Raw genomic sequence first — 120254 nt, 5'->3', positions numbered from 1 at the left:
AGTAAGATTATGCTTATTTTGCTTATGCATAGTGTGACAAAAGAAACCCCTAAATTAACAGTTAAATTGACAATCCAAGAGAACAAGAGTCCTTGAAAGTGGAAAGTAAGATGTGACTGCAAAAAAAATAAAAGACACAGAGAGAAGCAACATTATTGGCTTTGAAGACAGAAGAAGGGGACTCTAAGAAGCCAGAAAAGACAAGGAAACAGATTCTCTCCTAGAGCCTCCGGAACAGAACGGAGTCCTGCTGACACCTTGGTTTTCGCCCAGCGAGACCTGTGTTGGACTTCTGACCTACAGAAAAATGAGTGAGTTAATGAATTACTAAATAAATGAATAAATTTGTTCATTTTAAGCCATTGTTTGTGGTAATTCGTTATAGCAGTAAATAGGAAATTCATACAATTATATAATTAAATAATGATACTTTGGATATATTAGCTTAAATAGACTATACTTGAAGTTAATTTCACCTTTTTTTAAAATCTTTTATAATGCGACTACTAGAATATTACATATGTGGCTCACTATTCCTATTGGATAATGCTGATTTAAAATCTTTTGGCTTGATCATTCTGTGTGTTGGAGCAGATGCAAAATTACTTTTTTTAGAAGACTCCTGGACTGTCCCTTATCTCTAGGCGGGGCTGGGACTTTCTAGTTAGTCATTTGACCTCTTGAACTCCTCAGCTTTCATAAGGCAATCAGTCTCACCTCTACTCTGCTGAGTTAAAGCATATGATTCAACATTAACAGGCAATAGAGAACAGTTACATTCTACATATTGTAACTCACAGTTGATCAGTACTTACCAATTTGAAAAAAGTCACGATTTAATGTTCATTTAAAGAAGTCACGATTATTGCTGAAATTCCAGAGGCAAAGATAAATGTTACAAATCTTTCTGTAGGCCTAGTTTAGGGCTAACAATAGATATTTGCACAAACTATACTATAGAGGTTTTTGTGGTGGAAACTAGGTAGACCAACACCAAATATTTCTTCTTCCTGGGCACACATTTCTTAGTCTTCCTTGCAGTTAGCTTGTAGCTGTGTGATTGGGTTCTGTCCAGTGGTCGTGGGCAGAGGGGATGTACTTCTTGGCCTGGCCATTAAAGCCCATGCATTATCATCCATACGTTCTCTTTCCCTGCTATGATAACCTCGGAGGACACATGTTTAGGATGGCAAAATCACAAAATGGAAGGATTCTGGATTCCTGAGTCACTACCTGGAAGAAAGCCACCAAGGAAAGTCTCATGACTGACTTTGAGAGTGAGAAAGAAGCCATTGCTCTTCTAAGTCACAGAGATTTTGTGGTTTATTTGTTACCATGGCATATCTTAGCTTACCCTGACTAATATAGTTCTATTTAATAATGACTTTCTGGGAGTTGTTTAATTCTGGAAACCACATGGGTAAGTTTATTTCCAGTTACACATAATTTGTAAAGTACATATGCCATCATGCAGCAGGTAAACACCTCTCGAAACGTATCTAATGCAAAAATATGGAAATACTCCATGTTCCTTGCAGGCTGATGTGACGATTCATAAATTCGTATCAGAGGGGCATGATCAATTTTATTATACTTCTGTGAAGTCATAGTTTAGTGATCTACTGAAAGCTGCATACTTAAAAATTCCAAACAAACAAAAATAGGACAGGAGGCACTTCTCTTGTTTCTATTCATCATTTCAGGATCTTAGTATTTCCCCAAATAGAAAGTACTTCTTCAACTAAATTTTTATTATCTCAAACTGTGCGCCCAGATTCTTCTGGGTAGCCACATTGTTAAGTTAAAGTAGATTTCTAGATATTTTGAAAGCTTGAAGAATAAAGGCAAAGCTTCTCTGCACTTTTCGTTTATTTAATGTTGTCATAGTTTCACATTTATTTTGTAACCCACAGAAATTTTAATTATAGATCAAAGCTAACTTTATTACTTTAAAGTCTATATAGTGTTTGTACTTATAACAAGTTGATGAGGTTATTCTTTTAAAAATCCTTTATAAACACAGAAATAAAAACTCTTTTCTATATTTTTATCACCCAACTATAGTGGGAAATGACATTTGGCCCAGAATCCTAGATTCACGTCAAGGCTACCAGCACTTCACAAAGCCAAAGTTGTACTTTTTTGAAGGGGGAAGTGGGTTGAGGGAAAGAGGAGGAATAAAGGCCATGAAGAATGATAATCAAATAGAAGACATCGGTAGAGTGATTCATTACTCTTCCAAGAGGGATATCTCTGTACTTCGTCTTGTCTAGCTGAGTCACAGAATCATACACTTCATGGCTATACTAGTGACAATGTCATGGTCTCCTGTAGTGTTGTTTCTAAAAATGCACATGCTTAAAAAGTTCAAGAGAACTAATCATAAGAGCCTTTAATGCTGAAAGGTGCAAAATTTCTGCACTGAGGACTTTGGGGATGAGACATTTAAGATGGCACAGGTGTGAGATCTTAAAGGCATATTAGAAGTTATAATAGAGGAAGCTTAGTCATAGTGCTTAATGGTTGTAATGTGAATTTTTACCCTTGTGGTTATTTGCAGGAGACTTAAAATCCCAACCAAGTTTTTCTTGCCGCCAAGATTCCCTTGCAGATGGTTCTTTTTGCCATCAATTCACATTTGTGCAGAGAAATATAAAATCATTTTTATGTAAGTTTAAGAATAATGTTACTAGAAAAGTAACAGCAATTATTCTCAGGATCTCATAATATGTTCCAAATCCAAATATCAATTACTCAATTATTCTCATAATTAATGAAGCTAACTGAGAGTTGATATTAGATGTTTCTTCAATTAGAAAAGACTGCTTAGTTCAGAGAGGTGACTTGTGTAGAATGAAAAAATTACTGAGTCAAGTTGATACTTTGGAATCTCCTTCAGAGGTATCAAGATCTGCAATGTTGAAGTGAACAAGGACATAATTAACACGCTTAAAAACAATTTATGACTAGGGGCCGGCCTGGTGGTGTAGTGGTTAAGTTCGTGCACTCCGCTTCGGTGGCCCAGGGTTCCCCGGTTCGGATCCCGGGAGCAGACTGATGCACCGCTTGTCAAGCCATGCTGTGGCGGCGTCCCATATAAAGTAGAGGAAGATGGGCATGGATGTTAGCCCAGGGCCAATCTTCCTCAGCAAAAAGAGGAGGATTGGTGACAGATGTCAGCTCAGGGCTAATCTTTCTCACACACACACACACAAATTTATAACTAGAGCCAGCCCTGATGGCCTAGTGGTTGAAGTTCAGTGCCCTCACTGCTTTGGCAGCCCGGGGCTTGCGTCCCGGTTGCAGAACCACACCACCCCTCTGTCAGTTGCCGTGCTGTGGTGGCTCACATAGAAGAACTAGAAGGACCTACGACTAGGATTTATAACCATGCCCTGGGGCTTTGGGGAGAGAAAAAAAAAAAAGAAGAGGAAGATTGGCAACAGATGTTAGCTCAGGGTGAATCTTTCCCTGAAAAAAAATTTATAACTAGAAAGGGAACTTGTCATTCCTAAACCAACCATAATAATCACAACATTCAGATAATTCCAGAAACTTCCAAAATAGTATGGTTTGTGAAGATGAATTCCCAGTGTCTCTTTCATCATATTGGAGGAGATAAAGAAATAAAATATAATCCCACATGACCCAGGAAAAAAATCACAAGTTGTCAGCTTCTCAGAGTGACAAGCCAGGATGATATCATGCCACATGTTTCTGGAATCTCAACTAGCAACCTTGCCCCACAAAGCTTATACGTTAGTAAAAATTGCCCTGGGTCTTATCAATTTGACGTAAAGAAAAATATTACTTGGTGGAGAAAACATATATTTAAGAAGGTTGTTATGTGAAATCTTGTTGTAATGAAAAACATAGATTCATATACATCATAAATGGTAAATAGTGTTTGAAAATCTTTTGTCTTGAGGAAATGTAAAATAAACTCGATAGAAATACAAAAGGCTTGAGGCATTTGTTGTGTGACTGCCTTCTATGATGCTGTGGTGAGCTCAAGTCACGGTTATTCTTGAGGCTAAAAGGATGGGTGTATTTAGTAATATAATTACAGCAGATTTAGTGGATTAATTCTGGTTGGTAGGCAAACTCTTGGAAAGCACCTTCTCAAAGGACTTCTTGTTGTCTTCATCATCAGCAGTACATTGTTGATAGAGTTTGCTGAATTAAAATGATACCACACGCTTATTCTTGAGGTTAGTCAGACTGTACATTTTTGTCGTTGTTGTTGTTTAGACCGAACAGTAGGCTTGTATGTGGTGAGTCATTGAGTGTTACCCTGTAGATAACATGCTTCGGAGAAGAATAAACGTGTGCTTGAATTAGGGCATCACCTGCTGGATCCCTTCCATCTCTAGTCTCTTCTGCTCCATGAGGCTGCCCAGGGAGGGGAGGCCAGTACTCACGGTCCAGAACTGGGCTGCACACACCTCACCTGGTTCAGCCCTCAGCTGAGGCTGCAGAGAATGAGGATGCTGGTTTTTCTCCCTTCCTAACCTTCCTGTTGCTTCTCCCTTCCCTCTTCACTGCCATCTTCTGCCACCACTTGATTAGGAGCCAAGCCTAGTTGGAGGACAGTTATGTAAAACCACGTGAAATTGCCTGGCAGTGTATTGGGACCTGAATGAGTCATGGAAATTATTTCTGTGAGAAACATTTTTAAAATCAGTTATTGTGTTTCCAAATGTATTTTAATTAAATTTGATGAGTCTGCTAATTGATTTTTATTTTGCATTTATTTTTGTATACTCAATGTCAGATTTGTGTGATTGATCTAATCTTTGACTAATGAAAAAAAATGTCACAAAAGATACATGTATTTGTTTAAGCATCCACAATTTTGAACTGGCAGACAAGCTCAAAGGTAAGCTTTATTGGAGTTTTATCTTGCAAAGATCAAAAGATATATTTATTTTGCTTTCAATGATCTTATATATTAAGTATCTTTCTATTCTGCTAAAGGATTATAAGCTTCATGAAGAGAATTGGCAAAGTGAAGAATTTTCCATGTAATTCAGAAAAAATAAGTTTTTGGCTTAAATGTTAACTTTAAATTGACTTAGAACTGTTCTATACGGTGGTACAGTGGTAATGGATACCCAACTACGCATTTGTCAAAATCCATAGAACTGTATGCCACAAAGAGTTAATTTTACTGTGTGCAAATTTAAAAAAATCAACTTGGATGGCAGAGGAACCCAAGATGGAGTGTAGGTTATGACAAATAAATCTAACTGTATTACAAATGTATGACATAACCACACTGAAGGGAATGGGGAAGAAAGGAGCTGACCTAAATAACTTTGTAAAAAAGTGTTTTGGTTAGATACTGTAAGGCTATAGACAAAAAGAGTTGTACACAAACATCTAACTGATTAATAAATTCATTTATCACAGGGTATGGGTTATCAATTTTGAAACTACTTTACATTTATACTCAGGTTGAACGAATATGTAAATATATTGTAGTTAATATGCCAAGTTTCTTATTGTTGGAGAACTCACTGCTGAGTTCTTTGATACTCGTCCTTCTAGCAGGTGGAACTAAGTTCTCCTCTCTTGAAAGTGGGCTGGACTTAGTGACTCCCTCCAAAGGAAAAGAGTATGAAGACAAAAATAGTTATTTTACATTGAAGACACCTGACAGACAACATCTTAACCATGTAATCACGATGAACAATACCAGTAATCAGACCTATTGATATCATGTGTACCCACTGACAGGCTGTGATGAGACGGGCACAACACTCTGTGGTATTCCCCGAAAATCTACAACCTCAGTCTTACCACAAGAAAGCATCAGACAAACCCAAACTGAGGGACATTCAAAAGTGTCAAGATCATGAAAGCAAGGAAAGAATAAGAGACTGTCACAGAAGATTGTCATAGAAGACTGAGGAGACATGACAACTAAACACAATATAGTATCCTGGATTTGATCTTTGAACAGAAAAAGGACAATAGTTGGAAAACTAGGGAAATCACAGTCAAGTCTGTAGTTTAGTTCATGTATTATACTAATGTTAATTTTGTATTTTTGATCATTGTACTATGGTTATATAAGATGTTAACATTAGGGGAAGCTAGGTGAAGGGTATACAGGAACTCTATATGTGCAACTTTTCTGAAGACATACAATTATTTCAAAATAAAAAGTAAGCCTTCTGAAAACAGGCTTATGAATAATTTCCGAAAACCATTGAATTTTGGGAAATAATATTTTTTTTCTGCAAATAATTTGCATCACTTTACTTTCACTCAGCACGTCCTAAACCAAACTGGTGATCTTCCTCTGCTCTCTTCCAAACCTGCGCCTCTCCTGTGCTCCTGCCTCAGTAAATGGCACTCCCACGGTCTCTCTCAATTGTCCACCTAGGAAATTGAAAGTCATTCTTGACTTTTCCTTCTCCCTTGCTTCACAACGAATTAATCACGAATCCCTACTCACCAATCCTAAATGTCTCCCTCATATTCTTTAATTTATTTGTCTTGTTTGTCTTCCACCATAGGTTACAATCTCCATGGGGGCAAGGGCACTGTCTACTTGACTCCCCATGTGCTCCACATGCCTGGCACGGTGCCTGGTACACAGCAGGCACTCAAAAGCTATGTGTTGAATAAGAGAATGAATGTATATTTTATTGTATGTTACCCTTTATTGGTATTTTCACATCCCAACTCCCTTGTATCTAACATAGTGGGATGCATCCATATACCTCCTTTATTTATTTTTAATCTGTGGTAATTGAGTTTTAGAAATCAACTGTGGCCTCCTCATTAACAGAAGTTTCACTAAGTCCAATTTGATGTTCTGATTACAGAAGTCAGTGAGATTTTGGAGAATCATGGAATATCTGAGCTGGAAGACTTGTAAAGGTCATTTAGTGCAAGTTTCTCATTCTATGAACAAAGACCTTGAGCCTCCAAGAGGCTAAGTAGTTTGCCAAGTCCTAGCAGGCGTCCATTGATGGAAGAGGCATTTATTTCAATGTCCTGGGGAATCTGGAAGAAAGGAGAGAGAAAAAAAGAAGGAAAAGAATGGCATCAGATCCATTATTCTACACATCTTTGAAAGAAGTGGATAAAATAAATAATAAATAATAATTATAAAAATTTATCTACTCATTTCCATGCAGAAATTTTATTCTATAAACTCTTAAAAATTTAATTATTGGGGGGAGGCATAAGCATTGAGTTGCTGATTTTTTGGTGAGTTAATTTTTTTTCTTTTTGCAGGGAAGGGTTCATCCTGAGCTAACATCTGTTGCCAATCTCCCCACTACACACTCTTTTTATTTCTCCCCAAAGCCCCAGTTCATGGCTGTATATCCTAGTTGTAAATCCTTCTAGTTCTTCCATGTGAGCTGCTGCCACACCATGGCAACTGACAGAGGAGTGGTGTGATTCCACAATAGGGAAGGAACCCAGGCTGCCGAAGCGGTGAGAGCACTGAACTTTAACAACTAGACCATCAGGGCTGGCTCTAATTTTTTTTCTTAAAGAGGCTTGGGGGCATGAGGTACTTAGGGATGTGGATACCAAAAGAGGCAAGAAGGAAAAGGTACATAAATGGGGAGAGGATGGCAGCAGGGAGTGAAGGAGGATGATTTTGCAGGGGATGGTGTAAGAGTATATACAGTTGACCCATATGGGTTCTTAAAGACATTCAGGCTATTGATGATTGGAAATAGTTGGAATACTAAATATTTCTATACTGTTGCTCATTAACCTACAAGTATATAGCAACTTGTCAAGCATCCCTTACAGCAATTTGGGAATCCAAAGGCTTTTTATAGCTTTGCTTGCTGGGTATTTAGACTCTTACTGATGCTACTAACATCAATCCAAAGACAGAGATAAATAGGGGATCCAATTCTTTTTGTCAAAATTTTTTACAGAAGAGAAAATTCAACATCAAAAGGATTACTTGACTTTCTTTTTGAAATGAGAGAGCAGTTGAGCTACACAGCTGAAGATAGAATTTCATTTAGTCATAAGGTATGAAGAATTTCGCTCTAGAAAAGAAATCAAGTCGTTTATTCATTCACGAATATATTTTCCTTCATTCAAAAAAAGCTATTGAGTAATATATTTATTAAGTGATTTAACCTAAGAGACTTGAAGAATAAGTAGGGGTTAGCTAATCAAAAAAGTGAAGTTGTATGATAAAGACACAAATAATGTCATTCCCTTCCTTAAAGCTTCCTCTGGCTTCCCACTGCACTTAGAATGAAACTCACACTCTTTTCCACAAAAAATGCATGATTGGACCTCTGTCTGTCTCCTACTCCATCTCCTACCACTCTCCATCTGCCTTTATGTTTCTTGATTATATATGCCTGTTAGTTTCACCTTTAAGCCTTGTTTCTGACATACTGGAATGCATCCAATATGCCTCCTTCATTTTTTCTTTAAATCTTTGGCGATCAAACTTCAGACAATGAAGTACGACTTCCTCGTTAATTCTTCCCCCTGCACAGAATGTCTGCCTTCCTATTCCCTCCTCTTAAGTCAAATGTCGCTCTCCGGAGATGCCTTCCCTGACAACTTTATCTAAGTAGACACTTTTCTGCATAATAACTTATCAGTACCTGCAATTATCTCGTTCATTTATTTGTTTGCTTGTTCTTGTCTGTCTCCCTTCATTTGCATGCAAGGTCCATGAGAGCAAGGACTTTGTCCTGTTCACTCCTGTACCTCTAGTCCCTAGAAGAGTGACACATCATAGGCATTCAGTAAATAAAGCCCATCCTGGAAGATGAGATGTGTATGTGAAATACATACACTGATACAAAGTTGGTGCTCAACAAACATTAAATTTCTTTCTTACCCATTGATGAGAGTAATCAATTCAGTCCCCTGATCTGCACATATCACACAGATATCATCTTGGATGTAGAGGATGTTGCATGCTATTATTCAAAAATACATAGTAAAGGAATGATGACAGTGTGTGGGGTATTCTCTTTTTGCTCCTCCCAATCCACTCTCCACTCTTTGCCACTCTGCTCTGTGTCCCTGGAACACAGACCTTAGGACTGCCTCAAAGGGTTCCCTTATTCTCTGGCATCTGGCTGGGTTTGGTCAATGGGTGCTACCATCAGATCAGAAATTAGAAGAGTGAGGTTCTCTTGTCTGAGTTCCTTTACCGAAGGCTTCAAGTTCCTGCCAGGCAGCTCTCTCCTATAGTTCTCTCCAGGCAGTGGACACCGTTCCTTCAGGCCTGGGGGTGTTACATCCCTTGTTGGTTTCCCTTAACCCTGCCCACACCTTTGTAAATAGTCCTTCATTAAAATCTCCTCAATCGTTGAGGAGTGCCATCCCTCAAAATGGAATACCCTTCTGTTACCTGCTAGAACTCTGACTGATACAGACAGAATGAGAAAAAGTGGGCAGAATTGAAACACGGCCTTCAGCAACACAAAAGCAGCAAAGGTAAAAAGAGCCACGGAGTGACTAGCACAAATGATGGGCCAAAATGTGCGTGTTCTACCGTCTCCTCTTTTTGCACCTGTGGATCACTAGCTTCTGAGGTTGGGTCCTCTCGCAGTAAAGGCTGAAACAGAGTTGGAATTCAAGGGATCAACCCCTATGAAAGGAAGAGGGAGACAGCAGGACTGGGCAGAGGGGGAAGTCAAACTGCACTACAGGCTCTACAAAGCTTCAGTCAACCCAGCAGGAGCTCTGGAGGGAGAGGTGCCCACATCAGGCTGCCATTGCAGCCCTGCCTTTGTACTCTCTCGTCATTTATTCACCAAATTCACTAGATCACCGGGAAGGGGCGATCTTGGGTGAGGGGGCTCTCTGCAGCTGGGGCAGACCTTGAAGTAGCTGCCAGAGGGAGGCTGTCTGCTAACTGCACTCCCTGCAGCTGCGCAGAAAGCCTCTTCTTGAAGAGGGAGCGTGGGGGGCCACCTTCATGTCTTCCACACCAGTTTGAATCTCAGTCTCTCCTGGGCTTGATCTCACACTGCACAGCTGTCTGCCACGGGAACTGTTTCCAAAGGCTCTGTCCTAGTGCCCCCTCCCTAGAAAAAAACACCCTGGCTTCCTCAGCTCAGCTTTCCCCAAGCAACTTCTAATCAAATTTCTCTATCTTATAAATTGCCAGACTAACAGACAGCTGGTGGAAGGAAATATGTTCCCACTTCAGGAAATCTGAGGTATTGAGAGAGAAGACAGTACTATACAGAGTCAGAAATAACCTTACCAAGCAGTAGAAGTGCAGCATTGGTGATGATATCTTTACATTCTCGTGGAAAGGGTTGCTCTGTGATACTATTGCTGAGATACTGAACATATGTGGCTTTGATGATTCATTCTTTAGCTTTATGCAGTAGGTTCTCTTACCTCCTGTATGGTTTCTGAAGAATGCTACAGGCTTTCCAAATCAGTATTCCTGACTGTTACCATAAAATCTTCCTCAGCAGCAGTATTATATTTTAATATTGACACAACACTTGATCTGAAAAATGCATCAGCAATTAGATAATACCTGGCTAAATTAACATGACTGTTGTTATAGTGAAAGTTCGATACTTTGGTTTCTTTAAACTAAATGCTCTTATCCCTTCCTCCATCACCTCTTCATCCGAGTCTGTTGGATACAGTTACCATTGTGCTACCACATTTTCAGATATCTTGTTAGGATATATTTAAATAACAATCTAAACATGGAATGAGATCATCTGAGTGCATCAAGTAGCAAGAAAGTGGGAGCATTTCTATAAAAGCAAATCTCTCCAGGCTGCTATCTTAGGCAACAATTTTTCTCGTTTTTCTTGACTCAAATCTCCTTCAGGCCAATCAATAGACAAATTTAAATTTATCTGGGTTCTTCTCTGTCTTAACTTACAATATAACTAAATTAATTGGTGCAGAATTGAGCTGTAATGTCTTTAATATTGAATACAATAAAGGATAAAGTATATTAATTATGAAATATTCTCTATTTGATGTTATAAATTATGCTAATAACCCTGTGCCAAATTTTGAAGCTGAAGAGCTAATCTTTCTTTAAATGTCTTTGACGACATAGCCTATAGATTTGCAAAAGTATTCAAGAAACTAAGCTACATCTTTTTGAGTGTGGATGTGCACAGCTATGCCGTGCTCTGAGTGCAAGCCAATGATCCTCAAATTCATGCTCTATCAGATCCTAAGGACGTAAAAATCTTTGATCCGAGAAAGCAGGCTTCCTACTAATTATTGTTTTTGGAAAACAAACAAACAGAAAACACACGTCCTTTTTTAGGACTTTGAAAGCAAAAGTCCTTTACTTTAGTTTGCTCAGGTACTGGATATTTGTCTTGTTTATGTCAGGCACTAGAGGGAGGTGTGGTGTCATACAAGGGCTGCATTCTGTAAACCGATTACACGCTGATAGGCCTGAGATACAGTGAGAGGGTACAGCAAAAAAAGGCTTAGAAAAATATTTTCTCAAGAGTGAAGTACGACAACTGTGGTTTCTGAAAATCTACTGAGATCTAGTGTTTTACACAAAAATTCCCAATATAGGGCTTTGATCCCTTTTGTAAACCATAATAACATTCAAATAACGTGATTTTCATAGGTTTACTGTTATTTTAAAATGATACATCCTCACTGATTTTAAAAAAGTCAAACAATATAGAAAAGTACAAAGAAGAAAGTGAATACAACTTGAAAGCACACTGTGTACTCCTACCGTATGGAGGAAGATTCTTTCAGACATCTCTCTCATTCTCTCCACCTACAGAAAAATGTATGCAATTTTAAATATGGAATAAGCCTGTACTTGCTGTTCCTGGAATAGCATTGTTGCAGAGAGCGTGGACATCTTTCTGTGGCAGATGACTTGATTCTTGGTGGTAAGACACAGCGGTTATGAGTAAGGGGAGTCGCAGGGCTGAGGTTTAAATTCTTCTCCACTCCCTGTGTGACACTGGGCAAGTGATTTAGCCCATCTCTATGTACCTCAGTTTCCTCATATGCAAAAATGGGGATGATAATATTACCCGCTTTAGAGAGTTGGTGTGAGGGTTAAATCTGATCACATGATTAAGTGATTAAGACAGTAGCTGGGACATAATAAGTACTTACTACATTTTAATTATTATTCTTTTTTTTTCCCCCTGAGGAAGATTCGCCTTGAGCTAACATCTGTGCCAATCGCCCTCTATTTTGTCTGTGGGTCCCCGCCACAGCATGGCCACTGGTGAGTGGTGTCAGTCCGTGCCAGGAATCTGAACCTGTGACCCTGGGGCAGAGCTTGCCAGACTTAACCACTAGACCACGGGGCCGGCCCCGTAACTATTATTCTTAACTAAATACAAGTTTCAACTTCGTAATAACACCAAAGATTTTTAAAATATGAAAGTGGGATATTTTTTCAAATAACTTTCATCATGATATTTCAAAACCATGCTTTTAACATAAATGATTACTGCTTCTACATGTAACTATATACTTTCTCCACTGATGCTGGTGTCTGCATGCAGCAAACACTCAGTTTGTACGTTTTGACCGAGCTCCCTGAAGAGAGAAATGAACTGCCTTTTTGTGGAGGCCTGCTTAGGAATTGTCCTGCGGAATGCCAGGTGCCTTTAAGGGAGACAGTGTTACATGGGCCACCTTTGTAAGACGTGAGTCCAACTAAAAATCTCTGTTAATTATTAAACCCTTAGGTATTATCTGGATACCTGACACTGCAGATTGAGAACGGAGAGTGTTTTTCTCTCAAGGTAAGCCTAAACACTGATAGAAAAATGTAGTTACGAAGGGATTAAAAAGAACCAAACCCCTTTCTCTTGTATTTAGTGAAGAGAGTGGGATGTCTCCTGTTTGGGCTGGCGGACCTACAGCCTAAACAGTCGGTTTAAACCTTGTTTGGGGTTCCTGCTTGTTTTAGCATGGCGGAGCTGGGAGTTCACAGAATCCTCCTTTTGATTATTTCTCTGACAAAGTGTCTGGAAGGCACAAAACTGCTGGCCGACTTTAAAAAATGTGGTGACTTGGAATGTGAAAGTAAGTTGCTTTGCTTTTTTTTCCCTCTTAAACTGAGGCTCTGAAATGACATAAAATGTTATTGTGGACATGTATGATAAAAATGAGCATTAATTCGTTACAAAATATTTGCAATTATAAAGTATGGTTCACTATAAAAAGGAAATGCTGGAGGCAAAGCATTTTGTGATAGTTTTTAATGCAAATATACAAAGGGGCAAAGATCAGCCTGGTACATAAATATATCAGAAATTATAAAAATATTAATCCAGACCTCAAAAACACACAAATCAGATCTTTTACTGTTTTATAAGATAAATGTAATTGATTTGCATTAAAAAAGATATCAAGCCATTTAATAGTTCTTTATTTATGAAGCCCTTATATTTTTTAGTTTTCTAAAAATGTTTTTATTTCAAACCATTGTGATTTATTGTCTAAATTTTATCAAACATTAATCATTTCTGTGTCTACTTATTAAGTAAAAATACTGAAATTAGTGTTAGGAGTACATAATTTTATTTATATCCTTGAATATTAAACTTCTATATTTTACCAAGAGAAATTAATTTTCATTTTATTGCTTAAAAACTTAATTTTCTGTTATTAGCATTATGGTGCAGAATGAATAGCATCCCAATATATTAAAATTGCTTTAAATATGTTCTATCTCTTCGGTATGTGAGAATTATTTCTAATTTGCAACATGTAAATTAAAAGTGCAAAATATTATTAGTATAAACATAAATAATTTATAAGTAAATTTTTTGAGTAAACATTTTCCTTAATCATTTGGATATGTAATGTAATATATAGAGAAAGTTTACTAGATTTTTTAAATAATAATAATAATCTTTCTTTCCCTCTTTACAATCTCATTTTAGTTTCCTTAGGGCCAGACACAGAACATGGAAAGGGAACATTCAAATTTATAGTAATATATAATGTTATTTTAACTTTAATTGCATGACTTAATTAAAATGTTTTACATATGTTAGTATAATTATAATAGTTAATATGGTATGTATATTACTTTATGTGTTAAAGGCCTAAATCTAGCATATGTGGTTATGATCATTCATGGTTATTGAGGGCCTGTCATGTGCTGGGTCTGAGGGGCTGGGGGGTTTTGATCTAAGAAGAAGAAAATAAAATATAAGTTTCTTGCCCTCCAAGAATTTTCATTCTAGTGAATGGTGACAGGACAGGTCAATATGAAACAATAAATAGTGATACAACATAAGAATGAAGTTCAGGGGCTGGCCCGGTGGCGCAAGTGGTTAGATGCTCGCACTCCGCTGTGGCGGACTGGGGTTCACCGCTTCGGATCCCAGGGGAGCACCAACACACCGCTTGGCAAGCCATGCTGTGGCGGCGTCCCATATAAAGTAGAGGAAGATGGGCACGGATGTTAGCCCAGGGCCAGTCTTCCTCAGCAAAAAAAAGAGGAGGATTGGCAGATGTTAGCACAGGGCTGATCTTCCTCACAAAAAAAAAAAAAGAATGAAGTTCAGAGAAGGGGCAGAGTAGGCTGGACTGATTAGGGATGTCTCATAGAGGAAGTAGGATATGAGTTGACCCTGAAGAGAGACTGAAGGGGCAGAAAGAAAAGCACAGAATATGGAACGTGGATGGTGAGTGAAGAGAGCCTCAGTGCAAATCTGGCTCCTCTAAGACGTAGTTAAAGGCTCATGTGTTAGCCTAAGATGAGATTATTTACCTCATAGGTCTGTTTTGAGGATTTAATAAAATAAAGATAGGAAAGAGCTTATCATAATGCCTAGAATATAGTAGGTGCTGGGGAGAAAACTAATGATCTTTTCCTTCCCTTCCCTACTGACGAGAATGACAGCGACACATTCCAGGGACAATGGATAGATGAGCTTGACTGTAAAGAAATAAGAGGAAGTCATTTTAAGTGGGGAAGAAGGAGCAGGTTATGGACAGCCTTGAATACCAAGCCAAAGAGCTTAGAATTGATTCTGTGAGCAGCGGGAAGTCTATGTAGGTTTTTGAGTTCATAAATGTTATGAAGAAATTAGCATTTGGAAATACATAGGATGGATTGGAGGAGGGCAAGATGGGAGGCAGAGAAATGACATTTTAATTTAAATTTTGTGTTTTTCTTACATAGCTTTAATAAGCAGAGTCTTAGCCTTGAGAGATTACAGAGGACCTGACTGCCGATACCTGAACTTCACTAAGGGAGAAGAGATATCTGTTTATATTAAACTTGCAGGAGAAAGGGAAGATTTGTGGGCAGGAAGTGTAAGTATCTAGTCTTAAAAATTGAATGCAGAATAAATGACCAACTTGCACAAGGATGCTCGCTTTTCATCCCTAAAGAAACTTTCCTGGGCAGCCCGGTGGCGCAAGTGGTTAAGTGCGCGCGCTCTGCTGTGGTGGCCTGGGGTTCACTGGTTCAGATCCCAGGCGTGTACTGCTTGTTAAGCCACGCTGTGGCAGGCATCCCATATAAAGTAGAGGAAGATGGGCACGGATGTTAGCTCAGGGCCAGTCTTCCTCAGCAAAAAAGAGGAGGATTGGCATCAGATGTTAGCTCAGGGCTGGTCTTCCTCACACACAAAAAAAGAAACTTTAAGAATTTCAAAGTGATATATAGGTATATATATAGGTATATAACATTTAACATATTTAAACAAGCAAAAAATGGTCATATTCAGTGTTGGTTCCAGAATTTCCATAAAAGCAGAATTTTGGGAAAGCAGTCTGGTTGGGATGGAGGACTAAGAATGCCTTGAAATTATTTTACATAGCATGTGTGGTTTTTGAACTTAGATTTTATATTTACTTGGAGAGTAAATTTACCTACTTCAGAGTTACTGATGGAGATTATGAGATAGCTAGGCAACCCCAGGGATTCCTTGGTGCTGCCAATGGCCAAATTTAAGGGAGATTGGGAAGTTTTAGTTAATCAAATTAAAAGACATGTGTTTCTGAGCAAATGAAGGACTGAGTTGCTATTGAAGAGATCCTCAGAAAGATTAGTAGCCTAGGGAAGTGAGGTATATGAATTTTTCATGGGAAAAAAGAACAACTGGGAGAGACTTTTATTTGGCCTAAATTCCTATTACACTGAAATTCCTAGAAGTTTGAATCATGTCTGTGAATGTAAACACAGGAAAATTAATGATTAATGTTTTCAGTTGAAAATAGGTTTGCCTCTTTGATTGTATCGTTATGCTTTATAATGAAAAGATGCCATGATAAACAATTTTACTTCCAAGTTAGACAAGCATGACCAACCTGATGCATACATCATTTCCATACTGAATACACCTCACATCTCTCCCTTGTGTAGCCTCTGTGATCGCTATTTGAAGGAGCAGAGTCTATTTGGATCTATCCTGCTTTTTACCGTCAGTGGCTGTAAGACCGAGCGTCTGACTGTCGCTGGCCAGAATTGTTTGTCTGGTCTCTGCAGCTCCCAAGATTCCTTACTGCCAATGGTCCCTTAAACATGCCAGTGTATGTCTTGAATGTGTTGGAGGCATCCAATGCAGCTACAAGAAAAATGACACAGTAGGTATCATAAGAGGAAAAGAAAGCGTGATAGTTCCGCACAAAAGCAGCGTGTAATGTGTGGAGCCAGGGTGAAGTTTCAAGCACCCTCAGTTTTGTGCATTAGGTGTTTAGTCCAGGCAGACAGCTATTTAAGCAAACGGGCTGCAGAGTTCCAAATAGTAGCAGCAACTGCAGAGCTAGAAGAATCACAATTGACGTGTAATGGTGCCGGGTCAAAGGACCAAAAGAAATTTGTTCTTTAGACTTTGACAGGGTTAGGAAACGGGCTGAGCATGGTTGTGTGAAGGCTTCACTTTCAGGGGACAGCTCGCATATGCTTAAACTGGATTAAGAGGATCTCTGTTCCCAAGGTAGTCCCAGAAAAGTTGAATGGAACCAAATCCTCTCTGGAGGACTCATAGATCTTTACTATCTTGATTTAAACCTCTGACCTGAGATTGACATCTTGAAAAGGCTGACCATGTCACAGCTCCGTCTAGCTTGGCTCCTGCCACCATTCCCTTGCCTTTGATATCCCGGGCTTACTTGTGTAAATCTGTGGTCCACCTGGGCAAGACAGGTCTTTAAAGAACACAAAAAGGAAGAAAATGAGTATGTGGGATGGTTTTCCCTCTGAAGTTTGAAAGTTTGAAAAAGCTTTACAGCTTGGCTCTTTGTTCCCTCAAATGAATGCTGTTCTTTTGGATAAGGACAGGGATCTGATTTCCCTCACTTTCTTTTAGACAGCAAAGGAAAGCCAATTAATGTTTGTGATTTGAAATAGATGAGAGCCAAGGACATGGGGCAAAATTAGGCTCAATAGTTATTATTGCTTTGGTCACTCTTCCTGGCTAATCTTTGTTCTTCATTTCGATAGAAAGGAAGGGACTTTGGCTATTTTCCCAGAGATGCAGTCCAGATTGAAGAGGTGTTCATATCTGAGGAAATTCAAATATCAACTAAAGTGAGTAAACTCATTTTGGTTATTAATTGAATTTAAAATTTCTCAGCTAAAACAGTTTTCTGTAGTATAAGTGCCCATGTGTTATGTATCTTGTATAGTGAATACATAAAATAGTTGGTCTGAGAACTCACTCTAGGAATAGTTTGAGTGTGTGAATAAAATTAGGTAAGACAAAGTTGATGACAGGCAAAGATTTTGCCTTCTGAAAAATTAACAGACAAGCAGTAGAGTGCAGTGGTTAGAGACGGATTCTGGAGGTGGACCAAGTTCAAAACCTGACTCAGCCACTTAGTAGCTATGTGGCCTTGTGTGACAATTTTCTCATCTGGAAAATGAGAATGATTATAATATAATGCTATCTCATAAATTTATTGAGGAAAAAATGAGCATATGTAAAGTACATAGAACAGTGCTTAGTAAGTGCTATGTAAGTGTTAGATATTATTACTAATGTTATTGTCCTACTAGGAAAAAATTTATTTCCCTTCATACTCTCTAGGTCTCGTATCTGTACAACCTCTGTTGCCACTGGAGTTTTAAATGAGCTTGATAATATTGGGTTTGATAATGTTGGGCTTGATAACGGGAAGGGGAATCAGAAGGTGACTTTTCAATATGTGAATTTGATTAGCCCCTTTAATTCAGATTCCAGATTAAGCCAATTTACCTTAAATGAGGTCAGTGTGAAGTGAGTCTGCCTAGTTAAGCAAACTGTCTATTATCAGTTCTTTCTCAGCACAAATTCTGGGACTAACTGTCCATTTACTGTATAATTACTGGTCCTGTCAGTTTTATCTCCAAAAAATATCTGGAGTATATTGTCTTCTCGTCATTGTCATTCTCCCCGTACGCCTAATCTAAAGCATCATCATCTCTTGAGTACAATACTAGAGCAGCCTTCTAACTGGTCTCCCTGCCTCTACTTGTGCCCTCTTCCAATCCACTCTCCAAACAGTAATGAATCTTATAAAAACAAAAACAAAAACAAAAAAATCAGACCATGTCATTCCTTTGGTTCAAAGTCCCTTAATGGCTTTTCATTGAACCTGGAATTAAGCCCTGAATCCGTACCGTGGCTCTGCATGACACGCTCCGGCCTCCCCTGCTGACCCTGTCTAATGCCACTCTCCCCTCATGCACTATGCTCTTGGCCACACTGGCCTGTTGACTGTTCTTAGAACATGCCAAGCTCTTCCCAGCCCAGAGATTCAAACAGGCTATTCCCTCTGGTTGGCATGCTTTCCCCAAGTTCTTCACTTGGCTAGTTCCTTCTTATCCTTTAGGTCACAGCTTAAACATTAGTACCTCAGAGAGGCCTTCCATGACGATTCTAACAGAATTACTGCTCTTAATCACAGATTCCTGTTTGTTTCCTCCATAGCACTTGTCACAATTTATAATTACTTTTTTTCATTATTTACTGTAGAATTCCAGCACCTAGCATAGTGCAGAGCACATAGCAAGCATATGAAGCCCCAAATTCTTAGGTCAAGTTCTCTGGGAAATAGATTCTGAGCTGGACCTTTGCATCTAAGAAGTTTACTAGGGAGTACTCTTGGGAATAGCACCTGTGAGGGAACAAAAGAAAAAGTGGGATTGGGCAGAGAGAGAAAGCAAACTGTGATGCAGTTGCAACAAAGGTCTCAGTTGATTCCATAAGGAACTCTGAAGCTGGGATGGCCTTTCAGAGTTGTCCTCAAAAGAGGCAAGGGGTTGAGCCTTTTTACCCTTGCATTACTGGCTCATCTGGGGCAGTGTAACCTTGGGCTAGATTAGGCTAGTGTTTTCTAGAGACAGTTACTGTTCTAAGAACTTGATTCATTTAATCCTCACAACACCCCATAAGGTAGGTACTGTCATTATTCTCATTTTACAGATAAGACTGAGGTATAGAAAGCTCACGTAGGGGCCGGCCCTGTGGTGTAGAGGTTAAGTGCGCGCGCTGCGCTGCTGGTGGCCTGGGTTTGGATCCCGAGAGTGCACCAGTGCACCACTTGTCAAGCCATGCTGTGGCGGCATCCCATATAAAGTGGAGAAAGATGGGCACGGATGTTAGCCAGTCTTCCTCAGCAAAAAGAGGAGGATGGGCATGGATGTTAGCTCAGGGCTGATCTTCCTCACACACACACACAAAAAGCTAGCTCATATGATTCACCCAAGGTTACAGAGCTAGTAAATGGCAGGGTCAGGATTTGAATCCAGAGAATTTGGCTCCAGAGTCTGTTTTTAATCACCTCCTATATTGCAGTGCCAAAAATATATAGTAAAATTGTAATTCTGAAGCTTATTTTCAAAAATTCTGAACTTTATTCTCATTTCATAGGGGTAATATTCAAAGAGCAGTGCATACATATCACTGTTTCATACCTTCAGATTTAAAAAAGAATAGCTTTACCATTTTTCTTCTTGATGATTTGGTTGTTCTGTGAGATGAGTGAGAAAATCCCCACCTCCATTGGCTATATGCAATATCTCAATAAAAGCAGTCTAAATGTTTTAGTGCTGCTTTTAACCAGGGCTTCAAGCTTTACAGTTTCTGGTCCGTCTGAGCTGTGACCATGTGCTGTGAAACTCCTCTCCCTCAAATCACTACACAGCCTCCTGTGTCCATTCAGTGCTCTCTTAGGAGGAGTAAGAGTTTGTGGACATGTATGCCATTTCATCAGTTTATTTGCAGAATATACCCAAAGCCTTGATTGTTTCTGCTTCTCAAATTCTTCAACTATTTAATAACAAATAGATCCTAATGTAAAGGATTTTTATTTAAGTTTATATCATTAACCCTGAAAAGTCAGCTGTGATACAAGTGGTTGAGATTAGGAGATTTGATTTTAGTTTTTGCTCTGCTGTTGAGCTAGTTGTGTGGTCTTGGGAAAATCATAGTCATCCATTTTAAATGATTTAGGGAGAAACATGGAGTTTTGTATGTCAATCATAATTTTTTTCCTTTTAGGAATCTGATTTTCTTTGTCTTCTTGGAGTAAGCTACCCATTTGAAAATGAAGATAGTGAGTTAAACAGTGATAATGGTGAAAATATATATCCATATGAAGAAGATAAACAAAAATTTAGTGTATATGAAAGTGCTTTTCAGATAGAACCTGGATTTTATTCAACTTCTGAAAGTACTCTGTTTGCAGACCGATTTCCAGCATCAGAGGCTCCTGAAGGCATCAGAAGTACTAGTGAATCAAAAGACTGGGAAGGAGCAGAAGCGGGTCGTGTGGAACAGGATCCTATTCCAGAAGTGGATCATGTCCCACCATCTTCAACTGTGCCAAACATAAAAGGATGGTTTGGGTTCGGAAGGGAACAAGGTGAAGGGAAGGCTTTTGACTCAGTTATTGAGCCTCCACAAGAAAGCTCATTTCGAAGTAGAAAAATAGCAGTAGAAGATGAGAATGACCTAGAGGAATTAAATAATGGTGAGCCCCAAACAGAACATAAGCAAGAACCTGAGTCAGAATTCGATTCAGTGCCAAAGAAACAGTCTGAACTAACGGCCGAGTCAGAGCACATTCTCCATCCTCAAGCCACTGGTTGGTTTGGTAGTAGATTTATAAGTTATTTAGGCTTTGGGGGTGAGGATACAGGGCTTGAATTATTGTCCAAAGAGAGCAATCCACCACTACAAGATGTTCCTAATTCCATATCATCTGAGGAAGAACCCACAGTTCCGTGTACAGAAATATTAACCAAAAAAGAAGACACAGTCACTAATTATAGCTCAATTCTCAAGCCAAGTTGGTTTGATTTTGGTTTTAGTATGCTAGGCTTTGCATATGCCAATGAAGATAAAGTTATGTCAGATGATGGAAAAAATGAAGAAGGAGGTGGAGAAGATAAACATGAACATTCTCCAATAAGTGAATTTGACCCTGATAAAGAACAAGAAATAAAAACAATAAAAATTATGGAAACTGAAGATCAAATAGGCAAGGAAAGAGTCTTAGAGAAAAGAGATGATTCTGATACCTTACCATATTTTAAAAAGTTCTTGTATAAGTTTGACAACCCTTGGAACTTCCAGAACATTCCAAAGGAAAGAGAATTACCATTTTCCAAGCAGACACTAGACGAAAATAATGTAGCTGAAAATGATGAAACAGAGGAATTTTCAGTTGAAAATTATCCAACAGATAATATGAAAGTTATAAAGTTGAAAAGCAGATACAGTCAGTCAGGTTGGTATAAAAATGTCTATAATATAATACACTTTTTAAACATAATTTATTTTTATAAGTACAAATCAGATGAAAAAGTCCAGGAATCCATGTTTTTCAAAATACCCAATAATCAACAACAACCTTATCAACCATCCTTTACCAGTTTCTGGTTTACTTTGGGACTTTGATCTTAATTTTAGAAAATAAAATCCCAAGGGAACAGAATGATTGGAGATATATGGATGTTCCAAGAAGTTCTTAAGGAATTTTACAGTAAATTTTATATTTATCAAAGTATTATATGTAAACAGGTTTAAAAATATAAATGGTGCTAAGGCTTTTTTTTTCTCTCTTAACAAAAGCAATTTCTGTTCCCTCTGTCTATCTCTACTCCCACTTCTGTCCCAGGGACAATAATTTTTTTTTTTTAAAGCAAATTTCTTTTAGTACTTATCTCTATTTTCTAAATAAAAATCTTCATATTGTTTTGCTTTGATTAATCTATTTTAAACTATTTCCATGGACTTCCTATTCTGGTAGATGATGATTTTTGCTTATTTACACTCACTTTTAGCTCATTTACGTCTTCCCAATGTAACTGTATTTGAATGGTTTTCTTAGAAACCTAAGCTAAGGGAAACTTCAGTAATTCAAAATAGTCTTGATTCCTAAATAATATTTTATTCTAGGTCTGTAGTTCCCTCCCCTACCCCAGGAAGACCTATGTTACCAAGGGTTTTCTTTAAGTGTACAAAATAATAAGGAAACTCAAGCAAAAATAAGGTAAAAAGTTTTTAACTTTCTCCCTCCAGTCTCAATTCTGAGAGCTCAACAGAGGGCAGCAGAAGACGGCAGAGTATCAGAGGATACTTCTAGATCTACATGTCCAGGTTTCTAGTAACTGCTATGATTAAAAACATGTGGACTGTATTTTACGTGAAGCAATATATAGTATGACTTTCCCACATCTTCATTCTGATGTCTCTATGATGGACAGATTAGAAGCTCAGCAAATATTAGCCAATAACACAGAAACAATTGAACCCTAAAATGACAGAAAACCTTTCCTGAGACAAGATCAACAATGTTGCAAACTCAGAAGGAAACACTTTTCCATTAGACCTAGTTGATTTTCTTGAATTTCCAGAACTATATGTCATTTCTTAATATTCTCCAAAATCTGAGCTCTTTACTTGATCAACATCCTCAACCAGAATATAGACTTTAGATTCTAACCCTTTTCGAAATGAGAAAGGTGTAGGTGTGATGCTTTTCACGACTAAAAACATTGGAGAGCTAGATGGTCAAAGACTAAAGAGGAAATTATTTTGTTCTAAACTTATTAGATCCTAAAAGAATATTTGTGAAAAAGCAGATAAGAGTAATTGGGAAGAAGAGAGACTAAGACAACACAACAATATCAAGCCCAGAAATACAGAAGATTCAAAATATAGATATATAAAAATATTTTACAGCATATTGACAGAAACTCCAAAGCATCTGAATATCATTTTAGTAGAATTTATTTATCATTTCATTTACTGATGCTGGGAGAATTTCTAAATGTGAAAAACTTGGTGAATAATCAAATGAGAATCGGGCATTTATGCAATTAGAACTAGTTTTGAGGGACTTTTATAAAAATATTCAGAAATTCCTTTAAGTTTCAGAAAAAGGATATGTCATACTATATAAACAAGGTGGATTATTCCAAAATATTACAATATTAATTAAACTAAAAACAACCTAGGGTCATGCAAAATCTGTTTTAGAAAAAGAATACTAAAAGAAGGATTCAGATAAAACCACAAGCCATATTTTCTGGATATTGGAGAAATAGCTAAAACAGCCAATATTTTCAGATAATTTCAATAACTTTTAGGGAATAACAAATGAAAATGTGCTTTATTTAGAAAGAATGCATAAGAAAAATGAATCACTGATCTTGAATCAATGTTTGTGAAAGGCTGAGACTTGAGATAACCATGTTTACAGAAAAACTAATATGCTGATATAAGAATTTGCAAAACAGATAAATTAGAGAGCAGTTATTTATATTATAATATTAATAATTATTTTACAAAAGGACTCCAGTTGAGCTTATTTAAATAATGAGTTCCCCAAGTACAGTTAAATATGAAAAATTATTCATTATTTTATCTGAGAAAATTCTGTTTATAAACAATTGTAAGAAAAGCATATCTGTATCTAACGTAAATCTTTTTTTTTTTTTTTTGTGAGGAAGATCAGCCCTGAGCTAACATCCATGCCAATCCTCCTCTTTTTGCTGAAAACTGTCCCTGGGCTAACATCTGTGCCCATCTTCCTCTGCGTTATATGGGATGCTGCCGCAGCATGGCCTGACAAGTGGTGCCTCGGTGCTCACCCAGGATCAGAACCTGGGCCGCCAGCAGCGGAGCACAAGCACTTAACCACTACGCCACGGGGCTGGTCCTGCTGACGTAAATCTTAAAGCTTAGATTTAAGTCATGTGAAAATAATACCTTGAAATTGTAATTAAATATGAAAATACTATAGGAAATATTCATTCTTCTTAACATATATATTTATTTCTAATGCAGTTTAAAACAATATTTTAAAAGACTCAATTTAGCCACAGATAAATTTGACCGTAATTAATTATTGAATAAGCCCCTTTTCCCTTAATGCATTAAACATCATTGTAGATCACTATGAATCCTGTATTTACAACAGTCCCCTTGTATTCAGACTCCTGACTTGATTGCTCATTTTTAACTTTAATGTCCACAGATGGCATTATTAAATTACTGATATGTGTTTGCTCACTTGGGACCTTCATCTTTTAAACAATGCTAAATAAGTGACAGCATCAACATGCTGTGTTAAATTCATAGCGAAATTAAACATTGAATAATTGACCTACTACTCTTTAATTTTACAGACTGCACTGACACTTTGCTATCCTTGTCTTAAAAAGTAACTGAGGGACCAGCCCGGTGGCTTAGTGGTTAAGTGCGCGCGCTCTGCTGCTGGCGGCCCGGGTTCAGATCCCGGGTGCGCACCGACCCACCGCTTCTCCGGGACCCACCGCTTCTCCGGCCATGTTGAGGCCACGTCCCACGTACAGCAACTAGAAGGATGTGCAGCTATGACATACAACTATCTACTGGGGCTTTGAGGAAAAAAAGGAGGAGGATTGGCAATAGATGTTAGCTCAGAGCCGGTCTTCCTCAGCAAAAAGAGGAGGATTAGCACGGATGTTAGCTCAGGGCTGATCTCCCTCACAAAAAAAAAAAAAAAAAAGTAACTGAGAAGTAAATCCCAAAGTTTACTTGAATACTATACTTCAGGCTAAGACTAGTCAGAACTTTTTTTTTTAAACTTTTGTTTTTCTTCTCCCCAAAGCCCCAAACATGGTTGTATATACTAGTTGTAAGTCCTTCTAGTTCTTCTATGTGAGCTGCCACCACAGCATGGCAACCCACAGCCAGGTAGTGTGGTTCCGTGACCAGGAAGCGAACCTGGGCTGCCAAAGTGGAGGGCATGCAACGTTAACCACTAGACCATCAGGGCTGGCTCAGGACTTTTTTTTTTAACCCTGTTTGATTAGTTAATTCAATCAAGTGATCCGTTTAAACTATGTTTGAAAATTGAATTAAGTGTCTTAAAATAAATTGATAGCTATTTGACATGGCATACACACAAACATATGATGCAACGTTACAAATGTGGCAAATTTTGACATATATGTTTCAAATTAAAATTTTTTAAATTAATTTTGGGGAAGGGTAATCCTTTTTAAATGAAGGTTCTCAAGAGAAGTGCATACACCTTTTCAATCTAAATTTGTATTCAGGTATATTATCATTTAAAGGTATAAATCATTTAAATATTTAATATGTAGCAAAAAAACAGAAAAATCAGGAATATTTTATTTAAACTTCTATCAGCTTTGTTTCATTGAAATGCAATATAAAACATTTTCCTAAAGTAATGATCACATTATCAGTTGGATAATATGCATTTTTATTTGACAGTATAGATTTATTTGACTTCTGTAAAAAAGCAGTGATAAGATTTAGAGTTTCTTGAGTTCGCTTTCAGAAATTTATGACACTTTCATCTTACTGAAGCAATATGTGAATTTCACGAGATCACCAAATTAAGGAAACATCAGTCTCAGGTGAAGCTTTGCCTTTTACAGACACATTCATAGCATAGAAATGAAATTTAAAATACAATTTACTATTGATTTTTTAACTTGATTTCTCAGCACAGCCTTATGCTGTTACTGGGTCTGGAAGAGGAAAAAAGCATATACCTGTGTATACTCATGGCAGCGTGTATTTTACTAGCAGGTGAACGAGAATATCTTGTAGTTATTATTTTTATATTCTATTTATAATATCAGTATTTTTCCTTTACTGAGCCAACACAAACATACAAAATGTTATTTTAATGCTGTCAATCTTTTCTTGATAATTTCTAAAATAAGTGGATAATTCCTAAAATAAATAACAATATGTCAAGAATATATTTTGATCTTAACATTATCTGTGTTTGTTTTACTCAACACAGTCTAGTAAATTAGTAAATAATATAATGTGCTTTAAAATAGAAAATATCCTATAAGTACTAACCAGTAAGGATTGCTCTCAATCACATTTTCCTCCAAAATTTTCACTTGACATAAAGAATGTATTTGATTTGGGGATTTAAAAAGCTTCTATTCATTCATTGTTTTTTTTTAAATATACTCACTGGATGATATGATATGATATATAATAATCTACTGGACATAGGATGAAGGGGAAAACAAAGGTTGAACGTTGAAATTAACGTAGCTCCAAGAGAGAAGAAAAAGTACAATACCTGACACTTGATTGGTACCTTATCATTTTCAAATTTGTTTCAAATATCATAAGATTATGGGTGCCTTTCTATGCAAATGGCTAATATAGTTTCTTTAGTGGTAGGTGGTTCTTCCACCTTTGGAGCAAACTCATTAAAAGTTTGAGTGATAATGGCCGTTATATTAATAGTACATATTAGCAAATATGTATCGTAGATATGCATGATCCAGCGGACTAGATTTCAGAACTTGGAAATTAATTGCTGTAAGTTCTAATGTTGCCTTTCTTTCTAGCTCAGTTTGTTCTATTTATTAAATAGAATTTACTATCAATATCGAGTAGGCTGTAGATAGTGTAAATAATTTTGGTTATTTTGACTCTTTCTGGTTCTATAACAGGTTAAGAAAAATCTATTTCACCAATTTTCTTGAAGGGCAGGGATATATATATTTGCAATGTCATTTAAATATTATACCTTCTTGGATAATAAATGTATTTAAGAGGAATGAAATCCTATAGGGATTTATTTACTATCTCATTCTTAGTCATAAGCTTCTATAGTAGAACACAGTTGTTGTTGACAGTCATGCTAGCTTTTTTTAAACAGTTTTTAGAACAAAAAGGCAATATAGAGAACTGAATTGTATACAGTTTTTAAATTCTTCCTTGGCTGAATAATGGTCCCTCAAAGATGTCCATGTCTTAATCCCCAGACCCTGTGAATATGTTACTTTACATGGCAAAAAGGACCTTGCAGATGTGATTAAATTAAGCATCCTGAGATGCAGAGATTATTCTAGTGGGCCCAATATAATTGCAAAGTTTCTTATGGGAAGGCAGGAAGGTCAGAGCAAGAGAGAGAGATTGGAAAATGCTGCACTGCTGGATTTGAGGATGAAAGATGGGGCCATGAGCCAAGGGATGCAGGTGGTCTCCAGAAGGTAGAAAAGGCAAGGAAATGGATTCTCCTCTAGAGCCTCCAGAAGGAACATGGCCCTGCCACCACCTTGGTTTTAGGACTTCTGATCCCCAGAACTCTAAGAGAATATATTTGTATTGTTTAAGTCACTAAGTGTGTGGTAATTTATTACATCAGCAATAGGAACTAATACAGGCGACAATTATGTTTTGGTGAACTCTTTCCATAATGAAGTGTCACAATGACCACAAAGGTTCAAAGAATGACCTGCCTAGAAAACAAAAGGGAAGCCCACAACAAAGTAAATATTAATAAAACCCACCAGGGGTCAGCCTGGGTTAAGTTCGGCGTGCTCCACTTTGGCAGCCTAGGTTTGCAGGCTCGGATCCCGGGTGTGGACCTACATCACTCATCAGCCATGCTGTGGCAGCGTCCCATGTATAAAGTAGAGGAAGATGGGGACAGTTGTTAGCTGAGGGCCACTCTTCCTCAAGCAAAAAGAGGAAGACTGGCAACAGATGTTAGCTCAGGGCCAATCTTCCTGACCAAAAAAACCAAAAACAAAATACCCACCAAAACATTTCTCTTTATTTATTCGCAGATATGGCCTCTAATGTAGAGTTACCTATGAGAATTCACGAAGAAGTACATTTTGAAACTCCATCTTCTGAAAATAATGATGAAAAATCAAAAACATCACTAGACACTGAAGAGCCTACTCAGGTAGAAATAGACAGATCTGAGGAAAATACTCTGCCAAACAGTCAGATGGTTTCAACTGATTACTCTTTGTCTTCTCAAAATTACATTGCTCAAAAAGGTAAGAAATAAGTTATGTGTTCTCTATTGCAGCAATTAAGAAATAAATTAGTTTCAAAAGTTACATCACATCAATTGTTAACATATTTTTATTTATAAATCAACAGAAGATGCTTCCGAGTGTCAGATTCTGAAATATTTATTTCAAATTGATATATATGATTTCATGAAGTCTGCATTTTCACCAATTGTAATTCTTACAGAAAAGGTAAGTTGATGTTTTAAATCTTTTGCAATAATTTTACCTAGTTTGCTAAACATAGGAGCAGCTGAAAATTATGTTTGAGTGAATCCTCCCTATGTAAATGTTACATAATGTTTCTCTTTCTGTAAAATCTTACATGTAAGATTTCTCCTTAGGTGAACGTTTTGTTGCATGGATGTTGTTAGAATTTTTTTTAAGCTTTCCTTAGGCTTCGTTGATCTTGCGCATTGGTTTTTTTCCTTCACTTTTTTTTTCAAATCAGGGAAAATTATACTAAATGAGTTAACTCAGAAATAATATGAACTAAAAGTGAGTCATAAGCAAATCATTAGTGTCTGCATGACAGCTGTGACCTCAAAATGGTGTAATGTGAAAATCTCATAAAAGCAACTAATATCTCAAAATTTAACTAAGCCATAACTAAAATTCCACCATCTGCCCACTTTTTCATTTATTGTAAATCCTATTAAATCTTTTTTTTTAATAATTTTATTTATTTATTTATTTATTTTTCCCCCCAAAGCCCCAGTAGATAGTTGTATGTCATAGCTGCACGTCCTTCTAGTTGCTGTATGTGGGACGCGCGGCCTCAGCATGGCCGGAGAAGCGGTGCGTCGGTGCACTCCCGGGATCCGAACCCTGGCCGCCAGCAGAGGAGCGCGCGCACTTAACCGCTAAGCCACGGGGCCGGCCCAATCCTATTAAATCTTATCTCATTTATTGTAAATGAGATATTGCAGAAGGACCTAGCTGTAGTACTTGGCACATAGGAGGCCTTTTACAAATGTTAGTTCCTTTTTTCACCTACTGCTGCCATAGAAATAATTGAGGAAGCACTTTTATTTGCTCATTTCCATTTTAAGATGAAATTTAACAGTGGTTGCCTTCAAGGAGCTCACTCTAGTTGGAGGACACAGGTAAGAAAAGCAATAATTATAATACGGTGCTGTAATGGCCACAGGATGCTACTGATATGCAGGAGGAGCTGCCTAGTAGATTGACTGGACGTGGTAGGTAGAGAGGGAGGGGAGGAGAAGCCTGGAAAAGTGTCCCAGAGGAGATCATACTTGAGCTGATCTTGCAGGAAGAGTAGGAGTTAGGCAGACAAGGAAAGGATGAGCATTTTAGGTTGAAGAGAGAACATTTTAAAAGTACAGAAGTGGGAGAGATCATGGCATTTTTGGACAACTATAAGCAATTCAGTCTACTGAATACAGGGTGAGACTGAAGATGTATACAGGGATTAAATCAAGAATAGCTTTGCAGGTTATAATAGGAAGATAAACTCTATCTTGAAGATGATGGGGCACTCTCAAAGAATTTAAAGCAGGGAGTAAAATGAAAAAGTTTCATTTGTAAAGTCTATCTGTCAACATTATCCAATAAGGATTGAACAGGTAAAGACCAGAGGCAGGGAGCCCAGTCAAGAAGTTATTGCATTAGTTCAGGAAACAAACAGTGGAGGTCTAAATCAGGGTTTACAAACTCCAAGAAAATGTGTGAAGCAAAGGTGAAGGTGAGAACTGCAACCAGCTGGAGAGTGTAAGCCTTCTTGCAAGGACGTAGCTGTTACTTACCTTCAGCCTGGTTTTGAGGGATCTTCTCTAATATTTCAAGAAAAGTTGGAAATCTGGATTTTTTGTGTGACAGACACATTCAAATTTTTAATGCTGGCAAATATCCAGATTAAAAAAAAATACTATTCAGGTCACATAAAACATTCTGTGGGTTGGGTTTGGTCCACGAGCCACAGTTTTTAACTTTTGGCCTAATACCTGATGGTAGTTGTTAAAATGATTAGAATGACAAACTAGATATATTTTTTTGTAGATACTATTCATTAGACTTAATGATCGATTGAATGTAGCGAGGAGAATAAAATGGAGAAGTGAGGATAACTTACCAGGTTTCTAGCTAGGGTGACCAGGTGGATGATGGTGCCACTGACTGTGCTAAGAGTCTTTGTGAAAACTGGGCTTAATGACACAATATCATTTTGCTTTCAGTGGCTTCCTCCTCACTTTATTTCTTTGCTAGTTCCCAGAAAGTTGACATTACTTGGTAAATAAGCCCAGAGAAGTAATTAATTTTGGTCTTGAAGATGTTGATTAAAAACTTTTCTTAGAAATCTGCTCTAGCATAGGAGAAAACAAAAACTAATAATAAGAATGATTATAAAAATAGTCATAATAAAGCTTTCAACCCCCCATGGAATTAATTCTACTTATTGGCATGTCCTACTGACCTACCCCTCACCTGTCATCCCACTCCCCCCAAACCATACCAGTGAAGTTACTAAATTAAAAAAATAATTTATTAATCAGTATGTCATATTCACTTCTCATATAAAGTGCTTATTTAATAAAGGCTATGCTAAGTATGCTAGTTTTTGTGGACTCAGTCAACATAGTCAAATACATTACTTGAACCATTTTGGTTGAAATTCTTTAGACATGAAAATATTCAATTTAATGTTAATTATCTTGTGACTTTGGAAAGTCACTTATTCTCTGGGGGAGTCGCAGATTTAAAACTCTAAAAGCAGAAGCTGAACCTAGATGACAGGCTGCTGGTCAAAACTGGCTGGTGCATTGCTTAAAAAATTATGAACCAGTTGCCAACATTTAAAAGGTGAGTTCATATAGAAAATCTGGATTTCTGGGTTCTCTTGAAAAAGTAGAAGACTGTAATAGACAGCCTCCCATTCTCATATGGCCACGGGCAGCTCAAGCTGAACAGTGCTTGCATTGAATAGACAGGCATTCTTCCTTTCCCTACACTTATTTCAACTATTTGGCCTCTACAGGGCTTTATGTTCACAATGTTTGGACTAAATGTTCTGAAGATTTCCTGCCAGATCTAGAATTCTAACAGGCTTAATGCATCTATTAAGCATCGATGATATTGTTTTGAATAGCTGCAGTAAATGAAAAATTTGAGCAATTTTCCAGTTAAATTTAGATGAAAGGGTTTCCTTTTCTTTTTGCCTAATTGTTTCAGGCAATTGTTTCTGTTTGCTGGTAATTCCAGTTAGATTTTCCACACAACATACTTTCTTTGAATTGTTCAAGTAATAGGAATCAATATCGCTTTTTATCTACTTTATTTTATAATTGAGGAGGCTCTGTAAGTTCTAACATTTATATATTCTTAACTAGAATAAACAATAGAATAAACAATAGAAGTTACCCGGCTCTTGTTCAATAGGCAGCACCTGATTCAGTGTGTTCTGAGAACAGCTCCTACATCACTAGCCCAGAGAATGAAAACGCGGCTCAGCACGTTTGATTTTCTGCCAAAGGACTAGCTCTTGTAGCCTGTGCCACTGCCTGTTTAATTAAACGAGAGTAACTAGTACTTACAGTTTTGCAATGGGGCCCTTCATAAGGGAAATCAATTTCAAGGTTGTGGACAAGATTTACTGGTTAGCATGTTTCCAACGCTCTTGGATGCTTTCCAGTAGCTGTCACAAACACTAACAGCATTTTTTCTCCATTTCCTTTAAAGCAGGCCCATATAAGACAGCAAAATCCCACGTCTACTTAAGGAGAACAATCTTTGACTCTCTCTTACATGGTAAAAATCATGTAGTCTATATGAGTAGACCATTGAATGAAACATTCAATTTAATTTTTATCTGTTACCAAATTCAGGATTTCTCTTTTCAATTGTAGCGTTTAAGAGGGTAGTAATATATATGATCGTTAAGAAAAAATATATATATTTAATCAGGAGTGATGTCCATGAAATTGGATTATGGATTGGTAGTCACAACTCCACCTATAGCACCCCATTACCACACAAGTGTCAACACAGGATCACAGTCAGTGTGAAAACAGGAGTGCGGGGTGTACTGGAATCTTTCTCCAGGATATGAGGTGCTTAGTAGAACTTTATTTACCTGTTAGGACATTTTAACATGAACTTTTTAAAAAAATGGAATTGAAAGATCTAGAGGAACAGGTAAGTTCTATATGACTATTACGTGTACAGAAAAGAAATTAGGTTTGAATCTGGCACTGAGTTTAAGTTTTACTGTGTTTTTGCTATGGGGGAAACTTTTAGATTTTTCTTTTTTAAAAAAATTTCATTTATTCTTTTGTCCCTAATCTATGTTTTCAATATTTGGAATGGTAATTATTGAAAAATTGAAAAGGGGCACAGACAGCCTTAGGGAGGGCAAAGGGATTTTTTTTTTTTAATGTTTTAGCGTATAAATAAGTCCTGAGAGCTGAAAATGATTCTGGAGTTCCCTAAAAATGTTCAGACTTATTGAGCAATTTTAATGAGTAATACAATGTTCTGATTGAGGCATACATTGTTCTAAGATTCTTGGATATTCTAAAGATAATATTTTGGTTATGCTTCTGTTTTGACTTAACTATTCACATAATTTAATTTCAATACACATCGTCCAACACGTACGAAGGTTGTGTAATACCTTAAAAATGGAGATGAAGCAATTTCTGCTACTCGCTGACACTGACAGTTCCTGAAACTCCTTAGGCTGATGTGGCAACGCAGAGAGAGCACTTCGAGTTGCGAAGAACTAGGCCGCATTTTGGTCCTGAAAATCACTTGCTGTGAACTCGGGCCATTTTTTGATTCTGTTTCGCACAATAGTTCTGTTGCTGCCAGAGCTTACATTAGGGACATTTCCTCAGGATTTTGTTCAACTATTGAGTTCTCTTGGGTGACTCGTTTAGGAAGAAGGATCTGTTCCTTGTTGGGTTGCTTCACTGAGGACTTGAGGTAGAAGGCCGGATTTGGGGAGAATGGTTATTAAGCTGGCAAGGAAGACTCAGAGGTGGGTTACCCCTGACATCTATGTCAGCTAAAGCCGCCTCCCACGAGCAAATCCAGCCCTCGCTACTTTACTCAACGGACCTAAAAATAGGGTCCTAAATTTAGAGAGCAAGGTGCTACTTTTAGCTGCCCTCCCAGGGGAGAAGAGCGGCGCCCGGCCAAGGTCCCCCGGGTTTGATGAGCATTTGGCTAACTGGAGCTCGGGACCTGAGGCCAGTCCAGCCGAGCCTGGGCCCAGGTAACTCAGGCGGAAGAGGGGACCCCAGGCCCGGTGGACGCTCTCCTGCGTGGGAAGGTTCAACTCTGCCCCGACCGCGGCGCACCCGACACGCCTTCCCGTCCAAAGTCCAGAGTCCGGACACGGTTGGCAGGACGCGCGGGCGCTGGCCCTGCAGGCCGTTTTCTGGCAGGAACGCAGGCGGCGGCGGGGTCCCCCGGGGTACGACACCGGCGGGGCTTCCGCGGGGCGCAGACTGCAGGCTCCGGCGGGGCTGCGGGAGGAGGCGCTGGGGCTGGGGCTGGGCCTGGCGTCGGCCCGGGGCCACGCTGAGGGGCCTCCCGGAGAAGCCTCGCCGCCGCGGCCACCCCGTGTGGGGGGTCCTGGCCACTGCCCTGCTCTTCAGAGATGTGCGGTCTACACCACAGCGCAGAGCCTGAGGCCGAATCCCGCTCTCCCAGCCCCGAGCCCCTCGACTTCCACTGCAGGGTGGCTTCGCCAAGTGGAGCGTCGGCCCCTTTAAGAGCGAACGACCAGGACACGTCTACGAACCTCGCGCGAATCAGGAGGGGGGATTTGCCGCGGCCCCGCCCCCCGCCGAGGCCTGGCCTAAACCAAACCGGGGGGTCGGGCGGCCGCGGGAGGGCAAGTCGCAGGCTCCTGCGGGACGGGCTGGGACTTTCGGGTCCTCGGGACGGAAAGCGTAACGTGGGGTCCGAGGCTGCCGGGTGGGCGGCGTGGGCACGCGAGGCCTGTCGGCGCCGTTCCCTCGGCCGCCCCCCGCAGCCGGCTCCGCGGTGGTCTGCTCCGGTTGCCGGGTGCGGGTTTGGGTTCCGGACGGAACGCTGCGCGTTCTCTGCCGCTTGTCGTGGCTCGGCCAGGCCTGGCTGCGGCGGCTCGAGTCCGGGCAACCTTGGCGCCATGGAGGGGCCCGGGACTGCCCCTCCGCCGTACTTGGGGCTGGTCGTGGAGAAGCTGCGCAGGGTGAGTCCGGCCGCGGTCAGGGTCACTTGGCCCGGGGGTCGCGGGAGCCGCCCGGGGAAGGAAGCCGCAGACTTGGGATTTGGGGTCTGAGCGGCAGTGCTCGGGGGTCCCGAAGCCGGTTCTCACCTGCCGCAGGGCTCCCGCCTGGGTCCGAGGCAGCGGCCAGGTTCGCAGGACGCTGGGGCGGTCTTTCTGTGTGGTGGAAGGGAACCTGGAGATCAGGCAGGTGAAGGGAGCAGTTGCTTAGCGGGACTTTGCAAAGACGTGTTAAATGTTTCCCGATTCCTAAAACGAATTAGCCTTTCCGTCCTGTTATTTATTTAGAACAGGGGTCAGTGACGCGTGGTTCCTCCGACTGTGAGAAACTTGAGCACTGATCCTCTGAAATGAGTTCCTTTAGTGAAACTTCTCCTTGTCTTGAAAGGACACCTAAGGAGTTGGGATTCTGGTTCTGCGTTGTTTTTTAATAAAGAATGCTCTTTTGAGATGCTTTACCATAAGTTAGCTTGTTCTTCACTTCTTGCTGTGTCTTGTTAATGTAAAAGGTCATGTTAATGTAAAATCTGGAGATATTAAACTCCCAGTGTTCAAACTTTCTTTAATTTTTTTAGATTCAGTTTATAATCGGGTTGTAGGGATTTTTCTAAGTGTTTATAGGTATCTTTGTGGACATGTTTAGGAGCATTTATGTCGCCGTGTTGTTAAAACCTGTTTGCATTAAAATTTTAAAAAACCTTTTTAAATATTGGGGCAGTTAAGATTATTGGTTTCTTGTTAGTATATTAAAAAGTACTGTTGCCATGGTAGCCATTCATTCCATCACAGTGAGTCTAGAACGACAGTTCTATGGAGATTCTAAATGGACTAAGACACGGTTTGGATCCCTGGTGTACTTGGGATGGGAGAGAAGACAAAAAAACAATACGAAGTAGGAACTGATGAAGTGCTTGCTGAAGCGTGCACACAAAGTGCTGGGGAAGTTGAGGGGTAGGAGAGATGACATTTTCTTGAGTGTTTAGGACAGCCTTTCCAGGCTGAGCGAACAGTTTAAGCAGAGGAGGCATGAAGCAGCATGGTGTGTGCAGTGAACTAGGGGCTGTGTTACTAGAGTGTAAAGTGGGCTCAGGGAGTGGTGAGCAATGAAGCTTACTGGAGTCATGAGTAGGTTGCAGGTGATGTAGGTGCTGGAGGGCTGTTGAAGAATTTCAGTGGTTAGACCTTTGGTTTAAATAGATCTTCCTGGGCTGGCCCGGTGGCGCAAGCGGTTCAGTGCGCGCTCCGCTGCTGCGGCCCGGGTGCGCCGGTTCGGATCCCGGGCGCAATGACTAACCACTTGTCAGGCCATGCTGTGGCGGCGTCCCATATAAAGTGGAGGAAGATGGCCGTGGATGTTAGCCCAGGGCCAGTCTTCCTCAGCAAAAAGAGGAGGATTGGCAGATGTTAGCACAGGGCCGATCTTCCTCACACACCCACACACACACACACAAGATCTTCCTGATAGTAGCGGGTAGGTTAGATGTAAGAAAAACAAAACTAGAAATAGGGTGTAAGGAAGAGATGAGGGCGTAAGGAAGAGATGACAGAGTGGTCAAGTGGGGAAGGGGAAGAGGGTGCTGAATGAGAAGTATTTAGTAGCTAATCGCTAAAATGGGTCGGACTGTATTGACAATGTGAAGGATGGGAGAAGGAATCTAGGATGACTCCCACCTGGCTATGGTAACTTATTTATTCACAGAGGTAGGGGTTTGTAGGAAGAACATATTGTGGGATGAGAGAGAATTTCAGATTGCACGTATTTCCCTTTCTTCGCTAAAAACAACAATAATCTAAACTTAGTTTGTATAGAACTGTCAATGGAGAGAGACATGGAGGGGGTAGCCAGATTTTGCAGAATTTTTTCTAGTCCTGTGAACACCTGGGTGATTTTTTTGCTAAATGCCACTATGCCCACCACACTGGCCCCGGGGGCTAGGATGGCACAACACTGCTCTGCTTTTTAAATTTTTTTTTAATTTAAAAAATAATTTATTTTTTATTGAGATATAATCACATAACATAAAATTCCCTTTTATAGTGGTCAATTCAATGATTTTTTTGTGTGTGTGTCAGGAAGATCGGCCCTGAGCTAACATCTGCCAATCCTCCTTCTTTTTGCTGAGGAAGACTGGCCCTCGGCTAACATCCATGGCCATCTTCCTTTACTTTATATGGGACACCACCACAGCATGGATTGCCAAGCGGTGCGTTGGTGCGCACCCAGGATCCGAACCAGCCAACCCTGGGCCCGCGCAGCGGAGTGCGCACACTTAACTGCTTGTGCCACTGGGCCGGCTCCTGAATTTAGTGATTTTTTTATTCACTATGTTGTGCAAGCATCATCACAATTCCAGAATGTTTTCATCACCTGGAAAAGAAACCCTGTACTTATTAGCAGTCAGTCCCAATTCTCCCCTCCCCTGTCCCTTGACAACCAATCTACTTTCTATGAATTTGTCTATTCTGGACATTTCTTGTGAATGGAATCATACAATGTGTGGCCTTTTGTGTATGGCTTCTTTTACTTAGCATCCTTTCAAGAGTCATCCATGTTGTAGTAGGTAACAGTACTTCATTCCTTTTTATGGCTGAAAAATATTCCGTTGTATAAAGACACACCACATTTTGAATATCCATTTATAGTTAATGGCCATTTGAGTTGTTTCCACTTTTTGGCTATTATGAATAGTGCTGCTATGGACATTCATGTACAGGTTTTTTTAAATGAATGTTTTCAGTTCTCTTGGGTATATACCTAAGAGTAGAATTACTGGTCATATTTACTGTGTGTTTAACTTTTTGATGAACTGCCAAATTGTTTTCCACAGAGGCTACACCATTTCCTATCCCCACCAGCAGTTTGTGAGGGTTTTAATTTCCCACATCCTCTCCAACACTTTTTTTTTTTCAGTAGCCACCTTAGTAATGAGTGTAAAAGTGGTATTTCATTGTGGTTTTTGCTTTGCATTCCCCTAATGACTAATGATGTTGAGCATCTTTACACATGCTTGTTGGCCACTTGGGTATCTTCTTTGGAGAAACGTCTGTTCAGTACTTTTGCCCATTTTTAAAATTGGATTATTTGTCCTTTTATTGTTGAAGTCGTAAGAGTTCTTTATACTTTCAGAATATTAGACCCTTATCAAATATGATTTGCACGTATTTTCTCGTGGGTTATCTTTTTACTTACTTGATGGTGTGCTTTGAAGTACCAAGGCTTTTAATTTTGATGAAATCCAATTTGTCTGTTTTTTTCTTTGGTTGCTTATGCTTTTGGTGTCATATTTAAGAAACCATTGCTTAAAATAAGGTCACAAAGGTTTACATCTATGCTTCCTTCTAAGAGTTTTAGCTCTTACATTAAGGTCTGTGATCCATTTTTGGTTAATTTTTATATATGGTATAAAGTGTGGGTCCAGATTCATTCTTTTGCATATGGATATCCACTTGTCCCAGTACCATTTGTTGAAAAGACTGTTCTTTCCCTGATGATTTGTTTTGGTACTGCCATTGAAAATCAACTGACCATAAATTTAAGAGCTTATTTCTGGATACTCATTTCTATTCCATTGGTCTATATATCTATCCTTAGGCCATTGCTAAACTGTCTTGATTATTGTAGGCTTGTAGTAAGTTTTGAAATAGGGAAGTATGAGTGCTCCGGCATTGTTCTTCTTTTTCAATATTGTTTTGATTAATATATGGATAGATAGATAGATAGGACGGTCTACAGGCCTATCTATAGGACTATCTATGTATCTATCTATGGCTATGTATCTATATATAAGGAAACATTGTCCCTTGCATTTCCATATGAATTTTAGGATCAGCTTGTCCATTTTTGCAAAGGAGGCAGTTGGAATTTTGATAGGGATTGTATTGACTCTGTAGATCAATTTGGGGAGTATTGCCGTCTTGACAATATTAAGTCTTCCAATCTATGAACATGGGATGTCTTTCCATTTATTTAGATCTTCTTTAATTTCTTTCAGTAGTGTTTTGTAGTTTTCAGGGTATAAGGTTTACAGTTATTTTGTTAAATTTTCCTAAGTATTTTATTCTTTTTAATGCTATTGTAAATGGAAATGTTTTCTTAATTTCATTTTCAGATTGCTCATTGCTATTGTATAGAAATATGATTAATTTTTCTGTATTGATTTTGTATCCTGCAACTTTCCTGAACTTATTTATTTGTTCTAATAGTTTTTTTTGGTGAATTATCTAGGATTTTCTTTTTTCTTTTCTTTTTTTTTTCTTGGTGAGGAAGATTGGCTCTGAGCTAACATCTGTTGCCCATCTTCCTCCTTTTGCTTAAGGAAGATTGTCCCTGAGCTAACATCTGTGCCAATCTTCCTCTATTTTGTATGTGGGACGCTGCCACAGCATGGCTTGATGAACGATGTCTAGGTCTACGCCTGGGATCCGAACCCGCAAATCGCGGGCTGCCAAAGCAGAGCCGGAACTTAACTACTATGCCACCGGGTGGGGCCGTAGGATTTTCTTTTTCTTTTTTTTTTTTGTGGCAACATTGGTTTATAACATTATATAAATTTCAGGTGTACATCATTATACTTCTATTTCTGCATAGATTACATCATGTTCACCACCCAAAGACTAATCACAATCCTTCGCCACACACATGTGCCTAATCATCCTTTTCGCCCTCCTCCCTCCCCCCTTCTCCTCTGGAAACCACCAATCCAATCTCTGTGTCTGTGTGTTCGTTTTTCTATTGTTTTTTTTTTTTTTTTTTTTTTTTTTTTTTTTTTTTTTTTGTGAGGAGATCAGCCCTGTGCTAACATCCACCAATCCTCCCCTTTCTTTGCCGAGGAAGACGGCCCTGGGCTAACATCCGTGCCCATCTTCCTCCACTTTATATGGGACGCCGCCACAGCATGGCCTGCCAAGCAGTGCGTTGGTGCGCGCCCGGGATCCGAACCAGCGAACCCCGGGCCGCTGCAGCGGAGCGCGCGCACCCAACCGCTTGCGCCACCGGGCCGGCCCCCGTTTTTCTATTGTTTTTATCTTCTGCTTACAAGTGAGATCATATGGTATTTGACCTTCTCCCTCTGACTTATTTGGCTTAGCATAATACCCTCAATGTCCATCCATGTTGTTACAAATGGCTGGATTTCATTGTTTCTTATGGCTGTGTAGTATTCCATTGTGTATATATACCACATCTTCTTTATCCATTCCTCTCTCGATGGGTACTTAGGTTGCTTCCAGGTCTTGGCTATTGTGAATAATGCTGCAGTGAACACAGGGGTGCATGTATCCTTATGCATGTGTGTTTTCATGTTCTTTGGATAAACACCCAGCAGTGGAATAGCTGGATCGTATTGTAGTTCTATTCTTAATTTTTTGAGGAATCTCCATGGACCCCTAGGATTTTCTATTTATAAGATTCTGTCATCTTCAAATGGAGATAGTTTTACTTTTTCCTTTCCAATTTAGGTGCCTTTTATTTCTTTTTCTTGCCTAATTGCCCTGGCTAGAACCTCCAGTACAATGCTGAGTAAATATGGAGAGAGTGGACATCCTTGTCTTGTTCCTGATCTTAAGGTGAAAGCTTTCAGTCTTTTACCATTAAGTATGATATTAGCTGTGGGTTTTTCATAGATACCCCTTGTCAAGTTGAGGAAGTTCCCTTCAGTCCCAGTTTGTTGAGTGTTTTGATCATGAAAGGGTGTTGGGTTTTGTTAAGTCTCTTTTCTGTGTCTGTTGAGATGACCATGTTTTTTTTTCTTCTTTGTTCTTTTAAAATGGTGTATAACATTGATTTATTTTTGTATATTGAACCAACCTTGTATTTCTGGGATTAATTCCACTTAGTCATGGTGTATAATCCTTTTTATATGTTGCTAGATTTGGTTTGCTAGTATTTTGTTGAGGATTTTTGCATCTCTATATATAACATATATTGATGTGTGGTTTTCTTTTCTTGTGATGTATTTGTCTGGCTGTTAATACTAACCTCATAGAATGAGTTAGGAAGAGTTTCCTCCTCTTGTTTTTTGAAAGAGTTTGAGAATGATTGGTGTTAATTCTTCTGTAAACTTTTGGTAGAATTCACTGGTGAATCCTTCTGGTCCTGGGCTTTCCTTAGTTGAAGTATTTTTTAATACTAACTAAAATCTACTTACTTGTTATAGGTCTAATTAGATTTTCTATTTCTTCTTGAGTTAGTTTTGGTAGTTTATATGTTTTTAGGAATATATCCATTTCATCTAGGTTATGTAATTTGTTTAGCTGCATCCCATACAGTTTGGTATGTTGTATTTTTGTTTTCTTTCATCTCAAAGTGTTTTCTAATTTCCCTTGTGATTTCTTCTTTCACCTGTTGGTTATTTAGGAGTGTATTATTTAATTTCCACATATTTGTGAATTTTCCATATTTCTTCTTTTATTAATTTCTAATTTTATTCCGTTATGGTCAGAGAACATACTTTGTATGATTTCAGTGTTTTTAAGTTTCTTGAGACTTGTCTTATGGCCTGACATATAGTCTAGCATGGGGGATGTTCCATATGCACTTGAGCAGAATCTGTTTTTGGTGGGTGAAGGGTTCTGTAGATATATATTAAATCTAATTGGTATATAGTGTTGTTCACATTTTCTATTTCCTTGCTGATGTTCTGTCTAGTTGTTCTATTCGTTATTGAAAGTAGAGTTTTGAGGTCTCCACTTACTGTTGAATTGTCCAATTTTCCCTTCAATTCTGTTAGTTTTTACTTCATGTATTTTGGGGCTCTGTTTTAAGGTAAATATATATTTATAATTGTGACATCTTGATGGATTGACCCTTTTGTCATTATTTAATGTCCTTCTTTGTTGCTAATAATTTTTGTCTTAAAGTCTATTTTGTCTGATAATATAGCTACTCCAGTTTTCCTTTGGTTATTGTTTGCATAGAATATCTTTTTCATATTTTTACTTTCCACCTATTTATGTCTTTTGGTCTAAAGTGTATATCTAGGAGATGGCATATAGTTGGATTATGTTTTTTAAATCCATTCTGCCAATCTCTGCCATTTAATTGGAAAGTTTGATCTATTTTAATTTAATATAATTGCTGGTACTTCTGCTATTTTGCTACTTATTTTCTATATGTCTTAGATCTTTTTTCTCAGTTCCTCCATTTCTTTGTGTTAAGTGGATATTTTCTGCTGTATCATTTTAATTCCCATGTTGTTACTTTTTTTTTTACTATATATTTTTGATTTATAATGATCCACTTTGGATTAATACAACCTAATTTCAAAAACTTCGTTTCTATATAGTTCCATCCTCATTCCCTATGCTGTTTTTGTCACAACTTACATCTTTATGCATTTTGCACTCATCAAAATAAATTTATAACTATTCCTTTATGCAATTATCTTTTAAATCAGATAGAAAAAAAGATCTATAAACAAAATACATTTATAACCCTTGTCTGCTTTTATTTAGCACTTTGGGCTAAGCCCAATTCCTCATGATACAGCTGAAGCAAGACTGAAACATTTAAGTAAACCTTTACTAAATGTTTGTATACTGAAAAAGAAGAAACCACAGTGACTAAGACACAAGACAATTTAGCCTACATAATATACCTTCCTCTCCAGGTTCCTATGCTCTGTCCCATTTTAGGACCTGGAATATTTTCACGTGCAAGGCATCTAGCACTCTTCTTCAAAGTCTGGGTATCAAGAGAGAATGACTGAAGTAGAAATGGGGGTTTTACCAGCTTAAGATCAAATACTGGTTTTCTTGTAGAGGTCCTCTCCTTTTATCTGGATGATTGGCTTTGGGAATGACCACCTCCCTCTCCATATCAAGGGTGGTACCATAACCATTTGCAGGAAGTTTCCCCATTTAGGTAGAACACAGACTGTAGCAGATGGTCCTTCTGTACAGTGACCGCCCCCGGGACATCCAAGTAGATTTGTCCAATAAATAGGTATTATAAAACTCAGAGTTGGAGTCACAAATTTGTGAGTTATCATCATAGTGGTAATTAAACTGTGAAAATGGATAAGATTAAAAGCAGAGTATGTTTTAAAAAAGTTTCTGGACTATAATTCATTAATAAATGTGGAATTAGTGAATGGGTTGGTGGATGGATGACTGAATGAATATTAACAGCTTCTCATGAGGTAATTAATTTTTCAGATCCCGTTTCACCTTATTTGGGCTGAACTCTAATTCTACCTTAGCTCTGTTTAGACCGTTTGACTCTAAAACTCTTTTGACGCCCCCTCCCCCCGTTTTTTTCCCCCCTGCTGAGGAAGATTCACCCTGAACTAACATCTGTTGCCAATTTTCCTCCTTTTTGCTTGAGGAAAATTAGCCCTGAGCTAAGGTCTGTGTCAGTCTTCCTCTATTTTGTATGTGGGTTGCCTCCACAGCACGGCTGCCGATGAGTGGTGTAGGTCCGTGCCTGGGAACTGAACCCTGGGCCGCCAAAGCAGAACGCGCTGAACTTAATCAGTAGGCTATGGGGCTAGCCCCTCTTTTGATCCTCCTTTTTTTTTTTGGTGGGGAAGATTGGCCCTGAGCTAACATCTGTTGCCAATCTTCCTCGTTTTGCTTGAGGAAGATGGTACCTGAGCTAACATCTGTGCCAGTCTTCCTCTATTTTGTATGTGGGATGCTGCCACAGCATGGCTTGATGAGTGGTGTGTTGGTCCACGCCCGGGATCTGAATGTGTGAACCCTGGGCTGCTGAAGTGGAGTGCACGAACTTAACCGCTATGCCACTGGGCTGGCCCCTTTATCCCCTTTTGAAGGGAGAAGTATTATTTTTTATGGTCACCAGTTTACGTTTATGTAAAATAAAAAAGAAAATTGAGGCATACTAAAAATAGTTTTCATCGTACTTTCTTGTGAATAGTGAGTGAATCAGTACCCCTTTAAAACTCTTTGGTGGTTTACTACTAATTATAGGGAAAAAAGTCTCAATTTTTTAGCTTAATACATAAAGGGGCAATTATCTTTCAAGCTTTATATCTTAGAGAAGTGTATGTTCATGGAACTTTGCATTGTCATTAAGTATTCTGAAGGCATGTATGTTGACATTCTATTATGTTGTTTTTTATTAATATATATGATGTTTATTTGAGGTTAGATGAAAAAGAATTGTAATTTAACCTTACTGTATTTTGTCAACTTGATTAGTTGATTCTTTTAAGATACTTGACCTAGAACTCCTTTAGTACTCATGTTTGGGAGTGGAATAGGTTTTAAGTGTTCTGTGATTAATCACTATCATATTTTATGGAGTGTTACCCATCACTTTTTTTTTTTTTTTTGTGAGGGAAGATCAGCCCTGAGCTAACATCCATGCCAATCCTCCTCTTTTTTTGCTGAAGAAGACTGGTCCTGGGCTAACATCTGTGCCCATCTTCCTCCACTTGATATGGGATGCCGTCACAGCATGGCCTGACAAGCAGTGCATTGGTGCGTGCCCGGGATCCGAACCCGGGCCGCCAGCAGCGGAGTGCACGCACTTAACCGCTAGGCCACGGGGCCGGCCCTACCCATCACATCTAAAATTTAGGACCCACTTACCAAATCATGTGTAATTGTGTATTGCATTATATTTATTGATGTTTGATAAATTTGGTTATTCTTTCTATACTTTTGTGAGATAAGGTACTATATTGTAGTTACAATTTAAGAGTGGAAAATCTCTATGAGACATCCAAAATAATTAAGGCTAGAGCATTGGATTTGAGATGAATTCTTGAGGCTCAAATTCTTTGCTATTCCTCAGTCCGCCAGATCCAACCAATTCAAGGCTTTAACCTAGAATTTACCATCTCTTTTTAGAATAGAAGGGCTGATAAAGTGCTGTTGAATTTAAGAACTATCACCATCCTAAATATAATTACATGTTTGATCTGAGAGGTGTTTTTAGAATTGTCCCTTAAGGTATAAGTTGTAAAGAAATCATATAGATTATTAGATTTTTGAAGTAGTGTGCATTTTATATTTTAAAATAGTTAGCTGAAAGTAAGATGGTTGGAGAATACATAAACTGTAAAGAAAACTTCTTTTCTTTCCAGTATAGTGTGTTGAATGCCTCTTTTTCTCTGAGACGGAAATAAATATTTTTTTTGTCATTGGTTGGTTCTAAGTGATGTCACGTTCCTGTGAACTGGTAAATGGGGCAGTATAGGGAGAGGCAGAGGCAGAGATCAGCTGAAGAGGTATTGTTTAGAGGTATAATCAGGTTTCTTTAATACAGGGTAATGAACTATAGATAGCAATTTGGAAGGAGTACATATATGGATCAGAGTTATAGAAAAGATTTTGGAGAGGAGAATAGATATTAAAGGGTGTTTTTCTAGGTAGAAAGGGCCTAAAAATGGAAGATTTGCTATAGAGGGTTCCAGGTTAAACCCTGGAAAGAATCAAACCTGACCTGACTTCAGGTTGTTTTTAAAAAGGCACATTTTCTTTTTTCCCCTACCTTTCTCCTTTTTATATGATTGAGTAATATGTGGGGCCTGGTAACAAAGAAAAGAATAACTCCGTTGGATGAAGATGAATAATGAGCCGACCCAGAAAAAGATGAAATACAAAAGCAACTGCAAAAGCCTTAAGGTGTTTGGTACTGAAGACCTGCTAGGGAGAGAAGTCATGTGGGAAGGCCATAGTTACAGGATCACGGTCTTTGGAGGAGGAATAATAGAAAGAGTTACTTCTATTGAGTCCCTGCCCTGCATGTTCAAACAGCATTATTCCCATTACAGATAAGAGAAGAGAGCCACACAGGTAGGGTAGAGGGATTCAGATTCCAAACCCAGAGCTCCATCAGTGGTTTTCAAACTTTCTTTTAAAGCTGCAGATCCATTTTTTTTTTTCCCTATAGGGAAATCTTATACGGAATCCAATATACTCGACAGATAAAACCTAAACTGGTTGAAATCAGGGTAAGAGCACCTGAATTCAGCTTCTTTCTTTGACCTTCTTCCTCTGGCCGTCTCTCCTCTTATTCTTGTTCTCAGAAGCTCTGAGGCGTCTCTGTAAAACTCCAGTTTGAAAATCACTGCATTTGCCTGTACTGCTGTTCTTCAGCACTTGGTGAGAGTAGTTGAAAGTTGCCAGAAAAATATACTCCGATACCCTCTGTTTGTGGTAGTCTGACAGCCCATTTCCTGAAAAGGATATTAGTCGTGTTTACATTTGTGCTTGTGTTTGTGTCTGAGTCCGTTCAGGCTGCTATAACAAAAATACCATAGACCGGGTGGCTTAAACAGCAAACGTTTTTCTCACAGTTTTGGAGGCTGGGAAGGCCACGATCAAGGCGCCACAGATGTGGTGTCTGTGAGGGCACACTTCTTGGTTCATGGTCTTCTCACTGTAACCTCACATGGTGGAAGTGTCAGGGGGGCTTTCTGGGGCTTCCTTTATAAGGGCACTAATCCTGTTCGTGAGGGCTCCACACTGATGACCTAATCACCTCCCAAAGGCCCTATTTCCAGATACCATCACATTGGGGATTAGGTTTCAACATCTGAGTTTGGGGGGGACACAAACATGCAGTGTATAGCAGTTTGTAATCAATACTTTTTATCAAAAGTGAATTTTTAAGAAGTTAATTTTCTTTGTCTTGAAGGTTGTGGCAGCACTGCCTGAAGATATGAGACCAGGTTCTAATTTCTATGGTTTTCCATGGGAATTGGTGATATGTACAGCTATCATTGGATTTTTTGCTGTTTTCTTGTTTTTGTGGAGAAGTTTTCGATCGGTAAGTAACCAATGCTGTTTACTAAGAGATGTTCATTCTGTCTTCAGATTGGACAAGTAATATGAGAAACATATCTTTTATTATAAGGAAACAAGTTAGGTTGTAGTTATGGGAGTTACTCATGTTGATGTAAGGCTATTAGAAACTGAATATGGACTTAGAGAAATTTTTTTAAGTGTAAAAATTTTAAAGAATTTCTTTGTAGAAGTATTCTACACTAATACTAAAATTCTACCTTTACTTCTTATTTATTTATTTAATTTTTGGTATGTGTTTGTTTTTGACAGTATACTAAACATCTGTGAAAGTGCCACCCAACCTGGAATCAAAAACATTACTGTCACTTATCTTTAGGTGATCCTCCCTCATTTCATTCCCCTGCCTCCCTGTACTAGAGGTAACCCTGTTCTGGATCCTGTGTTGATTATTCCCTTGCCTTAAAAAAATTTTTTTGTGGTCATATCTACATATATCCTTCAAAAGTATAGTATGTAATTTTACATGGTATCATGCCATATATTGTGTTTTGGAACTTTTTTTACTCCATCCTGTATTGCTAAGATTCATCCATATTTTTGAATGAGGCAAAAATTTTTCCATTTTGATTGCTCTAGAGTATTACTTTGTAAGAATATCCTACAGTTTATTTGTACACTTTATGGTCTTGGGCATTTGAGTTGTTTCCAGATTTTTTAAATTACAAATAGTGCTGCTGTGTATATTCTTATTCATGTCTTCTGATGCATATTTGTAAATTTCTCTTGGGACTACATATTGATTATTGATGTGTATTTGGACTGGTTTCTTCCAGCTTAGTTTATTAATTTGTTCCACTTTTTATGTTTCTTTTTACATTCATAAGTAAATCTTCCTGCTAAGAAAAGAGCCTTAGTGTACTCTCACATCCCTTAGTCTCTTTCACTTTCTAACCCACATCATGTTGGTATAATCTAGATATATTTCTCTTTTTCTTTGTTCTTTACTTTCTCCTCCACCCGTTCCCCATCCCTCAAGACAACAGCAAATATTACCAAGATATTTGATCACCCTTAATTTACATATCTCTTGCAGGGTCTCCTGGATTTGATTCTTCTCATATTTGAAAACTTCTGTCAGGACTGTTTTAGTGTGGGTCTTTGTGTGGCAAACCTTCTGACACTTGGTTTTGAATGCTTGAGCATAGTTGAATTAAGTCCTTAAACTGGGATAGTGATTTGTTCCATTTCGGCATTCTAGGTCCAAAATTCTGTCCTTTTAATACTTTAAAACCCTTACTTCCTTGTCTTTTTACGTCTAATGTTACTTATTGAAAAGTCGAATGTCAATGTGATTCTTACTCATTTGTAAGTGATTGGTTCTCTGTGGAAGCTTTTAGAATCTTGTAATTTGATATTCTTATTTCAATATGTGTCTAGGTTTGAGCTTTTCTTTCTACTTTTTAGAATTCTCTGGAATCTTTTAATATGAGATCTTTTATCTTTTTTAATTCTGGGAAATTTCTTCTGCATTTACATTTTTTTTACCGCTTTTGGGGACTACTATTTTTTAGATGTTGGCCCTTCTACCTCTAACTTCATATCTCTTAACTTTTTTTTTTTGAATTTTTTTGTGGTTTCCTGTTGCCTTTTGAGATAGTTCCTCAATCTGATGTTTAGTTCACTAATTTATTCCTCATCTGCTGTATCTTGACTTTAAAGTTTTATCTCTTTTTGTTTTATCCTTGTACATCTTCTGTAGATGATTTAAGTCCCCATTGTTTTTTCTACTTAATTTATATTACCTGATAATATCCCCTTACAAGTGGAATTTTTCCTTCATTATTTGGGAGAGAGAGACAGAGAGAGGTTAAAGAAGAAAAAGGTTTTGTTTACTGTTCTTTATATCAGTTCAGATCCATGACCCTATGGTGACGTTTCTCAAACTGTGTTATTTTGTATATTAGCACTAGGGGAGACGATAACAGGGGCTTGCTGAAATATGTTTGAGGAACAGTGGACCAAGTGAAGTGAAACAGGTGTCTTCAAGGTAGACTTATTTCAGAGCGTTTCATGTGCTAATACACAAGGTGAATCTTCAATAGGGAGACTTTAATAACTAGCGTTTTTCTCATTGGAAACACATTTTGGCTAACTTATAGTCATACTAAGGCACTGAGTTATTTTGAAGTTGGCAGTAGAAATTAAATGTTAGATTTACTTGAATGTGTATTTGTTTTAATGTCATTTTTGTTAAAAATTTGTTTCAGGTTAGAAGCCGGCTTTATGTGGGTAAGCTCTTTTTTCTATTTTAGATCTCATCATTGTTTATAATTTTAAAATGTAAAACAAAATTACACATGATAATATTAACTTCTTTTTTTAGGAAGAGAGAAAAAGCTTGCTGTAGAACTTTCTACACTATTAGAAGAAAAATGTAAACTACTTGAAAAATTTAGCCTTGTTCAAAAAGAGGTAAGACATTTTTGAACATGTTAACATTCATGTTAGAGTCAGAGGACTTGACACTTCTCAATTCAGGTACTTCTGTGTCAGTTTAAGATTATTAATGCTTTGTTTGCGAAGTGTGCGAGTTCAGTTGCTCTGCAAATTACCAATCTTATTAATTTCACCGTTGTGGTAGGCGCGTAGTAGTATCTCATTGTGGTTTCAGTTTGAGTGTCCCTGACTAATTAGGTGAAGCACCTTTTCATATGTTTATTGGTCATTTGGATATCCTCTGTGTGAAGTTGCCTGTTCAAGTTTTTTTTTTTTTCCACAGTTTTAAAGGTATGGTTATCTGTCTTCTTCCTTTTTGATACATAGGATTTTTTCTGTATTTTGGTTACAAGTCCTTTTTCAGATACACGTATTGCAAATATCTTCTTCTACTCTAGTTTGCCTTTTTATTTCAAATGGTGTCTTGGTAAGCAGAAGTTCTTAATTTTAACGTAGTCTAATTTGTCAGTCTTTTCTTATGATAACTGCTTTTTGTTTCATACTTAAGAAATTTTGGTCTACTCGAGGATGTGAAGATATTCTTCTGTTATCTTTTGGAAACTTTTATTGTTTTACTTTTCTCATTTAGTCTTTGTATTAGTTTGCTAGGACTGCCATAACAAAATACCACAGACAGGGTGGCTTACACAACAGAAAGTAATTTTTTCACAGTTTGGGAGGCTGGAAGTCCAAGATCAAGGTGTTGGCAGGTTTGGTTTCTTCCTAGGCCTCTCTCTGTGGCTGCAGATGGCTGCCTTCTTGCCTCGTCCTCCCATGGTCTTTCCTCTGTGCAGGAGTGTGTTTCTGGTGTGTCGATGTGTGTCCAAATTTCCTCCTGTTATAAGGACACTAGTCAGATTGGATTAGGGCCCACACTAAGGGCCTTATTAACTTATTCACCTCTTTAAAGGGCCCGTCTCTAAAAACAGTCGCATTTTGGGTGCTGGGGGTTGGAGCTTCAACATAAATTTTGAGGGGAAACAATTCACAGATTTAATCAGTCTTTAATCCATCTGGAATTGAATCTGTGATGGTGTGATTTGGAGGTCAAGATTCAATGTTTTTCATATGGGTATAGAATTAACCAGTACCATTTATTGAAAAGACCATCTTTTCCCTTTTCCCTTTGTTCTGTAGTGTCATCTTCTTAAAGACGTGACCGTGTGTATCTGAGTCTGTTTCTATAATCTGTTTTGTTGGTCTATTTTTTTTATTCTTGTGCCAGTAGCATGCTTTTTTTATCTACTGTATTTTTATAACAAGTCTTAATGTCTGACAGTGTAAATCTCCAGGTTTGTTGTTCTTCAAGATTGTTTTGGCACTTTGGCTTTTCATATAAATTTTAAATCAGTTCCATAATTTACACACGCATGCATGCATACATGTAGCCTGCTAGGGATTTGATGGGGATTGCATTGAATATATAGATTAATTTCGAGAGAATTGACATTTTTACGATGTTGAGTTCTTATCCAGTATTTTTTTTTTTTTTTTTTGTGAGGAAGATCAGCCCTGAGCTAACATCCGTGCTAATCCTCCTCTTTTTGCTGAGGAAGACCGGCTCTGAGCTAACATCTATTGCCAATCCTCCTCCTTTTTTATCCCCAAAGCCCCAGTAGATAGTTGTATGTCATAGTTGCGCATCCTTCTAGTTGCTGTATGTGGGACGCGGCCTGAGCATGGCCGGAGAAGCGGTGTGTTGGTGCCCGCCCGGGATCTGAACCCAGGCCGCCAGTAGCGGAGCACGCGCACTTAACTGCTAAGCCACGGGGCCGGCTCTATCCAGTATTGTTTTATAAATTTTTGCGTTGAGATCTTGCACATCTTTTCTTAGATATATTTCCTGGTAGCTGATGGTTTTTGAAACTATTATAAATAGTGTAGTTTTTCTTTAACAGCTTTGTTGGGATATAATTCACATACTATACAATTTACCCCTTTAAAATGTACAAATGAATGGCTTTTAGTATATTCATAGAATTGTACATCTATCACCACAATCAATTTTTTTTTTGGAATATATCAGATTCATTTAATACCACCTTTAAATACTTACAGTTCATACCTTTAAATATGTTTAATCAAATTGTTGGATTAAATATTTATATGCATATATATGTACACACATTGTTTTTTATTGCAGTAACATTGGTTTATAACAGTATATAAATTTTGGGTGTACATCATTATATTTTGATTTCTGTGTAGATTACATCATGTTCACCACCCAAAGACTGATTACAACCCATCACCACACACAGGTGCCTAATCACCCCTTTTGCCATCCTCCGTCCCCGCTTCTCTTCTGGTAACTACCAATCCAATCTCTGTCTCTGTGTGTTTGTTGTTGTTTTTATCTTCTATTTATGAGTGAGATCATATGGTATTTGACTTTCTCCCTCTGACTTGTTTCACTCAGCATAATACTCTCAATGTCCATCCGTGATGTCACAAAAGGCCAGGTTTCATCATTTTTTATGTCTGAGTAGTATTCCATTGTGTATATATACCACGTCTTCTTTATCCATTCGTCCCTTGATGGGCACCTAGGTTGCTTCCAAGTCTTGGCTATTGTGAATAATGCTGCAGTGAACATAGGGGTGCGTATATCTTTACGCACTTGTGTCTTCATGTTCTTTGGATAAATACCCAGTAGTAGAATAGCTGGATCGTATGGTAATTCTATTCTTAATTTTTGGAGGAATCTCTGTACTATTTTCCATGGTGGCTGCACCAGTTTGCACTCCTACCAGCAGCGTGTTAGAGTTCCATTTTCTCCATATCCTCTCCAACACTTGTTATTTGCTGTCTTGTTAATTATAGCGATTTTGATGGGCGTGAGGTGATATCTCATTGTAGTTTGGATTTGCATTTCCCTAATGATTAGTGATGTTGAACATCTTTTCATGGCCATCTGTATATCTTCTTTGGAAAAATGTCTGTTCATATCCTCTGCCCATTTTTTGATCGGGTTGTTTGGTTTTTTGTTGTTGAGTTGTATGACTTCTTTATATATTTTGGAAATTAACCCCTTATCAGATATTTAATTTGTAAATATTTCCTCCCAGTTGGTGGGTTGTCTTTTCATTTTGTTCGTTGTTTCCTTTGCCTTGCAGAAGCTCTTTAGTCTGATGTAGTCCCATTTGCTTATTTTTTCTTTTGTTTCCTATGCCTGAGCAGACATGGTATTTGAAAAGATGCTGCTAACACTGATGTCAAAGAGTGTACTGCCTTTATTTTCTTCTAAGAGTCTTATGGTTTCAGGTCTTACCTTCAAGTCTTTAATCGATTTTGAGTTAATTTTTGAGTATGGTGTAAGATAATGGTCTACTTTTATTCTTTTGCATCTGGCTGTCCGGTTTCCCCAACACCATTTGTTGAAGAGACTTTCCTTTCTCCATTGTATGTTCTTGGCTCCCTTGTCAAAGATTAGCTGTTCATAGATGTGTGGTTTTATCTCTGGGCTTTTAATTCTGTTCCATTGATCTGTGTGTCTGTTTTTGTACCAGTACCATGCTGTTTTGATTACTATAGCTTTGTAGTATATTTTGAAGTCAGGGATTGTGATGTCTTCAGCTTTATTCTTTTTTCTCAGGATTCCTTTGGCTGTTTGGGGTCTTTTGTTGTTTGATAGAAATTTTAGGATTCTTTGTTCTGTTTTCATGAAGAATGTCATTGGGATCCTGATTGGGATTGCCTTGAATCTGTAGATTGCTTTAGGTAATATGGACATTTTAACTATGTTTATTCTTCCAGTCTGTGAGCACGGAATATCTTTCCATTTCTTTATGTCATCTTCGATTTCTTTCAATAATGTCTTATGGTTTTCATTGTATAGGTCTTTAACCTCCTTGGTTAAATTTATTCCTAGATATTTTATTCTTTTTATTGGCATTATAAATAGAATTGTATTCTTGAGTTCTCTTTCTGTTAGTTCATTATTAGAGTATAGAAATGCAACTGATTTTTGTAAGTTGATTTTGTACCCTACAACTTTGCTGTAGTTGTTGATTATTTCTAATAGTTTTCTGATGGATTCTTTAGAGTTTTCTATATATATAGAATCATGTCATCTGCAGACAGAGTTTCACTTCTTCCTTTCCAATTTGGATACCTTTTATTTCTTTTTCTTTCTTAATTGCTCTGGCCAAAACCTCCAGTACTATGTTGAATAAGAGTGGCGAGAGTGGGCACCCTTGTCTTGTTCCTGTTCTCAGATGGATGGCTTTCAGTTTTTTGCCGTTGAGTATGATGTTGGCTGTGGGTTTGTCATATATGGCCTTTATTATGTTGAGATACTTTCCTTCTACACCCATTTTACTGATAGTTTTATCATAAATGGGTGTTGGATCTTGTCAGATGCTTTCTCTGCATCTATTGAGATGATCATGTGATTTTTATTCCTCATTTTGTTAATGTGGTGGATCACATTGATCGATATGTGGATGTTGAACCATCCCTGCATCGCTGGTATAAATCCCACTTGATCATGGTGTATGATCCTTTTAATGTATTGCTGTATTCAATTTGCCAATGTTTTGTTGAAGATTTTTGCATCTATGTTCATCAGCGATATTGGCCTGTAATTTTCCTTCTTTGTGTTGTCCTTGTCTGGTTTGGGGATCCACAATCAACTTTTGAACATTTTTATTACCCCAGAAAGAAACCCTGTACCACTTAGCTATTATCCTTTACCCCATCTCGCCCACTCCCAAGCCTAGATGACTTATCTACTTTTTGTTTCCATAAACTTGCCTATTCTGGATTCCATTTCACATAAATGGAATTATACAATATGTGGTTCTTTGTGACTAGCTTTTTTCTCTTAGCATGATATTTTTAAGCTTCGTCCATGTTGTAGCATGTATCAGCACTTAATTTCTTTTTTTTCCGAATACTTTTCCATACCACAATTTATATATCCATTTGATGGACATTTGGGTTATTCTGCTTTTTGGCTGTTATAAATGGTGCTGCTATGGACATTCAAATACAAGTTTTTGTGTGAATATATATTTTAAATTCTTTTGGGTATATACCTAGTAGTGGAATTACTAGATCTATATTTAACTTTTTGAAGACCTGCCAAATTGTTTTTCACAGTGACTGTGCTAGTTTATATTTCCACCAGCAGTTTTGAGTGTTCCAATTTCTCCATGTTCTTCTGAACACGTTATTATCTGTCTTTTTGATTATAGCCATCCTGGTGGGTGAGAAGTGGTGTCTCACTGTGGTTTTAATTTGCATTTCTGTCATGACTAATGATGTTGAATATCTTTTTATTTGCTTATTGGCCATTTGTATATCTTCTTTGAAGAAATGTCTATTCAGTTCCTTTGTCTATGTTTTAATTGGGTTGTCTTTTTATTATTGAGTTGTAACTTTATGTATTATAGATATGAGCTCCTTATCAGATATGTGATTTGCAAGTATTTTCTCTCATTCTGTGGGTTGTTTCCTCACTTTCTTGATGGTGTCTTTGAAGCATAAAAGTTTTTAATTTTGATGATGCTCAGTTTATCTTTTTTGTTCTTGCGATTGGTTATGCTTTTGGTGTCATATCTAAGAAACCATTGCTTAAAACGAGGTCACAAAGATTTATACCTGTGCTTCCTTCTAAAAGTTTTATGGGATTAGCTCTTATGTTTAGGTCTTCGATCTATTTTGAATTAATTTTTGTGTAGTGTGTGAAGTAGGGTCCAACTTCATTCTTTGCCATGTGAATATCCAGTTGTCCCACACTGTCTTGATTAGTGGAGCTTCGTAGTAAGGTTTGAAATTGGGAAGTGTAAGTCCTCCAACTTTTCAACATCGTTTTGATTATTCTGAGTCCTTTGCATTTTCTACAGAGTTTGGGATCCGCTTGCAATTTCTGCAGATACGTTAGCTGGGATTTTGATATGGCTTGTGTTGAATCTGTAGATCAATTTGGGGAATATTGCCATCTTAACAATATTGAGTCTTTGGATCCAGGAATATGGGATGTCTCTCCATTTATTTAGGTCTTCTTTATTTCAGTACTGTTTTGTAGTTTTCAGAGTATAAGGTTTGCACTTCTTTTGTTAACTTTGTTCCTAAGTATTTTATTCTTATTGATGCTATTGCAAATGGAATTTTTTTTTAATTTCATTTTTGATTTGTTCATTGCTGCCGTAGTGTTTCTTCTTTTGTTATTTTCTAAACATTTATGGGACCTTTAGTGAGGTCCACTCTTTTATTTCTGATATTAATTGTTTGTTCTTCTCTCTCTCTCTTTTTTACACCTTTTCCAGCCTTGACAGTGGTTTATCAATTTTCTTAGTGTTTTCAAAGAACAATCTGTTGGCTTAGTTGATTCTTTTTACTTTGTTTTCTATTTTATTACTTTCTTTTTTCACTTTTCTTTGGTTTATTTGCTCTTCCTTTTTTTATGACTTCTTGGGATGGGTACTTAAATCATTGAGGTTTTAGCCTTCTTTTATAATTTCTGCATTAAAGTTATAATTTACTCTGGGTGTTCGGCTTTCATTAAAGCCCCTCACCAATTTTGATGTGTCATGGTTTCCTGATCATTCAGTGTAAAATGTTTTAAAATGTTTATTGTGATGTTTTCTTTGAAACATTGGTTATTTGGTAGGGTATTTATTAATTTCGTATCGTATAGGGATTTCGCAATAATTTATTTGTTATTAACTTTTAGCTTAATTCTACTTAATTATGAAAATATACTCTGTATGAGTTCAGTCCTTTGTTGTTTTTAGAGACTTAATTTATAGCTTGGCATAAGATCGATTTTGGTAAATGTTTTATATACCATATAGATACATACATATCATTATCCTTGTGACAATACCACACTATTTTATCTACTATAGTTTATTGATATGTAAACATAAAAACTAAGTCACTTGTTAATTTTTTATTCATGTCATTTGTTGGTTATTGAGAGAAATATGTTAAAATTTCCCATTATGATTATGGATTTGTTTTTCTCTTTTTTAGTTTTGTCAGTTTTATGTACATTGAGGCTATGGTTAGGTGGATACAGATATTGAATTATTTTATCTTCCTAGTTAGATTGACCCTTTTGCCATTATGAAATGCCCCTATTTATCTCTAGTAATTCTTGACTTTCTTCGATATTAGTGTAGCTATCCCAGCCTTCATTTGGTAAGTATTCACATGGTAGTTCTCTATTATTTTACTTTCAACCTTTTTATATACTTACAGAACAGGTGTTCTTTTTTCTCTTCTCTTTTGTTTTCTTTTGGATTGAAATAGTTTTTTATTAATTCAATATTTTCTGTATCAATAGGTTTGTTGTTTATGGATTATTTTACATTCTTTTAATGGTTACCTGAGAGATTGCAACATGTATCCTTAATTTATTAAAGTCTAATATAAATTAGTGCTGTTACTCCTTACTGGACAATGCAAGGACCTTAGCATGCTTTAATTCCATTTGCTTCCTTTATCCAAGAGCTGTTGTACTATATTTTGATTTTATATTTATCTAAACTTCCAAATCGTTTTGTTGTTATTTGAAATAGTTGACGTTCATTTGGATTTATCCACACAGTTATTCTTTCTATTGCTCTTCATTCTTTCCTTCATTTCCAGCTTCCATTTGGGAAGATTTTCCTTCCTCCTAAAGAATACCCTGGTTTTTCCTTTTGTGGAGTATACTGTTGATAAATTCTCTCAGTTTTTGTTTGATAATGTCTTTATTTCTTCATTTTGTATAATGCTGTTTATAGAATTCTAAGTTGGCAATTATTTTCTTTAAGTGCTTTGAACATTTCATCCTACTGCTTTGTTTTCCTGCCATTTTTTGTTGGTCAAAGTCAGCTATAAGTTTTATTGAATTTTGATGGTATTATGTCTTTTTCTGTATCTTTTTTTCACTTTCAGTTTTTTAAATTGAGGTATAATTTTCATATAGTAAAATAGACATTCTTAAATATGCAGTGCAATGAATTTTGACAAGTATATTCACCCATGTATCTACCACCCCCGTCAAGATATAGAACATTTCTGTCACCCTTAAATTTCCCTCGTGCTCATTTCAGTCAGTCCTCTACCCCTGCCAGCAACCACTGTTTTTATTTCTATGACCGTGAATTAGTTTTGTCGTTAGAGAGTTTGTATAGATGAAATCATACTCTTTTGTCTCTGACTTTTATCAGTTAGTGTTATATTTTTCAGATTCACTATGTTGTTGCATATATTAGTAATTTTTTTTTTTTTTACTTCTAAGTAAATTTGTGTTGTATCAATATACCACAATTTGTTTATCCATTTCCCTTTTAGTATGGTTCTTTCCAGCTTTTGGCTATTATGACTAAAGTTGGTATGATCATTCTACCAGTTTTTTTGGTGGGTGTGTGGTTTCATTTCTCTTTAGTAAATACCTAGTATTGGAACTGGTGGGTCATAGGGCAGGTATGGTTTAACTTTATAAGAAACTATCTGGCTACTTTTATGATTTTCTCTTTGTCTTTGATTTTCAGCAGTGTTATTAGTTGCCTACATGTGGTTTCTTCTGTTTATCATTCCTGGCGTTCATGATGCTTCTGGAATCTGTGTTATAATGTCTTTCCTTAGTTTTGGAACACTCTCGATTGTTATCTTTTCAAATATTGTTTTTGCCTTTTTTTTCCTTCTCTCTTCCTGGGACTCGAAATACTTATATTTCAGTTTTTACTATATTCCATATATCTCTTATATTCTTTTCTGGATTTTCCATCTTTTTGCTCACACTTTAGTCTGGATATTTTCTTCTGATCTAGCTTCCATTTTACTAGTTGTCTTCATCTACGTCTAATCAACTTTTAAACCATCTTTTTACATCTTAATTTCTTTATTGCCTTTTTCAGTTCTACAGTTTCAATGTGGCTCTTTTTGTAGTTCTTTTCCTCTGGTTCACTATTGTCTTTTAGTTCATTTTACATATTAAGCTTACTTATTTTAATGTCTGGCTGAGAACTCCATTATCTGCATCCTCCAAGAGTCTGTTTATCTTGCTCATTTTTTTTCTTGATTCTCAGTCAGATCTTGTCTTCTTGAATGCCACGTTATTTTATGTTGAGTGTCGGTGATAGCATAACAAAAATTGTAGAGATAATTTTGAAGCTGTGGGTGGTATTAACTTTTTCCAGTGAGCATTTGCTATTACTTATCATAGGCAGCTAGGCTAGGGACATCAGAAATCTTAGATTACTTTAATGATAGACTGAGATATTTGGAAACTTGGCCTCAGTTCAAAGGATTAGTCTGTTTCTGGTTTAGACTTTCTTAGAAGGTAGCCAGTGTGGGTTGGTATTAGTTTCCTGTTGCTGCTATAACAAATTACCACAAACTTAGTTGCATAAAGCAACACAAATTTATTCTATAAGGTTCTGGAGGTCAGAAGTCTAAAACCAGTCTTATAGGGCTAAAATTAAGGTATTAGCAGGTCTGTTTCCTTATGGGGCTCCAGGAGAGAATCCATTCCTTGCTTCTTCCACCTTCTAGAGGCTCCCCACATTCCTTGGCTCATAGCTGCGTCACTCCAGTCTCTGCTTCTGTCTTCACGTTGTCTTCTCTCCTGACTTTGATCCTCCTGCCTCCATCTTATAAGGACCCTTGGGATTATATTGGGCCTACCAGGATAATCTTGTATATTCTCCCCATCTCAAGTTCCTTAACTTAATCACATCTGGAAATTCCGGGGATTAGAATGGAATTTGGGGAGGTCATTATTCAGCCTGCCACAAGGTCCCATCCTAAAACCTAAGCATTATGGGTCATCCTACTTAGCAGGTCCTGAACTCCTAGTTTTGTCTTCTCAGCTGCCAATTCTACTAATATCTCTGCTCAGTTTCTCAGCCTATCATCTTCTACTTTGGGGGCGGGGTGTGTGTGGAAGGAAATGTCAAATATTGGACTGGTCTTTTTGAGGATTCTCTCTTCTGTCACAAATTCTCACTATTTTGATAACTCTCTGAGGCCTTTGACATATCCTGTTTTTTGATATTTTTGTCCGGCTCTTCTTGTTTTTAGTGAGCAGGTTGACCCCAAACAACCTAGTCTTCCGTTTAATCTCTTTTTTTGAAGCATTGAAACAAGTGCATTTTGATAAATCTTAGAGCATTGTATGTTTCAGTGCCTTTATTTTACATTGTTCTTGGTTCTCTTTATCTTTTAAACATTTTCTATTCCCTACTTGCTTTGTTTGTTGTATGATTTGAATTAGAAGTGAAAATTTCTGATGGCCACTTAGTATAAATTTCTCTTTAATGACTAGGCAGACTTTGGACAGCTCTCTTAGTCTTAAGTGTGCAGTTCTGCCGTTTGTTGCCCAAACTGGTGGGTTGTGGTGTGTTAGCTGCCCTGGCTTTGTTTGTTACAGTGGTCAGAGTTGAAGAACTTAAAGCTAAGTAAATCCAAGTAAATTTAACATACATGTGGAAGTGGATTCTGTCTGCTGTTTAGACACCTATCCAGATAAAATTTGAGATAAAATTTGTGGAGTTTTTACTTACAGGGTTGCTTTCTTTCAGTATGAAGGCATAGAGTCATCATTACAGGATGCCAGCTTTGAGAAGGAGTCAACAGAAGCACAAAGTTTGGAGGTAAAAACAAATAGTATAATTATAATTATAATTATAAAGCTGGAGGAAAGATTCTTACTAAATAACGTAAACTGTAAAAATAATCTTCTCAAAACTATTTAAAAGGAAATATGAAAGAGCATCTCTGGTTGTTAAAATGTAAAGAAAAGGTAAATATAGGAAATAGAACATTATTAGGTAGCATAAAGTATTTTAAAAATTTGAGCTCTTGTCGCTCACTTGTTTTGAGTGAAGCATATTTACTTCACTGGAATCTAGGGCTATATAAGAAGCTCTTTATTCTTCATTCCTGGGAGGTGTATTAAAGTGGCCATTCCTTTTTTGACTCAGTTTGCTCCAGAAAGGAAAAATAGGATTCATTTTCATAAATTTAGGAATAGTTGGCAACAGTAAATTATGTAAATTGTGGCAGTACTTGCCTTTCCTTCATCCCAGTTTATTAGGAACTGACTAGAATTAGACTGAAGATGTATAAGCAGTGGTGTCCTGGTAAATGGTAGGCAACTGGCTCTCTGAAAAGCAGGAGCCCTTATTTGTAGCATTTGCTGAGTTCTGTTGTGTAAATACTCCCACCGTGATGATGTCACTGAACGTGGAGTTTGGAAGAGAGAGGCATAGTTGGCTTTCCTGATCTGGGTGTAATTTGGCTAATAGTAAGAAAGGAAATTTGTGATAATTTGTCATTTAGGTAAGCTACGACAGATTAGAGTAAGTAATAGGAGTGCCTTAGTACTGTTGGGAGATGGAAGTGTTGTAGAAAGCACACTATTATTAAAGCAGAAAACAATGAGCTTTGTACCGTTGGTCCATGTGTTCAGTTAGTCCAGCTTGGCAGTTATCAGTGCTGAGGTCTCTAATCATCAGAAACTATGTATCATGATTCAGAATTTTCTAGTAGAGTCCAAAGGAAGTTATAAATTGAATTCCAAATGAAATACATTTCTTAATCTTTTCTTTCTTCATTTGTTACCTATTAATATCCTTAGGAACTTGTTAAAATTATTATATTTTATTTGTTGACACTCAGTTTTAACTACTACTATTCCTGTGGTAATTTATTAGATTGATTAAAAAAGAAGGAATTTTAGAAGGCATTTAGCATGTGAACAAAAGGGCGAAAACGGGAGAGCAAAGATGTTTACTCAAGCTTGGTGGTATTGTGGATAAAATAAAACACACCAGTTTATTCTCCAGGCATTGAATTTACATAATCTAGCAGTAAAATTAGCTGAATTTTTACTTTAAAATGAACATTTTGGAAGTCTTCTCTAATTTTAGTAATTTTTTAAAACATGTTTTATTTTCAAGATTGGTAAACATAATTGAATATAAACTATAATGTGATATAATTTAAGAAAATTTGATTATTGAATCTGTAGCTAAAATCAAAACAGTACTTTTGATTCAAGTCAGAGAATTCGTATAACCAGATAGTCGAATTTGGGGAGATATATATATATATATATATATATATATATATATAAGTAAGTTTTTTAACCACTATGAACCAGTGTGTACTTGTTCTGCTTTTGTTTTGGCCTGCATTAAATTCTTTGAATCTTTTGGTTTATTTTTTTTTTTAACAAGTTTGTTGAAGGATCACAAATATCAGAGGTATGTTTATTATAGTGTTTAAAATCCAGAATAATCCAATAACTAATCATTTTAAAAAGTCACAGAAAATATGTCTTAATTCAATGTAGATTATTATTATGAATCAATCTTAGTTTTTTGAGTTTATTTTTTATTTTAATATGTCTTTAATTATATTAAATTAGATTTATTTTTCACTTTTCTCTTTATAATGCTTTAGAGCTGACATTGGGCGTACCAGATTCTTGGCTCTCCACCTGTTGTTGTAAATAAAATTTCACTGGAGCACAGCCATACTCATTAATTTACGTATTGTCTTTGCTTTCTCACTACATGGGCATTCTTGAGTACTTGGCACAGAGACTGCATGGCCTGCAAGCCTAGAAAAAGTTTACTGATGCCTGCTAGAATTGCTGTTATTTCAATGTTGAAAAAATGAACAAATATATAAAGTAAACTTAATTTAACTTACAGTATATGTATTTGATTATACTCATCTGATTACCCTGACCAAAAGTTCCCATGTCTGTCTTATAAAGTTGGCTTCCTCTTTTAGGCAGTCTGTGAAAAGCTGAGCAGATCCAAATCTGAACTTGAGGATGAAATACGCTTTCTAGAAAAAGAGTTAAAAGAAGAGAAATCTAAACATTCTGAACAAGACGAATTGGTAAGGCTTTTGTGTTTGATGAGACTATAGGAAAAAGAAAGTTATTATTGAGTTTTACACGCACTGTAAATAATCCAAAGAATACAGCAGGCTGTGAAGTGAAGAGTAATATTTTCCAGATCCTCTAGCTTTTGTCATTTGCTAGGGATCACCATTGCCATGGTAACTTTCTTGCATATTCTTATAGAAATTTTCTGTATGCACTGTGGAAGTAGCTCACATAAATAATTTAAACTGAATAATCACATACGTAGCGGATTTTTTCTAACTCAAAAGTTGTGCTAAGAACATTTTAGGGCCTGCCCCATGGTTTAGTGGTTAAGTGCGCGTGCTCCGCTGCTGGCGGCCCGAGTTCAGATCCCGGGCGCGCACTGACGCACCGCTTCTCCGGCCATGCTGAGGCCGAGTCCCACATACAGCAACTGGAAGGATGTGCAACTATGACATACAACTATCTACTGGGGCTTTGGGGGAAAAAAATAAATAAATTATAAAAAAAAAAAAAAAAAAGAACATTTTAATTTTCCTTTATTTGTCATTCTATTTTAAAATCTGTCTGAAGGAAGCTCCTGATGTGTGTGAGATTGTTTAGTTAGATGTGATATTAGTGGACTTAGCTTGAGCCTGTATGACGTAAATGTTATAAAATTTTAAAGATGAGATGAAATACTATTGTTATTTAACTTTCATATAAAATCCCTTTAAGCATATGGCTGAGAAGTTTTCTTAATTTGAGTTCTCACTTTTTGAGCAAAAGTGATAGGTTAATAATATATCTAATATATATGGCATCTTGGAAACTGGAGGAGTTTAGTAAATACTTGTTTATTGATTGATAATGTCTTTCCAGATAGTGGATATTTCAAAAAGGATACAGTCTCTAGAAGAGGAATCAAAATCCCTCAAATCACAAGTAGCTGAAGTAAGTTGAATTGGTCTAATAGGTCTGTTGCTTTTGAAAATCATTTTAATTTTACTATTACTTTTATAATTAAAGAATAAGATATAATATTAGAATTTGAGATATAGGAGTTCTTAGATATATTTTTTTAATGCAAGTTACCTCAGGAAAGTTCATTTTTTCATTGGACAGGTATTTATTGAGCTGTTACCAAGTACTGGTCACTGTTGAAGGTGCTTGGCACTTAACATTCGTAGACAAAATAGACAGAAAAGCTCTCATGGAATTCAAATTCTGATAAGAGAGACAGATAATAAAAAGTTAACAAAATTTGCTACATAGTACATAGAAGGTTATCAGAGGTTAAATCATTTGTCCAAGTCACATGGCAAGTTAGTGGCAGAGCCATGACCAGACCTTGATTCTAGGACAGCCTTTTTTCTGCTTCACCATGCTGCTTCTCCTATTAATATTGGCATGTTTTTGACTTTAATTCCATGTTTTAGGGATTATATGTAAAGAAAGAGCTATTGTATTAAATCAGTTCTTATAAACTCGATATGTATTTTACTTAGGCCAAAACAACCTTCAAAATATTTCAGATGAATGAAGAACGACTTAAGATAGCTACAAAAGATGCTTTGAGTGAAAATTCCCAACTTCAGGAAAGCCAGAAACAGGTTTGTATTGCATAGGGCCTCTTCAACCTGTGAATATGTAATTATAAATGCTCTGGGCATACTCGTGACTGACCCATACTAGGGGCAAGAGTGGGCTTTTCTTGGAGAGCAGGACAGTCTCCTGTGTATCCTTTGGTGTCTCTCTCGTATAGGAGACAAAAGTGTATACTCCCGGCATCCCCTTCCCCCAGGAGTGAAAGTAGGCCAGGGCATTCAGCATTTGATAATCACAGCAAATAACATTTAGCTCCAGCTCCTCAAAGCCAGACTGAAGGAGGGCGGAGAATGAATACCCATGTGGGTTACTGAAGCTGTGGCTCTGGGGCCTATGGATAGAAGCAGTTCTGGTGGCAGATCAAATGAGGACTGAGCTTTTACCCTCTTCCTCCTCCACACACCGAGATATATTTCCTCTTCCACTGTTCTCCCAATATAGTTATAATTTTTCAGTAGGAAAATTTTTCAGTGATTACATTATTTGTGATTTTCTAAGTGTTACAGCTGAGCCACGTGATGTGCTCTGATTACATATTCTGTTTTACTCAACATTTTATTTGCCCTTGAGTTAATAATTGTCTTGTTTCTAGGGGCCGGCCTGGTGGAGTAGCGGTTAAGTGCATGCGCTCTGCTGCGGCAGCCCAGGGTTCGCGGGTTCAGATCCTGGGCGCACACCGACGCACCACTTGTCAGGCCATGCTGTGGCGGCGTGGCATATAAAGTGGAGGAAGATGGGGACGGATGTTAGCCCAGGGCCAATCTTCCTCAGCAAAGAGAGGAGGATTGGCACTGGATGTTAGCTCAGGGCTGATCTTCCTCACACGCACACAAAAATAATTGTCTTGTTTCCTGTATGCCTATCTGTAATTCATCTGTATGCTCTCTTCTAGAGATGTAAATATCTTATTTATGCATTCAAATGCTTTGGTTAATCTACTAACTTGATTTTTTTCTTGAAGCAATCCTTCCTGGATGCTTCCATCTCCTGGTCCAATAGGAGCTTGTTCTCTAGGTCTATTATGCTTCTGTTGTCCTGAGGTTTTACCTCACCCCCTTCCTTCCCCTGGTCTTTCTCCTGTGTTAGATCTTTTACTTTCTGTATCCAAGACTTGCTGTTTTGTGGTTAATTCTCTTGATTAGCTTCCTGAGAAAAAGATGTAGGAGGTAACTTTTAAAAAACTTGCATCCCTGAGAATGTCTTCTTCTCTCATACTTACTGACATTTTGGTTGGATATCTTCTGGGTTGAAAGTTTTTTTTCTTGAAATTTTGACATTATTGCTTCGTTGTCTTCACTTTCCAGCTGCTTTTGAGAAGGCGGATGCTATTTGGATTACTGAACCTTTTTTGTAATAGCAAAAAAGGAAGCTTTGACTCTCTGGAAGCTTTTAATATCTTTCATTGTTTCCAGTTCTCCAAAATTTCATGAGGACATGCCTTAGTGTGGGTCTTTTTTCATACATTTGTTGAACACACTCAGTCTGGAAACTCTTGCTCTTGATTCAGTTCTGGGAAATGTACTTGAGTTCTTTCATACGTTTTTGGGTATATTTTGTATGAGGTATGATAATTATTTGAAAATGTCTTCTTTGGTTTTCTTTGTCTCTGTGGAACTTTTGTTCACTTACTATCTGATATTTTTTTGCTTGTAAGAGTTCTTTCTTGTTTTGCTTATGCCTTTTTCTTGTTTCATGGATGCAGTGTCTTATCTTGCTGAGGATATTATACTTTTTTTTCTCTTTTGAAGTGTTTTTCAGTTCCCCGAGTTGCCTTGTTTCTTTGAGTTCTTTCATTTTCTGTTTTATCTAAGAGTTTCTTTTTTCAGATATTTGATGATTCATGGCTGTCTGCTTATTTAATAGTGAAGCTCTCTAAATCTAATTGGAAGCTCTGTGTGCATTACTGGTAGACTCTTCTCTAGGGTAAGCTGGCTAGGGTGTTTCATTGGATGATCCCCAATTGTTGGTGTCTGAAGACCATTTTCCACAGGGATGACTCCTCTACAGTTCCCATTTGAGAGGTTAAATGGAACAACAGTGAGGTGAGCAGCTCAGTGAGGTCAGGGGTGCTGGTATCTCACTATTCAGTAAGTCACCTTTCACATTTTCGCTGTTACTCACACCTTCACCTGGACCAGCTGTCCCAGAGTTTCAGGTTCCACCTCTCTAGAGACTAACCCTCTAGGCTTTTGCCAGATGTGTGTGTATGTGTAAATATGTGTGTGCGTGCATGCATGTGTGCATGCGTGTGAGAGAGTGGGGGTTACGGTGGAGGGAGGGGTGATAGAGAATAACGATGTGTGTATGTGTTTGTGCAGGGAGAACATGGGGGACTTTAGCTGCTTCTTATACAGACTTTTGGGCAGTCCTCCTCTACTCAGTCCCTCTTACACCCCAGTGCTTATGCCTCCAAATCGTGAGCCTTTCTGGGTTGTATCAAGTCAACCTGTTTTTGGACTTTCCCATCTTTTGCATTAGATTTCAGTTCTGTTTGGTCTGCTAAGTCTTTTACCATGCTTCCATCTCTTTCCACTTTCCACTTCTAGAATTATCTTTTTTGTCATTGCCTGTTGTCTTTTTTTCTTGTGAGTTTATGCTTTTTTTTCTTTTTCTGCTGAAGAAATTAGCCCTGAGCTAATATCCGTGCCCATCTTCCTCTACTTTGTATGTGGGAAGCTGCCACAGCATGGCCTGATAAGCAGTGCATAGGTCCGTGCCTAGGATCCGAACCTGTGAACCCTGGGCCGCTGAAGCGGAGCACGCAAATTTTACTGCTGTGCCGCCAGGCCGGCCCCAATGCTTTTTTTTCTTAATCTCTCTAGTGTCATCTTAGTAGAGTTCAGGAGAAAGTAGTGATAAACCCTGTGTTAAATTTGCTGTTATAATCAGAAGTGGCCTTTTCTACCTTGAGAAAAAATTTCACCTACATTGTCTTACTCTTTATAGCTGCTTTTATTTAGCTCATTTTTAATCACCAAAGTTCTTAAAATAAAGTGTTCTGTATTCACTGATTCCGTGTTCTAATACACTCTTTCCTTAACCTTCTGAGGACTCATGCTGTGTGTGCAATCTCTTCACTAACTCACTGGAGACCACCTAATCACCAAACCCAAGTTTTTTCCTTTAATCCTCATTTGTTTTTATCAGTCAGTCATCTTATTCTCTTATACGTGCATAGACCACCTAATCACCAAATCCGAGTTTTTTTCTTTAATCCTTATTTGTTTTTATCAGTCAGTGTCATTTTATTCTCTTTTCTTGTGCTAGGGAATATGCTAATGAAGCCTTAGTTTTGCAGAGAAACCCAGTAATTGCTGTTGGATACAATAGAGTTTTAAAGACTTTAAATAAATTTGGACTTTTCTTTTATATATATAGATATATATATCTATATGGGCCATTTCTTTTGTGAGTTACTTGCTCATTCTTTTTTTTTTTTGGTCCTGTTTTTCTTATTGACTTTTAAGAGCTCTTTGCATATTGAGCTTATTAACCCTTTGCTACATATATTATAAGAATTCCTTTCTAGTTACTTGTTTGTTTTTAAATTTTGTATTATTTTTTGATTTGTGAAGCTTTTATGCATTATGTAGTCAAGTCTACCTTTTATAATGATCTTTACCTTTTATGTCATGTTCAGAAAGTTATTCCTCTCCTGCAAAAGTATATACAGTAAAAGATTGTTTATGCAAAATTCAGTCTGTTACAGATTAATGGTATTTCTAAAGGTTAGTAATCTTAACTACAAAACAGCACATGATTAAAAAAAATAGATTTTAATACAGGTAAGGTATGGCATGTTATATGGGATATCAGGAATGGTAAGAAATGATCAAATCTAACAGATAGGTATGTCTCAGAAAACGTTTTATTTGATATAACTTTATTATGTAAATCAGTTGAAGAATTGTGTCTGTTATTTTACATTACCCCCTTTTTGAAAGTTCTTTGAAAACAGGAGCCCACCCTTTCTTCCCTCTCTTCTCCCCTCATCCCATCCCTCCCTTCCTCCCTCCCTTCTCCACAATACATCGTGTTGTATGATATCTGTTAATGATACATGTAAATATATAATTAAGCACATCTATACATAAGTATGATAAGGCAATATGAGTTGCTTTTCTTTTTCTGTGGGATTTGACTTTTAGCTTTTACGAGAAGCTGAGGAATGGAAAGAACAAGTGAGTGAACTTAATGAACAGAAAACAACGTTTGAAGACTCCAAAGTGTATGTGGAACAAGTTCTGTGTGATAAAGAAAATCAGATCAAGGTAAATGGCCCTGCTGGTTTTAGTGACTGCGTCAGCTAGAATTTTATACTAATTCTGAAATTTGAAATTTTGGGGTTTTGACAGCTTTTATATTGATAATTTATTTGCCCAAATTTGAGGATGTGTACTTTGTGGCATACATTCCAATTTGTACCAGTACTGTCAGCCTTGCTGCCAAATGCTCCTTGAGTGCTTGTAGATTTGTAGTATACATATCAACATTCTGTGTCTCCTTTTTTCCTCTCCTCTGTATTTTAGCCGAGGCATTTAATGAAGAAAGAAAAATAATAATGGATTTTACCTTTTGTATTTAGATTGTCATCTGTTTTTGTTAATAATAAGAGATTGGAAAAAGTTTTAGAAATTGGACAGAGGAAGTTATATGTATTTGGTGAATATCTTTAATACCTAGATTAGCTGGTGTGTGTACTTGTACAGAGATGAATACTTTTTAAAAATAGATCTAATTGAAACCTGACTCTAATAAGAATAGAATAATTGCTCATGCTGTTACGACTTGTTGACTTTTTCCTGCTCCCTGTCTCCCTCTCCTACCCCTTTTTCCTGTCTACTTTTTAAAATCTTATACTTTCAAGATACTCAGGTGTGAGTATCAAGTAATAAGATGTAAAACTAACATTCTGTAATCTACACAGACATAAAACTAACATTCTGTAATCTACACAGAGAGGTGGACATTGTCATCTTGAAAGCTATACATTTATGCTATTTATGTTGCTGCTAAGAATGCTTTCAAGATTTCATCTTTAGGAGTTGTATTCATAATTTGGCATATTGTTTTTTTTTCCCCCCTAAACTTACTTTACTAAAGGACTTGGGATTCTTCCTAAACAGAACAAGAATGACTTGCTGATCTCAAGCTCTACTCAGAGCTGTAGGCCGTGTTATCTGTGCCTGGAACTCTCCAGAGGGAGGAGATCGAAGGGTGGAAATTGTAGAGCAGAATGGGTTTTTAGGTGGGTCCTTCCACAGAAATACATGGCACAGTCGCTTTATTTATTTGTAGTGCTAGAAAATCTTCTTGTAGTCAAGAAAATTCAAAAAGTACTGTTGGACAACTCATAATCTTCCAGTTCAGATTCTCTTGTATAATTTCTTTTTCTTTATGTCGATTGAACTTTTAAGCTAGTTGTTGACTTGAATAAATCAGATCTGTGATCATTTTATATATCGCATATCTCACTTGCGGATTTGACTTCACACAAAATTTACTCTCGCGTTAATGGCCACTCTTATTTGTGACATGTGAGAAATGTCATATAAGAAAATGTTTTGCTACTTTATAGTCGTGATATATTTAGCAAAAATGGGTCATTATCAAGTATTGTATTTGATTTAGGAATAACTGGTTTTGGTTTTTAACTTCCAGAGTTTAATAGTCAATAAATGTTACAGGTTTTCAGAATGTTTACATATCTTAGTACCAGGTGGAGAATAAGAGCCCGTGTACTGTTATCTGTGTGGATTGATCTTTAAACTACTACTGTATGTTCAGAAGTTGTCAAGCCTTTAGCATAAGGCATCACCCTCTCTTTTCTTTTCCCCTTTGCGAAATGTCAAGTCTCTGACTGAACGCTTGCTCAAGATGAAAGACTGGGCTGCTGTGCTTGGAGAAGACATAACGGATGATGATAACTTGCAATTGGAAATGAGTGATTCAGAGAATGGTTTGTACTTAGCTGTTAAGTCCTGACTCATCCTCTTTTGCTAAAAATGATAACTGGCTCTTGTATTGCCTTTTAGTTCCCACGTGCGCTATGTTCTTTACGCACTTGTGCTTTGGCACAACTTGTCTGCCTGTCTCTAATGCTCTGTCCCTCTCTCACTGTCCCTATAGTTAAGCTTCAGCTGCAATACCACCTTTTCAGTAAATCTTTCTCCAACTCCTCAGACAGACTTACAGCTCTTTCTTCTCTGTTCTTTTTATAGATTGTACATATCTTCGTTATAGCAATTTTCACTTTGCATCATAATCATTTCCATGCCTGTTTTTTCCTGTACTGTAACCTAATCAAATGGGTGGGTGAGTAGTTTGAAAAATGAGTGTGATATAAATGAATACCGTAGATTACTTTTTTTTGTCGTTTCAGTTAGATAGTTCAGATGGTCATAGTACTTCAATATTGTCCATCCCAAACTGTTGTTGCCATTGCTGGTTGCAGTCTGGAAACTCAGGCAAAAGTTAGGTTTGCTATAGCTACTCACTGTATTCTCAAACCAATTCCTTTGACGGAATTTTTATTTTGACATAATTATAGACTCACTGGAAGTTGCAAAAAGAGTACAGAGAGATCTTATGTATCTTTCATCTAGTTCTCCCCAGTGGTAGTTCTGACTTTTGTGTCCTTTCTCTTTTCTCTCCCTCCACCTCCTGCATAACTAACAAATTTGTTAAGGAGGAGAAGGTATGATTTTTAAAAATTTTCTTTGATAATAGCATTAATGTGTTAGAAGAAAATTACATTCTCAAAGTAAATACATACAGTTCTCTTTGTACTTTTTCACTTCTGCTTTATCTTGTAAGAAGTAATTGTTTTTCTAATAAGAAAACTCATGCTTGTTTACTGTTATTTTAATTTGGAGTATAATTCTACATATTTTGTATGCTGAAGGATTCCAAGAATAGTTGAGACTGTGGACTATATTTTGGTGAATACCACATCCTTGTTATAACTCGGTTCTTGGAGGTAGTAGTGAAAAACCTTGTTAAGTGGTATAATCCTCAGTGCTTTCACTGTTTAGCTTCCTGGGAGCAGGTCTGCCTTATGTCAAAGCAAGAAGAGGGATTATAAGACTCTAGTTGAATGAACTAATAAAATCATTTGGATGTCTGTTGTGGCATTGCACTATTTTCTCAATTTTTTTTTATGTTTTTGTTTTTTACTATAGATAATCAACCAAAAGGAGCTTTGAAGAAACTTATTCATGCTGCTAAGGTTTGCATTACTACATAAATATAAAGAATTTAGAGAAAGAAATAGAACATTCCCTAAACCCATATGACCTTGTAACAGTTTTTTTAAAAGTCCATTTTATAGTTACACATAAGTTTAGATCAGAATTTTTGGAAGTGATCAGAATTTTCTCCATCCATTGCTTTTTTCTTTTTTATAATAACTTTAGAAACTCATATTGTTAATTTTTAGAATTTATCATTATAAAAATTTTCGAGATGTATACTCATTTTGTTGGGTAAATGTTAAAAATATTTATTATATTTTCTCTCCTATTTTCCTCTGAGCATTCTTCTTCCTCTGGTCTCAGTGTTTTCCCACCTCCTGCATAATTGCCCCATATCCTATCTTGGGAAGTAAATACTAGATTCATTTCATTCTGGTTTATCCTTTCTCTTTTCCAACCTAGTAGTGGTATCATGATCTTTACTGATCTGTTTGAAGTCTTGCTAATGTAGTTTGAAGATTGCTTTAATCAAAACTTAACGGTTTGAAAGTAAATAAAGTGAGAATAGCCACAGTTTAAGCATCAGCCACTGATCTTCTGTATCTCTGTTCTGAAATTTACAACTATTGACGACTTGGCTCACTTTCCAAGGTGGAAGCCTCATTGTTGATTTGTGCATTTTAGGCAATAATTTCATCAAAGTGATAAAAGAGCTTCAAAAGGTTGGGATGGTATATTGAGATTTTGGGGAGGTTTTTTTTGTATAACCGATTAATGTTGCTTTTTTCTTTCTCCCGTTCTTTGAAGTTAAGTGCGTCTTTAAAAACCTTAGAAGGAGAAAGAAACCAAATTTACACTCAATTATCTGAAGTAGATAAAACAAAAGAAGAGCTTACGGGTAGGTAATCTACATACTTTTCAAGTTTTTCTAAGTAAATACATCTCCTTATAGAGAATGGTGCCATTAATTGAATCAATTATGGGAAGATCCATAATTGATTGTATTTTTTACTTTTACTTTTGTTGGTTATTTGTGAAAAATTAGTCCTGAGTTTTTTGTTGTTGTTGGTAAAGCCATATCAGTTTCCTTCATATTGATATGAAATTAAAATAATGGAATTGTTTTAAAAAACATGTAAAACCATACTTCCTTTGGATTTCAGTGTTATATGTGTAGTATGGTTTAGATTTTAAAAAGTAGCAACTTAAAACTTAATTTTAGAAAATCTTTGTTTATTGCAAAATTGATCTTCGGTAGTGATACTACTGTGTTTTACAGGTCTTGTTACAGTATAATTTTCTCCTTTAATGTACGTGCATAGTATATTAGCATCTGTAGAAAGAGGGATATTAGACCTGCAGAGCTGAAGTTTTTCTTTTCATTGAAAACATTTTTAATTTGTTGAAAGTGTTTTTTTTTTTAAAAGTAAACAAATTCTATCAGCTGCATTTGAAATTTTTTTAGGTTGATATAAGTAACGTCCATTTTGTTAAAAAAAATTTTAGCATAACAATTTGCGTAAAAACAGAATGGAAGGACATACTCATATGTCAACAATGATTATCTTTGAAGATGGCATTATGGACAGATTCCTGTTTTCTTTTTACTTATCTGTATTTTCAAAAATTTCTGCAATAAGTAAACTGTGTTTATAATAAAACAGTTTTGGAAAAGGTTGAAGCACCAAAGATACAGATTATTAAAAAAATTATCAGGGCTGGGCCTGTGGCGCAAGCAGTTAAGTGTGTGCGCTCAGCTGCAACAGCCCGGGGTTCGCGGGTTTGGATCCCCGGCGCGCACCAATGCACTGCTTGTAGCACCATGCTGTGGCGGCGTCCCATATAAAGTAGAGGAATATGGGCATGGATGTTAGCCCAGGGCCAATCTTCCTCAGAAAAAAAAAAAAGAGGGGGATTGGTATCAGATGTTAGCTCAGGGTTGATCTTCCTCACAAAAAAAAAAAATATCATAGCCCTATTCACATGATGTTGGTAGTTGGATTATTTTTGGATTTGAAGAACATTAATATTAATTTAAAAATGAAGTTTTACTATATGTAAAGCATACTACTAAAAGCCATGGGAGAGTCACTGAAGGAAAAGATATGGAGCCTACTTTTTAGTATATTCACAGACTCTAGTGAGAACTGTGTGTAGTAAGTACCAGAATAGCAAGGAATTTGCTCGCAGTTACCCCGTCCCTTAATATAATTTCTTGGTAAATCTTTATTGTTTTCTAAAACTAGTATTTGGAGACCCTGTATGTGCCTGTACCCTTCTTCCAAATCTTTCTTCTTCTTCTTCTTCTTTTTTTTTTTTTTTTGCTGAGCAAGATTGGCCCTGAGCTAACATCTGTTGCCAGTCTTCCTCTTTTTGCTGAGGAGGGTTCGCCCTGAGCTAACATCTGTGCCAGTCTTCCTCTGTTTTGTAGGTAGGTCGCCACCACATCATGGCTGCCAATGACTGGTGTAGGTCCGCACTGGGAACCGAACCTGGGCTGCTGAAGCGAAGTGTGCTGAACATAATCACTAGGCCGTGGGGCTGGCTCCCTAACTTTCTTTTTTTAATGGGCCATGAAAGATAAACTTTTATGATTGATCTTCTATTCATAACAGAAAGGTTTTCTTCAAAACTGTTTCCCCTCTACTTCTGCCTTTTTCTGGTAATCATTTACAGTGCTCTTCTGAGATACAGAGAATTTCTGAGTTACAGTAGAAGTAAAAAATATAGTGAAGACTTAAGTAGTGGTTTATAGTTTTTTCTTCAATAGGGGTGATCCATTTTAATAGAATATCTAACAGTAATGTCTGTTAAGTGACTCTTCTTGGCAATGGCTTAAAGCCTAGATAACAGATTTTTTTCTGATATAGATTTAAAAATTTCTGTGGAAAGACAGATGTGCACAATTTCCTGCACATTTAATCATTTGATGTTAACATATTAAAGTATCCTTTTGGTGTGTACATTTAATTAATAGATGTTGTAGAATAATTATATACTATTATGTACAATTACTAGAATTTTGATGCTTGTTAGTATGATTTTGAAACTGCCCTCTTTAGGCAGAGTGAGTTTTGTCTTGCATTAAGATTTGTGGTGGTGATTCATATACCTGTTTTGGGAGATGGTACCTTAATCTTAGAGGAGTTCAGAGTTGAGGATATGTTGGAAGAGAAATGAGGTTTTAAAAACAATCAATGCACTGATTATAAAGCCTTCATAATTATTTTAGAATTATTAATTTTTGTTTTTATCGATGATTATTTTAGGTGGTTTAGCAGTTGAGACAAAGCTAAAGTTGGTATTTTTCCCTCCAGTCTTGATTTGGTTTAAGCTAGCAGGAGCATTTGTTAACAGAAGATCCAGGTTTCTGGCTTGACTTATAACATATATCAAAATTTTAGCATAAAAGGAGGGCTGGGTAGAAGTTTAAGTATTGACAGGTAAACTTTTTACTAGATAAAAACTGTCATTGTTCATCTTGTGGAAGCAGTTTCACAAGGAATGTTGAACTAAAAATACTTGCCTTCAAAACTCTCATCTCCAAAACTTTCATGAGAATTTTAGTGGCTTTTGGCTCTCAGACAGAAAATTAGATGCTAGAATTAGAATATTGAAGGTTTTGGGAAATCTTTAAATGATAAAAAAAATTTATAACAATTTATATAACTCTTTAAAGTATTAAAAAACATTTAGGTGAACAAAATACCTTATAGATTTTCTGTTGGAAAGAATTTAGTTTATTAATAATTTATTTTTAGCAATTTTTATCTTTATGAAATGTTAATGTGCAACTTAAAATATTTACTCTTTTAATTGTGACTTGTAAAATTTTTCTATAGAGTGCATTAAGAATCTCCAGACTGAACAAGCATCTTTACAGTCAGAAAATACAGAGTTTGAAAATGAGAGTCAAAAACTTCAGCAGAAACTTAAAGTAATGACTGAACTGTATCAAGAAAATGAAATGGCACTGCACAGGTAATAAAAATTATGTTGATGACTCCACTGAATGGCAAGTAAAATAGCTTAAAAATGTTGCATATTCAACTTATATTATTATTCAGAGTTCTTAATTTATGATTGGATTATCGTTTATCAGTTCATTTTTAAGAAAATTATTTGATCTTGAAACACTTCTTCAAGGAAGAAAATGTTGTGAATGATGTTGGAATTTCCAAGCTAGTTCATAAAATCCTTTTAACTTCTAATAAATTGTCAGCAAATTATTGCCTGAAACTTCCTAATACTGCAAGGTAGGTCAGGGAATCTGGGTGGACGTCCAAGTAATTGAACTACCCATTAATTCTGTCTTTGGTGTATGTAAAACTGATTCCTGCCGCCTGTGTAAATTGCTCCTGCCCAAGAGTTCCTTGTCTCAGTAAATGGCAGTGTCATTTGCTGAGTTGAGTTGCTCAGGGCAGCTGCTCAAGCCATCCTTGACTTCTCTCTTTCTTTTATATCCCACACTCATTCTATTGTCAAATTCTTTTGGCTTTCCTATATCCTGAATCTGACCACTTTTCACCACCTCCCACACTACTACCCCGATCCAAGCCATCATCAGTTAGTACTGCTTTATTGTACTGTATAGTACAATAGAGTATAGTAAAGTACTGCTTTATTGCAGTACCCTCATGAGTAGTCTCTCTCTTTTCTCTCTTAACTTCCAGCACTGTGTTTTCAGCAGCATGATCTTTCTAAAACATGAATTATGGGTATTGTCACTATCTTGCTTGAAACTTCCAGGTGCCTTCATATCACACTTAGAATTTAATCCAAAGCTTTTATCCTGGCGTGGCCTATAAGACCCTGCGAGATCTGGCCCCTGGCTACCTCTTTAATTTTAGTGTATTCATTTTCTTTTTCCCTCTCTGCCCTCCAGCCACACTGGCCTTCTTGATGATCTTTAGCATGCCAAGCACATCTGCACCCCAGGGCCTTTTGTACTTGCTGCTTCTGCCTGAAACGGCGTTCCCCTGTATAACGTTCAGTTCTTCATTTCATTTGGGTATAGGTTCAAAAGTTGCCTCAAAGAATCCTTATCTGGCTGCACTAACTAGAGTAATACCTACTACTCCCTATCCCTTTATCTGACTGTTTTTCTTTGTAGCCTGTGTTATCCTCTGAGGATTCATTGATTGTCTTTACTTTTTAAATTTTCCCCACATTAAATGTAAACTCCATAAGAGAATTACTTTGTTTTCTTCTCTTCTGTATTCCCAGTGCCTAAAATTATGCTTGGCACCTGGTAGCTATTCAGTAAATATTTGTTGAATATATGAATAAATCTGTTTAGTGCCTATATATATTGGCATGGAAGAGTGTGTGCATGTGTGTGCTGATGCCCAAATGCATAGAGATACCTATCTGGAGACCTTTGAGATACCTATCTGGAGACTCCAGATTTTCAAATACCACTATAGCACATATTTTTCATCATAAAAGAAAACGTAACAGACTTTCAAGCCCTTTTGAGTACTTCATAAAAGTTAGTTGCTCCTTATTATTTGTAGATTCTATATTTGTGAATTCACCTACTTGAGAAAATTTATTTGTAACCCAGAATCGATACTCATGGAGTTTTAGTGGTCATTTGCAGACATGCACGGAATGGTGAAAAATTTGAATTGCCCAGTAGTTGAGGTCAAACAAGGCAAACCTCACTTTCTTGTTTTAGCTCCTTTCTGTAAAGTAGTGTCCTTTTAACAGTATATTTATTACCACATTTTTTATGCTTTCTGTTGGTGATTTAGCTGTTTAAAATGGCCCCTAAGTGTAGTGCTGAGGTGCTGTGTAGTGTTCCTAAGTGCAGAAAGGCTGTGGTGTGCCTTATAGAGAAATACACATGTCAGATAAGCTTTTCTCAGGCATGGGTTATAATGCTGTTGGCTGTGAGTTCATTGTTAATGAATCGACAAAATATATTAAATAAGGTGTCTTTAAACAGAAACACATAAAACAGGGTTGTGTATTGATTGATTGATGAAAATGTGACCAGAGCTCACAGGAACCTAACCCTGTATCTCCCTTAGGAGCAGTGGTTCAGTATTTGCTAACTTAGGATTTGTGGTGACTTTATAGAACTCAACTAGCAGGAATAATGAGATTCTGCTGTGTATATTTGGAAACTGGTAGAGAATATTAACACTCCATTGACATCAGGTTGCTGGGTGATTGGCTAGGCTCATTCACTGCCAAGCTGTGTACTTCACTCATGCTTGGGATTCAATTCAGAATTTAAAAACTTGCTGTTCATGGAATTCTGGGCCACTTGGGACTGCTCAGGGTATGAAGGAGAAATAAACTTAACTAAATGGAAGAGCTGCAGAATAACCTTATGGTTTCCATCAATGAATCTAGGAATGGACCCTTCTTTTTAGGCTAGGACAAAAGATACTGTGAGTAAATTTTGGATATAAAAGGGATTATTTGAGATGAAAGAAATGCTTTTTTTTTTTCCTGAGGAAGATTTGCCCTGAGCTAACACCTGTGCCAATCTTCCTCTATTTTTTTTGTATGTGGGACACCGCCACAGCATAGCTGGTGACTGGAGTAGGTCCGCGCCCGGGATCCGAACCCGCGAACCTGGGCTGCTGAAATGGAGTGCGTGGAACTTGAATCACTTGGCCATGGGGCTGGGCCCGAAAGAAATACTTTTAAGTGTATCTTTTGAAGAAAACAATAAAAATATATGGTTGATTATAGAATTTTAATGAGTCATGTTAAAAATTTCAAAGAGGAAAGATGTTTTCTATAGATGTTCATAGCAAGGATGGGACACTGAGTAGAGTCCTAGCTGTGTTTGTGTTCTTCACATTGTGATTTCATTCATTAGTTTGAAATGTTTTGAATTCCCAGAATATTGTACATTCCATTCTCATATTTAAATTAAAATATTCACTACTCAAATTCAATGAACTGAATGTTCTTCAGAGTAGACTGTAGAGATAGTCCTAGGAAGATGTTAAATTAAAACTCTTGCCTGCATACGGTCTGATTCAGATTCAGTCATCTTCTTAGATGCTACATTGATGTCTTTCATGACTGATATATTACGTTACTAGCACTTTTCCAAATTTCATATTGGAGAGAAGTGAAATAGTAGGACATAGAAACTTGATAGGTTGCTTTAAATATGTGAAGACAGATGTGATGGTTTTTTAGGCATATCACTGGGTTTTCTTTCACAGCATAATTTCCATCATTAATGAGCCCACCCAAATTCAGGGGGAAGGTTCATAGACTTTACCTCCCAGTTGGAGGGGTGTCAAAGAATTTCTGGCCATTTTCAATCGACATAGTCTGTAAAAACACACCTCACTTCCATCTCCAACACTTCCGTGCTCTTCCTAAGGAGATAACTTTTATTTTATTATGACACCTATGAAACAATTGACCTGGGGTGTGCTTTCTAAGCAATAGGTAATATAGTGTGTAGAAAATAAAACATTTACTGCTGCCCTGTAGAATTTCTTCAGTGGTTTGTTGTGTTCCTCCCCAGAATTCATGAAGAAAGGGAGACATCCATAGTTAGGACTCCAAATGTGTTTTCCTGTGGTGTTCAAGAAATATTTCTTGAGGGACCGGGGTTCTTCATGACACCATGTGAAACAACATGAGTCATATGGTACAATGGAGTCACTGCTGGCTAGGTCTTTGCCTTGGTCCAGTTACTCAGTTTCTCTGTGCTTCATTTTCCTTTTTGTAAAATAGTACCCTTCTTGGAGAGCTGTTGTAATAATTAAATAAGATAATACATGTAAAAGTCTGAGAACGGTTTCTGATGTATACTAATGGCTCAGTAAGTTAGCTGTTATTATTAAAAGAACTAGAACTAGTAAGTAGGACTACTACTTCTACTAACTTTGTTTACTTTGGGTTCATTATAAGTTTTTTTTTGTGAACTGGCCTGTAAGCCTAATCACTGCTTTAACAACTTAACAACCAATATAAAAATTATTGAAACACAGTCCATTAGTTGGTGACTTGTTGTCTAATAAATGTAGTGCTTCGTTATACAAGAAGGCATGATGAGTAATATATAGTCATAATAGTTTTTTATTAATATTTACCCTTGATAATCTTATTTCTATGACAAATTCTTATAGAAAACTCTTGAAACTTCCATATTAGTAGTACTGTATTGGACAAGATTCTTTACAATTTGAGTTTATAATATTAAATTCCACATCAGGAACATTTACACAGGTACTTTTTTTCTTGCATGTGATGTTTTTAGTGATATTATGCAGATTGCTTTGGAAAATACCAGTTGTGATATAATTGAAAAGATATAATTGATTATTTTATGACATGCAGTAAAAGAAATAAAATGCTTTTTTTCTTAAGGAAATTAACAGTAGAGGAAAATTATCGGCTAGAGAAAGAGGAGAAACTTTCCAAAGCAGATGAAAAGATCAGCCATGCAGCCGAAGAGCTGGAGACCTACAGGTATTAAACATATTTTACCCTTTTCTTTTTGAGGATGGGAGGGTATCCAAAAACCCAATACCAGAAAAAATAATAAAGCAACCAAAAAAAAAAATAAAACAACATATTTTTGTTTTATTTAGATGTCTTGCTATTATGCAATTATACAGAAAATATAAAAAGGAAGAGATGTTTTTCTTTCAGTATGTGTGATTTTTAATCTTTTGCATTAGTTGTATTTGAATGTGGGCAATCTATTTTATGTTCCTGTGGGCAATCTAATTTATGAATAGCTATTAATTTCAAGGTCTCTACTCTGGTTCAAATGGAGAAGAGTGTATACAGTATTAATGAATTCAAGAAGTATGCCACAAAAAGAAGAGTGAGCCACAATTAAAGTTCTGAAGAAATGTTTATAAGACTATAAGTGTAGTTTTTACCTTGGTTCACTCCTCATTAATTCCATGGAAATAATAGAAAACCTAAAGAAAAGATGGGGCAAGGTTCAGCTTGTATCCCAAATAGTTGTGATACTTCATTTTATGTTAGGAAGAGTAAGCTTGAGTTTTATCCAAAGAAAGAATTATCTTGTTAGTCTTATAAAGGTAATAAGTAACATTTTACTTTGCACAGATTGTTAATTTCCTAGAATTCTGTTAAGATTATAGACATGTGAATAAATCTTCCAGGATCATGCTGCTTAAAAATAAAAATGAACCAATATACCATGTAAATCTTTGCATGACTTTTGGTTTAGGTAAACCTAAGTAAAGCTTAATTAATGTTAAAATTATATCAGGAAAAAATATACTTTAGAACTTCTTAAAGGTGATTGTCCTCTGGAGTTCTGGAGTTATTTTTTACAGGAAACAAAGCATTCTAGGTGTCTTAATATTTTCAGTAGAGATAGTGTGTTCTATCATTTCTTAGTATATGTTAATAGTAGAATGATTATTGTTTTTTATAGAAAGCGAGCCAAAGATCTTGAAGAAGAATTGGAGAGAACCATTCATTCTTACCAAGGGCAGGTATGTGTGTGGGGGTGGTGGTGGTGTATTTGTGTGTAACTTAAAACAATTCAGATTTGTTTGAATTGGTATCTGTGTTTCGATGCAGGAGTATAGTTACCTGACTGGGGTTGTGTCCCTCTCTTGAGGTTTTGCATGTGGCTGTGGAACATTTCTAGGAAGCCACAGATTCTGGGATAAGAGACCTTGTTTCAAGTTGCCGTGTCTCCTGCTGCTTTGGGAGTGTGGATTGCATAAATAAATAAACGTGTCAGCAGTGGGGTCTCGTATTCAATTGGGCTAGTTATCTCTTAATTGGCAGCTCCTGTTGTAGTTGATTATTGCATAAAATAGAAATTTACTAGACAGAAGTTTTAGTTGTCTTTACATTCAGTTTTTGTTTTAAAAGTGTAATAAATAGAGTAGATCATGTTTATATGAAAACTTGCTTTAAAATGTTATTGACTTTTCAGAGATACTTGAGTTATTTTTGAGTTTATGAATTGTGTACTAAATCATAGTGGTAGATGTGAATGTTTTTAATAGTTATCAGTAGTATTTTAATGACTTTCTTTTTTCAGATTATTTCCCATGAGAAAAAAGCACATGATAATTGGGTAAGTATTAAATTCTCTTAGGCTCTTTTCTTTTTCCTAATTTAAATGAGCAGTGTAAAAGTTATACTTTTACACCGAAAATAAAGGTAGTGTTTTAGAAAATCGGCGTCTTTTAATTCACCAGCAGTGAAATTATGTTCCTCATGAACTATATACTTTGTTACAACACAGTCATTCACAAAATCTGATTTTCCCCTCTCTGCTATGGCATATTGCCTTTTTGCAAGGAGTTTATACTCTCTCTAGGGGAAATGATGTAATGTTCATGGATTCAGTCTTTCAGGGCACTGAGTTGCCACTAATTACTTGTAGAAAAATTACTTTAAATTCTCTGGGCTTGTTTACTCATCTGTAAAACAATGGGAGTGGCCTCAGTGATATCTAAAGCCCCTTCTAGTTCTAAAAGTCTTACAGTTCAGGTATCTGATCTCACTGTTGAATTACTTGATAGACATTAAGAAAAAGGCCATCGTGAGAAATGGCATGTCCGTGCTCCAGAGGAGAACTGTGTGAGGAAAGGACCGGGTTTTGACTAGTTATGAGAACGATCCCTCTAACATGTAGAGCGGTTGTAATAGCCGACCTTTGGCAGGCTTGTCCCTAGGAGTCTTCAAGGGGAGGCATTTTGCACAGTGGGTGCATACATGGGGTCTGGAGTCAGCCTGTCTCGTTGGTATCCTGGTTCCATCACCTACACCAATTTCCTTACCTATAAGATAGACGTGTCAGTAGTACCTGTTTCCTAGAGTTACTGTGATGACTAAATAAGATAACTCACGTAAGACTGTTAGCCAGGTGCCTGACATAGAAGCACTCAGTGTTAACTGTTGTTATCACTGTTGTTATACTGAAGCTTGGAAGGTATTTCTTAGGCATAGATGTTTCTTGCAGTGGAGATTCCAGCAAAGGGTGAGAAACAGGTATGTTGAATGTCAGGTTCCTTTCCAATTCTAAGATTTTGTATGTATTAAGGGTTCACTTGAAGATTTGTTAATGAATTAAGCTGAGCTTGGAGATGAATTTAGTCTTCTTCACTACTCCTCACCAGTTTCTAAACACTCAGATGCAGATTACTTTTTTTGTGTGTATGTGAGGAAGATCAGCCCTGAGCTAACATCTGTTGCCAACCCTCCTCTTTTTGCTGAGGAAGACTGGCCCTGGGCTAACATCCGTGCCCATCTTCCTCTACTTTATATGGGATGCCGCCACAGCATGGCTTGACAAGAACCTGTGAACCCCAGGCCGCCAAGGTGGAGCACATGAACTTAATCTGGGCCAGCCCGCAGATTACTTTTTAAAGATGGACAGGAATTGAGTTTATTAATGTCTCTTGTGTTCTAGGCACTGTACTTAAAGGCATTTTAAATATATTACTCATTCAGTCCACAGAATAACCATAAAATAGCTATTGTAATTCAAGTTTTGCACATGAGGAAGCAGCCCAAGGTCACATGATCAGAGAGTGACGAGTAGAGATTGAAATTTTGATCTTTTAGATTCTAAGTCTTGTGCTTTTTCTGTTACTGTACGTTGAATTTCTTGTTTAGTAAATAATGACGTTAACTTTATATTAAAACATGCAGAAATGCCCTTTGTGTCTTAAAATGAAAAGATGTTCTTCAGATTTTATAAAAATAATATATACTCATTAAACAAAAATTCAGACCGGGGCTGGCCCCGTGGCGCAGGCGGTTAAGTGCGCGCGCTCTGCTGCGGCAGCCCGGGGTTCGCCGGTTTGGATCCTGGACGCGCACCGATGCACCACTTGTCAAGCCATGCTGTGGCGGCTTCCCATATAAAGTGGAGGAAGATGGGCATGGATGTTAGCCCAGGGCCAGTCTTCCTCAGCAAAAAGAGGAGGATTGGCAGATGTTAGCTCAGGGCCAGTCTTCCTCACAAAAAAATAAAAAAAAATTCAGACTATATAGAAAGGTACACAGAAGTAATCATCAATTTCACTTTCATTTATTCCGTACTTTTTTGAATACATTTAGACATAAAAGCACATGTGTTTAAAAAAATAGAATCATATTGTATATTACTGTTTTATAACCTGCTTTCTTTACTTAATATATCATAGGTATTTTTCTATGAATGTTTCATAATTTATATAAACCTTTTTTTATTTGGTAAACCTTTAGTTTGTTTCCACTTTTTTACTATTATAAATAATTTCATAATTTCAGATGTTGCTTTTTCCTTTGAGCATTTCTTTGCTCCGTCCTGTCAGATTTCATCTTTTCCTTGCTTGAACTCACGTGGTGCTTTGTTTTTACGTGTCCTGTGGCAAGCACTGCGGTCGTTTATAATTTGTCCCTACCACAGATTTAAGCTTCTTAACATAGGGACTGTTTCTTTTTTCTTAACATCTATACCTAATAGAATGCTTTTTGGCAAATTGTAAGTATTTAATATCTGAATACAGTGTTTTAGAAAACAGTGTGGTCATTCATTGAAATTACAGTTTTACCTAACCTTTAAATGTAAGCTTTTCAAAAACATGTAATCATTTGCCATCATTTGTTTTTATATTTTTTTGTTGTAGGTATATCTTTTAATATTGTCAGCACTATAATCACAGTAGAATTTACTTTTGACTTGTTAAGGTGCATTGTTTTGTGCCTTATTCTTAAGAGTAAATATGTTATACTATGCTTTGTAGAAAACATTTAGAAGTAATTTTGGTTCTGCATTGTTGTAAGTTAACTGAATTGATATTTTATTAACTAAAATTGTTAAGGTGTAATATTCTTTTTTGTTAGTACAAAATTGACTATATGATTATTACATACTGGAAAAAGATTTACACGTGGAATCTTCTTGATAGCGAGTGCTAAAATATGGTTAAGCTATATGTTTTTTGTGAATGTTTACATAATTTATTCTTTTGCCAGCTAAAGTCACTTCTAATGTGTAGTTCATCATTTTAAGTGAATATATTTGATAGCATAGTTTTTTTTACTTGTAGAGTTATGGTTGTAGACCGAGTCAGTTTACCTACCTCTGTCTGACAGATGCATTTGCCCTAGTGGGCTGTATCAGTTTGGCAGGTCTGATGTTCCATGCACTGCTGCTTCTAATCTGCAGAGTCCATGGAATGACTGGGAAACATGCAGTGTTCCATACAAGTCTAGCCTGTGCCCACACTATTTGGGAATATTGCATGTTCTTGGTATTCATTATAAATGTAAGCTTTGTTTTCTCTAACATATACACTCTGATTTTCTAACCTTTTGTTTTATTAAATAAAAGTGTCACCAAACAAATGTAAAAGACTATAGGAATATAATCTTTACAGTGCTGTGTACTTAATAGACATGCAGCACGCTTTGATTATATTCAGCCGTTTGAGAAAATGGCCTATATTGCATTCTGTGAACTGTTTTAGACCTTTCTGGTTTCACAGAATTACAGTGATTTCTCTCCAGAGATGGTTACCTGGTTTCATGACGGGTGCTCCTGTGTATAGTGATCCTGAGTCTCCATTCCCATCACCCTAAGCTTGCGTCCTCTTAACGTTATTGCTCTTGTCATGTTATTTGGATATTGACAGCACCCAATAATGCTAATCCTTGACTTCACATCTAGATAACAGCATTCATTGGCAAGTACATGATTAAACTCCAGCCTTAGGCTCATGTGTTCTGGTTACATGAAACTCATTCCCTTTAAAAAAATTCCCTAAATTAAAAATTTTTACATTGAGTTTACTGAAATGGATACTCAAGTGATGGTGATATTTGTGTGCCATCATTGTGATATTTATGTATGCTTATCTTTCATTTTAAGTTTGTATAAATGTATTTTAAAAATGTGTTATTTTCTTTAAGTTGGCAGCTCGGACTGCTGAAAGAAACCTCAATGATTTAAGGAAAGAAAATGCCCACAACAGACAAAAGTAAGTATCTTAGTGGGAACACCTTAAAAACTTTAGTTATTATTTTTATTCTTAGTCGTTATTTTATTAATTAGTTAATACTCTTATAAGGATAAACAAGAAAACTTGCAATGAATTCAGCATATCTAGTGGTGAAATATTTATTAGTTTTACTAGAAGTTACTGGATTTTTTATTTGAAAGACTTGTCTTAGAGAGGTCACTCTAAAAAAATTTTTTTTAAAAAACCAGTGTAGGTAGAAGGAGATTACAAGGGATAGAAAGGGAAAGAAGGAATCTCTCTGACATAGTAATTCTCAGAGTGTCAACATCTTTTAGTTTATAAGTGGATAGAATAAATGTATGTTATTTCTCTTCATCCCCTGGTTTTATTGTATTGGATGGTATTGCTTTACAGTAATAAAAAAGGGAGAATGAATGTTTACAAGGTACAGTTGAAGGGTAGAGTAAATGCTTTTCTATGAGGATTGTAACAGTCTTCCCGGAGTGTTATAATTTCTTGCCAGAATGTACTATTAACATTATTTAATATTAGTTTTCTTGCTTGCCTTTTCTACTCAGAAATTAAAACTAAATGATTAAATGTTTTATTTCAGATCTGATGATCAAGAACTAGAAATAAGATTCTTTAAAAAATTTTAAGACAAAAGGAGTAAAATATTAGGAAGGGTTAATTGGATTTCTATTTTATGTTATGATTAGAATCATATGGGTAACATTACGATGGAAAGCGTACGTGACTCAGAGCCAGGAACCCTGAGTTTTAATCCAGGCACTTTTATTTTGAATAAATCATCTAAATTCCTAGCCTCAGTTTCCGTAGTTGTAAAATGATAGACTCGCACTGGTTGGCCTTGGGGGACCTGCTCTTTCTAGAATATGGATTCTGTGATGTAGTACTCATGGTAGTCTATTTTCGAAGAAAAAACAAAACAATTCCAAACCTCAACAAAACATCACTGTCACTAGGCAAAAAGAAACCTGTTACCCCAACATCAGTAGTGGGGGATATAGAAAGGTATTTTGCTCAGAATAATTTGAGCAAAATATTTTTCTCTGTTTCTTCTGTGCAGATATTGAGATAGTGAAGAGTAGTTTGTACCTGATAGTGGCATTTTTCTTGAAATGTGGGTGCTTCTCTTGGACGAGTAACTTAGAGATGTTTGTTCTTTATTTGCAGATTAACAGAAACAGAGTTTAAATTTGAACTTTTAGAAAAAGATCCTTATGCACTTGATGTTCCAAATACAGCATTTGGCAGAGGTAGTCTTTTTTTTTTAACCCCTCATTTAAAATACATATATATGTATATATTGCACATACAATTTATATTAGAGTAAATTAACACTATTATTTATAAATATTTTAGATTTTGGAGCCAGGGTTGTAATCTTAGTTCTGTCACAGTCTCCCAAGTTTCTGAGTTTTGTTTCCCTAGCAATAGTGTAAATAATTGCTGTCTCCCTTTCTCAGTGGGATTTTGTAAGATGATATGTATTTAGTACCTTGAGTTCCTTGAAAAGCAAAGTACTTGGCACAAAGTAAGCTACTTATTAATTAGTTTTTGGGAGAATGAATAAGGAATGCTTAAATGGAATAACGTGATTGTTTATGTATTAACTATTCTTTGCAATTTGCTTGAATTAAAAAATAAGAATTAAAACAGTTGGGTTTTAATTATTTAAAAGTATTAATTAAAAAGGTGGGAAAACCTTAATAATCTGAGCTTTGATTGCTTTAATTATCCCCAAGAGAGGACCAGTTTTTTGGAAGATGTATTTAATATTTCTATCCATTCATTAAGGAGTTAGCATTAATACTATTCCAAATACTTTAAATTTTTCAAAATAATTTTGGTTAAGTTGAAATTAAGCTTCTGAGGCACTGAAAGTAAACCCATCTTTGTATAGGTAGAATCCCATTTTAATAACCATTGAAAAGTTATAAAAATCACTTTTGAGAGTCCAGTTTCATTAACGTGGAAGTCTATTTCCACATTTTAAACATAGCAGATTATTGTGAATTTCAAATAGTAACAAAGTTTGGGGTGGGGGGAATTATACAGAAGGAATTTTTGTCTGAACCTAATGCAGAAGTCTCAGAAAGGGTAAATAATGCTTTGATCTTTTGTCATAGCTACATTTGAATATTATATAAGCTACACAATAATTTAACAAGATTAAAAAGTATTATTTTGGTGGTATTTAAGTTTGTTTGTTTTTTGATGTTGCTGTTGATTTTTGGAAACATAACCATTATTTGGGAGTGGTGAAGTTTGTAAATGACAGGGCTCTTGGTTATATAGTTTATAGATAAAATGATTTATTTGATGAATTAGTATATATAAACTGAATTTTCGCTGGTAATGAATCAAAAGTAATTTCTGATACTTCAGCGTATTTTGTGTTTTTTTCTACTTTTCCAAATCTGAGGTTTACTGAAATAATTCATGGCCCAATACAGCCTATCTGGCTCTGATTTTTTTTTTTTTTGTGAGGAAGATTGGCCCTGAGCTAACATCTGCCAGTCCTCCTCTTTTTCCTGGAGAAGACTGGCCCAGGGCTAACATCTGTGCCTATCTTCCTCCACTTTATATGGGACGCTGCCACACCATGACAAGCGGTGCCTCGGTGCGCCACCGGGATCTGAACCGGGGAACCCTGGGTTGCCGCATCGGAGCATTCGCACTTAACCGCTTGCGCCACCGGGCCGGCCCCAGTTTGGCTCTGATTTAAACTGAGCCCTTCCATGTTACAACCCTCACCAGCTGAAATATCTGGAAGCATACTGCCATTAAAAACAAAACAAAACCAAACAAACTTTATGCCCCACCAATCCTCTTTTAACTCCAAAATATCACCAGTATCCTTTACTTAATATTGTATGGTTATTTAAGTGTATTACTTACTAAGAGGGTAATGTTTTTGTTGACTAAAGTGTCCATTTGGTAGACATACTTTAAAAACACAGGGTTCCATATTTAATTCTATTCCATATTAGCAAAACCCAAGGCATAATTAGTGTTCACGACATGGATTAACCTTAAATTGGCAATAGGATGACCTGATGGTAATTGTTGAAATGGAATTCTAATCTACAGTGTAGCTAATTGAAACTATGAATTTAAACATGCTGTTTTAATTATTCCAGAGCATTCCCCATATGGTCCCTCACCATTGGGTCGACCTTCACCTGAAACGAGAGCTTTTCTCTCCCCTCCAACTCTGTTGGAGGGTCCACTCAGACTCTCACCTTTGCTTCCAGGGGGAGGAGGAAGAGGTATATTGTTTAAACATCTTTATTACTCTAGAGTTCTTCCTTACTTTATATTTTCATCTCAACTTATCCTTAAAATGATCTTTAAAATAAGCCTTTGGAAAATACAGGCATTCCTTGCACTTATTGTGGGTTACTTTTGTCTGGAAAAGGAGCTCTATGACATCTAATTTTAATATATTTTTCTCTTATAAACAGTGTTATAATAGATTACATTTTGGTCAAGCACTTGATGCATATCTTTAAAAATCGTATTTTGACTTCTCAAAAACTACATATTGTACTATGTAATATATAATTTTATAAAGAATACATAATACACAATAACAATATAACCTAGCATAAAATTGTATTTAATGAGACATTATTATAATGTAGCATTTTTAAAATCTTTTTTTACCTCATTATCATGATCTTTTTATTGTAGAAAGTCAGAAAGGAAAGAACCTTTTTTTTTTTTTTTATAATTTTATTTATTTATTTTTCCCCCAAAGCCTCAGTAGATAGTTGTACGACACAGTTGCACATCCTTCTAGTTGCTGTATGTGGGACTCAGCCTCAGCATGGCCTGAGAAGCGGTGCCTCAGTGCGCGCCCGGGATCCGAACCTGGGCGGCCAGTAGCAGAGCGCCCGCACTTAACCGCTAAGCCACCAGGCCGGCCCAGGAAAGAACCTTTTTTCAGAGTCAAGGAATTCAGAAGTGCTCTCTTGTAGGCAGTTTTGACAGGAATCTGAAAGGAGACCTAATTCACTTGCTAATACTTGGTGAAACCGGCCCAAGATCGTCTGCTTTGTTCCCCCTTCTGTGTGTTTGAGACTCAGGAGCCATCTCCAGCCTGGCGTTGGCTGCTGGGCTCTCCGCACTTGCTCATCGGCACTCAACCTGGTGTTCCCTGTGCACCTGCATTTGTTCTGTTGATCGCTCACCATACTGTGTTCACTTTCAAGTTGCCTTAAAGTTTCCCCTTGAATTGTGGCAAAATTCAAAGATAGAGAGCCCTGTTTATTCCAAGATCAGAAGTCTCATGTTTTTAGCCCAAGTCTGTTTGGTAAGAGCCGGTGGCGTTCCTCCCTTGTGTTGTGTTCGCATCCCCCCCTTTTGATCGTGATTTTAGCAGATTGAATCTGAGGTAGCAACAGAAAGTAATGAGGCTAAAGAAAACACCAAACTAAACCTAGCCTACCGAAGCTCATATGCTCACATGGGTACTGCTCGTCAAACAGTGTCTCAGGGAGTCCGTGTACTGCCCTGTTGAAGCTGCCATTATTGTAGATATTTTTGGAACTCTTTCTTTGGAATTGCCTTCAAAGAATATGAGAAAATCAATTTCCTATTTTATGGTTATGGGATATTCTTCCTTTGCCCATTTCCTATTTATAGCCTCTTGCCCCATCCTCAGTTGGGTACACTTGGTCCCTCCTGCCTCCCAGTACCACAGCAGATGGTCCCACAGTCTGGGGACACTTCAGAGAGAGCCTTTGCTCGTGTTGGCTTTGAACTGAAAGCTCCTAGGGAAAGAGATGAGTTGCAGACTGACACTGGGAGGCCAGGAGAGCTTTGCTTTGAGCACTCCGGGAAGGAGACTGATTTTGAAATTCACATATGTGCTGTAAGTGCCCTAAATCCATTTTTCCCCCGATTTTTTATCTTGTCCTACAGTAAGAAATATATTTTATATCATGTCATATTACATACCAACATAAATGTAATTGAAACCAGTTACATGAAATAGTGCTACTCTTACTATTTTTGATGCTTTTTGATATTTTCTATTCAGTTCTATTCCATTTCGTTAAAAAAATTGCTGATTAAGTAGATTTCATGCACCACAATGGGTTGCAGCCACCAGCCTGAAAAACAGTGCCCTAGAAATAAGGGTACAATTGGCCAAACTGCAAATGTGAATCACTGGGAGTTGAATGGCATAAGTCAAGGATTGCTTGTAGCCAACTGAATATTTGGAATGAGAGTAAAAATTACCCTTGATTTCTCCTCTTCTATTTAAATTACTTTCCTCTCCTTTTTCATTACTTTCAAGATCTGATGTGTTTAGATCATTTGCAAGGGTTTTTTACTATTTGTTAGAAAAGGTACAGAAGTTTTATTTAGTTACCAGCAGGTCTTAAAAGAGTCGCTTTGGCCAGAAAGTTTCTATGACCCGTGAGAGAAGGGTGACCAGTGCCCTTCCCTTTCCTTCCCTTTATTATCTTTTTAAATTTGGTAGTTTGGATGAGATATATGTTTGAATAAGGTTGAGTATAAGGAAAATAATTTCCTTTTAGAGTAAGTTGTATGTAACTTTCGGTCTGAACGAAACATTGTATCCTTTAGCATTTTCACGTGTGTAATTTTTCACCTGGAGGTCAGTGAGTTGGCCTTGCTGTGGTCCTCTGGAAGGGAGCCTCAGGAGGAAGCCTTGGAATGTCTCCTTTAAGGATCTGTGCTTCCCTCTAGATGAACTCGGCCTCATCGACTCTGGAACATTTCTCACCAATTTAATTTTCTGCTTTCCCAGCCTTTTTCTTCTCATGAACTGATTAGATGGATGAACAAGCTAGAAGGGAAGATTTGGGGAATTTAATAGAATGTATAACTGTAAGGAAAAGAGATAGTTGACCTTCTGACATAAAAGTCAGTTGACCTCCTGACTCTACAAAAGAGAGTAGATAGAAAACTTTAAAAAAGATTACTATATATTTAAAAAAAGAAGAATACTTATGTTGATTTGTACATGTTACTAAGAAAAGGCCAAATTAATTTTAGTCTCTTCTCTTAAAGGAGGTACTGAAATGTGGGAAGCATTTTAGAAAGATTTCTATTCAAATATGTTTTTTTTAAAGCTGTTCCTTGAGGGAACAAGCAATATAATTTAGAGAAGACCTCATTCCCCCCTCAATGAAGTGTTAATATATTTTGTTATTTAATATTTAAATTTTTTTTTACGTTTGTCTTTTCCATCTTAACTGAATATGGATTATTAATTGAGGTACCATCCTTTCTGTGGTCATAAGAAGGGAACTTTAAAATGATTTGCCTCCTTTATAAATGTAAAGATTTTCTTATCCAAATGAGGGTTATTTTGTTCAAAGTGTTTATTCCAACAGTGCTGTTATTTTCGAAACACTTATTTTAGATTTGCCTTTAGCGTTGTGAGCTCTTTTTGAAGGTAAATTTGATATTTAGAAATTGCTAAAAGCCATTTAAAGCCATATTTATCTGGTGGGTATAAAGTTTATAATCAGACTGGTTAAAATCATTTTTGGGCAGAAATAGAGAGACATGTTACAACATTGAGATGCAATTTCTTGAGTGGCTCTTAAATTAATCTGAGTACATTTCTAAAAGAGTTGTTCTTAAAAAATACTTTGAGTAGTTGCAGAATTATTGAAATAAGTATATAGCCTCTAAGATGACTGTTTTAAAGGAATCATGCTCTTTTTGACTCTTAGAATATTAGTTTAAGAAACAAAACCCTCATTTTATAATTATCTTATTACATCTGGTATAGAAATCTTTACTTTGCTGTTTACTCTCTCCTCTGGTTTTTCAGACTTAGTATTTATAATTTATGATTTAACCACTGGTTTTTATGTGTAAATGATGATGGTGATAACATTTAAAAATGAATTTTGTAGGCAAATGTTTGTTTATGCACTTGGCAAAATTATTCTTTCCTCATCCTAGAAATGGCTTGGGTAGGATAGAGTTATAGTCTAATGTGTCTTAGGTAACTTTGTTGGAATCTGATTGTTTTCACTTTTTAAAAAGTGTCTAGATTTTATTTGATGATAGATCTTCTACTACTTTTTTAGATAAAACAGAATTGTATTTTTTTTCTTTAATTAGGCTCAAGAGGCCCAGGGAATCCTCTGGACCAGCAGATTACCAATGAAAGAGGAGAATCAAGCTCTGACAGGTTAGCTGATCCTCATAGAGCACCTTCTGACACAGGGTCCCTTTCACCTCCGTGGGACCAGGATCGTAGGATGATGATCCCTCCAGCAGGTATGGAAAGAGTGTAGTTATTATGTGTATTTGAAGGGCAACCAGTGAGTGTCACATACAGGAATGGAAGAAACGAGGCGTATGTGCGTGCCATGTTTTAAGAAAAACAAGGATATATAGTAGGAAGCAACAGTAACATAGATTTACAAACAGAATAATTAGGGATAATTGTTCACATTTCAGAAAGCTGTTTTACACCCCCCCCAATGGAATGTCTTTATTGTTTTTGCTGCTCATAGAAGTAACAGATATTTATTTTAGAAAATCCAAACAATGGAGAAAAGTGTAATTAGGAAAGTGAAAAAATCTTCCTCATCATTTTAGCATGCCCCTCCCAGAATTTAGTTTTATATCTCTTAGGGATTTTTTTTTGATATGTGTTCATAAACATAGGTATACAAATTCCTTCATCACTTCTGTGTAGTTATACTATTTGCCTTCTCATAATTGTCTTTTCCCATTGAACAATATATCTTAGATTAATTGCCAAAAGAATGATACTTACAGAAGAGTCACAGCACAGTATCCTGAAGTAAGGCAATAATTTCTGTTCTCCAAATAGTCCCTACTTTCCCAAGGAATGTATTTAAAATTATTTAGTTTGCTAAACTTTTATTTATGCGCAGTGTTTCAGGGGCGCTGTTAAGTGAAGTGAGCTATGCCTGCTTCGTATAAATTAATTACATTTTAAAAAGTATACCACTTCTGGGCCGGCCCCGTGGCTTAGCGGTTAAGTGCGCGCACTCCGATGCTGGTGGCCTGGGTTCGGATCCCAGGCATGCACCTACGCACCGCTTCTCCGGCCATGCTGAGGCTGCGTCCCACATACAGCAACTAGAAGGATGTGCAACTATGACATACAACTATCTACTGGGGCTTTCAGGGAAAAATAAATAAATAAAATTATTAAAAAAAAAAAAAAAAAAGTATACCACTTCAGATTCCTTCTTCAGAAGTTGGATAGAGAAGAATATTGTGGTGACAAACTTTAATTCCAGGAATTTGCCTCTGCCGTGGTTGTGTGTGTATGTTCTGTGGGGTGGTGGCTTCTGATACTGTGGCTCTCCTGTCTGACGTCACTAAAATATCAGCTTCATGAAGACAGAGATTTGTGTCACTTTGTTCTCTGCTGTATCCCCAGGGCCTAGAACAATGCTAGGCATGTAGTATTGGCTCAGTAAATATTTATTGAATGAATGAGTACCTGAATAATTCTCAGAAAGCCGAGTATTTTTTCTTAGTGTTTTCATATTTAGAAACATATATACTGTGACTTACAAACTAAGAATCTGTTAGGGGGTGGTATAGGGCATCTTCTTTCAAAGATTCTTTCTTGAGTTTAACATTCATTAAAAAGTTTAGGTGTGGGGCCGGCCCGGTGGCGTAGTGGTTAAGTTCAGACGCTCCACTTCTGGCGGCCCGGGGTTCACGGGTTCGGATCCCAGGTGTGGACTTACATACCGCTTGTCAAGCCATGCTGTGGTGGCATCCCATATACAAAGTAGAGGAAGATTGGCACAGATGTTAGCTCAGGGACCGTCTTCCTCAAGCAAAAAGAGAAAGATTGGCAACAGATGTTAGCTCAGGGCCGATCTTCCTCATCAAAAAAAAAAAAAGTTTAGATGTGATAAAAATAAAGATGAATAAACTACAGCCCCTTTCTTAAGGGACTTGATTGCAAGATTTTGGTGGATATCATATCTCTGCATCTGTGTAGAGGACCTTCCTTTAGAGAATCTACAAGCTGTCATAACCAAGAGTCCTCGTCACATGCTCTGCCCATCTCCCCAAGTGTTATCTAGCGTAGTGGTTCTCAAACTTGGCTTATCGTCAGAAAAATGCAGCTACCTGGGTTCCACCTCAGATCAGACCTTCTGAACATGAACTCTGGAAGTGAGGCCTGTGTTTCTAAAACACTCCCTAGTAGATTCTGGGGAATAGCTAAATTTAGAAACCACTAATCTATCCATTGTCCTTACTATATGGAGAAGGGCACTGAGTTCCATAGAGATTAGCTGACAATCTGAGGTTAAGTTAGCTAGGCAGACAGCTGAGATTAGAACTCAGATAGTAATGACTTTGTTGTTATTGTTCATTCATAAAATTAGAAAGGATTTTATACGTCCTTTAAAAAGTGCCTGAAAATATAATTTTTCAGACCTGCGATATTGTCTCACAGATCCCCGAGTCTCTTTTCATTTTGTTTCCTTTTTTTTTCTTTTGTCTTTTGGTTGAGTAATTTCTATTGGTCTATCTTCAAGTCTACTGACTCTTCCCTCTGTCATCTCCATTCTCCTATTACGCCCATCTAGTAAAAGTTTTATTTTAGATACCGTATTTTTCAGTTCTAGAATTTTCATTTTGTGTGTGTGTGTGTTTTGATTTCTCTGCTGAAATTTCTTATCTTTTTATTCATTATAAGCATTTTTTAAACGGTATTGAGCATAGTTTTATAATAGCTGCTTTCAAGTCCTTGTATGATCATTCTAACATCAGAGTCATCTTGAGGATGGCCTCTGTTGATTGTCTTTTCCCTTAAGAATGGGTCACATTACCCTGTTCTTGATAGATAGAGTAATTTTGGATTGTAGCCTAGACATGGAGATTCTGAATTCTACTATATTTCTCTGAAGAGTATCATTGGTTTTGTTTTACAAGACAGTTAAGTTGGTCAAACTCAGACTGTAGGCTTTTTCTCTCCTTGGTGGGCAGCAGCTCAAATATCAGTTCAGTTTTTAGCCTTATCCAGAAACTGCTTAAGTTTGTCTTTACATTTTAAAAAATTACATTTTAAAAAATATACTGCTTCAGATTCCTTCCTGAGAAGTTGGAGAGGGAAGAATATTGTGGTAAAAAAACTTTAATTCCAGGAATTAGCCTTTGCCGCGGTCATGTGTGTATGTTCTGTGGAGAGGTATTTCCACATGTGTGGTTCAGGGGTCAGCTATAGACTTGGGCAGAAAACTCAGAATTTTAGTCTCTACTTCTCTGGCTCTCTTGGGCTCTGTGCTTTGGTTTTTCAAGCCAGAAAGTTCTATGCGTTTTGACTGCTCTGTGCTGCTACTTGACTGTGGCCTGCCTTCAGGCTAAATTATAAAAAATGGAAAACTCACCCCATACCAGTCCCTTCTTCCAGGTTCCTACTCCTTTCTCAGATCTGCCTACTTTTGTTCATGCTTCAAAGCCTTCAGGTAGTTATTTTATTTTATTATTTTTTAAAATTTTTCCAGTTTTATTGAGATATAATTGATATACAGCACTGTGTAAGTTTGAGGTGTACAGCACAATGATTTGACTTACATCATAAGTAAAATGAATCATGAAATAATTACCACAATAAGTTTACTTAACATCCATTATTTCATATAGATGCAAAATAAAAGAAATAGAAAAAAAATTTTTGTTGTTGTGATGAGAACACAACAGGATTACTTAAGACTTACTCTCTTAACTTTCCTGTATGTCCTACAGTGGTGTTAACTATAGTCATCATGCTGTACATTACTTCTCTAGTATTTATCTGTCTTATAACTAGGAGTCTGTAACTTTTGACCACCTTCACCCAGTTCCCCATCCCCCTTCCTTACACATCTGGTAATCACAAATGTGATCTCTTTTTCTTTGAGTTTGTTTTTTTTAGATTCCACATATAAATGAGATCACACAGTATTTGTCATTTTCTGACATATTGCACTTAGCATAATGCCCTCAAGGTCTATCCATATTGTTGCAAATAGCAGGATTTCCTTCTTTTTTATGGTTGAATAATATTCCATTTTGTGCGTGTGTGTGTGTGTGTGTGTGTGTGTGTGTGTGTGTACACCACTTTCTTTTTATTCATTCATCCATCAGTGGACGGACACTTAGATTGTTTTCATACCTTGACTATTGTAAATAATACTGCAGTGAACACTGGGGTGCCGATATCTTTTAGAGTTAGTGTTTTCGTTTCCTTTGGATAAATATCCAGAAGTAGAATTGCTGAATCATATGGTGGTTCTATTTTTAGTTTTTTGAGGAACCTCCATACCGTTTTCTGTAGCAGCTGCACTTCAGGTAGTTATTTTTTGTAAATTGTCCAGAGTTACTATATGTGGGAGGGTCAGTCTGTTATGAGCTTACTCTGCCATACTAGAAGTGGAACCTGGTATCCATTATTTTCAGAGGCTAACTAAAAATTCAAAATTGTGAGCTTCTAAATTAATGTCTTCATAGAAGAGATATGTATCATTCTATAGAGAGTGTCTCCAAATAATGTACCTGATCTATTTGATTTAACACAGGGGATCACCTATGTCAACTCTAATTTTCATGAAATAGGATAATTGTACAGACACAGCAAAGGAATTTTCCAGACTATTCTAAACTTTATGGATGAGTAGGGTTAAATGATTCCTGAGACTCGAGCTTGAGTTGGAGTAATGCTGATAAATGATTTAGCTATTAGCCCTATTCCTACCATTTTGTAATTTTACAAAAATACAAAAATTACAAAAATACTCAGCGTTTGCCCTTGGTACATTGCTATGCCATCTAAATAGTCACTGAGCAGGTTTCTGGGGGTTTTACAGTTAGCTGATTGGTAATTAGAGCACTGAACAAGCCATGAGGAGACCTAGGTTTGTATCTTATCATTGCTGTTAATTTTTTGTGTAGTCTTGAGCATTTCATTTTACCTGTCACTGTTTTCTCAGCTCTAAAATATGGACTTCTGTAAAACAGAGGTGGCGATAATCTAAAGTAATCCCCCCCTACATTTTATATTATGTTGAATTATCAGGACTTATGCAGAGTCCTGCTTTCTAGTAATAACTGTGTCTTTAACATTTTTCTTAAATTTTAAAATATTGTAGTGTAAAACGCTTGTTAAAAATAATAGAGAACTAAAATAACTAAATTTTCAAAGAATATGGATTCTGTAGTTGTTTGAGATTTTCTGTGATTTAGTCCTAATTAAGTATACTTCGTAAAATTTATATATTCCCTTAACATATTAGTACTTGGCAGAAATTTTTAAATTTTTAATTGACTTGAGATGAGTAAACAGAAATAATTTTAAATGGTTCCAAAATCCAAGGAATCTTTTGTTTTTGCACTATTAAATACTTTGAAGAGGGGAAAAAAAACTTTCTCGCCTTACACAGTCAGAAAAGATAGGCTATAACTTGTCTTTTTCCTATGTATTCTATTCTGGATGTTGTCATTGCTTAAGGGTTTTGTTAGCAAGTAGAGACCTAGTTTCTCCAAATAATCAACATTTTCATCTCATTATTTTTAGCTGCAGATTCAGTCTTCGTATAGACCAGTATAGGTTTTAATCATCTTTTCTTCCAAAACTCTATGTGGAGTATAAATGATTCTTAAAGGTTAATACATAGATTTGACAACTGTATTAGGGTAAGGCTGATTCTGCTTTGGCGCAATTTGTATACAAAATTGATTTGAATAGTGTGCAGTGCAATGTATCTGTTCATCTAAGATTCTTTTATGTGTTTGTAACTCAGATTGCATGTTGTAGAGCAAGAATGGTTTAGGTGAAAAAGCATTTGGATTGGAATTTAAGAAATCTGGTTTCCAATCTTCACTTTTTAACCTTTTATGTGATTTTTGAAACTTGTTTCACCTCTTTGGACCTCAGTCCTTTTACACATTGAGAAAGATGAACTAGTGATCTCTGTAATCTGTTTAGCTGAGTAATATAAAATTTCGCCAGGAGTTAATGGTTAATATTGAGGTTTGTTAGATAATTTTCAATTTACTTGGTAGACCAAATAACATACATAGTGTTAGTCAAGCCAAAGACTATTTAAGGCACTCTTCTTTAAATCCAATTGATGAACACACCTTGTTCAGTTTTTAAAAACTTCTTATTGGGAGACTTCCTGTTCCAGGTCAAGCTGCAATTTACTTGAATTGGTAAATGTTGACACCAGTAAGCTGTGATAAGTTATGTAATACCTAGAGCAACCACTAAAAAACCTTTTAAAAGAGATACTCAAAAACACTGTAGGTCAGATAAATCAAAATGGAATTCTAAAAATGTTCAAGTAACCCATAGGAAGGCAGGAAAAAGAAAACAAAAATAAACAGAGGGAACAAATAGAAAACAAAAACAAATGGCAGACTTAAGCCCTAACATATCAATAATTGCATTAAATGTAAATTGTCTAACATCAGCAATTAAAAGACAGATTGGCAGAATGGATTAAAAAACAAACAAATCATAACTATTTGCTGTCCAATCAAAACTCATTCAAGTATAACAGTATATAGGTAGGTAGGTTGAAAGCAAAGGATGGAAAAAGATATACTATGCAAAAAATAATCAAAAGAAAGCCAGAGTGGCTATTATTAATATCAGATAAAGTAGACTTCAGAGCAAAGAAAATTACCAGGGGCAGAGAAAGACATCAAATAAGGATAAAAAGGATAGAAGACAGCAAATCCTAAATGTGTATACGGCAAACTACAGAGCTACAAAGTATGTGGAGCAAAAAGTGATAGAGCTGAAAGGAGAAGCAGACAAATGCACAGTTTAGTTGGAGACCTCAGCTCCCCTCTCAACAATTGATAGAACAACTGGACAGACAGTTCAGCGAGGACATGGAAGAACTGAACACTGCCATCGACCCATGGGACCTGGTCTACGTTTATGGAACACGTCATCCCGCAGCAGCAGAATACACATGCTTTTCAGGCCCCAAAGGAGCATTTCCCGAGAGAGATCATATCCTGGGCTGTGAAACAAACCTCAACAAATTTAAAAGAATTTAAATCATACAGTGTGTTCTCAGCCACAATGGAATTACACTAGAAATAGTGAACTCTTGATACATGCAGCAATTTGGATAGATCTCAAAGGCATTACGTTGAGTGAAAAAATTCTCAAAAGGTCAGATACTGTATGATTCCATGTGTGTAATGTGCTTGAAATGACAGAATTCTAGAAATGGAAAGCAGATTAGTGGTTGCTATAGGTTAGGGTAGTTGAGGAGAGGGACTGTGACTATAAAGGGTAGCCTCAGGGAGATTTTTGGTAATGGATTGGTAATGGAATAGGTCTGTGTCTTGAGTGTGGTGGTGATTACACAAATCTGCACATGTGACAAAATGGCAGGAACTATTCACATTCACATTGTACCAATGTTAGTTTCCCGGTTATTATGTTGCACTATAGTTATGAAAGATGTAAACACTGGGGGAATCTGGGTAAAAAGTATGCAGGACCTCTCTGTCTTATTTTTGCAGCTTTCTGTGAATCTTTATTTTAAAATCAAAAGTAAAAAAAACCCTTCTTATCGGATACAATACACATAGAGGAAAGTGCAAGTATTCTTAAGCATATAACTTAATTTTTTTCATGCTTTGAGCACACCTGTATAACCAGCGTTCAGATCAAGAGACAATTTTCGGTTTACTTTTATTCATCTTATGAATTTAGTTAGAAATCTTTACAGTTTAAGCAGAAAAAAATGTTCCTGATGAATAATATAAATGAGTTATTAATACATATCATATGGTAATCAGAATGAGAATTTTAACAGGAATATGTTCTGAGGATAACCAGTCCATTGTAAATTCTTAAATACTGAACTGTAATAAAAATTTAACAGTGTGACTCACCTTGCTCAGTGCCTCATTCCATAGGAAATGGACCTTCATTCTGTGCGTCTCTCAGCCTTCTGCTGAAGTGCAGGAGGAGAAAAGCGGAAACACGCAAGTGCTTTTGTAAGCCTCTCTTTGAGTCACAACAGCTAACCTGTGATTGAACGAAGCAAGTCACACGACAGGATTTAGACTCATGGGCAGGAGATGTATCCACCTCTCGAGGACGAGGATGCAAGGAGGGATGCAGAATTGAGGTCACGAATGCAGTCTACCCAAGGGATAAGACTTGCATAATGTGTTTTCACTTATTATGTAACGATGTTTAAAAAGTATATTTGTGTTCTGTAATTTCTTAGATTTTAGAATTACTCTTTGGAAGAAAGGAACATTTCGTTTTTTTGTTTAGCTTTTCTAATAAATGGCCCCTATGTAAATTGCATTGCCTTCTTTACGCTTGCTCGTTTACAAAGCTGTGCATATTAAGCAGTCTTGAGGAGTAGTAGTTTAGGCAAGTTTTGAGGAAATCTTAAAATATGATCTCTTAACTCCCATATTTAGTAGTTACTAATACATTTTAAGAGGTATGGATATTAAAATATTCTTAAGCCTTATATGACTATAATCAGTAACATGTTTCAACAATATTAGTAACAAATAATTCAAATAAGAAAAGTAATGGTAAAATTTAAACGATAGCTTTTTGACTGAGGATTTTTGGCTTTTAGCCTTTTAACTGATTCCTGAGAATTATGTCTACGGGGCAGTTACAAATAATTTATGGTGCAGGTATTAATCTGAGTCACAATTCTTCATATGTAAATGTTCATGAATCTAACAAGAAAGATACTAATGGTGTCTAAGTTCTTGTAAATATTTTATTTTGGTAGAAATTTAACTTAAAAAAAAGAGTAAGAAAACCACAGATACTTTCATGAAACAAAGTTTCCGTTTTTATCAGTTTTTTGCCCTTTGGAGTTCTTGATCTCTCAGTGCTCCTCTTGGTCTCAGAACTCTGCCTTCAGTTTCCGTCTATTCCTCTCTCTAGCCGCACAGCCTCCTTTTCCAACAGGGAGAAGTAATAGAGAAGAGTAAAGAATCTTAATTCTGAGCAAATCTTACTACCGAGCATAGAGAGATGAATTAAGAGGAATCATGTCACTTCCGCTCCTTGTCCTTTTTTGAGCTTTTAATATTCTTAGTCTTCATTGTTAAAAGAGCGGGGAGTATGTTTGTGGCTTCTATTGTTTTTGTCAGTGCTTATCTTTCACTGGTTTGGATAATATATTTTATGTGATGGGTAGCAAAGAGACTTAGCAGCTGTACCTTGGTGGTGTTATCACGAATTAAGTCTGGTCTTCAGCCTTGCACATTTAAAAACTTGCTTTTCTCTCTTTCTCTTGAAGAGCTGGACAGATAAGAGACATATGCAGCCACATTGGTAAGGACAGGTTTAAATTCACTTTGAGAAACAAAATCAAGCTAAGCAGATCAGAACTGCTAGCTTTAGAAGCACAGGCGTAGACTTTTACTGCATGGGCTCTGATTTGTAGGCATTTCTGCAGACCATTGTCCTGCATTGCGAACATTTTTTTAGACAAGATTTATTTGATGGAATTATAGTTTGTCTTCACTTAGGCTCATTTTAATCTCCTTGTGGAGGTGTTGGAGTCTTCATAAACTTAAGGTGTCCTAAAATCTTCAGCGATGGTTTTGTCTTCTTAGAGGATATTTACGTTAAAATTGTTTCCAAATTTTGGGGCTACCAGTTTTTTGGGAGTGTGTATCTCGTATCACTTATATCTTCTTGTATAATGATCCTGTGTAAATTCTAATGATTAGTATTTGGTTGATAAAGTACTGCTATATATGTTTACACACGTAAAGTTTAATTTTCCATCCTCCTGAAGAGAGGGTAGGATGTGGGGACAAATGTAAACAACTTTTTGAAAAAATCTGCTTTGAATAAATGCAAGAGATGAGATTTGTAAAGATTGAAAATATTACAATATGTTTATTTGCTGTTGGGGATAATCCAAGATAGGAGGAGAAATTGATGATGTATGGGAGAGGGTATAATTATAAAAGTGAAGCCCTTGAGCGCTAAACAAGAAGGATGAGATCCCGGGTGTAACTGAGAAGTCAGATAGGAGCTGAATCGCTTTATCTATTGCACAAAGAAGGCAGGCGGAGCACGGGGTGCAGATGTGGAGAGGGGGTGAGGGTCAGCGAGGGTGTCCAGTCACATCAGTTTTCTTGGTGTGGCAAGGTTATTAACTTGGGCTGGGGGAGGAGGGGATGGCCAGAGATTTGCAAGGAGAGAAAAAGGTATACAATAGCTGTTGAGGAGAGTGAAGGAGCTGAGATATCGGTGAAGTATGGGTGATTACAGCGCAGAGTTGAGTATCTGTCTGAAAGTTCTGGTCATAAATTTGAATGAGACTAGTCAATACTATAGTAGAGATTATAAAAATTTAATTTATCATTCTGGTTACTTTGGGGTGTTTACTTTTTGCCAGATATTATGTTAAGTGCTTTTTATTAGTCATTCTAATACCTTATGAGTGTTATTCCCATTTTGCAGACGAAGATAACAAAAACAGATATGTAGCAAAATTCTGTATATCACCTCCCAGAATTTACATATTAATATTTGCTTTGGATATATATGTGTGTGTGTGTGCGCGCACGTGTATGTGTAAATAAAACATAAAAAGAAATAGCACACTATGTAAATGAGTTGAAGTCTATTCTGTGTCCTCTCCCAGAGCTGTTACCTTCCTTCTTTCCCAGACGAAACTGCTCACGAGTTTAGTGCTTGTAAACTTACAGTCCATATATGATTAAAAAAAAAGGTATATTTCTGTTTTATCAAGTTTCTTTATCAGCATTATGTTCTTGAATGCTTTCCATTTTAATTTGTATCAAGTTTATTACTTTAATTGCTGTATAAGTATTTCAATATATAAATATACCACAAGATATTTATCCAGTCTCCTCTGATGAGCATTTAGGCTGTTTCCAGTGTTTCACCATTACTAAAAATACTGCAGTTAACATGCTTTCTGCATGTTCTTTAGAGATGACTCCAGGGAATGAAATTGCTGGGTAATAGGTAATGCATATTTTCGATTTTAATAGATATTGTCCTCAAGAGTACTTACGTGTGAAGTATTTGAGAGTAGCTATTACTTGATGTAAAACTTTTTTGAATATTTCCAGCCATACGAGTTAAAATTATCATCTCATTTTTCTTGGTGGTTCTTTGATTATAAGTGAGTGAGCATCTTTTCATGTTTATTGGTCATTTGTATTCCTCCTGTAAGTTGCCTGATCCATTTTATCTCTTGCTTAATAGGAATTCTTGGTATACTTTGGATACTAATCTTTTGTCTTTTGCAAATATTTTCTCACTTTGTTATTATGTATGTTATTGTTATACATAAGTTTCAGATTTTAAGTAAGTATAATCCATCCTTATTTTTGTAGAGTTTTTGTTTTGCTTAAGACCTGTCCCTAGAATGAAAAGATATTTTGTTTTCTTCTAAAATTTTAAAATTTTGTTTTGATTTTAAGCCTTTAATCTGAATTTTATTTTTGTTTTAGTGTTTAGTATGAGGAGTTATTTTTTTCCCCATTGGATGGACAGTTATTTTAATACTGTATATTGGTTCATCAACTTGAAATATTACTATTATCTTAAACCAAATGTCCATGTTTGTATAAGTCTTCTTTCTATAGACCTCCTTTCTGTACCGTTGATCTCTTGATCCCAGAGTCATAACCTAGTCACATCAATGCTTTTATCAGCTACTTTCTGGAAATTTTTCTTTCCATTCATTTAAATTTCTTTTCTTATCTTTTCTCTGCTGAGGAAGATTTGCTCTGAGCTAGCATCCGTTGCCAGTCTTCCTCTTTTTTGTATGTGAGTCACCGCTCCAGCATGGACACTGACAGACGAGTGGTGTAGGTCTGTGCCTGGGAACTGAACCTGGGCTGCCTAAGCAGAGTGCGTCAAACTTAACCACTAGGCCACTGGGGCTGGCCTCCATTTAAATTTATTAATCATTAGATTTAACTATTTCTTCACATTCTGTTTTAAGTGAAGATGCTTATTTTACCTGATTAGTTACCAGCATTGAACTTAAAAAAATTTGAATCCTGGGGCCAGCCCTGTGGCTTAGTGGTTAAGTGCATGCGCTCCACTACTGGCGGCCCGGGTTTGGATCCCGGGCGCGCACCAACGCACTGCTTCTCCAGCCGTGCTGAGGCCGTGCCCCACATACAGCAACTAGAAGGATGTGCAACTATGACGTACAACTATCTACTGGGGCTTTGAGGAGAAAAAGGGAAAAAAAGAGGAGGACTGGCAATAGATGTTAGCTCAGGGTCAGTCTTCCTCAGCAAAAAGAGGAGGATTGGCGTGGATGTTAGCTCAGGGCTGATCTTCCTCACACACACACAAAAAAATTCGAATCCTTTATCCATCTTTATAATTCTGTTATCAACCATGCTAATGTTCCTGTTATGTGATAGAACCCAAATCATCAAATAGTTACTCAAGAAACCCCTGCAGTCCAACGTATGTTACGCAATGGAAAGAGATGAACGATATTTTTGTTCAAACTAGACATCGTGAGTTTTATTCTTAGTTTATGAAACTGCTTCAGAATGCCCTTTCCACTTATTCTCACTCTTTATTTGTTTTTTTCCCTGATCCTTTTCCTTCTCCCATTCTTTGTTTTTAATCATCTTTTCTTTTATGAGATTGGTAGAAAACAAAGGTAAGAAAGCAAAAAAGAAAGAAAGGAACCATTCATGTCCCTGTTTTCTGTATTTCAGACTTGGTCATATGCCTTCCACATAGCTTTATCTCATTACAGTAACTGTGTGTGTGTGTGTGTGTGTGTGTGTGTGTGTATGTGTGTGTGTATGTGTGTGTGGATCTATACGTATATGTATCTTTGAGTTTAACCAGAATACCCTTGTTTACTCGTTCATCCTTCCTTACTTTCCTTTCAGGGCAAGCTTTACCTCCTCTGTGACCCCATTTCTGATTCCACCAATCGGAATTAGATAGGCCATCTTTCATATTATTTGTATGCCCTTTTATTAAGGCATTGATCACATTGTATTTATTTCTTTCTTTCACCATTAGACTATAAGAGTACGGACTCTATCAAAACCAACTTTGTATCACTAATGCCTGGCACGTAATAGGCTCTGGTAGATTTAAGGAATGGATTATTTTGCTAGTGGAGGGCAACATGAGCATATGATTTATAAAATAGTGTACTTGTAGCAAAATTTTGTATTTCTGAGGTTGCTGATATTATGAGGATGTATTTTGGAGGCAAAATAATGATACGGTATCTTGAGACCTGATTAAGAAAGAGTTGGGAAGTTTTCAGGTTTCCTCCATTTTATCGCCTTGCCCAAATCTGCCATTTAATTAATCCCATGTTTGAAGTAGAAGGGGAGGCCTCGGTTTAGATCTCAGTGGTTGGTATTGGCCTTTTCTTCCACTGGACTAATTCAGACCCGTTGAGACAGCTCTTTGGTAAGATTCTGAAAAGACGAGGAAATGAGTCCTGAAGACTATCCGGATCTGTCTCTCCTAAGCCACATCCCCTGACCCTTGGGAGCTCATTAAATATAATTCTCTCCACCAGCTCTGGTAGATGCCAGGTCGTTTCCTTGGCTTTGTGTGGGAGAGGTGTGTCAGTAAGGTCCCAGGTGGCTGAGCCGGATGAGGAGTGACATATCCAGTACTGTATGGAGTTCACATTCTGAACCGCTTCCTAGGACAGTCACTGAAGGCAGTTTGGGGCTGTTTTTTCCGTATCCATAGGGTAAGAGAGAGTCACACAATTCACTCCCTTTGACCTTCCCCATATTTTTAGAATTGGGCATATGTATACCTAATCTATCAGAGTCGGCCATCACTTCTCAAAGATGAGATAGACTACCTATATTTTTTCAAGAATGGTGAGTTCCACAAGGACTCAGGAATTACCATTTTGTCATCATAAATGACTCCTGGAGACAAAGGAGGGTGGCTGTAGAAGCACCTGAGTGAGTCTGCACCCAAATTTGTGTCTATTTAGATGTCCTTAATCTGAGCATTGTGAACCTTCCATTCATCTGTTGAGTCAGAGAACTTTCCCTGTAGTTTTGGAGGGATGCTAAATTCCAAAACATCAAATTTGATCACTGATGACCTCTGAATGATACTTTCTGCTTTGGTGACCATTTCTTTTATCATTGTTTGTTCCGCTAAATTTCTTGCTATGATCACAACATATTCTGTTTTTTTCTTTCTTTGTTAATAACTATCTCCTCAAAGTCTTTTTTGACATATTGATTTATCCACTTCTTTCCACTGTTATTAAAATTGAAAGTTAAATGAATATATCTAACTAAATTCTATTCATATATTCTAATTTACACCTGGTAATGGAAACTTTGAAAATCCAGAGTAGCATATTATACTTTACTACAAAAGCAAAGTTATTGCCTATAGTAAAATATGTAATTTTCCTAAAATTGTTTACTATTGTCTACTAAGAATATGGATCAAAGTCTTTCAGGAAGCAAGAGAAATGTCTATGTTCAATATATTAAACTTAAGTAAACTTGATTTATTTTTATACTAATGAAGATATTTTTAAAACTTGTTTTCTAGGTCAACCATATCCTGATCCAGCTATTCCTCCACAAAGGCAAGACAGATTTTATCCTAATTCTGGTAGACTATCTGGACCGGCAGAACTCAGAAGTTTTAATATGCCATCTTTGGATAAAGTGGGTAAGAAATACGTTGTGTGTGTATGTGTTTTATAATAATGGTGGCACTCTAAAGAGCAGGAACCTGAATAAAGGACTACTATAATGCTATCTCTAGTAGCTCTTAAGGCCCAAGTCTCTTTCCTGAAAACTGCCCAGTTTTATGTTTGTTGTTGTACACGTCTGTGGCATCTATACATACGTTGGTGGTTGGTTAGAGCACCATGGTAGTGGGTTTACTATATGTACCTTTGGGAAAAATTTACCCTGTTCCATGATTAATTTTCTAGTTTTTCCAGTCTGCTTACATATAGCCTGTTTAGTACAGGGAAATTAGGCTAGTGTGAATGGATGTGTGAACATTCACCAGAAAAATAATTTGAGTGCATGCTCTGTTGATGGTTTAATCAATCACCTTGTTTAAACATTTTACACTTAGATAGGTTTAACTAACATTTACTGAGCAACCTACTAGTTATCGGGCACTCCTTTACTCAAACCACCTCAGCAACCCACTGAAGTTGGGAAATGTATATAACCAGTGTATCAATCAGAAGTGCATAACATTAAGAAAATAAAAAGAGTAAAAATAAGTAGAAAATTAAAATAAATTTATTGGTAAAAAGTTTCTCAGCAAAAGGTATATATGGGGGGCGGGTGTTGCCAGTTATCATATTTATTATTTCAGGACATCAGTCTTTTTTGAGTAATAAGCGAAGAAGCAGACCTATGGCCTGGATTTCTGTTATAATCAAGTTAATTCTTTTTAACTGTTTGGCTTTTGGCGTTGTTTTCCCTTATTGATTCAAGCTTAATGGAATGAAAGTATATATGGATTGAGCATCTGTTTAATGCTATTTAAAATTTTTTACATATCCTTTTTTTATTTTGGAATTGAACACTATCCAATTTAGCAAATAATTTTTAAGTGCCTTCTGTTTAGAAGGTACATTGCATGACATAGCAGATAATATAATTATAATGAGATATAGTGTCTGGCTGTAAGAAGCTAATAATTAAATAGGCGAAAAAGACAAACATATATTTAACTAATACTGGTCAGAATAGTAAGTCCCATGAGAGAATATGCTGTGTTCACAGAAAGGGAGAACTCCCATCCAGTTGAAGGATCAGGGGAAACTCCATGAGGGAGGTGGCATTTGAGCTGCTTTTGAAAAATTAGTTGAGAGGTGGAGGTCTGTGCCAATAAAAATGAGCAGCATAAGAAACATAAAGAGACAGCACGAGTCATTGAAGATAATGACTGTAAAGCTGAGATATTAATCACGATGAGGTCTTACAAGGGTTAATGAGTTAATGTGTGTGAAAGCGTTTTGTAAATAGAAAAGTTCTATACATGTGTGACGTATTATTGCTGGTTTGTCCGTATATGTTATTTACACGAAGGAGAATGGTGAGAGATACGGTTGAAACACATTGACTAGCACTAGTGCTCAGTAAACATTTATTGAATGAAAGTGAATTATCTCATTTAATCTTCACAATGAACCTGTGAAGTAGATGCTATTATCCTCACTTCATAGATGAAGAAACCAAAACTCAAAAAGATCTCAGGTAGGAAGTATCAGAGCCAGGATTTGAGACCATATCTGTCTGACACCAGAACCGTGGTCTTGATCCCTGTACTTTGTTGAAATGAGAGGACTCCTCCACTGATGCACTGAATGTCTGTAGAATGCTTACGGTACGACAGGCATTACGGCACACTGTATTTCAGTGGCGAATGGGAGCTCCCTCCTCATTCCTTATCCCTTGAGGTCTAGTAAAGCCCTACAGCCCTAAGGCAGTTGCAGTACAGTGGCCAAAGTCATGAGTACAGGGTGTTATGGGAGCACATGGGGCACTCACCAGGATGAGGTGTTGTTCTGAGTGTGGGATAGTCAAGAAAATCTTCTTGGAGGAAGTGACATACAAGCTGAGAATTAAAGGAGGGATTAGCTGGACGAAAATGATGGTGATAATGCTCTAGCAGGAGAGAATAGCATCCTTAAAGTTGTAGATTTAAGCATGCCTAGTAAGTTATGGCGGTAACATGGAGTGTGAGTCAGGGAATACTGAAACAAGTAGTGAAGAGGTAAGCAGTGCATAAAGTTTTCAAGGCCTTGCAAACCTGTTCAGAAATTTGGACCTTATTCACAGGATAATGGGAACACATTAAAGGATTTTAAACAGAGAAATAATATAATCAGATCTGCATTTTAGAGAAATTACTCTAGTTGCATTATGGTGAATAGATTGGAGGGAGTGGTCAAGATTGGAAGGAGGATAACTTTTGAGGAGACTATGACATCTACATGAGTGATGGTGGTGATTTAGCAGAGGGGATAGAGACAACAGAATTGAGAGGATTTAGGATTGATGGTGTGGGAGTGAGGGAGAAGGAGTTTTGGCTGATGTCCAGATTCCTGGCTGTGGCACCTGGGGCCATTCATCGTTCTGAGACAAGGAACAAGGAGCAGCAGAAAGTTTGACAGGAAAAGTTATGTTCCATTTTTTAACTTACAAAATTAGCAGCACCTGTGATACACCTGTATGAATATTCAAGTAGGCAGTTCAGGCTTTGAAGTCCTGGGGGAAATAGCTAGAGCTGAGTTACACATCTGAAAGTTGTTAGTATTACACATCAAATTAAAACAGTAAGAGAATGGGATTTCTCAAGGGGGGAATGAGAAGAGAATAGGGCTGAGGGTGAAACTCTGAGGAGACCACGATTTAAGGATAGTCAGAGGTAGTGGAGCCCACCAAAGAGACTGAGAAGGAGCAGCTAGAAAGGAGAAAGAGAGAGAAGGAAGGGACTACCACAGAAACTGAAGGCTGGGAACACAGCTTTAAAGAGGGAAGGAGTAGCCAACAAGAGAAATAATATAAAATATGGACTAAAAGTGTCTTTTTTAATTGGGCAAAAAAAGACTATTTTTGATCTTGGGGAAAATAATTTCAGTGGAGCAGCATATATATAACACTATTCCAAACACTATATGTAGAACAATTCTTGGTTGTGGAAGGACAGAGGTGGCTGTAGGGGGATTCTCTTTTTCTGTCTCATTTTTAAGTAGCAGTTGGGAGAAACTTGCTGATAGAATGGATCTAGCAGAAAGGGAGGAGAGAGACAACAGGGGAAGGAAGATCCCTGAGGAAGCTGGACGGGAGGGATTCTGGGCACAGAAGCAGGGTTACAGAAGTCTAGAAGGATCCTTTTCCATGGTAATAGGAGGAAAGATCATAGGAATATAGTTGCGGATACATTTATGTTTGAGTACAAAAAGTTCAGGGAGTTTCTAAGTGGTTGGTGGAGTCGGTTTGAGGAGAACAGAGGTTTGAAATTGCTGAGGAGAAAACTGACTTAGAAGACACAGAGGGAAGGCTGGGCAGTAGGCAGCTGGAGGTGTGGTTGGAGATCCATCAGTCTGGAGTGCTGCCAGGCTACACGGCTCTGGTTTATTTTACTCCCAGAAGTGCTTAGTGGCTCAGCTATAGACAAAGTGGAAGCAGAGAGTTGGATTAGTCGAGGGCTGGAATGTTGTCAAGCACGTGTGAAAAGTGGCCAGTAGAGCCAGCACCTTGATGACTGGCTGAAGTGGTGGACTTTGAAGTCCAGTTAATTAGAGAATAAGTGAAGAAAGGAGGAAGCTGAGAGCTCCATCAGAGGGCTGGAAGCTTCAGTGACGTGCAAGGACAGGTATAGTGAGAGTAAGTGGGAAAGCCAGGAGAGGGTGGGTAGTTGTGTCAGAGAGAGGGTGGTTTGAATTTATGTTCTCAGAGACTGAGTAGTTCTTGATGACAAAGTCCAGGAGCATTTTTTCAGAAATAGTGGCTAAATTCAAATGCTAGTCCATGTTACCTGATGGAGGAATAAGAAAGGAAGGATGAGAGGGAGGAAAGGAAGAAGAGAGAGTGGGAGGGAGAAAAGAAAGGAAGGAAGGAAGGTGGGATAAAAATGAAAGAAGGAAGGAGGGAGTGGGCTGCTGCCTCCTAGAAGTCTCCTGGTGCTGCTGCTTGCAGCAGTCACCTGGGAGCAAGCTAGGGGAGTCACTGCCACATGCCTTTGCAGAGTCTGCCAAAATTTCCAGGGGTCTCAAGCTGTTCTTGTGGCCCCAGTGCAGGATGCTGGTATCAAGGGGCTTTATGCACTGACAAGGGGGGTGAGAAGATATCAATGTCCTTTGTGATCTGGAGATATTCCAGGAATGGAACGATAAATCATATATTTTTCATGGTTTAACTTTTGTGTCTAGATGGGCCAGTGTCTTCAGAAATGGAATCCAGTAGAAATGATAGCAAGGACAATCTTGGTGTAAGTATTGAAAATGGAATTTTATTCATGTATTCAAGAACCTTCCAATTTCTCGGTTTACTAGGATAGACATTTAGCTAGCAATCTAGTTTTTGATATAAAACTGCTTCTCTTTTTTTGACAAATATACTTCCTACTTAGCATTATAGCTGTTTCTTTTCTGGATTGTACCCTATGGTGATAAAGTACAACTCACAGACTAGAGGCGTGAGTGAATTTACTGTAGTTAAACGAGAATTTGGATTTTCCCCCTTGGATTTTTATTTGAATGTTTTAGAGTATAGTTTTGTTTACTACATTTATAATCTTGGTTTTGGTCACTTTGAAAATATAAACATAAGCATCTTTTCTTTTTTTTCAGTATATGCTTGATAAAGGAATGTATATTTTGATATTCGTGGACTATTCTTGGGTTTTTTCTTTAGCTAGAATATTACTTTGTTGGGTAGAGCTGTTTTCTGTTGAGTTAATAAAATATTTGTGATAGCTCAAGTCCATCTGAGGTAGGACACAGTTTGGGTCTTTCTCCGGAGCTTTTTGAGACTGTCATGGGCCGCTTTCTGCCTTGGTGCCCAGGTGTTTGCTTCTAAGCTGAAGACGTTCAGGGCAACGATTGCAAATTTTGCTGTTGTTTTAGTGACTGTCGTATGTCGATTTGTTATAGAATTTAAACGTGCCTGATTCATCTCTGCCCGCTGAGAGTGGAGCACCGGGCCCTGGCTTTGTTCCCCCGCCAATCCCTCCAGTCAGAGCTCCATTGTTTCCAGTGGATACCAGGGGCCCGTTCCTGAGAAGAGGTCCTCCCTTTCCTCCACCTCCTCCAGGAGGCATGTACGGAGCCCCCCGCGATTACTTTCCACCCAGGGATTTCCCTGGCCCGCCACTTCGTCCATTGCCAAGTATGTTTTTTTTCTTTTTAAACTTAATATGTGTTTTATAGAGCAAATCAGAGATATTAATTCTTTCTATTCATGCAGTCAAACAGTGGAGGAAGATTTTTCTCATGTTCTGTGAGTGTACAGTTACTTTTCCAAATTGCGCTGGTGGCCGGCCATCAGTAGACTGTAATGAGGCTTCGACTTGATTCATTTTAGTAATGTGGAATTGCTTCTGTATTTCAGTAATCCAAATCATTGGCTTTTTGCAGGAGTCTTATGTTACGACTAATATTTGTATCTTATTTGATAGAAACTGGTTACTGCATCAATTAGTAAAAATAATTACAATTTATATTTTAGCATTAAAATTACTGGCTAAAGTATTTTTAAAAATCTTTTTCATACGTAGTTCGCATACAGTCCTACTTATTTAAAACCTAAAATGTTTATCATCTTTAGCCTAACTGTTGAATTTATTGAAATTCTTTCATAGCCTCACATAAGAAAAAAAGGAATTATTTATTGCTTCTATATCTATACATTGCCATTTAGAACTGTAGGTTTCTGCAAAATAAATACATGGTTATCAAGTACTAGACAAAAGTCTATTATTTGCCTGATATAGTTATTCCTTCCTTCATTGCTCCTCTATTTTTAAAGTTTAAGGTGAATTGAAATGAGTTTATTTGGGGAATGTCAAGATGGTCTTTGATATAACTGGAAATGTTTTAGGATAATATCAAATTAGAATCAGGAATTACTGATATAATTTTAAGTCTGGTGAAAATTATGTTATGTGAAACTTTTTTTTAAGTAAGTTTTGTAAATTTTGAAGTAATTCTCCTTTTTTAAAAGTGTTAAGATCTTAGATTTTCATAGGACAAAAATTGTCTAAAGTTGATGATATTCCCTTTAATCACGTGTAGTTGAAGACAGTGTGTTCTCAATGTTGTAAAAATTCATTTCTTAGATCAAGTAATTATTCTGGTGTCAATTTTGGATATAAAGATAGGTACTGGAAGTTATAAGCTAATAATTTATTAGGGCCTCAGTACAGGTGCTTAATGTCACAAAGTGTCTTTTACCATCTCTTTGAACAGTGAGAAATGTCTATGCACCGAGAGGTTTTCCTCAGTACCTTCCCCCAGGAGCAGGATTCTTCCCTCCACCCCCACCCCCACCCCCACGTCCGGAAAGTAGAAGTGAGTTCCCGTCAGGGATGATTCCGCCTTCAGATGAGCCGACTACTGAACATCCAGAACCACCGAAAGAAACTTGACAGTGTTTCTGTTCTCTCGTCAAAAGTGATTTTGACTTCTCTCTCATTTGCTGTTTAAGTGACTGCTGTTACTTAAGTGATTATACCTTCGCTCAAATTGCAGCTCAATGGAATTATAATTCTCAGGAGAGTATTTTGTAAATAAAGATGATTTAAATATGAATCTTATGAGTAAATTATTTCCATTTTATTTTATTCTAGATAGTATAATTATTTTGATTTGATTAAGGAGTCCTCTATCACATAAACAATGATGGGTGTTTTATATATGTAATCTTGCAGTTGGGGATGTTTTAAACTCCAAAGGCTGTGTCTTTATGCCAAGAACTGTATTTACTATGGTTGTAGACAAATGTGAAGGTAACTTTATGCTTAATTAAATAAATTTTAATTGATTAAAAAACTGGTTTGACATTGATAATAATAATAAAATCAGCTAGTTTTTTTATAAGTATGGCTCTGTTAGTTAGTTTTTTTTTTTACTTCTCCCAGTAGCTTTGAGGCTCAAAACTAATGCTTTATATGGATCTTTCTCATTTGGTTATCTTACCAAAAATGTGCTCTGTTTCTTGCAAATAGACATGAAGGAACAAATTAATCCACTTTTAAAAGTCAAAATTGATGATATTTTAAAGAGAACCAGGATATTGTCTAATGGTAGATTTCAGAATTTGGATCTTCTTCGTTCATTCACTGAAGTCGTGTGCAATTTTCTTTCTTGTTTTTCTCTTCATTTGTAAGATATTTACTGTTTTAGTGGGGAATGTGGAGATTTACTGTAGGATAACTGTATTGAGGCCATGTGTCATCATTTTTAGCTTTGGACTCATTATCTTTAGAATATTTCCCTAACTCAGGTTTGTGTTCTATTACTCGTCTTCTTGCACATTAATATGAGTATGAAAGGAAAGCCAATTAAGTATAGCTAATAAATATTACAGTACTTTTTTTTTTTATAATTTTATTTATTTATTTATTTTCCCCCAAAGCCCCAGTAGATAGTTGTATGTCATAGCTGCACATCCTTCTAGTTGCTGTATGTGGGACGCGGCCTCAGCATGGCCGGAGAAGCAGTGCATCGGTGCGCGCCCAGGATCCGAACCCCGGGCCGCCAGCAGCTGAGCGCACGCACTTAACCGCTAAGCCACGGGGCCGGCCCCTAAATATTACAGTACTTATGTTGACAAGATGGTGGTTTCTAGTTGTTTACTTGGACTTTTCCTTCAGTGCCACGTAGATATTCCTGAACAAAGCAATGATGCGTTTGTAGCTGGAACTCGTCATGCTAGCCTTGCCCAGCTGTTCTTTGAGCCTGTTCTTGTGAGGTCTTGCCACTCCCTGTCCATTCTCACCCCACCTGAGGAAAAAAAGGCTGAAAAGAAAGACTCCACATGAAATGCTTGGATAAAATATCATGGAGAAAGAGGACTGTAAGAGTATCCTTACATTTGGTGTTTAAAAGCCAGATTTCAGGGGGAAACGCCCTGAGCTAGCATCTGTCGCCAGTTTTCCTCCTTTTGCTTGAGGAAGATTGGCCCTGAGCTAACACCTTTCCAATCTTCCTCTGTTTTGTACGTGAGCCGCCACAGCATGACTGAGCTGCCACCGTGTGGCTGCCGAGGAGAGGTGTAGGTCTGTGCCCGGGAACTGAACCCAGGCTGCCAGAGCAGAGTGCACCAAATTTAACCACTAGGCCATGGGGCCGGCCCCTAGACTACTTTTTTAAGTGGGAAAGTGAAAAGAAAATGAGACATCAGACAAGTGTGATGTAGTACATTCCAATCGAGTGAAATTTTGTTGTTTGCCCTAGGACAGAGGAGTAATACAGAGGAGAGGGCAGAGGAGAAGACAGATCAGACATGATAGAGAGAGGGCATAAACTGAGGACAAAGAACCGTGAGGAGTCAAGGAGGGCACTGGAGGAGAGCACGGGGAAGACGGGAGACTCGATATGGGCTGAGTGGTCTGAAATCCGGTGGGGTTCCAGAATAAATGAGTGTACTTAGCTTTCAAATATATTTTTGTTAAAGTAATATGACCAAATGGGAACAAATCAAATAATAGAGAGTATTTTAGGATGCAGAGCAAGTTTTTCCCCACTTACTCCTTATCCCCAGTTATACCTCCTAGTTACTCTTTTAAACTCTTTTTCCCTGTTTAATTCTGGTGATTTCAGAATTTTAGAAGGTACGTTTATACCTCTAATCCCTGATTTATTAACTTGATTTAGTAAGTTTATCAGTTTGTGTATTGATTCCTTGAGATGAAAAATTAGGACTTAACATGCACTACTCCTGTCCCCATTTTCCTTTCCTCTTCGTGTTTGGTATTTTTTTTTTAAATTATATTTTATTTATTTTTTGTGAGGAAGATCAGCCCTGAGCTAACATCCATGCCAGTCTTCCTCTTTTTGCTGAGGAAGACTGGCCCTGGGCTAACATTCATGCCCATCTTCCTCTACTTTATATGGGACGCTGCCCCAGCATTGCCTGACAAGATGTGTGTGGGTGTGCGCCCAAGATCCGAATCCAGGTCGCAGCAGCCGAGCTCACACACTTAACCGCTACACCGTGGGGCCGGCCCCTGTGTTTGGTATTTATTTATCCAGCTTGAAGTTTTCTGTTGTTACCTTTGTAATTTTAATATATTTAAACCTCTATTAATACTCCTCATTATTTCACCTCGCCTCTTTCCCTACCCTGGCTCAAATCCTATTTTCTTCTCTTAGCTATACCTTAATATTTTCAAGGTTGCTAATAATTATATTATGCCTACAAGCATAACCTAGCTTCTATACTTGGTCCATAGTTGATCTGAAATATGAAAATCAGTAAGTAGCATTTATATCATTATTGTCATTTCAGTATTGTTCACTATCAAGCCAAATCATAAACTAAATTTATGTGTCCTCCTCTAGGAATGCTAGACCCATAATTATTTAATTATTTAGGAAGTTAGCAATTAGGAATTATTTATATTTCCTTCTCCATGAATCCCAGTATCATAATTTCTGGGGTAACTCTGAAGAGAATGTTCTTAGACATCAAGGTCAAATGAATAATTTTTTATTACTCCACTCTCTCCATTCATTTACTAATAATAGCCCAATGACACATTTTGGTTGGTTTTATACTTGGGGGAAGTATAGTATCCCCTCCCACTTTTCTAATGTGCTTCTCTTTTTTGCCATTATCATGTCCTGATTGTTTTTTTTTTTCCTGAGAAAGATTGGCCCTGAGCTAACAGCTGTGCCCATCTTTCTCTACGTTATGTGGGATGCCACCACAGCATGGCTTGATACGTGGTGAGTAGTTCCATGCGCAGGGTCCGAGCCTGCAAACCCTGGACTCCCAAAGCCGAGTGTGCAAACTTAACCACTGTTCCACCGGGCCAGCCCCTATCATGTCCTGATTTTTAAAAAATTCTCTCTCATGTCTTTTCTGTTGGGTGTATTATTTTTTGTTTATTAAGGACTATTTTGGAGGCCTTTGACCTCCTGCTACAAACCAGACTGGCTGCTCTCTAGGCCTGTGAACAGAGCCTGCATTTTTACTGATTTGTTGGGATTGCTCCTCTGTTTCATAGATCCTCTATCTTGCTGTTTTCTTTTTTTTTTTTAAAGATTTTCTTTATTTATGTTTTCCCCCCAAAGCCCCAGTAGATAGTTGGATGTCATAGCTGCGCATCCCTCTAGTTGCTGTATGTGGGACGTGGCCTCAGCATGGCCGGAGAAGCGGTGCGTCGGTGCGCGCCCGGGATCCGAACCCAGGCCGCCAGCAGCAGAGCGCGCGCACTTAACCGCTAAGCCACGGGGCCGGCCCTATCTTACTGTTTTTTTAAGTCTTTTGTTTTGCTGGAGCTCACTCTCAAGTAATTTCCTAAGAAAGGATGTAGGGAATGTCAAATTTGTGAATCCTTGCATGTCTGAAAATTTTATTCCTCCACCTCCTTTTTTGGTGTTAGTTTATCTGGATATCAAATTATAGGTCAGAATTTTGAATATATTGTTCTTTTAATATCAATTAATATCAGTATATTATCTTTTAATACCCATTGTTGCTGGTGAGAAATCTGAAGGGAATTTGATTCTGTTCTCTTGTTGGTAACCTGATTTTTTCCTATAGAAACTTTTAGGATTTTTTCTTTATCTTTGGTGTTCTAAAAATCAATTTGATGTGTCTACATGTGAGACTTTTTTCATTTATTTTTGTGTTAGTTCAGGTCCTCTGAGAAGCAGATTCCAAGGAGGAGTTAGATGTTGAGGAGATTTATTGAGGGAGAAAACCTGTAAAGAATTAAGGGGAGAGAGTGCAGAGTTGGGTGGAGAGAACCTCCCCTCTGTGATGCAGGTCTGACATCTGTGAAAGAAGAGAGGGAAGGAAGGAAGGTGGGGGAGGACGAGCCTCAGGTTACAGGCGGCTCCGAGGAAGCCTGAGCCGGGGCAGTGCAATCCCTAGGGCACGGCTTGCCTGTTAGAGGTGGCCCTCGTCTGGTCGGAGTGCTCTGCTCTGGGACCCCTGTGTGCTCTGTCCTTGGCTGGGAGCCCCTCGGGAGACCCTGGTCTTGGCGCGAGTGCTGAAGGTGCAGCAGCAAGGGGCTGTCAGCTGACCCCCCTGCTCTGCAGCAGTCTCTCTCTTGGAGGGAGACAGGACTGCGGCAGTCCTGGCTGCCACAGTCAGGCGCTCAAACTGAAGGCTCATGTCCTAAGGCTCTGGGAAATTGTTTTTTGTCGTGCTAAATTCTTTTTCTACTTTTTCTCTCATAGTTTTTTATCTCTCTTTTTTTTCTGGAAAATTTTCTCAACTATATATTTCCATCCTTAAATTTTTCATTCTCAGCAAACATATGTTTAATCTTTAAGAGCATTTCTTATTATATTGTTCCTTTTTCATGGATCCTGTGCTTTTTGTAAGGATCTAATGTCTTGAATTTCTCCATATTAAATTAGAGGTTTCTAAAAGTGTTCTTTTGAATTATCTCTGTTTCCTATGGGGTTAATAATTCTGTTTGCTCATCTCGAGCTTCCTCTCCTCACATACCTGGTAAGCCTTAAGTTGTCCGTGTTTAATAAAGATGAACTAGTTAGCTGATTCTGGTTTATACCTTTTTTTTACTTTTTTTGGTGAGGAAGGTTGGCCCTGAGCTAACACCTGTTGCCAGTCTTCTTCTTTTTGCTTTAGGAAGATTGTTCCTGAGCTAACATCAGTGCCCATCTTCCTCTATTTTTTTGTATGTGAGACACTGCCACAGCATGGCTTGATGAGCGGTGTGTAGGTCTGTACCTGGGATGCGAACCTGTGAACCCCGGGTGGCCTAAGCAGAGTGTGCAAACAACCACTATGCCACTGGGCTGACCCCTGGTTTATACCTTTTTCTAGGTAAGAAGGACTCTTTTCCTCTTAGATCTCTTTCTTGAGTGAGGAATCGGACTGGGAGATTTTGAGTGTGTTGGGGGGTGGGAGTGGAGACAGGGAGTCAGTGGCTGACAGGCTGTGCCTTAGGAGGAGCAGATAGGGAGCTGGCTGAATGGGTAGGCCCTCTAGATACCAGAATGAGAAGGGCCTTCTCTAGGACACTGCAGTTCACACTAGAAGCTTTTGCTTGTTCCAGACAGTTTAATTTCTTTAGGGAATATCTGTACGGTATTTCAGCTGGAGCAAATCCTGGCTCGCTGCCCTGTGCTTGGGGTTGTGGCAGGGGAGTGGTGGTACCGACTAGTCGTTATTCTGTGTGCAGCTCTTCAGCTGCTCTCCCTGTTTTCGCATTCATCCCTCAGTTGGGCACGCGGTATCCACCTGGCTCTGAGCCCAGCTTCAGGTTCTGTCAGGCGGACGTCTCCCAGCCCCTGGGACAGAGTCTAAGCTGTGGCTTTCTCTACCTATTTTATCCTTCTGTCCTCCAGAAAATTTTGAAACCTCTCATTTGTTGGTGATCTCTTTTCTTTTTTTCAGTGTTATGGGGTTTGTTTCTCTTGGTTCTTGTTTGTGTTTATTTCAGTGGGGCCTCAAGGGGCAGGTGGCAAATGCATGCACTTAGTCTGCTATCTTGAAGCTTAAGTTTTCTCGTTTCTGTTATTATCACCATCAGAAGGGATGGTTAAAGGGAGAGGTCAAAGTTCAAGATGTTGGACTAAGCATGATTTTGGACTGATTTGCAGTAGGCTTGAACATTTCAAAAAAAATATTTCTTGGTCCTGGTTGGATAACTTTTCCCTCCACTTTGATCCTATAATTTTTTAAATAGAAAAGTAATACATGGTCCTATAAAAAATGTTAAAAAATGGTCAAAAGCAGAGGAAAAAACAATCATCCAGGGTCATCACCAAAGCAAAGTACTTTTTGCATTTATATTGTGCTCCTTCAAGCCTTTTATCCTTCAAATTTCTTTTGTGTTGTTGTAATTATGTGTGTCTATAATTTTATATTCTTTTCTTAAACGTAATCCTCTAATATAAATAAATTTTGTAAATTTCATTTTTAATGGTTGTATAACTTTCCTTTTTGTGAGTAGTTTACTTGACTATTCTCTTCTTCTTCTTTTTTTTTTTTTGTGAGGAAAATCAGCCCGGAGCTAACATCCATGCTAATCCTCCTCTTTTTTTGCTGAGGAAGACCGGCTCTGAGCCAACATCTATTGCCAATCCTCCTCCTTTTTTTCCCCCAAAGCCTCAGTAGATAGTTGTATGTCACAGTTGCACATCCTTCTAGTTGCTGTATGTGGGACGCGGCCTCAGCATGGCTGGAGAAGCGGTGCGTCAGTGTGCGCCCGGGATCCGAACCCCGGCCGCCAGCAGCGGAGCGCTAAGCCACAGGGCTGGCCCGACTGTTCTCTTCTTGCTGAACACTTAAGCTGTTTTCCTTTCTTTTCCTAGAATTTTGAAGCATTATATATGATCATGTAATATCTTTGTGCATATATATATATATTTTTTTTGATTTTTATTGATATTTTAATGGTTTCTAACATTGTGAAATTTTGGGTTGTACATTTTTGTTTGTCCATCACCATATATATGACTCCCTTCACCCCTTGTGCCCACCCCCCACCCCCACTTCCCGGGTAACCACAGTCCAGTTTTCTCTGTCCATGTGTTGGTTTATATTCCACATATGAGTGAGATCATACAGTGTTTGTCTTTCTCTTTCTGGCTTATTTCACTTAACATAATACGCTCCAGGCCCATCCATGTTGTTGCAAATGGGACGATTTTGTCTTTTTTTATGGCTGAGTAGTATTCCATTGTATATATATACCACATTTTCTTAATCCAATCGTCAGTCGAGGGACACTTAGGTTGCTTCCACTTCTTGGCTATGGTGAATAATGCTGCAATGAACATAGGGGTGCATAAGCCTCTTTGGATTGTTGATTTCAGGTGCGTTGGATAGATTCCCAGTAGTGGGATGGCTGGATCATAGGGCATCTCTATTTTTAATTCTTTGAGGAATCTCCATACCGTTTTCCATAGAGGCTGCACCAATTTGCATTCCCACCAGCTGTGTATGAGGGTTCCTGTTTCTCCACATCCTCTCCAACATTTGTTGTTTTTTGTCTTGGTGATTATAGCCATTCTAACGGGCGTGAGGTGGTATCTTAGTGTTGTTTTGATTTGCATTTCCCTGATGATTAGTGATGTTGAGCATCTTTTCATGTGCCTATTGGCCATCTGTATATCTTCCTTGGAGAAGTGTCTGTTCATTTCCTCTGCCCATTTTTTGATCGGGTTGTTTGTTTTTTTGTTGTTCAATTGTGTGAGTTCTTTATATATTATGGAGATCAACCCCTTGTCAGATGTATGTTTTGCAAATATTCTCTCCCAGCTGGTTGGTTGTTTGTTCATCTTGATTC

The 120254-nt window shown here is 37.3% G+C and overlaps 1 protein-coding gene across 4 annotated transcripts; it reads left to right on the top strand.

Moving 5' to 3' along the window:
* Positions 1-12890: 12890 nt before the first annotated feature.
* Positions 12891-112857, top strand: MIA2 (MIA SH3 domain ER export factor 2). 4 transcript variants are annotated; one of them, XM_058540680.1, is made up of 30 exons: positions 12891-13020; positions 15134-15267; positions 17402-17488; positions 20442-21672; positions 28010-28228; positions 28335-28435; positions 46081-46212; positions 48458-48479; positions 48574-48662; positions 59207-59278; positions 60866-60892; positions 61428-61538; positions 62389-62460; positions 63015-63119; positions 67263-67385; positions 68968-69073; positions 70296-70342; positions 71115-71205; positions 74150-74288; positions 78660-78761; positions 79708-79768; positions 80329-80364; positions 84195-84262; positions 85442-85524; positions 87412-87540; positions 91385-91543; positions 105834-105956; positions 110191-110249; positions 110914-111148; positions 112228-112857. In XM_058540680.1, the coding sequence occupies exons 1-30, from the start codon at positions 12906-12908 to the stop codon at positions 112404-112406; spliced, it is 4257 nt and encodes a 1418-aa protein (XP_058396663.1). In that variant the 5' UTR covers positions 12891-12905; the 3' UTR covers positions 112407-112857. The 4 variants fall into 4 exon arrangements, with proteins under 4 accessions (XP_058396663.1, XP_058396662.1, XP_058396659.1 ...); XM_058540679.1 differs by lacking the exons at positions 12891-13020; positions 15134-15267; positions 17402-17488; ... (1 more) ...; positions 28010-28228; positions 28335-28435 and adding an exon at positions 33108-33125; XM_058540676.1 differs by lacking the exons at positions 12891-13020; positions 15134-15267; positions 17402-17488; ... (1 more) ...; positions 28010-28228; positions 28335-28435 and adding an exon at positions 34172-34439.
* Positions 112858-120254: the final 7397 nt, after the last annotated feature.

Source organism: Diceros bicornis, chromosome 5 (genome assembly GCF_020826845.1).
Source record: "Diceros bicornis minor isolate mBicDic1 chromosome 5, mDicBic1.mat.cur, whole genome shotgun sequence".
Lineage (NCBI taxonomy): Eukaryota > Metazoa > Chordata > Mammalia > Perissodactyla > Rhinocerotidae > Diceros > Diceros bicornis.
Note: the sequence above shows the minus strand (reverse complement) of the source record. Positions and strands in the feature narration are given on the sequence as shown.

Excerpts from the sequence above, each read along its gene's own strand:
- MIA2 (XM_058540680.1), top strand. The coding sequence starts at position 12,906 with ATGGCGGAGCTGGGAGTTCACAGAATCCTCCTTTTGATTATTTCTCTG. Across the intron at positions 48,480-48,573 it reads TAGAAGCCGGCTTTATGTGG|GAAGAGAGAAAAAGCTTGCT; the intron begins GTAAGCTCTTTT and ends TTCTTTTTTTAG. Across the intron at positions 91,544-105,833 it reads GATGATGATCCCTCCAGCAG|GTCAACCATATCCTGATCCA; the intron begins GTATGGAAAGAG and ends CTTGTTTTCTAG.